The 144,179-nt window shown below is 35.4% G+C and overlaps 1 pseudogene; it reads left to right on the top strand.

Moving 5' to 3' along the window:
* Positions 1–26,403: 26,403 nt before the first annotated feature.
* LOC131414493 (ubiquitin-conjugating enzyme E2 variant 1-like) lies at positions 26,404–26,830 on the top strand (annotated as a pseudogene).
* The last annotated feature ends 117,349 nt before the right edge of the window (positions 26,831–144,179 follow it).

Genomic DNA, 144,179 nt, shown 5'->3' on the forward strand with positions numbered 1-144,179 from the left:
ATTTTTGTGATTTTCCCAGCTTTTTTAGATTTGTTGCAACAGGATCATTGACTTGCCATGGCCCACTCTAACATATAAATGGATTTTTCTTTTCTGCAATTTTTTCAAGCAACATCATATATTCATTATCATGAAAATAATAACAGCTAACATTTATTAAGCACCTAGTGTTTTTCTTTTTTTTCAGTTTTATTGAGAAATAATTAACATACATCACTGTATACATTTAAGAAGTGCAGCATAATGATTTGATTTACAGATATTGTGAAATGATGACCACAATAGGTTCAGCTAACATCCATCATCACAGATAGATACAGTAAAAAGAAAAGAAAGAAAAAAAATTTTCTCCTTGTGATGAGAACCCTTAGGATTTACTCTCTTAACAACTTTCCTATATACCATGTAGCAGGGTTAACTATAGCCATCATGTTGTACATAACAGTCCTAGTACTTATTTAACTTATAACTGGAAGTTTGTACCTTTTGACTAGATTCCTCCAGTTCCCCTTCTTCCCACCCTACATCTCTGGTAACCACAGGTTTAATCTCTTTTTCTATGAGTTTGATTGTTGGTTATTTTAGATTCCACATATAAGTGACATCATATGTTTTTTGTTATTCCCTGTCTGACTTATTTCACTTAGCATAATGCCTTTAAAGTCCATTCATGTTGTTGCAAATCGTATGATTTCCTCATTTTTTATGGCTGAATAATATTCCATTGTATATATATACTACAACTTCCTTATTCTTTCATCTATCAATAGACACAGGTTACTTCCATGTCTTGACTATTGTAAATAACGCTCCAATGAATATGGCAGTGCAGATATCTTTTTGAGTCAGTGTTTTTGTTTCCTTTGGATAAATACCCAGAAGTGAAATAGCCGGATCACATGGTAGTTAAACATAGAACTACCTCCTAGTTCTATGGATTTGAGGATCCTCCATACTGTTTTCCGTAGTGGCTGTACCAGTTTACATTTCCACCAACAGTGCAATAGGGTTTCCTTTTCTCCACCTCCACCTCAGCGTTTGTTATCTCTTTTCTTTGTGATGATGGCTGTTCTAACAGGTGTGAAGTGACATCTCATTGTGGTTTTAATTTGCGTTTCTCTAATGATTAGTGCTGTTGAGCACCTTGTCCTGTATCTGTTGGTGTTTCATATATCGTCTTTGAAAAAATGCATATTCACATCCTTTGCCAATTTTTTAATTGGGTTTTTTTTTTTTTTTTTTTTTGCTATTGAGTTACGAGTTCTCTCTATATTTTGGATGTTAACCCCTTAACAGAAAAAGGTTTACAAATATTTTTCCCATTCCATAGATTGTCATTTTACTTTGTTGATGGTTTTTTTTCTGTACAGAAGCTTTTTAGTTTGTTGTAGTCCCACTTGTTTTTTATTTTGTTGCTTGTGCTTTAGGTGTCGTATCTAAAAAATTATTACCAACACTCACGTCAAGGAGTTTTATTCCTTCTTATTTTTCCTTAGTTTTCTTCTAGGAGTGTCACAATTTCAGGTCTTACATCTAAGTGTTTAATCCATTTTGAGCTAATTTTTGTGAGTGGTGTAGGATAGGGGTCCAGTTTCATTCTTTTACATGTGAATACCCAATTTTCCCAGGACCATTCATTGAAAAGACTATCTTTTCCCCACTGAGTATTTTTGGCTCCTTTGTCAAATATTAGTTGACTATATATGCATGGGTTTATTTCAGGCTCTTAATTCTGTTCTGTTGATGTATTTGTCTGTTTTTATGCCAGTACCATGCTGTTTTCATTACCACAGCTCTATAGTATAGCCTAAAAACAGGAAGTGCGATACCTTCTGCTTTGTTCTCCTTTCTCAGGATTTTTTTTTTTTTTGCTATTAGGAGTCTTTTGTGTTTCCATATAAGTTTTAGGAATGTTTTTTCTATTTCAGTAAAAAATGCCGTTGGAATCTTGATAGGGGTTGCATTGAACCTATAGATGGCTTTTGGTAGTATTGATATTTTAACTTTAATTCTTCCAAGCCACCAATATGGGATAACTTTTTGTTTATTTGTGTCTTCTATTTATTTCATCAATGTCTTGTAGCTTTCAGGGTAGGGATCTTTCACCTTCTCGGTTAAATTTATTCCTAAGTATTTTTTTGTTTATGATGCTACTGTAAATGGGATCGATTTCTTTTTTTTTCCAGAAAATTTGTTGTTAATGTATAGAAACGCTACTGATTTTTGTATGTTCATTTTGTATCCTGCAACTTTACTGAATCACTAATTAGATCTAATGAATTTTTAGTGGAGTCTTTAGGATTTTCTACAGACCAAATCATGTTACCTGCAAACAGAGACAGGTTTTCTTCTCCCTTTCCTACTTGGATGTCTTTTATTTCACTTTTCAGCCTGATTGCTCTGGCTATGATTTCCAGAACTACGTTGAATAGGAGTGGTGAGAGTGGGCACTCTTGTCTTATTCCTGATCTTAGAGGAAAAGCTTTCAACCTTTCACCTTTGAGAATGATGTTAGTTGTGGGCTGGTCATATACGGCCTTCATTATATTGAGATATGTTCCTTCTATCTTAATTTGTTAAGAGTTTTTATTATGAATGGATGATGAGTTTTGTCAAGTGCTTTTTCTGAAGCTGTTGAGATGATCGTATGATTTTTTTCTTTCAATCTTTTAATGTGTTGTATCACATTGATTGATTTGCAGATATTAAATGATCCTTGCATCCCAGGGATAAATCCCATTTGATCATGGTGAGTGATCCTTTTAATGTGCTGCTGAATTCAGTTTGCAAGCGTTTTATTGAGACTTTTTCCATCTATGTTCAGCAGGGATATTGGCCTGTAGTTTTCCTAGTAGTGTCCTTTTATGGTTTTGGTATCAGGATAATGCTGGCCTCATAAAATGAGTTTGGGAGTGTTCTCTCCATTTTGATTTTTTGGAAGAGTTTGAGAAGGATAGGTGTTAATTATTCTTTAAATTTTTGGTAAAATTATGACCAGTGAAGCCACAAGGTCCTGGGTTTTTCTTCTTTGGGTGATTTTTGACTACTGATTCAATCTTCTTACTAGTAATTGATTTAGTCAGATTTTACTTTTTTTACTTTTCCCTGCTTGAGCTGTGGTAAGTTGTATGTTTCTAAGAACTTTTTCCATTTCTTCTAGGTTGTTGAGTTTGTTGGCTTGTAGTTGTTCACAGTAGCCTCTTATGATCCTTTGTATTTCTGTGCTTTCAGTTATAATTTCTCCATTATATTTATAATTTTGTTCATTTGGGTCCTTTCTCTTTTTTCTTTGGTAGTCTAGCTAAGGGCTTGTCAATTTTGTTTATCTTTTCAAAGAATCAACTCCTAGTTTGGTTAACCCTTTCTATTGTTTTTCTATTCTCTATTTCATTTATTTCTACTCTAATCTTTATTATTTCCTTTCTTCTGTTAACATTGATCTCAGTTTGTTTTGCTTTTTCTAATTCCTTAAGACGTAGAGCTGGGTTGTTTATTTGAGATCTGTCTTACTTCTTAATATAGGCATTTATTGCTATGAACTTTTCTCTTAGAGCTGCTTTTCCTTCATCCCTTAAGTTCTGGTATGTTGTATTTCTATTTTTGTTTATGTCAAGAAACATTTTTATATCCTCTTTGATTTTTCATTTGATCCCTTGGTTTTTCAGGCGGCATTTATTCTTTTCATAATTTTAGAGTTGTCTTGTTATTGTCTTTTGGCTTTCACCATTTCTTTTAATGTACACTTTTTTTCTCTCTTTCTGCATTTAAGACTTATTGATTGTTTGTGATTTCCAAAAGTTTTCTCCTGATGTTATTTCATCCAAATTTATACCACTTGGAGTGTGCACAACACTTGAATTTGTGAGTTGCTAGTTTACGTCTTACATCAGTTTTTGAAAATTCTCAACCACTATCCCTTCAGATTTCACTTATGTCCCATCCTCTCTTATCTGCTCTTGGAATTCCAGATATGTGTGTGTTTGATTATTTTACAATATTCCCAGTCTTTTATTCTCTTTTATTTATTTTCTCTTAAAAAAAAAAACTCCATGTGTATTAGTTTCCTACGGTTGCAGTAACAAACTACCACAAACTAGGTAGCTTAAAACAACAGAAAATTATTTTATCACAGTTCCGAAAGCTAGAAGGCTGAAATCAAGTTGTCAGCCAGGTTGATTCCTTCTGAGAGTTCTGAGGGAAAATCTGTTCTATTCCTTTCTTCTAGTTTCTGGTGACAGCTAGCAATCTTTGGCTTGTAGATTTATTCCTCCAAGCTCTGCTCCATCCTCACACAGCATTCTTCTTGTATCTCTGTGTCTTCACATGGCTGTCTTCTCTCTGTGTCTCTCTTCTCTTCTTATGTGGACACCAGTCGTATTGGACTAGCCAGCACTGGTGGTCCAGTGCTTAAGATTTGGCCCTCTCACCACAGCCTGGGTTTATTACTTGCTCAGGGAACCACACCACCCATCTGTCAGTTGTCATACTGTGGCAGCTGCGTGTTGCTGTGATGCTGAAAGCTATGCCACCAATATTTCAAATACCATTAGGGTCACTCATGGTAGGCAGGTTTCAGCAGAGCTTTCAGACTAAGACAGAGTAGGAAGATGGACTTGGCCACCAACATTTGAAATAATTGGCCATGAAAACTCTATGATTATCAGTGAAGCATTGTTTGATATAGTGCCAGAAGGTGAGAAAAAGGGACAAAAATACTAGGCAGGATACCACCCTGCTGTACACAGGGTCACCAGGAGTTGAAATAGACTTGACGACACTAGCAACAACATATTGGATTAAGGGCCCACTCTACTCTTATATGACCTCATCTTAAACAATTATATCTGCAATGATCCTATTTTCAAATAAAGTCACATTCTGAGGTACTGGGGCTTAGGGCTTCAACACATCTTTTTTGGAAGATCACAATTCAACCCATAACACAGTGCTTCATTTTGCATATTTTCCCTTGACCTTTCTTCCAGTTGAATAATTCTGTCTTCCGCTCTTTAAATCTTTTGTTAATTACAATTCTAAAAGTTATCTTTGATTTTTTTAGTAGATTCTAGTTCTTTGATGAAACACTCCATACATCATTTCTTTTCTCCCATTTCTATACTATTTTTTAACACACAATTATATTTATTTTAAGTTCTTTTCTACTAACTTCAATATGTGGATCACATTTATTGCCTGTTTTTGCTCTCAGGTTTTGGTTTGTATCATACTATGCTTTGCATTCTTGGTGATTTTTAATAAAATCCAGAATACTATGTAAAAATAATTTTAGAGTCTCTCTTAGGATGGGTTCTCTAGAAATAAAGCCTGAAACAGAAAGCTTGTCAAGAAAATCCCATAACAAATGCAATGAAGCAGGACAGGGAAAGGAAGAGTTGAGCAAATATGCGGCTTCCAGTGATGTCTGATCTTTTCTTGATCCACAGGGGAGGTCTTAGGAGTACACCTTATACCACAGTGTTGGACCCACTTGAGGAAACAAGCATGCGTTTGTACCCTTGAATAAGACAATCATGGGCTACATTTTGACCCTCTGGGAAGGGGATATAATTTCTTAGAAAGGGAATCTTTCATTAGCCAAGGGAAAATTCTTTGGGAAAGTGGGATTTCTGTTAAGCAATAGCAAATAATCCTATCAGCAGCTAGGGGTGTGGGTATCAGTTTGTTAGGGATGGTGTGACACCAAAATATCATTTATACAGAGGCTAAGGGCTATATTAATATCAATCAAAGACAGTTCACTCTTTCCTCTGCAAGATGGACAAATCAGGGTCAATTCAGCCACAGGATTTTGCTGGGTTGATTTTTGAATTGCAGCTTTGAAAGTCTCAGTGTCCCTCTGGTTTGTCTTCTTCCTAATGCCTAGACCTCCAGAGGTTTTAGGTGGGAGTTTTATGTGTTCTGCAAGGCCCCACCTCTTTGTATAGTCCTGAACCTACATCTTTGTCTCCTCAATACAGTCAGAATTCAGAAAACTCCATTCTACTTTTAGAAATTTTAAGTGAAAGTTCATATCTCATGACTTCAGAATTTGGCAAATGTCTTAAGAAGGATATGTAACACTGTATTTTGGAAGCCTCTGTTTCATTTACTTCTGTCTCTAGCTCATGAGATCAACAAAAGCCCTAAATATTTTGACCCCCCACCATAGTTCTACTCTTTCCAGGTAAGTCCATATTTTAAGTTTTTTGTTTGTTTTTTTGCTTGAGGAAGATTCACCCAGAGCTAACACCTGTGCCAATCTTCCTGCATTTAGTATGTGGATCACCACCACAGCATGGCCATCGACAAGTGGTGTAGCTCCATGCCCGCAAACCTAACCCCGGCCGCTGAAGTGAAGCGCACTGAACTTAACAGTAGGCCATGGGACCGGCCCTTAAGTTTCTTGACAAGAACAAAGATCAGCAAATATCTCCAAGAAAATGTGTCTGCAGATTCTCAGCTCACTACTCCATGGGTCTATGTCTCCAGAAACTTAACTCCCCCCATCCTCTTTATTTCTGATGTCTTTACTTTTTTTTTCTAGTTTTTCTGTTGTTACTGAGAGGAATATTGATCTGCAGCAAATTACTCCATCCTATCCAGAAGCAAATTTTGAAGAATTTTTAAAAATTCTCTCTTAAATGGAAGTTCCTGTGCTCTGTCATATCCCTGTATCAATTATTTTGTCATGGGATAGGGAAAATCAGTGAAATAAATAGCAATACTATGGAGCTTCAGAAAGTAGAGATTAATTCTTATTTAGGGGGAAGAAAGATGACAAATAAAATGTAACATTTGTTCCAGGCTTTATAGGTTTGGAAATATTTCAATAAAAGTAGAAGCAAACACTCTAAGCAAAGAGACAAGTAGTAGCAAAACCATAAAGGTAGACATATAGAGTATGGACAGGCTGTAGACATATAGGATGTAGACAGGCTCTGGACATATAGGGTATGGACTGGCTGTACATGTCTAGATTAGGGTATGGACTGGCTGTAGACAATAGGGTATGGACTGGCTGTAGACAATAGGGTATGGACTGGCTATAATATAAGATAAAACTGTGAAATTTGGTGGTGCCAAATTGTGGAAGGATTAGACTGGCACCAATAATTTAATCATTTTAGATAGGTGAAGGTTTGCTGAGGATTTTGAAATACTTCTTAAAATAGTCAATACACTCCAAAGTTATTCTGCAGAAAAATTCACCAGCCCTAAGTATTCAAGCAGGTTAGAAAATGATTACAATATCCTGATGATCATTAAAGAAGTCCAGAGAATTAGAAAAGATGAGAAATATCCAACTATACATAGAAGAAATTTAAATGGCTTATCCAATGTTTATATAAGAAAGAGAATCAATATTATATTACTCAAAATTTTATAATTTAATATTGCAGATTGCTAATGTCCCCTCAAACTGTTATTCCCTTTATCTATGTTAACAGTGAATGGGCTGGGCAGTGGCCACCTGGCTTTCTTGTACATAGCTTTGTACGGCCATTTGACTAAGATCTAATAAACAGAGCATGAGGGGAAATGATTCTTCACCTTCCTTGGTCTGTTGCTTAAAAGGGAATTGCCTGCTCTGGGCTTTCACTTTTTCTTTCTTCCTGTGGACTAAACAGCCAACATGGTGGTGATTTCTGCTCAGCCATGCCAAGGAAGAAAACCCTCCCAATCCAGCTTGGAGGGTCATGTGGAGCAGAGCTTCCCTGCTTGCCTGGACCACCCACCTCCTGCCTTCCACGTGAGAGTGAAATACATTGCGTCTTCTCTAAGCCAGGGGTTCTTGGTATAGCAGCTTCGCCTGTTCTCTGAAACACAAGGGGTAACTGTAGCGAAAAGATGCTTCCATCATCAGAGAGAGGGAACACAGGAAGGAGAGAAGGTCAATATGTGGGAAGGGGAGGGGTGAAGACATGGAACCCACACCTCAGGTCTGAAGAGTGGTTTATGTACAGGCAAAAAACTCAAGTAAAATAGTTACCACATGATGAATGAGAAGAAGAGAATTATGGAGAAAATTGGAAAATGATGTAAAATACAAATTAAGACGCCAAATTCAATAAGCACTAATTCTGTGTTTAGCCACACAATTTATTTTAAATTTTAATAATTAATTGTATTGAGACTAAATCACAGCCTCAGCAATAGCAAGCAGAAAGAAAAATTGTAATTTCTGTTTTTTCAACTAATTGAAAACATGTTAATCATGTATTATTTTCATTTTTCTGTTCATTGATTTCTTTGGTTTTCTCGAACCCAAAAGGGACTTTTTGAAATATAGATATTTTACCTTGACCTTATGATGGCTATATTTCAAAACAGATAAATAAACATTAATTATTATAAATGAGAAATAGAGGGATTTTCTTTATATTTATGATAACTAATGGTGTCATTTTATTAATATTTGCCATTAAAGAACAATAAAAGCACCAGAAATATTATTATTAATTATCCTATCTCTATTAAGGCATTGAAAATATTTACCTCTTTATTCTACAAATATATTTGACAATCTGAACTTTTCTGAGGGATCACATCATAAAATATATGCCAATTTTTTATGCTATTATACAAAGCATCCTACTTCACAATAGGCAAAAAGAGTACATTTTTGAGTATTATTTAAAAATTGTTGAATCTGTTACTGCAAATGTCCTTTAGGAATTATAGACACCAATGCCCTCCGAGAGCACTGACAGGCAGCACGCGCCACCTTGAATCATCCCATGGGCCTCAAAGATGAGGCTGTTTTAAAAATGGTCTGCTAGATAAAAGCTTCGTCATTATCTATTTGAGATAGAACTGCAGTTTACATCTTGGAAAACATGTCCAAGATATACTAAATGTTAACATATACTTAATATTAAATATATGGGTTGGTCATGTTAATATAAACAGGTTAGAAAAATGAGAAAAAATTGAGTGAATACCTTGAGGCAAAAAAGTATATTTTTATTCATTACATGTTCTTGGCTGTGAAAAACCTCACTCTCACTTTTTATCATCCCTAAAAAAAAAAATTCAGTTATCAGTTAACTATGTTTTAAGAGTTCACCCAATTAATCATGCCTGGAGGGAGCAGGGGAGCAGGGCTGTAACAGGGACAGCTCTTCCCCAGAGAAGGCGGTTTCTTTGGGTGAGATCCTTGTGCATGGCTTTTGCCTACGGTATGGGACCCTCTCTCTTCTAGGAAATCAATTATGGAAACCCCAAGAGGAAGAGAGAGTGATGTGATTGCAGAGGTCAACGGCAGACTAAGTATAGCTCATACTATGGTAAGACTTACTCTAACTTAAAATATTCCAGCATTTTTGGAAGTTACATGAACTGATTTCCTGAAAAATGAATAGAAAATTTCCCCTAACTTGCTACATACTTTTATCAACCTTTGCCAACACCTTAGTACTGAAGTTATAGAAATGATAAAGTTTACACCCTAAAGGAGCCTGGAGGTAACATCATATTAATTTGCTTTTTCAAATTATAATTGCCTTGAGTGACAAAGATGCAAATAATATGTACTATAAATTGTTTAAAGAATTTAGTTCTATCTGAAATTAATCTGTACATTGTATCCAGTGAAATGCTACAGACAAATAAATTAGGTCGCAGTTATGCATACAGTCAGCTTTCCATATCCGTGGGTTGCACATCCACAGATACAGCCACCTGCGAAGGGAAAGGCCTATGACGCTTGTGTCTGTACTGAATATGTACAGACTTTTTTTCTTGTCATTATTCCCTAAACGATACTGTCTAACAACTGTTTACATAGCGTTTACATTGTATTAGGTACTATAATCTAGAGATGATTTAAAGTATACGGGAGGATGCGCGTAGGTTATGTGCAAATACTGTGCCTGTTACATGAGGGACTTGAGCATCTGGGGATGTTGGCATCCATCGGGGTCCTGGAACCAATGCCCCGTGGATACCAAGGGACGACTGTAATAGTATTCTTTAGGAAGTCAAGATCTTCCACAAGAATAAGACAACTTTAAGGACAGATACATACCAATATACATTTTTAGTATTTCTTGCTAAGGAGTGAGTGTGTGAGAAAAATTGGATGAATAAATAATTAATATAAATTTAAAGTAAAATTTAATACAAAATAATGAGTAAAAAGGTCATACAATATAAATCAATAAAGATTTAAATAATTCAAAGACAAGAGTATATGTCTACACACTACCAAGTAAAGTGCTAATAATAATTAACTGCCAACGAGAAGGATGATCCAGGCTGCATCATTTTCTTTGAAAGTTGTTCAATTTTTCGCAAATTATACAACTGAAAAAGAAAAACTTAGGAATTATACATTTGTGGCATAGACTGTGACGATGCTTTCACATGTGTATACTTATCTTCAAACTCATCAAGTTGTATACATTAAATACATACAGATTTTGATATGTCAATCATAATCGCGATAAAGTGGTTTTAAAAGAAAAAGCTGGTGGTCCCGGGCCTGTGGCTGAGTGGTTCAAGTTCCCTGCGCTCTGCTTAGGCGGCCCGGGTTCGCGGGTTCGGATCTCAGGCATGGACCTGCTCCACTCACCGTTACGCTGTGGAGGTGTCCCACCCACGCACGTATAACGTAGAGAAAGATTGGCACAGATGTTAGCTCAGGGTGAATCCTCCTCAGCAAAAAAAAAAGAGCTGGTTGTGGTGGAAACAGTTAACCCCTTCCACACGCATATATCACAGACTTACTTTATTCAATAATAAAAGATCATTTAGAATCATAGAACAAGGAAAATTACTTGAAACTTGGTGTAAATATTTTCCTCTATATAGCCCAACCTTTGAACAGTTTGGGTGTCCTCCAAATTACGAGACACACTTCTACATGTCTCTGTGCATGCACACATTTCAGTATTTCTCTTAGACTGAGGTTTCAATAAAATAGCAAGCAAATCACCTGGAAAATGTTATTTTAAACAAATGGTACATTTTGGCAAATACCATTTATTGAAGTATCAGATTCATGTTACTACTTTAAATTTAGCTTTATCTCCTTCCTCAGGCTTTTCATAATTTTCTCCTTTGGTAAGTTAGAACATTGAACAAACACAGAAAAATATAAAGGTTTTTAGGATATAAGAAAATGTACATCAAAATACCTTCATAAACATCACACTACAAAAAGTAGTATGTGAACTTTTAAATGTAGTAAAATCCACAAAAATATTCTAAGAAATAACGTACATAGATAAATCGAAAGTTCTCTTTGAGGATGAATCTTAGTACTGCTACCATATATGAGAATATGATAAAAAATGTCACTTCATTTTGATTTATAAATATTGTCACATAGCAAATATTGTTACCAGATTTTTGTTCAAGCAATCATTGATTATTGTAATGCATTTTCACTTTCTAACTAGAATATTTCAGTTTTAGTTACGAATTTCTTTCAAGAATTTAATTATTCTATATCTTTATAGTAATAAATGATTAATACTACATATATTTGGTTAGATATAATAAAGTTGCTACTGGAAGAGTTACAAAAGATAGTAACGAAAAAAGGTTTACATGTGACCTTACCACAGTCTTAACATCTCTCAATTATAAGTGAAATTTGTCATAAATATCTATATGTGTTCACATGTTTATGCGAAATTGGCCATTCCTTGCATTTCACCCTGTGGTAAGACTTCTCCATTAAACATGATACCATGAATATGTCCATGCTTATAAATACATGCACAGTGTTGTTTAAATGTTTGTTTGCTAAACAGTAAAATTTATTCAACCAATCCTATTTTGTATTCTTAAATTATTTCCAGTTTTCACTATTATTAAAAAGTAATATCTCCACAGCTAAATCATGACTAAGTTGTTAAAGTTCATTGAGAACTGTTTTCCTAGGAAGTTAATCTTAAGCAAGGGTTGTAGTTTATATGGGTATGCTGTCTTTATGGCGTGTGCGTGTGTGTGTGTGTGTGTGTGTGTGGGTGTGGGTGTGTGTGAGAGAGAAAGAAGGACGGACAGTGAGAGCCAGAGAAAGACAGAGAGACACACAGAGACAAGCAGAGACAGATAAACAGACAGAAAGACATTAATTAATTATTTTATTTGGGTCCAAAATTATTCATCTAAAATATTTTTCATTTAATTTGTTTTCCTTTATTGCATTAAATAAGGCTAAATGAATGACCATTAATTTTGTGGAAATAGAATTTTTCTTTAAGGGAATATATTTGATTTGTAGGGAGACAGGATACATATTTTTAAAATATATTTTAGGCATTTGTGTTTTGGCAGTTTTTCAAAATTTAACTTGTGATGGAATTATTTTTTCTGATTAAAGAAAAGTAGTCTTGTGGCTGGGGAAGCTTTCTTTGTAAATAAGTACATTAAAATGTGCTACCTTTGCAGACTTATGAATAATTACACTATTAATAGTAGTAATTATTTTAAAACAAAGAATTGATATTTATTCTGCTTCTTACATGAGATATTCTGGTTCTCAATCTGTATCTTAATAAACTTATGACTCTACGTTACTGTACATTAAAAGGAAAAGTGATACTTTTGCAAATTAATTCTGTCTGCTAAAAAACTTGTAATGGGTTACCTTATTACTTAAATGTTATGTTTATTTATAATCATTATTCTGTAGTTAGGGTTCTTTCATTATACCTTAGAAATTAAGCTTTATAATTTTCCATATGTAAAACAGTTTGCTTCTACATTCTCTCTGAAATTTGAACATTTGTTTAAACCCATTAGAAATAACTAAATATTTCATGTACCTATTCATTATTTATTTGAATGTCATTGAAAATCTCTACTATACTTTCAAATACTAGAATGGAAATATAGACTTTTCTTAGGCTCATGGAGCACTAGAAAATAGAACTTGCTTTGTGCTTCCAACTGGAGTGAATAGAACACAAAAAAATCTCGTAAATGAGATGTTGACTATCAGGAATAAATTGGCCTATTCACCCACCTCAAAGGATATTTCATTGATTGGCAAATCAACAAATGAGGACTATTTTCAGCATCAACCACTTCTTTCAGTGACATGGTCCCTAGACATTTTGAACTATTGATTTAAAATGAAGAACCATGAAATTTCGTAGAGCAGAAAGAGCGCTCAATCATTTGTAAGAACAGCTGAAGTCAAGTTTCAGCTCTGTTCCACGTGAGCTTTACAATATTGGTCTCAATTCATACTTTTTTTGGAATGATTAAACTAATATATTAAGTAGAAAAACTAGCATCTCTATAGTTATGCTAATATAATGGGTGTGGAATTTTAAAATTTTATCTTGTTTTATACAAATATTACCATTTAAATTTTTCTGTGCTTGTGCATAGGTACACCTTGGTTCTTTTTTTTCACAAAGTCATGTTTTTCTGTTCAATAAGTAAGCATAATGACCAACAAAGTCCACAATAATTATAGCTAAAAGCTATTGTTACACAGTATATCTAGCCACCAAAGTTCTTCCAAGTTTCAAGAAAAAATTCTTTTGAATCCATGGCTATATAATACAATCAAATAGTTTTTTTTGTTGATTTATTAAGTTCCGTCAGTCATAAATTAGATTAATCATTCATTGTGGCAGAAATTACCATTTAATTTTTAATTGATGTTTATGGTTTAGATATGATATTAAGTAGAAATTTCTATATGTTTAAAATATTTCTTAGAAAACATCATCAATATTCATTAACATTTATATCATTTCTATATCTGAATGCTCTTTTGCACTTTATAAAATGTTTGCCTATGCAGTTTTCTGTGACATAGGTTGTATTGACTTGAAATGGATTTAAGACACACCACTCCCCAAATAATGCAACAGACAATGCTACATGACTATAACTATACATGAATGTTTGAGTGGATGCTATTTGCATATTTATTCTAACTCTATAAATACAGAACCTGTAAAACATATTTTGAAACAAATTGAAAGTGTACAAGCAGCAAATTAAGATCTGAGACTCAAACAAAATGCTACGTGTCCTCCAGATATGGCGTCAAAATCCAAATGGACTTTACTCTCTTTCTTACCTTTATAGCCCCTTAAACACCATTATTCTAATATAATATGGCTATATTTTGTTAAAATATTTGTTTTATATTAACTTATCTAAAAAAATGTAAAGCCACCCTTGACCATTTCCACACCATATATCTGCCTTGGACTAAATTTATTTTTTAAATTGATTTTTAATGGGTAATGCATGCATCAAATTCCAAATTCTAGAGTGTATCTATTGTTATATCACAAACCAGAAAAAAATTAAAACTTGCGTTTGCTATACAAATGGTTCTAATTCAGTAATGTTTTGTTTCCCTAAATATCTTTCTGTTGGCTCAACATAAATTAATATAAGCCAAATGCTAAGCATTTCATTTTGACTTCCAAATAAAAAAGGCAAATCAGTTTGTATTAAATTGTTCCATAAGTTAATAAGAAAATCCACAGAATTCAGGAAAAAAATTAGCAATAGAAAACATATAACATACAAAATTATTTGACCCTTCTTATCTATTCCAATGAAAATAATCCATACGCACAATGCTAACTTTTGTTCTATATGCATATATATACATATAAACACACATAAAAATATATGTACATACATATGTAGTCACAATATATGCAAAAATATTTTTTATTTTTCATAATTTAAATTATAAGGCAAAATACTGGTAATTTAACAAATTAGTTCTTATTATCTCTCTTTTTCAATAGTTTTTTTCCCTCAAATCCCAGATGCTTGTATACTTCTGCAGCTATGCCTAGCAAAGCAGCAATAGGGCTCGTAAGTGCTGTCTTCTTTAAAATTAATAAAGCAAAATAAGTGGAAAAAGTTGAGGGTGCTGAAGTGTGAAGCGGTAAGAAACGCCTCTTCTTATTCACAGTATCATTTATCTTTGTTAAACTGCACGCCAAAGTTGCGGCAGATGTAAAAGCTTGAGTCTTCCTTTGTTAAGCAAAACTATACTGATTCCAAGTTACTCTTCCTCACAATAATTTTTAACAACAGTATCTGTCTTTTACACAGTAAGATATACAGATCTCAGAAAATTTCCATCTTAAATTGTAATTTGTTTCACATTTAATGCCCATTTTCTGATAATTTAATGAACTCTTAAAACTCTCTGGTTAAAATCTGAATAAAATATAAGGTAAAACATATGGGATTATGCGTCTTTCTGAAATCATTTAAATTCCCATGTCATAAGTTAAAAGTTCATTTTAGCTTGTAGTTGGCTTCTCAGAGAGAATTTCAGCTGATTCAATTCACACTTCAATAAATCTAGTAGTATGTTTAAGTTAAAATTTTGACATTATGTATTTCTTGTAACATGTATCTTTTTGTTTGTAGCAGCATTTATCTGTTTTACGTCCTTATCAGATGAGTAGGAAAATGTAGATAAGAAAATTCCATTTGTTGTAAGCATGTCATTTTATATTATGTTTTAAAATCTTTATAGAATATACTTAGCAAAATGAATAAGAAATAATTTGCTACTTAGATAGAAGTCAGTCTTAAAATTAAGGAAAATATCTTTTTCTAAGTAATCTGAAAATATGTATGAATAATTTACTTCCATAACCATCATGACAGAGTATCAAACAATATTTAAAATTTTACTACTCCTATTTTAAAATAAAGTAAATTCAGTCAATGGCCCAAAGCTCCCTTTACTTAAATTTATCTGGCTTGGACAAGAGGCGAATGACATTTTAAAAGGTTTCATTATGGGAGGGATGAACAGGTAGAGCACAGAGAACTGCTAGGGCAGTGAAAACACTCTGTATGATACTATCATTATGGACACATGTCATTATACATTTGTCCAAACTCATAAGATATACAACACCAAGAGTGAACCCTAATGTAAACTATGGACTTTGGGTGATTGTGGTGTGCCAGTGTAGGTTTATCAGTTATAACAAATGTACCACTCTGGTGGGGATGTTGATAATGGGGGAGGCTATGCACACATGAGAGCAGATGGTATATGGGAAATCTCTGTACCTTCCCCTCAATTTCACTGTGAACATAAACCACTCTAAAAAAATTGTCATTTAAAAAATCAAAAGAATCCATACATATTATGTACAGAAATAAGTATGAAAGAACAATTATCAAAATAGTATTAGTTGTGTATGGAAACTGGGATTATGGAATATCTATATATAAATATATGTGATAAATACATATATACACACACGTGTGTGTTTATAGGTGTGTGATGTATGTGTCTGTGTGTACATATGTTTATGTGTGTATATAGTTTTCACAATTTTCTAATGAAAAAAATTGGCCAAGATATATGTTTCTTTCTAGAAAGAAAACTACCAATGATAATTTTAAACAAACGAATTCCTCTAGCCAGTTACCTTTAAAAAAAATCTATGAGAAATAAAATATATATAACCAAAGTAAAAAGCTTAAGATATTTCATGACGACACAATGAATGAGTAAAATTTACTCCCCTAGAAAGATTCCAGTGTGACGTGCAGTTCCACAGTCACTGCCAGGTTAATGCACCTCATCTCCTACATCACACAATATACGGGATCGTCAGAGCTCATGCTGGTCTGCTGTGTCTAACAGTCCACATTATTTGACATATTGAGAAATTTATTTATTATCCACAGAATATTTGTCAGGTTGCTATATACAGTTAATGAGCATTTTCGTCAATATCCAACTCTGTATTTCAAAACTTACAGAAGATTTTTTCTTTCTTTTTAATCCTAAAATATTTACTTTTCAAAGAATGGTTTCAATTGCAAGGATTGATTAGACATAAATACTAAGGCAACTCAATTATGTGCACTGATCATTTGCAGTAGAGGTATCTTGGCCATTTAAAGAGTAATAGGAATGACATTCACTTATTTATTATTTTCTTTGTTGCTTAGCTTTTACAAACTCGTTTGTGAAATGATGGCTGTAAACACACTCCCGTGTGTTTCTTCTAATTCTCCTCAAACGAAGACACTAACCGGAAGAGCTGCTAACTTATCATCGCCTGCATCGACACTTAAGGTCAGGTCACCAGCTAATTACTGACGTGATACCATGGCATCAGCATAAGTATGAATTCCTGAAATATCTTCAATTATTTTCAATTATTCTGAATACAGTTAAGTAACATCCTTGTTAACTAGCGTAGTCCCGTACAGAACTATGTGAGTGGTAGAGACTAGTGGCTTCCAAGACAAGCAGTCTTACTAGATCAGGAATTCTTGCAAATGCAATATCATTAAACATCCTTCAGACTATCGTCTGCGGTGTAAAGTGCACCTGAGTACCAGGGGACAGAATCTCTTTTGAGAGGAAACGAGTGCCCTTCTGCAAGAGAGAACACAGCAGGCCGGAAACTCCCACTGCAGACGTAACGTCTGCATCCTCTGGTCTTTTTCTCTAAGTGCAGGAGAGCATTTTTGAATCTTTAGCCAGCTCCTTCCAGTGTGTCAACTTGGTAACTATGAAAGATTTCCATAAAGAGGTATCTATTAAAAAGTCCCCAATACATATTTGCTAATAAGAAGAAAAAATGCTTATTAATGATTCGTTAACCCGTTGTCTTATAATAAAATTTTAGAAACATCATTGAAATAACAATGGAAGTGATTTATTCATATTTTAAAATTAATTTTCTTTTAGGGAGAATTTAAATCATTTTAAATATATCAATGTTATTCCTTGGTATTTCCAAATTATTAATATCTTAAAATTGTATGTGGATGGACATCATGGTCATGTTGCTGCTATGAAAGCAACACTTGCTAGGTATCCAAGAGATGAACATACATTGAAAAAAATCAGGATGACTTATTCAAAATAAAATAATGATTTATTCAAGAAGTCTTAATGACCTCCATTTAAAAATATAGATATATATGAAAATAGTTAAATTTCTGTTTTGCACCACATTGATATGTGTCTATATTTCTAGGGAAATTTTCTAATGTTTGACAATTTTTAGTTTTCCCTGGATCAAAAGCAATTTGTAATTATTAAGCTTTTTTTTTAGAAAAAATAAATTTTGGTACTCATTGAAGAAATTCTATCAGGAACATAGGCTAAGAGGAGTGAAATTGGCTGGAAAGTGCAGATTAGACAATTTCAAAGGAATGTCACTAAAATATTAAGGGAACTTCCCATTTGGCAGTTATAGACTGTTAGCACTATTCTTTATTTGGAGAATATGATCTCATGCAGAAAAAAACGAGGACAGTATAGTCATGTTTAAGCCACTGAATAAATCTAGAAAAGGCAGTGACCAAGCACTAAAAGACCCTGGAATTCTGAATTACATCCCTTAATTGCTAGTTCTGTTCATAGATCTTCCAATCCTGATATGGGCTTATATAGAGTTCTGATATAAAGCCCATAGTCTTTGTGTCCTAAAGAAACAGTGGACAGAGTTTTGGGAAACCACAGCCAATGTAAATGGAGAAGAGCACAGGAAAAGTGAAAGCCAGAGAAATGTCCATTTTTTTTGTGTGTAAACTCTACCCAGATATCCAGATGATGCCCTAAAGGTGGAAGCATAGGACAGAATCCAAGCATCTCAGCTAAGTAGAAAGAATTAAGATTTGAGATCTACCAAAGAGGCAAAGTTTACACTTTGAATCCAACAAAGGTAATAGTTTTCTGAAATAACAATAACAAAGTTAAAAAATGTTCAGAATCTAAAATCTCTATGACATAACATTTACAATGTCCAGGATACAATAAAAAATTACTCTTCAAATGAGGAAACATGAAAATGTGACACAATCTCAGGAGGAAATTCAATCAACATAGACTGATTCCCAGGTAATACAGATGCTGTGATTAGCTAACAGGAATTTTAAAACCTTCTTTTTATAACTAGGCTCAATGAAGTAATGAAAAATATGTTTATAATAAGTACTAGAAAAGATAGTAAACATCAACAGAGAAATAGAAACTGGAAAAGAAGCAAATAGAAATTCTGGAACTAAAAAGTAAGATCTGAAACAAAGTTTCTATATGATCAGTTACAATAGAAATGGTCCTTGCAGGCTGCATAACGGCGTGCCCATCATGGAAGTGAAGACGTGTTATATTGCATTCAGTCCTCCCTGATATCCAGGCACGTGCTAAAACATGATGCAGCACCTAGGTAATAGCATCTGCCATTGGGGTTTAGTCAAGAAGCCCTTTAAAATGAAGGACTTTATTGCGAATAACTGAGAATCAGGAATTGTCTGTTCTGGGATATTCCAAAGCTGATTAAATATGTATATTACTTTAATACATCCATCTGTATTAGATATTCCATATTGAGTCTAAATGAAAAGCTCTATTCAGAGCTACGGATTTGCACCTGGAATTGTCCTACCTTGGTTAAATGTTGCATTCTTTTAATAGTCAGACTCTTTGTGAAATTGGTATGCATTTTCAGGAGGTAGAGCAAAGGTCCTCAAATGTTCAGAACTTACGTCATCAGACAGCTCTTCTGTGAAATAGACTTGATGAGGCATTCATTTGAAAATGAGGACCAGACTATCTTCTCTAAAAAGGTCTGTATAGCAAAAGAAATAATAAAAAAACAAAAATAAAAAAATAAAAGGAAAAGGCAACCTACAGAATGGGAGAAAACATTTGTCAACCATATATTGGGTAAGGGGTTAATATCCAAAATATATAAAGAACTCATACAACTCAATAACAACAAAAAATCTGATTAAAAATAAATGGGCAGAGTAACTTAACAGACATGTCTCCAAAGAAGACATCCAAATGTCCAACAGGTCCATGAAAAGATGCTCAACGTCACTAATCATCAGTGAAATGGCAAACAAAACCACAATGAGATATCACCTCACACCTGTTAGAATGGCTATCATCAAAAAGACAAAAGATAAGTGCTGATGAGGAGGTGGAGATAAGGGAACCCTTGTGTACTGTTGGTGGGAATGTAAATTGGTTCAGCTACGATGGAAAACAGTATGGAGCTTCATCAAAAAATTAAAAATGGATCTACCATATGATCTGACAATTCTCATTGCTCTTGATCCTCAAATGCTGTATAGGAAAGCCTCTAAGTTCATAGCAACTTCTGGTACTCACACCCTTTTATAATCTCCTCCCCTTGAATGTGGCTGGAATCTGTGGTTTGCTTCTAACCAAGAGAATATGGAGAAGGTGATGGGAGGGCACTCCCATGATTATGCTACATTATACAAGATTCTATACTGGTAGCAGATTCACTGTACAGACTTTCTCCCTTGTCAGCTTTGTAGAAGCAATCTACTTTGTCATGAGAGTGCCTAGGAAGAAGGCCACATAGCAAGGAACCACAAGTGGTCTCTAATTGCTGAGGGTGGCTTCTAGTTACAGAGGGCAGTCTGCAGCTGATAGCCAGCAAAAAGCCACTGCCCTCAGCCCTACAGCCGCAAGGAAATTAATTCCCCCAACAATCCGAGTGAGCTTGAAAGCAGATCCTTGCCTACTCCAGAAGAAACACTGACATCTCGGTTGCAGTCTTATGAGACCCTAAACAAAAGACTGAGCAAAATCATGCCCAGACTCTTGACCCGCAGAAACTGCGAGATAATCAATGTTTTGTCTTAAGGCACCATTTGTGGTAATTTGTAAGACAGCAATAGAAAACTAACGCAAATGCTGTTCCTCACATGTTTTATTATTTAGTATCTTCCCTAGTAGTTTTCAGTTTCCATGTATTTCACTCTCTTTTCTTTTCTACCTACTTCTATAAGCAGATTTAATTTACATTGGATTTGTTTCAGGTTATTTCAGTAAAATATTTTATTTACATTACATTTATTTCATAAAGATATTGATAGATGATTTTTATGTTTTCACTTCTCAGATATTTTCACCAACATATGACACAGCACGACTTCCTAGCTCAGTACCACCCCCACTCCCCTGTAGATGTGCTAACTTGCTGCTCTGCTGATCAGTCTTCCAGAGGAATCTAATTTTCTGCTTTGGTGGATGAGCGAACTAAACAAATTCTCTCCTTCACAGACGAGCTTAAAAAGGCAGCGTTCCTGATGGAACACAATCAAAACTTCAACCATCACCCAAGAGGGTGGGAAAGTAACCATATTTTCACGTTTATTCATTCTATTCATGTCACCTTTCATAATAATTTATTATAAAAAGTGACAATGGAAGAAATAAGACTCTAGAATTTATATCATATTATATCTCATGTTAAAACCTCCCTGAGATAATTGAGACCTCAAAAGTTTGCCCCTCTTATTTTTAATCAGACTATGATTATGGTGAACGTTTTTTCTTTAATTTTTGGACCTAGAAAATACAACACATAAACAAAAGTACAAATTCATAATTCAGCAAACATTTCTGGGTACATAGAATGATCTAGGAAATATGAACAGGACATAGTTATCACCCTAAGGGAGTATATTTAGAGACTAAGAGGAAAACAATGATGGCAAAAGATACACCAAAAGTAGATGCTTCAAAACAGTTCTAAACAAAATTTTGTAAAATTTAATAGATTAAAAATAAATCTAATTATAGAGGAAAGTATGCTATAAAAACATAATTAGCAATGAAAATGCTGTCAGAGAAACAAAAAACACACTCTAAGTAATTATGAAAAGATATTTCTTTGAAAGTTTAAGGACTATCTTACCTGTTTCCATAAGTCGTAAGTAAGATCTATATGGCAGTGGTACTATGTGTATTATAAAACTATAATTGTGAGTGTGTGTGCACGTGTGCATAAATTTCAGGCAATAGGTGTACAATATACAACTGTTGATTTTTTAAAAATAACCAAATTGTTTGGATGACTCCATAAACAATTTAAATTACTTTTACTAAGTTGCCAAAACATAATTTAAAATATTGCCTTAATATCATGGAAAGGCATACGTATTTAATATTTTCTCTATAGCAACAAAATAGTGTTATATGTCAAAATTCGTGGTCCGTTTTCACTGACAATAAGTCCCTGCTACTAATTCGCAAGTATTTCATCCAACTTTATATATGCTGATTGGTTAAAATTAGTTGTTTGCTTGGTGATCTTTCCTTTTTTCCAAGGTGGTTTACTATAATCATGATTTAATTTTATTTTAACTGACATTAGGCAGATTATTTTACAAAGTTACTTAAATCTCCGTTATATGAGCAAATTTTTTCATCCCTTTAGGCTTTCTAGCATTCAAGACTATGATTTGGCTCTATTAGAAAAGCTTCTTTTATTATAAATTATTTTATTTTATAATATGTATTTTCTGAGAGAAAATTGTCTTGCACTCCTCCCCAACACACATAGATCTATCTTTTTACATTTAGTGATTTTTTACCTTATTTCTCAAACACCTGGGTGTTTGTGTTTGTATAAAATAAAACAATAAAATTGGGGCCTTGAGAAACTAAAACATTCAAATCAAAACCTAAATATTTTGATTCCTACTACTTTTAGCACTAACGAGAGGGACTGTTTTCTGTTGTCTTTTCATCTATGATTCCTAGTGTACAGAAATTCTGTTTCGCATGTCTTTAATTGTTTTCAAAATAATTACAAAAATGTTCTCAATTCTCCCCCTGCCTCTAAAAAACACCCCAAGAAAACCTAACTGAGGAAGCATGACAATGAGCCTGCCACGTCAGCACCACCCTTAGGAGGAGCCACTCTGGGGAGAGCTCTCCCCTCTTGCCCTTGGGGAGGGCCCAGGACCCCTGACCTCCCAGAGGTTTGCCAGGCTGTACAGGAAGGATCCCCTTCCTGGAGCTGTGAGTCATGGGGTCTGGAGGGAAACCTGGAGAAAGGAGCTGGTCCCTGCTCCCAGCAGAAGTGGGAAGCTGAACTTCGACCCTTTGGCAAAAGGTGGGCAGTTCAAGGGACGGAAGCAGTTAGAGGTGACTGGAAGAAATGGTAACGGTGGCCAGCATTGTTGTTTATCGAGGGCTCACCCTGCCAGGCCCCTGTACTCAAATAGCCCAGGTTCTCTCCCCGAGCACCCAGGGGAGGGCCTCGTGCCTGAGGCTGTGTCTGAGGATTCAGACGTGCGTGGTCTCCAGGTAGCTGAAAATCATCTCTTCCCCTCAGCTCCTGCTGCCTTCATCCCTTCGGGTCCCTGCTGGTCCCTCCTCCTCCTCCACGCTCCTGCCTTCTCCCTGAAACGCAGCATAGCAGAGTGGCTGCCAGTGGGGACTTGAGAGACAGACCTCAGACAGGTTATTTAACTTCCACATGACTCAGTTTCTTCATCTAAAAATGATAGTACCTGCCTCACGGTGTCAATATTTGGAAAGTGATAATAACTGTGCATGGCATCCAATAAGCACTGAACACATTTGTTACATAAACATGGTTGTATTCCCCCTTAAGAAAGAACTCACTGAGGAAAGGACGTGAAACACATGTGCATGTGAGTAAACAGAGGCTCCAAGTTGCTAAACATTTTTTTTAAGTTTTATGATCCTTTCAAATTCATGTTTTCTGACTACGAGTCTTGGGGTCTTAGTAGAACAGCATATCCTTAATCTAAAGGAGATCCTCCTAAGCAACTCCATAGGCAAAATATAAGACACAAGTGTCCTAGAATAGATAAATCCTGTTAGAGAAGTTGATTCAAAACAAGCTTAATGTTAGAATTAAAGTCTTGGTAATTTGGGGCAAACTGGTAGAGTTTCATTATCAAATATATCTCCTAATTAACTGTGGCAGGTTGTATTTTCCAGACATGTAGTTGTCAAATATACCTATTTCCAAATATGCATCCTACATGTTCTCTTTTTTCCAGTTTTGCTGAGAAATAATTGACATACATCACTGTAGAAGTTTAAGATGCACAGAATGATGGTTTGATTTACATATATTGTGAAATGATTACCAAAATAAGTCAGCTAGTACCCATCTTCTCATACACATACAATAAAAAGAAAAGAAAGAAGAGAAAGATAAAGGAAAAAAAATTCTCCTTGTGATGAGAACTCCTAGGATTTACTCTCTTAACAACTTTCCTGTATACTATACAGCAGGGTTAGCTATAGTCATCATGCTGTACACCCCATCCCCGATACTTATTTATCTTATAACGGGAAGTTTGTACCTTTGGACCACCTTCTCCAGTTCTCCCTCCCCCCAACCTCCACTTCTGATAACCGTAAGTCTGATCTCTTTTTCTATGAGTTTGTTTTTTTTTGTCTATTTGTTTTTTGTTTTAAATTCCACATACAAGTGAGATCAAGCAGTGTTTTTCCTCTATCTGACTTATTTCACTTAGCATAATGTCTTCGAGTTCCATCCATGTTGTCATAAATGGTAGGATTTCATTTTTTATGGCTGAATAATATTCCATTGTGTATGTGTGTGTGTGTGTGTGTGTGTATGTATATACATACACACAATGTGGTGTATACTCAAAAGGCGTGTACTCAAAAGAAATGAAAATTTATATCCACGCAAGACTTGTACATGAATATTCATAGCATCGTTATTCATAATAGCCAAAAAGTGGAAACAACCCAAATGTCCAGGAACTGATATCACAACTTCTTTATCCATTCATCCATCGATGGACATTTAGGTTGTTTCCACATCTTGGCTACTGGAAATAATGCTGCTATGAACATGGGGGTGTAGACATCTTTTCAAGTTAGTGTTTTTGTTACCTTTGGATATATTTCCAGAAGTGGAATTGCTGGATCATATGGTAGTTCTATTTTTAACTTTTTGAGGATCCTCCATACTGCTTTCCATAGTGTCTATACCAATTTACAATCCCACCAACAGTGCACGAGTGTTAACTTTTCTCCACACTCACACCAGCGCTTGTTATCTCTTGTCTTTTTGCTAATGGCCATTCCAACAGGTGTGACATCAGATACCTTATTGCGGCTTCAATTTCCATTTCCCTAATGACTAGTGATGTTGAGCATTTTGTCGTGTACCTCCACATGTTCTTCTTAAAATGTAATGTTGACTCTCCTCTTTAATCTGGTCAGGGTCTCAAGACTTCCCCAACCAACAGAGTATGGTGGAAGTGACAGCATGAGACTTCCCAGGTTAGTTTATTAAAAGGGTAGTGCTATTTGTTAGGTCGCTCCCTCTCTATGAACATGGATCTTGGAAGCCTTGGGTTGATAATTAAAAAGCCTGCCTACACTGAAAATTCCAAATTGGAAGTATCATGTATATAGGATGTATAGAAATGGGCAGAGAACCCAAGGAGTCCCAGTCAAGGCTCAGCATATGAAGCACTGAGCCTTGAGCTGAATCTGGCACCCAGCCTTTGAGCTGCCCCAGATGACGCTGTATGAAGCAGAAGAAAACTGTCTCTACTGAGCCCTGCCCATGGGAGCAAAATAGGTGCTTTTTAAAAAAATAACTGCTTTATTAAGAGATATATGACATGCCATATAATTCATCCACTTATAAACTGAACATTTCTATGGTATTTACTATTCTCACAGAGTTGTGCAATCACCCCATGATCGGTTTTAGAATATTCCAAATATTTGGAAACTCTGGACCCATTGCAGTCACTCCCCATTGCCGCAACCTCCCCCTACCCCTAGCCCTAGGCAACCACTAATTTTCCTGTTGCTATGGATCTGCTTATTCTAGACTTTTCATATAAATGGAATCATACAGTAGGTGGTCTTTTGTGACTGACTTCTTTCACTTAGCATAATGTTTCTAAGATTCATGCATGTTGTAGCATATATCAGTACTTCATTTCTTTTTATTACAAAGTGTATGGATATGCCACATTTTATTTATCCACTCATCAGTTGATGGACATTTGGGTTGTTTCCACATTTGGGCTATTATGAATAACGATGCTATGAACATTTACGTACAAGTCTTGTGTGGACATAAATTTTCTTTTTTTTTGAGAACATGCCTGGGGTAGAATTGCTGGCTCACAGAGTAACTCTAAGTTTAACTTTTTGAGGAAAAATGCCAAACTGTTTTCCACAGCAGCTGCACCATTTTACATCCCACCAGTGGTGTATGAGTGTTTTGCTTTCTCCACATCCTTGCCAACGCTTGTTTTTATCTATCACTTTTATTATAGCCATGCTAGTGGGTGTGAAATGGTATCTCACTGTGATTATGATTTACATTTCTCTGATGGCTAGTAATGTTGAGCATCTTTTCATGTGCTTATTGTTCATTTGTATATCTTCTTTGGAGAAATGTCTATTCAGATCCCTTGCCTATTTGTTAATTGTGTGATTTGTCATGTAATTAATAAGCTGTGAATGACTTTTTCTAACAGATTTCTTGAAATATCATTCACATACCATGAAATTCACCCATTAAGGCAGTTTTCAGTATATTCACAGAGTTGTGCAACCATCACCATTATTTAACTTCAGAACACAACACTCCAGAGTGACTCAAGATGGCAGCCACCACGGGCTCGGAAGTAAAAGTCTCTCACAATTTCCGACTGTTGGAAGAACTCGAAGAAGGCCAGAAAGGAGCAGGAGATGGCACAGTTAGCTGGGGTCTAGAAGATGACGAAGACATGACACTTACAAGATGGACAGGGATGATAATTAGGCCTCCATGAACAATTTATCAAAACCAAATATACAGCCTTTAAATAGAACAAGTACCTAGAAGCACCTCCCTTTGTAAGATTTGTAACAAAAATTAATATGAATAGTTCTAATGGAGTAGTGGACCCAAGAGCCATATCAGTGCTAGCAAAATGGCAGAATTCATGTAGCATCAAAGTTGTCCTGCAAGAGCTTCTGTGCCTAATGGTGTCTAAAGAAAATATGAAACTCCCTCAGCCACCCGAAGGACAGTGTTACAGTGATTAATCAAAAAGAAAACCACAGGCTCCCACCCCGTCCCCCATCCGATTTAAGCAACCTTCTTTTTCAACAGTAGTAAATTTTCTAGATACATCTTGTAGATCTCAAAGTACTGGAAAGGAAGCTCCCATTCAAAGGCAATTTATCTTAAGATACTGTAAATAATACTAATTTTTTGTCCATCTGAAATATATAAGTTGTGCTGTAACAAATCATCCTGTCAAATGTAACCACTGTCTACACAGTTGAACTTCTGGGATCAAGAAAGCATATTTCAATGGATTCCCATCATCACTGGTGGGGCACATCTAACTCAACTGTGACAAGACACATCACACAATCACCTTGCTTCTGACTACGTGGCCTGGGGTCTTCGCCTTCTGCCCCGTCCCTCCCCCTGCCTCCCCTCCTCCCTGCAGCAGCCCTCCAGGTTGCGGTGGCTTGTCAGAGTAGATGTGGAGGTTTCAGGTCACAGCCTGCGGGACTCCTGCTGGGTGTGGGGGTGGTGATCTGTCTGCACCCCTGGTCTCTTTTTTTAAGTCTTAAGTGATGCCCCCCTTCCAAGCCATCATCCTTTCCCCACTCTCCGCTACCACCCTTGGCCGAAGCATAGGTTGTAGTCCCCTCTGCTCCACTCTGAAATTGGCCTTTGGTGAGGAATTCAGGGCTTTCCCCATATCTTCTCCCCCCACCTTTATCTCCCCCCACCTTTTCCTTCCTCCTCCTCAAGTCCCTTTCTGCACCGTCACCACCCAGCACTTTCCATGACACTGCCTTGCTTTGGCCAGAAGCCATCAGGTAAGGTTGGATAGAGTCTCTGACCTCCCTTGTTTAGTTTTGGAATCACATTTATTTACTCTCCACCAGCCTGGGAAATGAATATTGGGTCCTCAGCCCTGCCCCCCTCTGCTGTCATCATCAGCTGATGTGTTTTCTTAGCTCAGGTTTTGATACCGTGAAAAGAATAGTCACCAGGGTTCCTCAGACCTGTCAGCTCTCAAAGCCCTGGAGAAAGGCCACAGAAGACACTTGTAAGCACACACAATACCTCTGAATGAATTGTTTTCGTTTCTTGTAATTGCTTTTGTTTTTAAAAATGGAAGAAGTTTAAACAAGGCTGTCATTTGTTCATCCTTGCAATCTGGTTTGGAATTTGACAACTGGAACAAAAGAACATTGAATTCGGTGCATATATTGGTTTGGGTGCTGCTGCTTCTCGCGGTCCTCAGCAGGGATTCAGAAAGAGCTCGGTGTGCACAGCAGATCCCCGAGATTGGCAGGCTCGACTTCCTGGCCACTTGCTGCATTTCTCCACTTTTCTGTTCAGGACCACTGAATGCTGAGATGTGGATGCATACCGAAATAAAAGCAATTCATTGTGTTCTAAAAAAGAACACAGCACTCCAAAAAGAAACACTGCACTTAGCAGTCATTCATCATTGCATCCCTCACCCAAATATGTTGTTTAATTTCCACATATGTGTGTTCCATAGATGTCTGTAAGGTCTGGTTGTTTTATGGTGTTGTTCAAGTCTTCTGACTCCTTGTTGATCTATCAAGTGTTGAAAGTGGAGTATTGAATCTCAAAAGGTTGCAGAGAATGTATAGTTGGAGTGTGTTTTCTTTCTTTCTTTTTCTTTTGTTTTGCCAGTCTCTTGTCTTTTGATTGGAGTCTTTAATCATTTACATATCTTGTATTTACTTATAAGGTAGGATTTATATCTGCTGTTTTTCTATATGTCTGTCTTAGCTCAGGCTGCTACAACAAAAATGCCATTGACTGAGTGGCTTATAAACAATGGAAACTTATTTCTCACAGTTCTGGAGGCTGGGAGTCCAAGATCGGAATGCCAGCATAACCACGTTCTCGTGAGGGCCTCTTCTGGACTGATAACTTCTCCCTGTATCTTCACACGGTGGAGGGCAGAGAGAGGAAGCAAGCTCTCTCCTGATTCTTATAAGATCCCACTCTCATGATCTCATCTAATCTTAATCACCTCGCAAAAGCCCCAACTCCTAACACTATCCCATGGGGAGGGTAGGTTTCAACATATGAATTTTGGGAGGACACAAACTTTGAGTCCATAACAATGTTTTATGTCTATCTTGCTCATTTACTACACCATTACTGTCTTTTTCAATGTTAGATAAATATTTGTTGGTGTGCCATTTTAATCTCCTTGTCAATTCATATGTGTATATACATATATATATTTTTTTATGTAACTTGGCAGAGCCAAGACACAAAGATATCATCCCAAACAGTAGACCAGAGACTTACTCAAGGATTTGGGAAAATGTGCCAGGCTGGATCCATGACACTTATGTGCCTTCTACTTTCTCAGGTTTTGGACAGGAAGATCTACAGTAGCCGTTATTTATCTGTCCCATCATTGTGTGTAGGATGCATGGGGACAGATAACTTTTAAAAGGACTATACTCAGGGAGCTACACTTGAGGAGAGTCATCTGCACCTGGAGATCCTAGATAACATCATAACAAGATGAGATGTGTGAATTTTGGTGGAGGGGATGAATGTATTTTCAACATGAGATGGTTTTGAATTATTATGGCCAGAGGGAGGACACTTTCAGACTATATTTTCCAAATATAGCCATACCAACATATATCCCATCACACATTATCTTCCTACAATATGTCGTCACTCTCCCATCAAGAGAGGAGATGCAGTGCCCTCCCCTTGAACTTTGGAGAACTTTTGTAATTACCTTGGCAAATAAAATGTGGCAGATGTCACATTTTATAATGTGACTTATACATAAGTATAAGTCATAAAAGGTGGTGGGGCTTCCTCTTGACTATCTCTCTTGAGACACATGTCTTGGGTGTCCTGAGATGACGTATAAGAAACATGAGTACTTGGAACACCCTATGCTGGAGATGACACTTGGAGAGACCACACAGAGATAGAAAGAGAGCTGTGAGGAGACACAGCTGTGTCAGGCTCCAGCTCTTTGAATCTTTTCAGCATCAGTTGTCAGACATATGAGTGAAGTAGCCTTCAAATATTCCAACCCCACCTTTGAGACCTCCAATTGAGACACTAGACATTGCAAAGTGGGGCCAAGTCATCCCTATGTGTCAGGCCAAAATGTCTAATAAACTCATGGCACAATATGTTGTATTATACAACTACCTTTTGGGATAAGATGTTACACAGAATATCTCTTATTTTAATCATAAATCTAGGACAAAATATAATAAAACTATCTGTTAAATTTAAATCAAATATCAGGGAAATAGTTGGTACTAAATTAGCTGTCAGGAGACATGATTACAATATGGGTCCCATCACCAAGTAACTTGTGACCTTAGGCAAGTCATTTAATTTGGAAGATTTTATCTTTTCTGTAAAAGGAAGTAAATGGACTTAATGACAGCTAATTCTTAAAACTCTTTCTATAAAGAATTTTATTATATGAAACATTCCAAACTTTTTCCAAGTTTAACATTGTATATGACCTATTATGGAACAGGACATTGCAAAACAAGAATATTATTTGGTAAGAATGTGTGATTGCCAAGAAGCAATTGATTCATAACTATGGCAAGTACCAATCTATGTGAAACCCCTCAGGTAAATTTATTGTAAATGAAGTCATAGTCACATAACTAAGGAACCTCTCTCAGTTATAGAGAACACAAAGGCCATGCCTATGTCCATATCACTAGTAAGAATGGACATGTGAAGACTCTTTTAAGATTCTTCAGAAGATCCAGATTAATTCCAGGTTACATCCACCATATGACTCAGGCAAGGGACGGAGATTAGGGTTGGCCTCAACAGAGGTCTTTTTGCCAAATGGGTAGAAAATTATTCCAGAAAATAATACGTTCTACAGAATGAGTCCAGGTGGTTCAATCTGAGTGTCCCATTATTGGAAGGGAAAGAGATTTTCAATACAGTTTAAGGTATTCTACTTAAGCATCTACAAATTTAGCCACCATGTAATAGTAGCAGTTCTCACTGATGGGAGACCAAACTTTGCCCGGTAGTAGTAGAAACGATGCAATTTGCAAAATATTGGCAGCGATTCCTGTGCAGACTCTTTTGGGGAAAGCACATCGGGTATCAACACAAGATGTGTAAAAAGAGCTGGAGGACATAGAGCCAAGAGAAATGCTTTCTTTTTCAGCATAATCTTTTGTTGATTTAATAACATAGTTATTAAAAACATTTTTCAACTGATGCCAAATAATTTATCATGTAGCTCAAATGACAATTGCTAATTCCATATCAATGATATCTGGTCCTTAAGTCAAAGCTCATAATTTAACAAATATATATGTATGCATATAAAGACAAGTGAATATAATATTTAAAATCAGTTTTCTTTACTGTTGGTATGACTCTTTCTTTCTATTGTCCATGAGATACCAGATATCTCTATCCTTGAAATATCTATAATTACTATAAATTTTATAAAATGTTCTAAGTACTTGAAGTGATATTTTGTTTAAAATACTTCTATCACTCTGGAGCTAATGCATGGCTGTTCACATTGTACACATAGTGCTCTGGAGGGTAGAATGATTGAACTACCTATTTCAGATGTCTATAATAGTTTTGCTTATCTGAAACATACTAATCAATCATAGCAATCTTTTCCACTGAGCCTTGAAGAGGCTTCACAGTACTTCTCAACACACCACCCTGGGCTATTGCTATCAATCTATCTAAGCTAGCATTGGAAAAGAAATATATTTTTCCATCCCTAGGCTAGAGCTGCAAACCCACAGTAATAGCTACTCTCCTGATTTAGCTGTACAGATCCAAGACATGCTCAGAAAAGGCATCAGAATGCAAATCTTCTAGCCTGTCTACTTCCTAACACAAATGATTCAGTACATAGATTGTTAGAGTTCTGGGAGGATATTTCCATTATTTTTATCATTAGTTCTCCTCTTCTCAGGGGCACATGGTAGGATTGCAATTTTCTGTCTCTTTTGAAGTTGGTCATGTACATATGACTTGTTTTTTCCAATGAAATGTAAGCAAAAGTGCTGTATATATTTAAGCCAGTAAGTTATACTCCCCAATAAATTTTGAATTATTTGCTGAGATGGAGCCTCTATTAGTTTGAATCTAGAATGACCACCATGAGAACTCCTCCTGCCAAAATATCTTGGGTGGAGTAGAAGAGAAACAAAAACTTACAGTTTTATGCCATTGAGATTGGGAATCATTCATTAAGGAAAATACCTTAGAACAAAGTCTATCACAATTAATTCAGAAACTGGTACCTAGAAGTGAGTTGTTGCCTTTAAAACAATAACAATGACTATAACTAAAATATATGTCTTTGACTTAGGGCCTGGCATTTGGTGGCTTGTGAGCTATTATCAGAGACTGGAAAGATGACAATCCATAATACCCATAATACTCCCTTATAGTAACGTCAGTGGTAGAAAGTGTGATAAATGAATTAATATGTCTAGGGAGGGAGGTTAGGAAACAGAGTGTTTTAGCATGTTTCTGGTTTATGTCAGCTGTATTTGGCAAGGTAACAGGAGACAGATTACCAAAGCAGTGTGGGACTTCCAGAAGACACAGTGCCGACATCTGTGCGTTGACTCTCTCACATAAGGAAGAAAAATACTGCCAAACTATGATCAATATTTCAGAACTTTTGAAATTAACAAAAGGCACAGAAAAAAACCCCTGAAAATCATTTATTTGAGAAAATCTACTGAACCTTGGTAAGAGCAGTGGGGTCTTTGGCATTTTACCTGGAGTTATTCCCATCTCCCCACCCCAACTCTACCCCCCACCCCAAGAGTCTACACAGGAAGGTGGCCATGAGGGCCTGCAGACTCACAGCCAACAGATGGAACTTACCTCTTTGGGAGCTTGGTTAAAAGTCCCATCCTCTGAAAATGAGGACCATTTTGATCTCCTTTGAAAAGCCCCATTCCCAATCTTATTGCTATTTGATGTTATCCCAAGCCTAACTCCCTGGAAAAAGCCCGATCCTCAGGGGCTTGTTGAAAATAATCATGATCATCTGGAATAGTTAACATCACAGATGAAAGCTTACGTCCACCAAAAATCTGCAGGCAAATGTTTATCCATAATCGGCAAAAATTGCAGGCAACCAAGATTTGTCCTTCCAAGGTGGACCAATAAATAAACGATGGTACATTTATACAATCTGTGTTATTTAGTGAAGAAACGAAATACCCCTTCAAGCCACAAAAAGACAGGTTAATTGTAATGCATATTGCTATGTGCAAGAAGCTAGTATATAAAGGCTACATTTGATATGATTACATTATGTTCATCCAGAAAAGGCAAAATTGTACATACATTTAAAACCTGGTTGCCACAGGTTTAAGGTGAGAAGGAGGGTAGAATAAGTGAAGCACAGGGAATATTTTTAGGATAGTGAAGCTGTTTTGTATGATACTGTCCTGATGGGTACATGACACTGTACATTTGTCAAAACCTATAGAACTTTACAGCACATAGAATGAACCTTAATATATGCAATTAAAAAAGTCACTTAGGAGGTCAGGAGACCTCAGGATGGGATGCAGAACATGACAAAAACAGTCTAGCTATTAGAAATATAGGAAACAACCTTATTGAAGGTATTTAAGGTGGTGGGGAAGAGACACTGAGCTAAGTAACTTCAGAAATGTGTGGAGCCTCTGCAGTCAGAGGCAGAGAAAGACTGCAAAAGCGTTTTTGTTCTAGGTAATAAAGTTGTTTCCCCTGGGGCTAAGGGTAGCAATTCTGAAACCACTATGTATTTATACAGGAATTGAACAATTAAGTAAATGGATGCACATGGTGAGAGCCAGGTTTCTCACTGTTGGAGGGAGACGTTACAGATAAACAAGGGGATGAGCCTGGAATGAGCGTGTTGTGATAGATTGGAGTTGGATACATCAATATGAATTTATAGACACAGATGATTGCATGTAGAAGTATTTATAGATATACGTATACACATGGGCTAGTATACACACACAATACGTATATCTACAAATCACACACACTCACACACACACACATATATTCTCTTGCCCTGTCAGCTGAGTGGCCTAAAACAATGGCGCTTCCTGCAGCCAGCACCACATGGTAGCAACCACATCTTCGTTCCTAATACTATTTGGTTTCTAACACTACTTTCTAATACTATCTTCCAATAAAAGGAACCAGAACTGCTTGGGGAAATGGGAAAATCTAGGACAAAAGGGCAGGAAATATACAAGTTGGGCCTGGAGCATCTGTAGCACCAGAAAGTGAGTGCTGAAAAACATAACCAAATTAAAAAAAAATAGATGGGGATGTGTCAAAGGGACACAGGAGTCCACTGAAAAAGCTCCCAGTTGCCAAAGCTGGAACCGTATTAACAAAGACATAAATAAAGCAGCATTGGATTACTCCCCAAAGTATAGAATAAACATTCACGGGTCCATACTGGTTAAATAAATGGTGGAGTGAATAAATAAATGGGGAGAGCGGATGACTCTCCCGCGCAGAACTGCAGTGTCGACATGCTTATGTAGATACGCTGCTTCGAAGGGTGTGGAGCAGGGTGTGGAGCGTAGGTTGACTTCTTAAGTGTGGATATGCACTCCCTTTGAAAGAGCATAACATGGGAGCAAGAAAAAAGCGGAGAAACCTGACCAACACAGTCTTAGCCAGGCGATCAGCAGTGGTGAGTCCTGTTGATAATATGTACCCTGGATATTATGTGATGAAAATGTCACTTTGCCTCTGCTGTCTTCCTCCCAAAACCTCAACCTCAATCTAATAATGAGAAATTATCAAACAAGCTCCAATTGAGGGAGGTTCTACTAAATACCAATGGCCCATACTCTTCAAAACTGACAAGATCATCAAAAACAAAGAAAGACTGTGAAACTGTCACAGCCCTGGGAACCTTGACTACTAAATGTCATGTGGTATGCTGGATTCTAGGACAGAGAATGACATAAGTAAAAACTAAGGAAACCTGAATGTAGTATGGACTGTAGTTAATAATAATATAGTATATCTGCTATTTAATTGTAGCAAATATGCCATATTAAAGTTAGATGTATAATGTAAGATTAATAATAGATAATGTTGGCTGTAAGGTATGTGGGAACAAATTGTACTTTTTTTAATTTATAGCATTTAAAAAATTTAGGTATAGTTCATATAGCATAAAATTTGTCATTTCAAGGTATACATTGCAAGGGTTTTAGTATATTCTATGTTGTACAGCAATCTTCACTGTCTAATTCCAGAACATTTCCATGAACACAAAATAACCCTGTACGGATTAGCATTTAGTCCCAATTTCTCCCTCCTCCTCGCCCCCACCATCTCATGGCAACTACTAATTGACCTTCTGTCTCTATGTACTTGTTCATTTTGGGTATTTTATATGAATAGAATTATACAATATGTGGTCTTTTGGGTTTGGCTTCTTTCACTTAGCATAGTGTTTTCAAGGTTTATCCATGTTGTAGTGTTAACAGTACTTCAGTTGCTTTTATGGCTGAATAACAGTCCATTGTGTGGATAGACTACATTTTGTTTACCCATTGATCAGTCGATAGTCATTTAGATTGCTTCCATTTTTTAGGTATTATGAATCATGCTCTGTGAACACTCACATACAAGTTTTTTCACGGACATATGTTTTCATTTGTCTTGGATACATGCCTCAGAGTGGAATTGCTGGTTCATATAATTCTATGCTTAACTTTGTGAGGAACTGCCCAACTGTTTTACACGGTGGCTGCACTAATGTACACTCCTATCAGCAAGGTACAAGGGTGCTACTTTCTCTACATCCTCGCCAATACTTGTTATTATCTGACTTTTTAATTCTAGCTATCCTACTGAATATGAAGAGATATCTCATTGTGGTTTTGATTTCACTTCCCTGTGGAGCGTCTTTATATATGCTTTTTTGGAGAAATCTCTTTTCAAATCTTTGCCCTATTTTTTAAAAATTGAGTTGTCTTCTTTTGGTTGAGTTGTAAGAGTTCTTTATATATTCCAAACACTAGGTTCATTTCAGATACGATTTTGCAAATGTTTTTTTCCCGTTCTATAGGGCTTCCCCCCACTTTCTTGATAGTATCCTTTGACATGCAAAGTTTTTAATTTGACGAAAACCAATTTATCTTTGATTGCCATGTATTGGGTATCATATCTAAAAACCATTGCTTAATTTAAGGGGATGAAATTTTTTACCCATTTCTTTCTAAGAGTTTTATAGTTTCTGCTTTTGCACTTAGGTCTTTAATCCATTTTGAGTTGTGTTTGTAAACAGTGTGTGGTAGTGGCTCCACATTTATTTTTTGCATGTGACATCCAGTTGTCCTGGCACCATTTATTGGAAAGACGTTCCTTTCCCCCATTGAATTGGCCACCTCACCAAAAATCAATTGCTCATAAATGTATGAGAGTTGTACCGGTTTTGCAATATTTTGCTAGAATAAAACTGTTCTAAAAGAAAAAAAAAATTGGGCCGGCCCCGTGGCTTAGCAGTTAAGTGTTTGCGCTCTGCTACTGGCGGCCCGGGTTTGGATCCCGGGCACGCACCGACGCACCGCTTCTCCGGCCATGCTGAGGCCGGGTCCCACATACAGCAACTAGAAGGATGTGCAACTATGACATACAACTATCTACTGGGGCTTTGGGGAAAAAAAATGTGGGAGGATTGGTAATAGATGTTAGCTCAGAGCCGGTCTTCCTCAGCAAAAAGAGGAGGATTAGCACCGATGTTAGCTCAGGGCTGATCTTCCTCAAAAAAAAAAAAAAAAAACATGTTAATATTGGGGATAAAAAAAAAGAAAAAAAATTACTAAAAAAAGCCTCCTGGGATTTTGATGGTAATTTTATTGAATCTACCAGTCAATTTGAAAAGAATTGACATAGAAATGTTAAGCATTCCAATTCATATACATGGAATACCTATTAATTTGTTTGGTTCTTTAATTTCTCTCAGCAATGCTATATTTTAGTTCTGTGTGTAGAGGTCTAGCATTTTTTCTGTTCAGTTTATTCCGAGTAGTTTATGTTTATTAATACTATTAAATTGAATTAATTAATACTGCTAAAATTGTATCTCGTGACTACTCAATTTACTTAGTTTTAGTAGTTGTTTTGTAGATTCTTTAGTATTTTCTACGTTAACGATATATTCTGCAAATAAAGAAAAGGTTGTTGCCTTCTTTCCAGTGATCATGTTTTTTATTTACTTTTCTTACTTTATTGCAATATCTAGATACTCTAGGACAAAGTAGAATAGAATTAGTGACAACAAATATTGACACATTCTTGATCTGAAAAGGAAAGTATTCAGTATATAAATAGCATAATTTAATTGTGATTATTTTGTGGACACTTCATTAAATTGATGCAATTCCTTTCTATTCATTGTGTGCTATGGTTTTTGTTGTTTTTTTTAATCATGAGTGTTAATTTTGTCAAATAATTTTTCTACACTGTCTGTTTTTTGAATGGTATCTTTACCTTTCATATCTTAAATAATTTCCATGTAGTATCATATGTTATCTGTTTAATATTTCATTATATTAAATTTGCTATTATTAGGTGAAGATTTTAAAATATTTTTAAGAGATGTTATTTCATAGTTTTTTTATTGTAATTTCATATATCTGGCTCAGAATTTTTCTGCTTGAATGTAAGTTGTGAAGTATTTCCTTTTCCTCTATTTTCTGAAAGAGTTGGTGCAAGTTTGGTATTATTGTTTCTTGAATGTTAAATAGGATTCACTAGTGAAACCATCTGGCTTGGGTTTATTTATAAGTTGGTTTATGATTATAAAATAAAGTTGTTTAATAAATATGAGGTTATTTAGTACTTCTTATTTTCATTGGATGCTCATTTTGGTAAGTTGTATTCCTCAAAAAATTTGTTCTTGTCCTGAAAATTGTCAAATATTTTATCATAAATTTTTTCAAAGTATTTTCTTATACCTTTAATAACTGTAGGATCTACAGTAAATTATCTCCTTTTACTCTTATTGATATTAGTAATTTACATTTTTTCAATTTTCTTTCTTAATAAATTTTTCTGAGGATTTAATAAACATTTAATATTTTTTCAAAGAATCAACTTGTGTTAATTTTCTTTTATTAATTAATTTAAATATCAATTTACTTAATAATATAGAATTGTTATTTTATTAAACTATGTTAATTTTGTTTCTTTTTCTACTTCTTTGAGCTTTGCTTTTTTCTTTATTATTTCTTATTTCTACTTTGGGTTTAGTTTGTTCTTTTCCTAATGTCTTTTGTTGGAGTGTTATGTCATCGAATTTATAGCTTTCTTCTTCTCCATTGCAGGCATTTAAAACTATAAATATACTATTAAGCATTGCTTTAGATGCATCCCAAAAATGCTGATGAATTTTTTTTATTTCAGACTTTTCTAATTTTCTTATTTTTATTGATTTTAACTTAATTTCCTTGTGATAAGATGACTTACTTTATGATATGTGGATCTTTTCAAATGTAAACAGATTTTTATAGCATAACATATGATCTATTGGGTCAATTTTCCACATACACTTTAAAGGAATGTGTATTCTGGGTGTAACGTAATGAGTGTCATTTGTATCAAATTAGTTGTAAGTATTGATTCAATTATTTACCTTTCTAATTTTTTTTCTTCTTGTTACATCAATTTCTGAGAGAGTACATTTAACTTCAAACATTATTGTGGATTCATTTATTTCTCCCTTCGTTTGCTCAGTTTTATCTGTATGTGTTTGACTGTCCTTCACCTGTGTGTATCTTCTTACCTAACACTTCAGAAAATGCAACATACATTGATGCAGTGAATACTTATTGAATAGTTGCTACATGTTAGACATTTTCGAGGTTCTCAGGATGCAGCCACAAAGAAAACACACTAAAATCTGACATTATATATGGTCATTTTATATGCTTACGTTATATGTGATTATTGTAAAGTGTTGTCTTTATTTTGTGCTTTGTTTGTTAAAGCTTAGGTTTCACAGTGGAGGGAAGATTCCTAGATGTGGACAAGTTATTTAGTCTAATAACATGAAGGGACATGCCTAGCAGTCAGGAAGAAAGTCTATTTCCCCTCAATCTACAAGAAAAAGAAAGAGAAGGTGGGTTTTGAAATCTAAGCTGGAATTTGCCTGCCACCTGACTTCAGGTGTTACTCATCTTCATTTCTGTTCTGTGTCAGTACTTACCTGTGTATGCTACTGCTGTTCCAGGCCCAGGGCCTAAAGCCACTGCTGAAAACTAGACAGAAACAACACTGCTGCCTAACATTCCCATAAATAGAGCCTGGGTGGTGTATTTATCTTAGCTACTTCTAATGGAGGAAGCCAATGATCATGGTAATAATTTTTCTTCGGTTTTCTCATATAATTTGCTTCTGCTAATTCTTAGTTTTTGTTATCCTGAATTGCATCTGTTTCACAATGTTTTCTTTCATGTAACAGAGTTAATCTTCTCTATAAAAAAGAGAATAAGCGTAAGATGATGCAACATCCCTGAGCACCCTCCACCCTGTTTCCAAAATAGACCATTGCCAATAACGTGAGGACAGTACATATAGAGCCGGTCACTTCCCTGTCCCCATGCAACCACTATCATTACTCAATTTTCTACTTATTCTATCCTTGCATTTGTAGTTTATTTACTTCTGAAGTAACTTATTATGCTTATTCTGAAGCAACACATGGTTTAATTTTGCATGTTTTAGAACTAAATATAATTATTACATTTATTTATTATGTGTATAATTTATAACTCATAAATATAATTAAATTGAGATGACTGGAAATTGAGATGACTTGGTGCCTTTTAGATTTTATCAAAAGTGTGATTTGTTTAAATGAGACAAAATAAAATTTTTAAAAAATATTTAAGGAAAGAAGTTATCAAATTTAAAATGCTAAATATTTTAAGATGAATATTATTTATATCCATAAAATGTTGTTTTATTTCAGATAAATAACAAAGAAAAAAAGTCACTGCTTAAAATATGATACTATAATTAATAATTGACAAATTTTAATCAATACATGATTAAAGCATTCTGACATTAAGAAACAAAAAATACTATAATTTTGATATGCTATCAATTGTAAAACAACACAATTTTGAAAATGTTAAGATATGAAAAAATGTTCAGGAATTGATAAAATATGTCACCTTTATCATATGTAGTTATAATTTTACATAAGTCACTACACATAGTTAAGTATTTATGTTATTTTTAAACTCTTCGGGGATTGATTTTACCATATGATATATAATTATATTGCTCATTTTCAGGAATTTAGCAAATACAAAATTAAAGAACACCTTGAGTTCATGCAATACGTAAAGAATTATGATGCATTTTTTTCCCTTTATTTAGTTTTTCTATATTCTGCAGCAAATTTTTAAATCTTATTGATGCACAAGTTCATTTTTTTTTTACTTTTTATTGTTGATTTCACCAAGTTTTGAAGTTCAAAATACTTATGAGAAAAGTGGATAAAATTAAATGTTCTATTCTTTTAGGGGTGTTTTAATATCTGTTTATTCTGTAATAATAAGTATTTATTATCTGTTATCCAATCTTTAGTGTAAAATTCCTGGTCTGATTTCTTAGGATCATTCAACAGATACTAAAAATTCAAATTTAGAGATTATTGAATAAATCTCCCAATTGAATACTGTGGAAAATATCACTTTATTTTGGCTTGAAGAGTTCATGGAGATCTGAGAATATTAATTCCTCATAATTAAATTTATAGGGGATTCTTCTGCAATTGCTTTAAATTTGGTGATATAATTATATTGAAACTTGACTTTAAGTTCATATATTGTATGCATGGATTCAATACGGATTAAATATACACTTAAAATGCTACTCAAATGGTTAAATATCGTTGCAGAAACAACACAGACTAGATACATGAAAAGGCAACACAAAAAGAGAAACCTAAAATGATGAGTAGCACATGTGGTGTTGTGCAGAGAGTGGAATCTGGATCAAGACCGCCCGGGTACAAACCGCCCTAGTAAACCTAGGCAATTGACTTTCTCTATGCCTGAGTTATATCAGGATAAAACAAAGATGATAATAGTCCTACGTAAAGAAAAATAATTGCTTTAGTTATTGAGAGAATTAAATTGTGTGTGCATACACACGTGTGTAAAATACGGACAAGGGTAATTGATACATAGCAATTAATGTAGAAAGATGTTAATTATTAATATTCTACTTAAAATAGCCACATGCAAATTAAATCTCAATAAGGATCAAAAGCATCCACATTAGTATATTAAATGCCACTTTCCCAACCAGAGTTGCAAATGCAGACCGTTCTGTATATGATTTCGAATGTTGACGTGAGCACAAATCATGTTTTCTCACCTCTGTTTCTTCCCACATTCCCTGACCATTGTTTTATATCTGTGTCTTCACAACTTTCAATGACTAAAATATATTTCACTATTCTGTTGATTCAGTGTATTCTACTTCTGCCAAGGAAAAGTAAGATCAATCTTTCAAAACACTCACACGCAGGGATAAAGTATTGATAACTCCTCACAAGGTGCTTAAAAGAAGCACCCCACAACACAATTTCTGTGAGGATTTTCTGGAGTATATTGCATACACTGTCTGTGCTCTATTTTGTCTTTCATATTTAATAAATATACTACAGTTTATGGTATTAAACTCCCAATGTTTCTAAGAATATAAAATGTGTCTACTTATCAATCATTTATTTTCCTTTGACTACTTTAAATACTTCTATTATTTCAAAACCGTTTTTGACATCAGAAATTAAATGATTTAGCAGTTTGTTTGTAACCATATTAGTAGCACAGAGAATTAAGTATGAAGAAAGCATTCAGTAAGGTAGCTGATCTCATCTTATTAATATGTGTACCAGAATTGTGATGGACATAGTGAAATAGAATTTGCTCAGGCCATTTTAAACAGTATTTTCAAGCCCTGGATTGTGACTCTGTGTCGGCATAGAGTGTGTGATCATAATTTTTAAATGAAATGGTAGCTACTATTTAATTAGCTTTCTGTGTGTCCACATTCCGTGGATGGGAATAGTGTTGAGGATGGGGAGATATGAGGAATGTGAAAGTTCCCTAAGGGCTTATTTTGTTTGGGGCTATTGGATGTGATATGAATATTTTAAACACAGATGTCATTATGATCATACTACACCTTAAAATCTACTCCCTTAGTTACATTTCAAAGTGGTTTCAATAAATATAGATTATGTGAGATAATTTAATCTTCAATTCTGCCAAATACTTGGGTTCAACTTTTTTGTTTGTTTATATTAAATATGAAAGAGAATTAGATCAGCTTATTTCGAGTTTGCTATTATTTTTTATACCATATCTCGCCATATTTTGATAAATTAAGACAGCATCATTTAATCAGAGCATTCTGGAAGCAATATTGATCATCACATGCAAAGGATAACCTCAGTTTCTGAAGGTAGTCAAGAGGATGGAAGGGTACCATGCAATCTTTCTTCCTTAGATTTTTTCTGTTCTTCTATAAGATTGAGATTTCAGAAATGTCAGTCTGATCTTATCACCCTTTTCATGTAATATAATACTTTTTCTTAAGGGCTCTTGCCCATGAGACAAAGACCATCTGTCTCCTGTCACCCTAATCTTGACACCTACACACCTGCCCATTAGGTGGTCAAATCAGAGGTGATCTTTGGTCCAAGCTCAAGAACTCCTCACATTTCATCCCTGCGTCCATGCATTCGCCCATGCTGCTCACTCTGGAACCCTCCCCTCAGCTCTACCTGATGGTGCCTTCTCAGTATACAGCTTCGAGATTTTGTTTTAATTTCCATTTAAAATATGATGTCGTGCTGAGCATCTGTGCAGTATTTCCTCTTATTAAATAATGAATAGCAAGATGCGTGATTTTCTGTGGGTTATTTCCATGACAGTCACAGGGATTATAGTAGAAAAAGCATTTCAAAATTAGACAGAAAAAATATGTTTAAATGCCTTTTCTAACTCTTTAGAAAATGTGATCTCAGGCAAATTCCTTAACTTGACTGAAAATCGACATCCTCAAAAACAAATGCTAAATTATAAAAGAGTAAATTAGCAATAAATAAAAGAAAATTGAACTTGAAATTGATAAATATGCATTAATAATTTTCCAGTACATTAATTAAAAATATTACAACACTATTTCTTGTACTAGTCTGAACATTCACAGAATTTAAAGAATACATTTTCTAAACCAGTTGGGACATAAATGGTTTAATAATGAAATAAGTGGTCTAATTGGAAGCACAAAAATTGACTTTAATAATTAATAAATTTAGGCAACAACACATAATTTTTAAATAAGTTCAAACTATTAGAGGTAATTTGATTCCAGTGATAAAAAATGTCTATACTTGTTTTTATCTTTTCAAGCAAAGGATATATTTATTAGTTTATTTAAATGTGAATTAATATTTCACATTACTAAATAATCAAATTTGCTCTGTATATTATTTATGAGAACTTTATACTCTGTAAAATAATCAATTATGACTCCACTGGAATACTACGGTTCATGAACACTTATTATTTTCCTACGCATTTAAGAAAAACTACATTATTTTTATAAATGTGTTAATTTTATAAATAAATCTCAAATTGCAATTTTTGGACTGCTGGTCACTTCTTCAACTACCAGCATGCATATAATGAACCATCCTAAATACCATAATGTATTCAGTGAAATCACTTGTATTCAATTAATGCATAGCATTATTCTAGGATGTGGATTCTAATTAGAAGAAACACAAATAATGAATACTTCGTGATTATTGATTACCAGGTCATTTAGTTAAGTGTGGCCTATGTAGAGCTCATTCACATTATATGCAAAAGTTCAAGGAAAGGCTATTTAGAGTCAAGAGCATAACTTATTTTTGTCACAAGTTCTTGAACTCCTTTAAGCTAAATTTAAAAGAACTCTTTCCCTTTGAAAAGATTTTATATTTTGAAAACTCCCTTTGAACAGTCTAACAACAATTAGAAAGAATATTTCTTGGAAAATGTCCAAAGTATTTGTCCTCATAGCTTGTCATAAACCAACAAGAGAAATATTCTATACTCTAAATTTATATTCTAGTGGATACCGATTGTATATCTGCCAAGTATTCCTGCCAAATTGCAATCTTGTGAGGCTTCAAGGATGCTAATTATTTGTATTTGTTATTTGTATAATAGAAGCTATAATTTTGTATTCAGTTGAGTAGGTAAGAAATAAGAAGACTCAAACCAACCTATATAATTATGATTCACACACACCCATATACACAGAATCTTATTACCAAAAGACATTATCTTTTTGAGCACAATCTCATACCTTAAAATGTCATCTTGAATTCTTAGAACCATCACTTGTCACGGATAGTCACAACTGAGGCTTTAGCTAGTTAATATTGCACAAGTGATACCAGGGGAATTATTTGAGAGGTGGCATTTCCTGAGAGTATGCTAGACCTGTAACATGTGTATCCGATGAGACTTATGATCCATCTGGTCTAGTATTCTCTATCTTACGGTCACTAAAGGTATTTTAATTTTTTTTTTTTTGAGCTCTAAGTTAAATGATCATCCATGAGTGCCTGGTATGGCAGTCTATCTCACAAGGCAGGACTAATGTGCATTAATGACAACCATATGTCCAGAATGGCTGCCAAATGCATTTATTCAATGAGGATCTTCCATTGGAGTGTCTTTCTCTGCCTAATAAGATTTAATTTTGTACAGTAAGAACCCATTTCTAGCCAGCAAAGTTATGTTCAAGCCAATGGTTTTCTTTAAATATTTCCTCCAAATTACCATTGTTGACTGGAGGTTCACAAGTTTCATTGCTTACAATTTTACCACAATAATTACATTGTGGTTAGAAGTGGTTAAAAGTCTCTCACATTAGTTTGTATTTATCCATTGAATGTCTCTTTTTGGAGGCCTTCATGCTATTTTTCCTAATAGTTTAATTCCAACAAAATGTACAATTTTCTCTATTAAAAACATGAGTGAATATAAAATGAACTATTACTCAAACTTTAAAATAATGCTTTTTTGAGGAATAAGTTTAAAGTAAAAAGGTCAAAAAAAGACAGAATGAATAGATAGATGTACGATTAGATAGATAGATAGATAGATAGATAGATAGATAGATAGATAGATGGTAGTAGATAAAGAAAGAGAGAGAGAAGGAAGGAAATGAAATTCATCACAAAATGAATTTTAATTGTATTCGGGTAATGGGTAATGAACTATTATGGTGATTTTGCTTTTATTTTTACTTTGCTATTTGTTCCCAAATTGGATATCATCAGTATTTCTATAATTTGTAGTTCAAAATAAATACACTACTTTTAGATATTAGAGCAAAAATCAAAAAGACAGGTCATATATGTATGGTTCACATAGTTAAATTTGATTATAAGTAACTTTTGAAAGGTTGTTCCTTGCCTTCTACAGCTCTGGAGCTGCCCTTCTTGGCTGGTGACCCCTTCCTCCTCCTCAAAGCCAGCAGTATTGCGTCTCCAGATCTCTCTCTCTGCTGAGGTGGTCACATGGCTTTCTCTCGTCTGTGTCAAATGTCCCTCTGCTTCCTCCTTTTAAGGGTATTTGTGATTGCATTTGGTGCCCACTCAGATATCTAGGATGGTCCTTTCATTTCAAGATTCTCAAGTTAAATTCATCTCCAAGCTCTCTTTTGCCAGATAGGTAACATTCACATGTTCCAGAGATTAGAACTTGGATACATTTGGGGCCATTGTTCAGACTACCACCTATGCTTAGTTTATACAGTCGTCCCCCCTTATCCACGGGGGATACATTCCAAGACCCCCAGGGGATGCCTGAAACCACAGATAAAGTACCAAACTCTCTATATACTATGTCTTTTCCTATACATACATATCTATGACAAAGTTTATTTATAAATTAGGCACAGTAAGAGATTAACAATAATAACTAATAATAAAATAGAACAATTATAACAACATACTATAATAAAGTTATGATAGATCTGAGCAACCTCAAAAGAATAAATAACTTTTTAAAAATGATTACATAATGTCTAACACAGGAAGGTTAAAAATAAATACTTTTATGTTAGAGTGTAGAGCAAAATAAACTAAAATTATTAGCTTCTCTGGCATATGACACTTACTTTTCATATAAGGTTCTATTTCTACCAAGGGAATAACCCAAGCACTTTTTAGCGATTTTTTTCAAGAAACCAGATGAATCCAGGGTCCAGACATCCAGATGTTAAGATGGATCCATTAAGAAGTATTACGTGACCATGACTACCGCTAAACTCCTCTGAACCTTAGTTTTCTAATTTAAAAAACGAAGAAATTGGACCAGATAACTCTAAGATTCTCATCAGCACCAACAGTCTCATTGAGCTGTCATTCTCAGTATTCTGTTTTATTCCAGTAGTAACGGCCCACTATCATCCTGAAAATATCTCAAAGTAAAAGTTAGCAAAGAATGAAAAAATCTACGCAGTACTATGAAAACTGATCTGTTCTAAAGACAACTACAATATTTCACCCTGTAGGAACTGTGTACTTTGACTAAAACAAACATTCAACTTAATGAAACAATGTCAGTATTCATGCTGTGGTAAAACCTGATGATGCTACACCGACCCAGAGAATGATGGACATGACACATTATTATAATATTCATTCTGATGTTAAATTTTCAGTTTAGGTCTTTAAATTAGGTCAGAGACAATTTATGCACACCCACGTCTCTCTGTTCTGTCAGTCATTATCTCTCCATGTTAATGTGTGGCATCCAGCATTTAATTGAGTTTCTAAAAGGGATTAATTAATCATGAAATAGGTTTTAGCCAAGTTTTCAGGTTTAAACTCATTTGTGCCATATCTACTTGAAAGCAAAAGATTATACCTGACTGGAAAATGAACCATGTTATTATCTCGCAAGAGTATTATGCAGCAAGAGTCATTCTCCTGAAACAGCAAGGATCTTTCAAACATATGTTCATGATTAAAATTAGGTTCTGTTTAGCATGGAAACTGTGAATGATACATTAGCACCCCTTTTCTTCATAAATAACCTAATTCTAATGTTTAGGATTAAGGAATATTTTATTTCAGGAGATTCTATATTTATTAAAGTATATTGTTCTAATTAAGAGGGGATTTTTTTTTTTAGGGAGGAGCATCTGTCCTGGTTTCTAAATATAGAGGTATAAATAGAATTGGACAAATTCTTTCCTATTAGATGGTCCAGTTGTGTGTACCTTGTGTGTGTGTGTGTGTGTGTGACGTCCGGGAGAGGAGGGGGAGTGTTCATTCTTCCTCTCCATCAGCTGTGGAGAAGAGGCAGGAGTCTCAAGGTGATTGAGTTCCTTTAGTTCCTTAGCTCAGACATTACATAGAAAATGTTAAATTGCGACTGTCTTGCCCTCTCCCTATGCTCACTTGCTATTTGCATCAAAAAGAAGAGAAGAGAGAATTTCTTTTAAGTATTAAAGTTTCAAATTACAATTTTTGCTTTGGACTCTGATTTCTAATGAATGATTCATATCCAAGACAGTAAACTTAGCAAATACAAAAATATAAAAAAAAATAAAGAGAGAAAATAAAAAGTAAAAATCAACAATATGTCAAACAGCCCAGATTGGTTACTGTTCATATTTTGTTAAATGTATTATTATTATTATTATTTTTGGAGGGAAAGATGCACCCTGAGCTAATATCTGTTGCCAATCTTCCTCTTTTGTTTTACTTCTCCCAAAAGCCCCAGTGCATGGTTGTATAACCTAGTCGTAAGTTCTTCTAGTTCTTCTATGTGAGCTGCCAACACAGCATGGCTTCTGACAGACTAGTGGTGTGGTTCCCTGACCGGGAATCAAATCCAGGCCGCCGAAGTGGTAAGAGTACTGAACCTTAATCACTAGCCTGTGAGGGCTTATCATTATTTTCCATGACTTATCTTAGAAATTTATTTGTTCATTTACAAGGATACTATTACTCTGTGGGGCATATTTTGCAGGCTGTTTATTATCATTTACCATAAATATGTGCCTACTCCTTAAAAGATTTTCTGTAAGATGATTTTGATGGCTGCAAAATATTCCACAAAAGTGATATTTAAAAGTTAGAGATTTCTACCATATTTTTAGATTTTTAGAAAAATCTATTTACTCATTACTAAAAAAATAACAAACACATAATATCTCTGATTAATCTTTTAGATTTTTATAAGTAGTATGACTGTGTCAAAGAACATACACATATTTGATAATTTTGATATGTATTTGCATTTATTTTTTACCATATTTTAGTCTCGCTTTTGACATCTGATTTTATATGTTCAGTTTGTGTGGGCATCTATATGGTGGATTGGGTAGCACTGCATCTTCTAAGGACTTCAGTCTCCCCTCCCTCCCAACCCAAAGGACAGCCATATTCTCAGGAATTAACCTCAACTGGAACAGTGAGCTTTTATCTGGATCATATTCCCCAACACTCCTCTTAGAGTTAACTCTGAAAAAAATATGTGTAATTAAAATTATTTCATTAAGCAGACTCTGGAGCAGTTAAAAGTCTGAACAGAAGTCACTCCACTGCCGGGGAAATAAATCCACAAGTGATTCCCACATAAAGCCACTGTCCAAACACCTACTGTACTAACTTACAGGACAGTTGTCCAAAGAAGAAAGTGTGGCTTGAGTTGAAAGAAAAAAAGCAAAAAAAACTGACTAAAATGTTAGTAAATTTATTTAAAGTTTAATGAAACATTAATAACTAGGTTTTATGAAGGTTGGAACAATGTGGAACTAAAATAGAAAAGAACAATAGAGGTAAAGCACTCTTATATCCCCAGGGTAGGACAGCGGGTATTGACTAAATTTGGAGATTGCTAACTGAACACGTTTAAATGTATTATAATCACTAAAACCAGCGAGAATAGCACATCGTGCTTGCTTCTGCCTGGAATGCATTCCCGAGATCTTAACGTGACTTGTTCTCTCTTTTTAAGGAGTTTTCCTGGAAGCATTCCCTGGCAATCCCAACTTTAAATCATCAACCACTTACCACACTTCATCTTCTTTGTTAGGTTTATTTCTTTCCCTGGCACTTACACCGCCTGGACTTGTACCACATATTCAAGGATTTCCCCTTTTTTGGTCTCCTCCTGGATGCCAGCTCCACACCAGGAGAGTTCTGCCGTTCTCATTTTGCTCTTTATTCTCAGTACTTATGCTGCTTCAGGGCAAATAACAATCACTCAATATAGGTTTGTTGATTGAATCAAAGAATGTATACATGATTAATCAATCAATTGTCTCTTTAATTCTATTGAATCTTAGTCTTTCATCTCTGGTTTCCAGAACTGTTTTTCCTCAAATTTGACTTTCATAATACAGAATCAGAATTCAGCAGTGTTAATTTGGTTAAAGTCCTTGTCCCCTAAGTTTTCAATATCAATATTTATTTTTCTTGATGTGTATTGTAAAGTCCGTCAGTTGACTATTTTAAATCTAATTTTGTTATTTGACCATCTCCAGTATCACACAAACAATTATCCTGTTTTCCATTTTATTGAATCCTTGAGATATTTTTGGCCTTTCTCGTGTTTCCTGGAATATCTTGCAAATAATTCTTTTGCAAATATTTTGAACGATGTATTAATGTTTTAAACTTGGATTTTCATAAAACCAATGACCTTTTGTGGATCCCCTTTTCCCTTTCTTAATGTAATGCACACACAATTTCATATATTGAAGATAAACTATAAAATATCAGGTATTAAAATTTTTTATTTGATTATATTTATTTCTCATGTTGCATAGTTACACCTGAAATTGTCATTTGATATGAAAGGAAACACACTATTATCATACTGTAAAGATGGAACAAATTTGTTAATATTAATAGAATTATTCATAGTCAGAAAACACTGAAATCTACTTTTATTTCATATTATTTAAATAAAATGTCACCTATTGAAGTAAAATTAATAAAATATTATACAATTTGTGAGGTGATCAACATCAACATCAACAAGAAAAATACACTGATTTTCAATGATTTTACTTTTTAAAAATCATTGAGTGATCCTTTATAAATGGTTTTAACATATAGATTTGATCATTTTAATTTAATGAAAACCTAGCAATGTTGTGATAGTTTTCCTAGCTGTCCTGTAACCTTTGAACACTCTAGCCATATTTGGAAATTTTGAGTTTTACAAATATCTACTCTCAAGGTAGAAACCAGAATTTAAAAAATCATATTTCCCTACTTCCTTTCAGTCAGAATGCTAGCATATTATGTAGCTCCACCAATATTATGCATCCATGCAAGACATCCATGAGGAAAAAGGGCTGACATGAAGCTCTTTTTGCTTGCAAGGTTGACAGTAAAGGTATCTGATTTTCGAGAGATGCTGTATTTACAAAGTTAATTTCTCAGAGCAAAAGTGCAATTAGTGGACAACAAGTCATTTTTTTCTGTTGTTTTGTGGGGCTGAGACACTAATTAAAATTTCCTAAAACCATTTCTATACAGGATTTTGGACGTTGTTTCTAGAAATTTAACCTGGAACTTGGTTCTCTTGCCTTTATAATATCTGAGATACTCAGTAAGATGTTTCTCCTTCTTAATTAGTGTCAGCTTTTTCTTTTTGTCATCTATAAACAAAAATCTAAAATATTATGTTCTCTCTCTTTTCTATGCTTCTCTATTTGGGGATATTTTGTTCCGTCAATTATGTCTGGATAGTACCTAATTGTATTAATGATTACTATGATCATTTCATAAATAGTGGTGGGAATATGGAATTCACACTCTTAATTGCTTCTGGCATTACTCTGGGGTGGCATAAAACTCAATGCATAATAGCTATATTCCAAAATGAACAGGGGAGATAGATATGAACATAAAGATTGAAAAATATTTGCAGGCATATCATCTGTAAACGGCTAATCAGAGAGAGAATGGAGGCAATAACAAGCTGAAAGAGAAGTTCTCATCATCGGTATTAGTACCACATTTATTTGTTTATATGTTCCTCTCTTTCCCAGTCAAATATAAATCCATGAAGACATATCATAGGTATGTTTAACTTTGTATCTCACTCAGATAGCCTTATGCTGGGTACATTGCAATCATTTCAATGTTTGTTACGTGAATGAAAACAAATCTGTTCTAGCTCCTTCTCCAGAGTCCTTAATTGTAGGCACGCCTGTAATCCCAACTGAGTAGCTTATTTAAGGTACCAGGTATTTCCAGATTCTGCACGTCTTTGGTATACAACAGTTTGTGGCACATAAGGCTGAGAGATTCTCTCAAGGCTAGCTCGGAGCGACTGTTAGACACAGTAATTGCTTTGTGAAATAGTACAGAACGAGTTTATTTCAGATGTGCAACCCACAGCACTTTACTGTCCTCCTAATAGTATAAGACAAGGGGATTTTTGAAGATCTGAGAAAAATCCAAAAATAACATTAACAACAGCAGGGTGAGAAAAAAAAATTAAGAGACTTTTCAAGTAAAATAAAACAAGAAGACTGTTAAATCATCTTAATATTATAAATAGATCAAAAGGTGATCTAATTGGATTACAATATCATAAAGTATTAAGTAAATAAACCAAATTTAGATTTTACAATTAAACTAGTAGTGTTTTAATTAAGCTAAATCATATTAATAAAGGGAAGCATGAAATATTTACATTTCTTTGCAAAGTACACATTTTAGTCTAAAGCAGGTGTGGTGGAATTCAGTCCCACAGAGAGAGCATTGGAATGATGGTCCCTGACTGAGCAGGAAGAGTTCACTTTAGATCGGAATAGATGAAGACTATTGACAGCAGCAGAAGAAATATGATAACCGGTTGAGCAACTTTTAATATTGATTTTTGCCAACAGCAATCTTTGTCTTTTTCCCCCAGACTTTTCTATAGTTTTAATTTTCTTTTGTTTTTTTAATTATATTTGTAACAATCATGTCCATGTCACTTAAAGGCTTTTTTTATTTATAGTAACAAGACATCTAATCTTTCAAAAATATTTGCACACATAATAGTCTGTCAAATATCATCTATTTAATTCCTTGTCTTGTAGTCAATATTTAATTTGTTTACTTATTATTATAAAAATATAATGAGCTTCACAAAATCTTTAGCATGTTTAGGATCATTGCCTCCAGTTTGATTTCCAGACGTGGAATTATTCTACTAAAGACATGCACATTTTTAAAAGGTGCGTATTAGTAGACTACTTTCCATAAAGGAAAGAGAAGATGCACTAAACTGCAGAGAAGCCTAACACTGAGTCACATCATAAATGCCTCCCCTAGGAGGTTTTTCTACCCACGCAGACTAGTCTTAATGCTCCAGATCATGTATTGACGATTTAGAGCTTTATGCAATTATTATCTGCCCGAAAACTTCCCCCATCTCAAAAACATTGGTTTATAAGTGACACAAAAAAGAAAAAAAGGGAAAATTGGCATGTATGGTAGATGTTTTATTTGCCAATCTCTAATCCTCACAAGAGAACTGAAGAGCTGTTATAGTTGAACTCATTGTACAGAACATATAGTCCATGGACAATGAGACTAAATAAATTGTGCAAAATAACACTGTTGGCAAATGTCACAGCAGGGATTTGTCTCTGGCTACTTGTGAAGATTCCGTTATTCTCTATTCTTTCTTCAAGGCCCAGCTTCTAGCTAATCTTATGAATGGGTCTCACCTTCGTCAATCTCTCTTTTGTCTTAGAGAAGTAAACATAATAATTTTCATGTACTATTTGTATGTAGGCATAAATGTCATTCTGAAACTTGTGCTCAGAGTTTAAATCTTGGCTCCATAACTTCACAGCTCTGTGACGATGAGCAAGTCGTCTGAACCCTGTTGTGCACAGTCTGTCTGGAAATGGTGATGATAATAGTACATCTGCCTCAGGGGGTTGTTATGAGAGTTAAACTGCTAATATACAGAAAGCGTTTGGAATAACACCAGGCGTGTCGGCGTTTGCCGTCATGGTCACCGTGGCTTTTCTGTTCAACATTTAGAGCCAATTCCTCTGCTTCAAGCACTAGGAATCTTTGCTGTCTACACAGCAATCAACACCACCACCCTCCTTTCTTACAGGGACTCTAATAAGCTGGCAAATTCAGAAATAATTTAATCTTTATGAAATGTGGAAAAAAAATATTCCTAGATATGCCCCCCATTCTTGAAAATAACAGCAGTTTCTCCCATTTTTAGGACTAAGAGTTGGTCAGATGAATGACCAGCCTGAGGGAAATTAAACCCTGGCCTTTAAAAGCACCAGGAAAGTCAGGAGCAGTTTAGAGGGTAGAACATCCCAGACTGCTATTTTGGAAGATGTCTCCAATATAGACTTGAAGCTACAGAAAAAAGATAGCGTAAAATATTCATTAGTCAAAGAAATGTGGCAGGTTCAAAGTCAGAGCTATCTACTAAAACAGACACAAGACTAAACCATGTCGGATCTAAAAGACAGTTCTAGACAAGACTAACTCAGTGTCAACATAGCAAACATCCGCTGGGCTTTCAGAATGGAAAAGGTAGTTATTGGAGCTGAGCTACTGGTCATTTAGCCAATCAGATATTACACGGGAAACAAAAAACTATTGTCACTAAAAACCTGTATTTTTCTTGCATAGATGAGCTCACAAGGGACCAAAAATTATTAGGGACCAACAATGAAGAGGAAACTGAAAGGTGAGTGCCGTGGTATCTCAGAAGTCGAAGCTGCCCTGAAGAACTGTGACCCCAGATTTCAGCCAGGCCCAGATGGAAAAGGAAGACCCACACGGTGGGGTAGGAACTGATGCCCACGTAACGCCAGAACACGCAAAGTGCAACCGTCTCAGTGAAAGGGAAAACTATCTAATCAACAAACAAACAAAAAACCCTGCTTTCAAAACCTTAAGAGAAGTTTCTCAAGAAGCAATTCTCTCTTGAACCAGACAGCGGGTGGACAAAACAGCATATCCCAAAAGTTCGATACAAAAGTGCTCTCTTTCCAAGGGATTTGCATTTGAAATCTGACGCCAGTAAGTAAAACTGAAGTGCTTCCGTATTGGAAAAATCACGAGTACTTTTTGGAGGAATGGGCTCTAAGATAAACTCTAAGAATTCCTGCCAGTTCATGTGCATAACATACAAGTTCATATTAAATACAGCAGTCAGTTAGCATATGAACAGGTGTTTCAATAACGAAGAACAGCAGGAGGAAACAGGAAAGGATGAAGAAAACTTACTTAATCTAAGGTGCATCTTAGATTTTAGGAGATACTTGGTATTCATGCCTATGTTTTTAGCCAGGATTCCATTGCAGAAATAAAACCGCAGTACAGCCACCATACAAAGTTTAATCTCCAGTGCCAGTGTCTTACTATTCTGCTCTGAGGCCCCCCTGCAACTTCCAAGTCTAGCTCAGTAGATCGCAACCTTGTTGGAAAGAACATCTTTTTTTGGTAACAAGTATTGTATAACACATTCTTTACTAATTCAAAGATAATATAATCTATAATACATGTTTTAAAATCTATATATTTATATCTGTAAATGTACATGCATCTAGTGCTCTACATAATATGAAAAAATATAAAGAAAATTAGTTTTAGTAAAATCATACATAACTCAACATGTAACTACTGGATCACATTATTAGTGAAAACATAATGACAGGTTCATAACCTACATGTGGAATCACCTGGAAGGTACAAATCCAAATATAGATTCATGCAGCTATGTTATTGGTAACTCAAGTCAAAAGTACATCTGCCACTGGTGATTTGAGATTTTTAAACTGTAAACAACTCTTTGTAAAATCCAAACACAGGAAATACAGACTTCCCTCAGTTTTTACTTAATATGGTTGTTGCTTTCTATAAAATTTTTATTAAACCATATTAAAATCTGCAAAATTGAGTTAGTTCTAGTTCCAAATGCGTTGTTGGCTTCAGTTCCCGGTTCCTGTGGGGGAAGAGATGGGACTGCCCATGAGCTTCAGGAATCTACCACTCATGAAATGTCTGAGCCACGTCAGTTCTCGCGGCAAACAGCCCCCATTCCTCGTATAAAACAACTCGTACTTGTAAATACTCGCTCGGTGTTGACAGAGCACTGTGGAGAACCACTGGCTCAGAATAGATTTAGATGATTATTTCAACATGTGATCACATATGTACCTGATAATTTCACTTCCTTGTTACTTTGAATTTTAAAGAAAATGAAGAAAACTTTAGAATGAAGATTGGACTAGAGCCCTCTTGCTTCTATTTTGTTGCGAAATATTCTTTTAATTTGTTAATAAGCCAAGCACTAAAATGTTTTAGGCAAAAAAGCATAAAAATTATAATTTCAGCAACAATTAGATTACTGAAAACTGTTAAAAACAAAGAAGATTGTGGTTAATATTACTCAAGATGACAGAACTCTTGGCCAAATCACTCTTGAAGATGTCTGTCAAAATTGTCACAAGATGTCACTTGTTAAATGTGACATTTTCATGGGAGATTGGTATATTCTAATCTCAATCACCTTAGATGAAATACATAGACAAGTGCCATGTGCATTAATTATTGTTTCACAACGTACTTTCATATAATAGAAACAAAATCTGACTTTTCACTCAGAATCAGTTTACTTATTTTAAAATATTTTATGTTTACTCAACAGTGATTAAAACAAAAATCTCCTTGACTCTCCTTGCCAGTAATAGGCAAGTTTCAAATAATTATTAACTTCTTGAAAATATCAGCTACAGAAGAATATGTTTGTTGCTTGAGTAACAGCTGTAGAGTTTGGAATCCACCCAGACTAAAACACACAGTTCACTAATTCAACCAACCAGCCGGTTTCCTAGAAGGTGGAACTACACTGCAAAGAAATCACATTTGGTTCATGCTATATTGGAGTTTATAGTCTAGTGGAAGATAAAGAAATAGAAATTAAGATCCTTGAAGTAAAATGTTTTATTGTCTTGTCAAAAGCTGGTACTAAAATCGTATTGGTGCACAACACAGATATAAAAAGGTGATGCAGCACTGGACAATTTTCGTAAAGCTCAGAATAAAATACATTTTTGGTGGCAGAGAATAAAACATTCTGAGTTTTTTGTATTAACATGCATGTGTGTATAAACTAATTAGTAAAGGAATAAACAACAGAAATGTGATTTTTTTTCATATCTGAATGAGTAAAATCAACCTTTTTAGAAATGTCGTAAGTAATTAAATTGATTTTGATACATGTAAATGACCAATCTCTAACTGTCGATTCAATTTTCTCATTCATTCATGAAAAGCTATTGATTTCACACTATGTTAAATAATTGTGCAAGACAGTGTACCATGAAGAAAACAATATGAGCAATCATATGGAAGTTTCACAATTGAGGATATGCAAATAGTTTTGTAAAGACAGACAGGGTGGACTTGGAAATTGGAGAGAAATGAAAGGCAGGGGTGAGCGCGGTCCTGATCATAACAGACTCTGTACATCATTTTGGGAGTTGGAAATTTATCCTGAAAATGCTAAAGGGGGATTGGGAAATTTTAATTAAGAGAATGGCATGATCAAATTTTTATTTTGGAAATATAGCTATCAACACTATGGAGGAGAGAGAGGATGGAGGAGAATGGACTTAGAAAAAAAATTTTTTTCCGTGTAGATGATTTTAGAAATGGAGACAAAATATTCAGAATCAGCAAGAGGAAAAGAGGAATAAATTTGTAATAGAAACAATGCAGGAGAATCTAAACTCTATTCCCTGTTGTTTCCAGAAATTATAGCTGTTCTTCAATCGTGGTGTAAACATGGCTGGTCATTGGTTTTAATCGCCATGTATATAATTATACTCCACTTATCAACTCTATGATGCTATAAATTACACTGAATCATGATTTTGTGTTGCTAGTTAAGAAAAATGAGTAAACTGCTAGCTTAACTAGTACATAATGCTAAATTGCCATTGATGGTAGAATGGATCCCAATTTCACAGATAATAAAATGAGAAGAACTGTGCGTCTTAGAATTGATAAAATACATTTTTTATTTCATAATATGAGCTCAGGTTTTCTTAAGAAGAGTTTTTCTTTTATCAAGCTCATTTGAAAGAACACACATATTTGGAATTAATAGAAGATGTTACAAGTTTGGGGGATCCATGGAATTTTCAGACACCTAAATGCGCAGGGCAGCCCTTCGAGAATGACAGAGCTGGAGCAGAATCCCCCCGGTCGCTGCACACGAGGGAGAAGCAGTGATGGTGCTGCTTGCGGTTTGTGTTTTGTTTACCACTCTGTTTGTAAAGGGAACTTAGATCCTTGATTTCTTCTCTCTCTCAATTACAACGTCCTTGTCTCCTTATCTTTCTGCTTCTCCTAATTTTGCCCAATCATTTTCACCTTTAGGTCACACACTTGTTTTTACAGGCCCTGGTGTGTTACACAATGACTTTCATGTGGTCATCTCTCAAAAATTGCTTGTCGAATAAATAGATTAATTAATGAATTCTGACTCCTCAAGTTTTGCACTAAACAATAAACAATGAAACTGATGTGAATTAAGTAAACATTCAAATTTGGAAGTTTTAAAATTTCTCAAGATACCTATGTAAATTTAAGGGTCTTAGCCATTTCAAATTCTTTGTGGAATACAGAAGTAAAAAGAGATGAAAAGTGTAGAATCTAAAATACAAACTTCAAATTTCAACAGTTGCTCTCACCTTGCTCAGTCCCTTTCAAATATCTTATAGTAGCAGTCAAATATTATAAGGATTTTCCATAAGATAAATATACTTGGGGGAAATGATGTGAAAATTGACAAGTGACTTTTGGGGGAAACCAAATATAGTTGTGATAAAATTCTCAAACTTTTTATTATAGGGATCTGGGATAACAAGGTATTTAGTAACATAAACAATAAAGATTCCAAAAATCAATATCTAGATGATTTCCAAGCATACAACTTTTCCAGCTTTCATGTAACACATATTTATGAAATTAAATCTTTCAAATCAGCTATTCAATGTCTGAAAATCATTCTGATGTTCACAACAATACCTTTTAAATTTCTTTCTCTGGTTAGCCAGTATGCTGTTCCCCGACCACAGTTTCCTGCCAATTAGCCCAGTATTTATAGTTATCTGTTTAAACTCATGTGTAATTATAGGAATTTTGAGAGGGAAAACCGTCACTGATTCCATTCTCACATCTGTGAACAGACCTAACGGTTTTCATACTAATTCATTTTTGTGATCTCTCATTTCAAACTGGACCCCACAGTATATTTTACTTTTACTTTGAGCAGCAAAATAGACCACCGATGAAAAAGGATTCATCCAATTACTATGAGCAAAGTAGCTTTAAATTCCTTTAGATATCTGCTAGCGAGATATAAAATGACACTTCCCGGACACATCAATAGCACAATAGGGCCGTTATTGATTTTCATATCATGTTCTCCAGTCTGAGATGGCTCTCTTGAGGACTCCACTTCCCAGCAGGAAAAAATTGCCTTTTCTGCGTTTGAATTCTCAGGTCTATTAATGCATCCCTAGCTGGAGACAGTGTCATTTTAGTTCTATTTCTCTGTAGTTGATACATCCACACCATGCTATTGTAGTGCCCTAATGGATCCTAGGGTTGTAGGTCAAAGTACGAAAACAAAAAAATGAAATTGCTTAGGCTGTGAATCAATAAAAAAGACTCTTAACACTTCTTCTAACTATGAAATGTGCAGCCAATGAAGTGTGATAAGTGCATTCAACCTTGTACTAAAACTATAAATAGAATATTTCTAACTCTCAGCATTTAAATGCTCAAAATGAAGATAAATGGTTACTATTATTGCTCAATGTACAATATCTAGATCAAGAAACCAACCCAAGTGCATTTGTTACGTTGACTCAAATGTTGTGCTATAATCCTTTCAAAAGTTACCTCAAAATGACATTGGATACCCTTCCATTATCACCCACCCTAAATAATCTAATTTAATTTAAAATTCTGTGGGATAGGAAAACTATTCTCATCTTTTAAATTGACCTCCCTAAAATCATCTATTTGACAGTTAAAATTGCTTTTAGTGATTGCTATATAATAAAAAAATAAATTTAAGTTTGAAATTCATTGAGATAAAATACAAAGAATAAAGATAGCACTATAGCATTTCAAAGTGAGAATAAAATGCTTTTATCCATGGTCTGCAAATTTATTTCTAATAACTAAAGCTTTTACAGATTTTGATATTTTTATTATCTAATGATTTATTTCATCATTCAACAGTTAATGTCTACATATTGATTCATTGTGTAACTACTCTATCCCTAGAAATGACCCACAAATTATTACCAAAGGGACTATGCCAAATATTTCAGAAAATAATCTATTTTTTCAGCCAATTCAAGTTCCACGTTAACCTTTTTTCCTGGTATAGTTATTAAAAATACAAATTCAACAAAATTTTATTTCTGTTCTTTCCATTTCACTCTTTCCATTTCTAGTCTTCTTTACTAATCTAAACTAGTTGCCTTAGTCAAAATATCAGATCAGGGATGTATTCCCTCAGTAATGTGGAATAAACTTCCGTTTTTCATGATTTTTTAAAGGATTTTTCTATTGCCTTTTGCAATAATAAGAATATAACTTGTATTGTCATTTCATTAGCTGAATCTTCATCGATCCCCATAACAAACTTTCTTAGCAGAATGGTAATAAATATTTTGAATATGTGATTGTTTCAGTGGTTGAAACAACTATGTAATATCACAAAGGCCACCCAAAGCCCATGAAATGTTATAGATAACTATAAATGAATGTCCCAAAACACTGGCTATTTTGAAAAGGATAATCTTTTATTAACTGCTGACTAATTATTTAATACTCACAGCTATTTTTATAGTAATAATTAGTTTAAGGGAATGGAATTGATGTTTTGGCTAAAATAGGTTATATAAGAATGTACCTAGAACACAAGTGGTCGCTCATGATATATCTACACTGGAAAACATCACTTAGCTCACTTAGAAATGAATTTTTAATACCACTGTTCTAACTATGAAACTTTTAGAGAGACGGTAGATTTGAGAACAACAAGAGAAGTAATCAGAGGGAGAAAAAAGCCATTTTTTCATTAATAGAGCAAATGGCTTAGATATTATTCCATTAGAAATTCATTTTTTCCCTACTCAAAATATGAATGAATGTAAAATAACTTGACTGGTCATTAAAAATACTCATAGCCATTCAGACAGAGATATGAGTATTATATTTGAAGACCCAGAGAAAAATCATAGAGCTTTAAAGCAAATTGCAAAAAAACAAATGAGTACCTAATTTCTCTGAACTATTAAATACGTGATTGAGAAATCACCGTGGATCAGGATGTGATGCTGACCAAAATATCTGCAGAAGAAAAGAACATTGAATTAGAGCACTTATTATTAAAATCATTACTGACCAAGGGCTTAAGAAATCAACTTAGAATTCTGTGATAACTTTCAACACTACTACTGTTGGAAAATCCACTTGGCTTTTGTTAGGAGACATTTAAAGTAAGGAAAGCACAATGCTGAAAGCATGAGTCTTATGAAATTTGATCGGAATTGATGATAATGTAGAGTGAAAAATATACGATTTTTATTTTTTGATGTGGAAGATTAGCCCTGAGCCAACATCTGTTGCCAATCCTCCTCTTTTTGCTGAGGAAAATTGGCCCTGGGCTAACATCTGTGCCCATCTTCCTCTATTTCATATGTGGGGCACTGCCGTAGCATGGCTCGATAAGCAGTGCGTAGGTCTGCACCTGGGATCCAAACCCACAAACCCCAGGCTGCCAAAGCAGAGTGCACGAACTTAACATCTATGCCACTGAGCCAGCCCCAATGATTTCTTTTTTAAGAAAGTGATTTCAGTCTGATTTCTCTCCCTAAAAAACACAGATATCATAAGACCACCAGCCAACCATAATCATGACAGTGTATTGGCTATGGCCATTATTTTAATCAAACTCTGTACCAATAATATGTCTTTCAATAATACGTCCTCCAACATTGAAAATAACATGTTTTTACTAAAATAATGCAATCTCAAACATTTACCCATTTTCCCTTTAATTAGCATTTAGTTTTCAATCATGGTATTGTAAAACTTGAAACTATATGTGTGTATAAACACACACACACACACAAAAGTGTTAGACACAATATTTAAAATATTTTATGCATTGTTAAAGATAGAACCCAAAGTTTCCAGAGAAGGTATATAAATGTTACTATTGATGTTTCAGCCAAAATTGGAGGGAGGAAAATTTTTCTCCCTAAATATTATCTAATAGTAAACTTTTCAGAGTGGTGTGGATAAAATTTTGAGCAAGGAATCAAAAGGATTTTAAAAAGTGGTTACAGAAAACTAAAGCAATGGCAGTAAAACAGTTATATCAAATGTCGATAGTGCCAAGTGGCCCAAAAGAGTGGCTTCAAACCCTGACCAGCTGCCAGAACCCACGGGGCAATGAATGCTCTTCATCTCTGTGCTTTGTCCTATTTGCAGAGCATAACTTGAAGAACACTATACAGTGTGTTTCTCGCCCGCCTGGTGGCATAGTGGTTAAGTTCACATGCTCCGCTTTGGCAACCCGGGTTCACAGGTTCAGATCCTGGGTGTGGACCTACACACCGCTTATCAAGCCATGCTGTGGCAGCACCCCACCTACAAAATAGAGGAAGATGGGCACGTATGTTAGCTCAGGGTTAATCTTCCTCACCAAAAAAAAAAAAAGGAAGAAAAGAAAAGTGACTCTAGAACACAAAGAATACACCTTGATGATGCCATAGTTAAGAGGAAGTGAAGAATTCTGAAACAGTAATTTGGGGAAGATTCAAACAACACCTGTAATTTAAACATGGCTACATCATTCTTTTTATAGAAAATCATGGCATCACGAGAGTATTATTGTTTTTTTTCCCCCCAACGCCCCAGTAGATAGTTATATGTCATAGCTGCACTTCCTTCTAGTTGCTGTATGTGGGACGCGGCCTGATCATGGTCAGAGAAGCAGTGAGTCGGTATGCGCCTGGGATCCAAACCTGGGCCGCCAGCAGCGGAGGGCGCGCACTTAACCGCTAAGCCATGGGGCCGGCCCAAGAGAGTATTATTCTTGATGGCAATTTATTGGGAAAATTTTAGGCCATGAGGTTATTTACAATTTTAGTATTTTTGAAAGGTGCATTTTCCTCTTTAATTGAAACTGATAATAAGATAGATTTCTCTATTTTGCTTTGTCAGCCATGGGTAGTTATTTTTTCCATCTTTGTTGAAGTATAGTTGACAAATAAAAATGTTATATATTTAAGATGCATACAAATTGATGTTTTGATATATGTATACATTATGAAATGATCATCATGATCAAGCTAATTAACATACCCATCACCTCATTTGTTATTATTTTCTTTTCTTTTTGTATGTATGTGTGATAAGAACACTTAAGATCTACCCTCAGCAGATTTGAAGTCTACAATACAGTATAGGTAACTACAGTCACATTGCTGTACATTAGATCTCCAGAACTTGTTCATCTTGCATAACTGGAAATACATACCTCTTGACCAATATCTCCCCATAGCCCCTTCCCCCAGCCCTTTGGCAACCACCATTCTACTCTGCATCTATGAATTTGACTATTTTAGTTTCCACATATAAGTGAAATCATCCAGCATTTGTCTTTCTGTGCTGGCTTTTTTCACTTAGCATAATATTCTCCAGTTTCATCCATGTTGTTGCAAATGGCAAGATCCTTCTTTTTTAAGGCTGAATAATATTCCACTGTATGTGTGTGTGTGTGTGTGTGTGTTTGTGTGTGTGAGCGTATATATATATGCCACATTTTCTTTATCCATTTATCTGACTATGGACATTTAGATTTCCATATCTTGGCTATTATGAATAATGCTGCAATGAACATGAGAGTGCAGATATCACTTTAGGTAGTGATTTCATTTCCTTTGGATAAATACTCAGAATTCAGATTGCTGGATCATATGGTAGTTATATTTTAGTTTTTTGAGGAACCTCCATACTATTTTCCATAGGGGTTATACCAATTTACATTTCCACCAACAGTGCACAAGTGTTCTAATATCTCCAAATCCCTGTCAACTCTTGTTATCTTTTGTCTTTTCGATGACAGCCATTCCAAATGGTGTGAGGGGATATATCATTGTGGTTTTGATTTGCTTCATTATGAACAGGAAACCAAGATTAAGCTGCACATATCACAAAAGGATAAGTAGTTTTAGAGGCAAATTATATTTTTGAGTTGCTTTTAATAATGCCATTAGCATCTCTGACTATGTATTCTTAAACATACTGCCAAAAAGAGACAAAATATCTTGGAGGAAGACCTAAGGCCACAGCTCAATATCACAGTAAGAAAACAAAGAAAATCAACCCAAATTATATACATATGTATATATGTATATATTTTTCTTATTAAAAAGAAAGACTAAAAGTTCATGTCTTCTTGAGTATCCACTTGGACCGTCAAGTTGCAGTACTTTAAACCCAGCTTTTTGTTTCAAATCTCTATTAAGTGTTTCTTTGGGACAAAAGCCATTCTTCAGGGTAGTGATTTCACCTTCTTTTAAGACTATACATGATGATCATCTAGAGAATTAAAAAGTGGAATTAAACACTTATACTAAACCACTTTATTCCATAAAAGTATAAAACCTTACTTTTTGACCATCTTGGGAGCCAGAGAAAGAGGGAGAAAGAGAAATGGAAAACAGTGTGAATTCCCATGAAAAAAACTCAAGTATAAATTTTATTTATTTATTTTGCCTCTTTCTCTTTTCCACTAAATTTACACTCCTCTGGCATATTTTGAATGGATTTTTTGTTGTAATATCATGGACATGAAGTTATAATAAGAAGAGCACCATAAAAAATTATATCTATAATGTCAAAGATTTTAAGTAAGATATTTCCTTTCAGGATATACAAATAATCTAAATTAACAGGAGTTAAGATAATTCACCTATGGCAAGATATATAGTTGTGTGATTTTCAGAAGAACGAATAACACTGTACTCAAGTTAAGCAATCTTTATGCTTATTTTTAAATTGCAAATTAACAGATTCAAAATTGCCTGGGCAAGTCTCAATTTTAGAAGCTTTGTACTTTACTTTTTTCTCATTCAACATCTTCTAACAGAGATATGTAATTTGCTTCTGACCAACTCTAAGTGAAGTAACAGTGGCTTTAGCAAAAAACTGAATACCAAAATCATCTATTTTAATATACTCAAAACTCTGCTAGCAAAACAATAGTAAATTTTAGAATGGATAAAACTGAAAAAGCAAATTATTATCAGTGGTTTTCTTTGAAAGACTGTAACATAATATGGATTATTTTTAAATGTTTTGTACTAAGCATTTCACATTCACTTGCAATAGACATATCATTCCTAAATTTTGCAAAGGCTCTGTTTTAACAACACGATGATTGACAATCTAGTTGTAAGGTATATATATCTACTGTTTTTAAAATGACAGAAATTTAAATTTTTTGCAATTAATACATGTTATTTCCTTATTTAGATCAAAAAAGTAAAAAGATATTGTTACTACACAAGGGGCACAATCTGCTCACCGTGAGACAAAAGCCAATCGTCAAGGGGCAAGATGGTAGAGAAGAAAGGGCAGTTTATTACAGCTTGCTAGCAAGGGGGAAGATGGCCGACTAATGTCTGAAAGAACCATCTTAAGGGGGCACAAAATCTTACAGCGCTTATATAGGCCATTGGGTTATTGGGGAGCGGGTTAGGAATGTTGACTTTCTGGTGTTACAGACTGGGAGTGCCACACCAGATCTTTCAGTTTTCATTGAAGTTGATATCAGCATAAACTCTCTGTTCAGGGGTCATCACATCCTAAGGAACTCAAAAGTACAAAGTTATCATCTTATCGCAGCTGAGAGGATCATGCACAAGCAGGGGTGGTAAAATCTGCAGAGCAGTTAGATCTCCTGGAGGGTGCAGATCCAGCTGGGTTAGTTTTTCAGAGGTCATTCAAAGTTACAATAAGGTTTTTCTTTTCTACAATGTGCTTCCCTTATGTCAACCTTGTCTCCAGCTGGTATCAATATTACAGTTTTATGGAATTTTTTTAATAACTGTAATATATTTTCCAATGTCTAGAGGAAAAGCAACTAAGAATTTTTTTTGTCAGTGAATATGAGGTGCTCCAGCTTATAAATTAGTATCTGAAGTTCATCTCAACTTACAGGTGGGGACTGTCATGGAAAATGTAATTAAAAACAAAATCTCTGGGCCGGTCCCATGGCTTGGCCGTTAAGTGCACGTGCTCCACTGCCGGTTGCCTGGGGTTTGGATCCCCGGCGCGCACCAACGCACTGCTTGTCCGACCATGCTGAGGCAGCGTCCCAGTACAGCAACCAGAGGGGTGTGCAGCTATGACATATAACTGTCTACTGGAGCTTTGGGGAGAAAAAGGGGGAAAAAAAAAGGAGGAGGATTGGCAATAGATGTTAGCTCAGGGCCGGTCTTCCTCAGCAAAAAGAGGAGGATTGGCATGGATGTTAGCTCAGGGCTGATCTTCCTCACAAAAAACAAAAACAAAAAACAAAACAAAACAAATATCTTCGCAATCCAGAAAACCTCTCCACGGATACAAGAGGGAGAGAAAGCTTTCTTATATAACAAGCATTAAACCTGGATGTCATGTGCATCAAAGCAGTCTGCTAAAGAGACTGCAAAGATGGAAAGAAAGCTCACTCTTTTATGTAGCCAAGCAGATGCAGACACTTGTGTACATGTTCTCACGATAAACCATAGCTAGTCCTCAAGTCAGAGGACTTGGCAGCACAATTTGTCACACGTTACTCACGCTACTTTACTTGGTAATTGGGGTGCCCCTCTGTGTAGCTAATTGGCTTTATCCAAAGGAAAAATAAACTACTCATATCTTCATAACGGGAGGTAGTTTTGCAACTTGGAGCAAGATGCCCCTGTAAGTTAGGCTCCTATCCTCCTGCAGAAACGGGGAGGGTGAAATGGGGGCCATCCTCCCTGACGTTTACATTTCAAAGAGACAGCTCCCAGATCCTTGAGGACAGCTTTCCTGGATCATAAGGTTGGTAAGAGGCTCATTTAGCTTTTAAAAAGATTTACATACATTTCAAACAGACAGAGAAAGAACTTACAATCAGAAGTTTTCTAAAGTAAATGCTCCACAAAAGGGAGTGGGAGGAGTCTCTTTATTTCCACTAGGGAAATTTTTTCTTTTTTGATTTGTATCTACCCTCGCAGCACCATCTGTACGGACTTATCCTAAGCATCAACTCAAGTCCCAAGACAATAAACATTTAATTTGCAAGTTGTTAGTTCTGTTATTTTTATCTATACTTTTGCTTCTTTTACTGCTTATACTTCTTACACTGTTTGCTACATTTAAAAATACATAAACCTGTTAGAATGGCTGTTATCTAAAAAAAACACCAAAAGATATGAAATGTTGGGCGAGGATGTAGAGATACCAGAACACTTCTACACTGTTGGTAGGAATGTTGAGGGACACAGCTACTACAGAAAACAGTATGGAGGTTCCTCAAAAACTTAAAAGTAGAACTACCGTATAATCCAGCAATCCTACTTCTGGGTATTTATCCAAAGGAATTGAAATCAGTATCTCGAAGAAATATCTGTACTCCCATGTCCATTGCAATACTATTCACAATAACTGAGATATGGAAATAACCCAAATGTCCATCACCAGATGAATGGATAAAGAAAATATAGTATTTACAAACAATGGAGTGTTATTTAGCCTTTGAAAAGAAGGAACTCCTACCACCTGGGACAACATGGATGAACCTGGATGCCATTACGCTAAGTGAAACAAGCCAGTCTCAGAGTACAAATACTTATGATTCCACTTACATGAGTTTTCTAAAAAGTCAAACTCATAGAAGCAGAGAATAGAATGGCGATTGCCAGGTGCTGAGGGGAGGAGGAAATAGGGAGCTGTTTTTCAATGGGAATAAAATTTCAGTTATGCAAGATGAAGAAGTTCTAGAGATCTGCTGAACATTGTAGTGCCTATAGCTAACAACACAGTATTGTGCACTTGAAAATTTGTTAAGCAGGTAGATGTCATGTTAAGTACTTACCAGACAAAAAAAGAGAGCCAAAAGGAAACTTTTGACAGTGATGGGTATGTTTGTTACCTTGATTGTAGTGATAGTATCATCAGTATGTGCATATGTCTAAACTCAGCAAACTGTATACAGTAAACATGGGCAGCTTTTTGTATATCAAGTACACCTCAGTAAAGCTGTTTAACAAAAAGAGAAAAATTACATAAACATGCATTTTTCACAAGCTTCTAAAAGAATATTACACAAGGACTATGCGCTCTCTATAAAACCTTTATTTCTTAGGACTTTTTAAAAATAAAAGCTGTGTTTTTTATTAAGAACATCAAAACATCTTTTAAGATCATTAACATTGCTATTTATATACGACCACGGAAGTACGCAACATTTGGGCTGCAATCATACAGCTCTGTTTACTGTCTTGGGCAGTAGTATTATTTCCTTGTTATTCTGCACTAAGTCATTCTGTATTGAATCGCAAATAATCCTGGATTTTTACTTGTGATTTGCCACTAAAATATGTACGTAATAAGTCATATTTTTTGGAAATAATGATTCTTTTTCAATACGTGTTGCTTGAATATATGTATGCATACATTATTAAATTATACACTCTAATTAAAATCACTGAGTGAATAAACTTATTTCTATCATCACTAATATTTGAAAAGGTCACATAGAAATGATTTCAAACTAATGCCAATAACATCAGTATTATTATTCCAAAGAAAGATTAAGTAACACTTTCCGGCATCATTGAGACATAAGGAAATCCTCTCTAAGTTAAAGAAAACATATTAGCAAATTATTACATAAGTTAAGCCATTTTAAAGATCTTGTAAAAGCAGTACTAATATAAAAATAGCTATCTATATTAATTTAATAAAACTTGCCAGCAACCAAATTTCTAATTAATAAATTCCATACGCTTTCCATAATTGTTCAATTAATTCAAAAATATTTATTTATATGTGATTTTAATTATCTTACTGTTAATATAATTAGACTAGCATGGAGATATTGCATGAATTTAAGCTCAAGTATGATATAACTCATAACATATAATTCATAAGCTCATATAACAATATGTTATTGTATCAAACTGTTTGAGGAGACATAATATGCTTATTTATGAAATGTCTACTTTTCTATGGGTTCTATGCTTTACTAACAGTTATTAGTTAAATACTGTGAATGCATGTAACATGAGCAGTATTATTACTACTCTATAGATTAGATAAGTAAAAAAAAGCTTGTTTTATTTGCCATTATTAACCCAGACATATAGGAGTGATGGCATTCTAATATAAATTTCTTCTAGGCATGCCTGCACCAGAGCAATGGTGGCAGATATTGGAGAGTTGAATACAGTGTGCTGTTATCAGAGCCAATGATTAACTATGTTCAGAGAGCGTGATATGAAGTGATTTTAGCTAGAGCGCTAGTGGTGAATCACAGAGCTCAGCGCTGACCTTCTCAAAAGTCTCTCAGTGACCAGTTCAAAATTATAGAAACCACATCCAACTTGGAGAGGATAGAGCTGTTCAGAGATAAAATATCAAGTGAATATTTGCATGTTTATTCAAATATATATGTACACACAATCATACAACTATGTTTATATATATGTTATACATATAAACATACATGTAACTATATATAACTATGCATATATTAGGAAACTATGCATAACTATATAAATATATATATACATATATATATAAAGAAAGTGAAATGAACAGCCTGGATCAACAAAATGAAGCTTCATTGTGAGAAATATAAAATAATCTATTTCGTTAAAAATCAGCTCTATACTATGCAGAGCATGAAAGAAATCTAAATGATGGCCGTTCATGTCCAGACCACCTTAAATTCATAGGTCAGAGCGTCACAGCTGCTACTACAGTTGGTTTCTGATTGGACTGGGCTTGATGGAGGCAGAAAATGAAGAACAGGGCAGCCAATGAATCCACTGTGTTCTCTGCTTGTTGGTAACACTTGGAGACCTGTTTTAAGAACCAAGAAGCAAATTTGGGGAGGGCATTAAGAAATATCAGAGCACACAGAAAAGTTTGGCTGAAATTTACAAAGGTAAGAAATTTGATAAAATGAGGAGCCTGGTTTAATCTCGAGAAAATGAAAAATAAAAGGATCATGAAAGTTTTTCAAATACAGGAAAGTTGAGTGTGGGCTTCAAAAAAATGTTGTGACAGCAACAAAGGAGTGGATTATTTGTCTATACTGAATGTAATTCTACCCTCAGTTCAGTCTCCATGAAGCAGTAAGCTGGCATTCCCGCCTCAGGTCTAGCAACTTCCAGAATGTGGGAGCAGATCTCTTGCAAGTGAAAGCCCACTGGCTTTATAGTGACCTGTAGATTGTAGGTCTCTGTGACCAGCAGAACAGTGCACATATTTTCTAACAGGCAAGAGTTACCGACGTTACTAATTCTTGGAAGAAGGGTCAGGGTTTCAAGTGTTCTGGATGGGATAAATACGTTTTTAAGACCATGAATTTGATAGGTATGTATTTCCTAGGAAAAAAGAATTCCTTAAAATACTTGGAAGCAAGTTGATTTGATGTATTTTTCAGACTTCCCATTTTTCTTCCAGCAATATAAAGGGGAATTGGAAAAACCTACAAAAAGTTTATTTTTCATATTGGATTGGTATACATTTCACATATTTTTGTTGTAGCAAAAAATTTAAGATATAAATATATTAATTATACCTCAATAAAGCTGTTTAAAAAAAGTAAAATATTTAAATAGATAATCTGATAGTCTAGGCCCAAAGTGTATGCTATTTTTTACAAATTGCATGAAATGTGACTTTATGATCTTATTGTAAATCTCTACATGGGAGAGTATAAAATCTATTATATACGTGTGTGGAAGTGTGGATGTGTAATGTATACTCTTAGATCATAAAATCATCCTGGACAACTGGTTAATGACAAACTCCCTGCCTCAGGAACGTGACAACCAGTGATTCTGTTTTCCTCCAGCACAATGTCTGCGTTGTTTGTGAACAGCTTCCCAATGGAAGAGGCTCGTCTCCTTTGATTCCCTTGACACTGACAAAGGCGTGCAGCTAGGGATGACAAAGTTCTCCTCATTCTGTACTTTTCTTGATAGTCCTAGAAAATGATGTGGTCACACTGGTCAGAAAATTGAAATAAATGGGGGTGGGACAGCACAATCAGCTGCAATTCTGCTACTTTCTAATATCATCTGGAAAACATACACTGTATGGGGAAGTTTTTTCTGTTCTGTTTGTGATCCTTTTACCTAACATGAGAAGCACGGACAAAAAAAAAGGTATGGAATTGTTTGAGAAAATCTCTAACATAATAATGCTAATGTATATTAACCTTGGAAAGAGTAAGCAGTTGTCATAAATTATGATTAGGTATATATACGCTTTTGATTAGTGAGAATCAGAGATGCTATATTCGTTAGCAGGACTTCAAAGAAATTTGCTTTGATTTTCCCCCAAAAGAAATATAAAATACTTGACCCTGTATCTTCTGTTAATCAAAATCAGCAATAAGGGAAATAATCCAATGAATAAGCAGCCTCTGATTCTGACGTGACAGCCTCGAGGTAGAAAGACCAAGAGTAGTTCTCCATCTAACGAGAAGTAGACCTGATGGGTGATAGAGCACTTACAAGCTGTGTTCCTTTTGTTAGGTGATGCTGTGAGGCTCAAGTCAACCCTAGTAATTTTTCCTGTAAAATTAAGCCAAATAATTAAAAACAGGTGTATAGTATTGCTGAGTCATAATCCAAAAAGGATCACTAATCAATTATCTGTCTTGACTTTCATTAACTGTAATTCTTAATATATCCAATGCATCACTATAAACAAAGTGCTGGAGTTGACTTTTATCCCTGTGGAATGTATTCTTATTATTTGCGTTTATCTTTCCTCGTGTTTGAGAATGGTTCTCAGTTGCTGTGCTTTTGTTTTATGTTTGCCTTTTTTTCTCTTTTACTTATACCATCATACAAAGTGTCTGCACCTTTCCCAGTTGTGTCTGTGCTCTACCATCTGTATATCTATACAGCCTACATCTGTGTGCAAGTCATTAATACAAATATTGAACAAGACCATCCCCAGGACATATGGTTAGAGGCTTTCGTCTTAATAGATGTTGAATCTGAACATCCAAACTTCGGTTACTGTAGCTTAATAAGATATGAAGCCATGAAGCGCCCGCCCAGTGGCGTAGTGGTTAAGTTCTCCTCCTCTGCTTCGGTGGCGAGGGTTCTCAGGTTAGGATCCCCAGGTGCGGACCTATGCATCACTTATCGGGCCATGCTGTGGCGGGCATCCCACATGTAAAGGTAGAGGAAGATGGGCATGGATGTGAGCCCAGGGCCAACCTTCTTCAGCAAAAAGACGAGGATTGGCAACAGATGTTAGCTCAGGGCTAATCTTCCTCAGACACACACATAAAAAGGATGTGAAGCCATGAAATCATAAGATCACATAATGCATAGTAAGCTCTTTATCTGCTTCACACACACGCCCTACCACCACCACAAAAAAATAAATCAATAAATAAAACTAGCTCTTGTAATCAAAGCCCCATATTTCCAAGAGTGCTTTGTATATTACAAGATTGAAGAGACCATGTGAAACTCAACATAAAGGATTTGTCTTTGTTGTATAAAACCTCTCACCTTGAGGCTAGAGAGGGAGGAGAGAATTCACTGCTGCATGAAGTGTGGAGGAAGAACAATCAGTAAGAAAACATAACTGGACAAAGAAACCTCTACTGTTATCTCAAAACATTCCTTACTGTATCTGTATAGCCAGGCCAGAGAAAATAAAGAGGCTGGTTGCAAAAGATAGCGCTGATGCATTGGTCCCAGGCTACGTCTCGAAGTGCCTGTGAGTTAACATAAGGCATCCGAGCTCTACCTTCAGCGTGGTTAGAAACTAGGTGTTTTGGGTAAAGCAATGAGATATACATTAGAGAGGTACAATCTCCCCCTCTAGGGGATGTGATTACAGGAGAATAAGGAACAACTATGATACTTGGTAATTCCTATTATTGAAACTATAAAAGTATGATCCTCAGTAATTCAAGAGCAGGTGATTACAACCTGCACTGGGTAGAGTCTGGCAATGGGATAGGTGATAAATTAGAGATTGATTTAGAAGGTAGCTTAGGTAGGACTCAGTGACTGATTGGATAATTTAAGGATATAAGGGAAAGGAAAGAGGATGATTTTAGACCTGGATGACAACATCATTTGCTAAGCTGGCAACTTTGGGAGGACAGCAATATCACAGGATGAGGTGAGGAGTTTAAAACCGGATATACTGATTGGAAGTGCCTATAAGACAACTACATAAAATAAATATTTTAAGTATTTAGGTACATTGTTCTAGAATTCCAAAGAAAGGTCCGTGGTGGAGTGAGAGTCACGAGGATATGAGTGTAGTTGTAAAGAGCTATCCCAAGGAAATCATGCGGAAAGAGAGGGGACAGCCAGGACTAAAATAGCAACAGCTAGAGCAAAAGAGACTTAAAAACTGGTGCTAGAAGTTGCTTCAGATGAAAAAAAACTTAAGAATGAGTTATGTGGAATTAGATGTGATTTGGTTTTACAGACGTTAATAACCATGTTTTCAGTGGAAAAGGGACTTTGGTAATCCACAGAATATGGTGGCACAGTTATTCAGATTATCAGCTGTCCTCTGTAATCAAGTGCATATGGAAAGCAAGGCATTGGGTGACCGAGTCTTTCCTGCCACACAATAATTTAGTAAAATTAGTGAATTTAATGGAGTTGTTTGGTGACCTCTTAGTGTGCTGGAATCTAGTTAAAGAAAATGAGTTCGACGTTTTAATTTATAACCTCAATAATTGCATAAGAAACATAAAAGCTTCTATGACCGATCATTAAAAAAAAAATGAAACAACAAAAACCGCTTATCTCTTGAAGCTTAAGGAAGTGATTTCTGAAAACCAAGTCTGCAGTCTCTTCATATTGGCGAATTACTTACAAAGCAAATTTGGTTCCTAATCTCACAGGGTCTCTTATTTCAAAAGTTAAAACTTCAGGAAGAAGTGAGACACTGAAAATTGGGGTGGGGTCATATGGACTGAGTTGGATGTCGCCGGTGACATGGAAAGCCTAAGCCTTGCTGCTAGGAGCATCCCTTCCTTCCCTGTCTGAAGAGGTCCCTCCCCCTTGCTGCAGAATCTGCAATGGCCTCTGCTGAAGAAGCTGCTTTGCAAGGAACTGTTGAACCTAATAAGAACATAACTCTCTCATGTATCATTGCGGCTAGATTTACAATGAGACCTAAGTCCCGCCAGTCACCACAGGATGAGTTACAAAGTGTGACCTGTGAGAAGGTGCAGTGCATGCCAAAAGAATCACATAACTTTCACCAAATTATATTTACAGAAACATGGGGAATGTATGTGAGAATGGATCCTAAGGGTACATGATCAGGGTAGAAGAAATAGAAAGGTGTAGGTGTCGTGTGGTAAATGCAGGGAAATGGCTGAACTTTCCTGGGATATTTTAGAGAGAGGAGCCCAACAGCTTAGACATATTGGAATGCTAGAGTAAATTTATCAGGTAAGATCTGCTTACAACTTAACCATTTCTCTAGGCAGGATCCATAAAACCCTCCATTCCCAAGAACGATACACCCTGGAGAGGAGCGCCAGCATCCGAGATGAGTTCTGTGGTGGCCATGCTCCGTTGGTCAGGTCAACTTCTAACATCACACTCCGCTCTCTGAATTCAGTGGGGATGCTGCAAGCCGGAGCTTGTTTTGTCGACTGGGTTTTCAGTCTGCAAGTCCTGCTGCCTTGGAAGCTCTCTGGGGCTTTTCAATAGATGTCGATTTAAATAAGTTTATACCTCATGCATAGTTGCTCTCATTGGGAGCCTGGGTCTGCTACAAAATACTAGCCATAGCCACAAGGGAGTGTTATGTTTACTTTTAATTTACGCCTTCACACTTGACAACATTTTTCAGTCATATCTGATATTCAAGAGCAGAAACAGGTCAGTGCAGTATTAGATTTTTCATCTGTATCTAAAAAGTTTGTTTTAATATAGAAATCCATTCTTATCTACAGTAGTTACATACACCTTAAATTTGATAGCTTGATTTTCATTTTCCTCCATTTAATTTCCATTGTTTTTATTTTTCTAGTTTCCATTACTATTCTAATACATTGGATAAATACCATCAATGAGAACTACCAATTCACATTTCCATTTATATATTTGTGGTGGCTTTTTCATATGTGAAAGTTTGAGAGAATTTTCATCTTTTTACCTTTACTCACATATCAAACACTTTGCTATCTCGCCCATTTATATCCCTGATATTTAAGACAGTAAATCATTCACTGTATTATTTTTCTCTTTCTCTCTGCACCATTAGGTTATCAGTCCTTCTTACTAACTCGTGAAAGCCTATTTCTAGGCTGGACTCCAAATAAGAACACTTATATTACAAGTTACTAGGATGTATGCAGATGTTAAAAGGAAATCCTGCCTAACTTGTGTAAATGGTTAAAAAACTGATAGATAACTTTTTATTTGGACTCTCTGAGCAGAGAGGGAAAGCACCATGATTAGCTAAAAAGGAAGGAATAAAATTTGAGAAGGTATCAGGAAGTAATGTTCACTGCCCAAGTTTAACAATCAGGTTCAATATTCACACAAATGAATTTGTTTTTTATCAAACATACAACTGTTTTAAGTTACTCTGCTTCATTCCTACTTAATTCTTTATGTTTTAATCTTTGATTAAATTCAACATGCAGAGTACTCATCAGGACATTGCAAAAATGATCTTTGAAAACAATAAAAATGCTTTGTTTTCTTGGAATCTTTGAACATTTTTTTATTTTATATGCAGGTAGAGGCAAAGATATTCTTAAGTTTGTAGAGAAAAGTGTAGCAGGGTGTTGTGTGTCATTGTAACAAAGAATTGGTGATGCAAATTTCGACAAACTGGCATAGTCTTTTCCAAGGCTTTCAAGTTCTATCCCCACACCAATTCTCCTGACTCAAGGGCTTGGTGTCAGTCTTTGATTGTGTTTTGATGTTTTTGAAAATCAACAATTGAGTTCACTTTTGAGCAGTCAAAACAGACATTTGTCATTGTGTTTGCATCCAATTTCCTCCGGCACCCTGCCCACTTAATCACGCAAGGAGGGGAATTGCTGGCAAAGCAAGGGGCCAAGGCAAGCTGCTGTGACCTAGCAAGAATCATGTCATATGTAATTACCATAATTTATAAGGATCACTCCAGGCTCACTGGTGTTGTTGCTGCACACCAATTGGACTGTGCTAGAATGTTTAAGTAAATATTTGCACGCAACCTGAAGCTGTTGAGAATTTCTGCTTCGGCTATAGCCCCCTTCTTATGAAATATTCAGTACATAGGATGTCTCCAGTGGTGCAGAGTGGTGGGTTTTCTCTCTGATTTGATTAGCGGTGGTGATTCTTTCATGAGCTGTGAATGTCCTTCTAGATTAGCATCATTCAGGTTCTTTCATCCTGTCACGGAAGAAGAGGACTAGGGGGACAGTTGCTTAAGAACATGTTTAAAGCATGCCTCTAACAATCTACGAAATGTTTCAAAATAAGATTTTAAATATCATTCAAATAAGTTCAGATACAGATCATTCTAATTGATGACGTGTTATAAAAAATCTGAAACCTAATGGTGTATTAGATGCATGTATAAACTCGACTTACAGATGATACAAATTATGGCATTGGTATAACTCCATTTAATGGATAGATAATCATTAAACATGTTAGACAATTCTAAAAAATATACAATTTTATTTCATCACATTTTGTGGGTTGTAGTGATTTGTCATTGTAAAATAAGGATTATTATCCAAAATAATCCTTAAATTAAAAAGAACAAACCTGTTAATTGAAATCACAAATATTCTAAATAAAACGTCTAGAATCAATACAAACTAAACTATATTTCATCATCTATAAGAAACCATTAAATCCTATATATGTGTGTATGTATGTATACACATATAAATATAAATTATATAAAAAATTATAAAATATATATAAATTCTATATAATATATGTGTTTAACATACATATACATAAATTTATTTTTAATAGTGTAGAAAATACAAGTATATACATCATTAGTGCACAAAATAGTTTTATCGTCAGATATATTTATGTTTCTTCATCTCTGTTCCTCTCATTCCCAGATAAAGAAAATTTCATTTCTTTAGTTAATGGGAGAAGATTTTCACTGAATTTAAAACATGTGATAAGTCCTATTATTTTTTGAGCATTTAATCCAATTTATATTTTATGGATTTTTACTTATAAAGCAAGAAATTACCAAAGCTGAGAGTATTTGTGAAAACAAAAAAATATTCCATTGTTCTAGTGAATTGTTTACACAATGCCAAATTATTTATTTAACAAATTCCTCTCAGTTGAATGAAGGTTTCCCTTTAACAGAGTAAACAAGCTACTTGCATATGCCATGTATATAAGATAGTATACTGAGGTATTGAATGCATTTAAAAAATTTTGTATTTGTAAAATATATAATTATTGCCATTATGTTCTAATTTCAAAGGGTTCTAAAAATTATTTCTTTTGCCCTATCTTTTAGGAATTTAGAAATCTAAGTTAATTTAGATGTCTATATCATCATTTAATTAAAATACATCATCCTTCCGAAGTCTCTGTTTTACACTTTGTTATGAATTATTTCCAAATATTAGCTAGAAAAACCTTGTGCTGTACTTACATTAATTTAGCATTTTTTTATTAACACATTTTCATTATAATAATAATTCTTACTCTCTTAACATTAGGTTCTCTCTGCATAGACCCAGGGATCCTCTGTATGGAGACTACTGGGAAGACCAGCTTTAACTGCTACTAAGTGGGTAATAATGAACTACTTGGAGCTGATTTTGGAAACCTTGTTAACAGAGTTTTTAAAACAGATTTTAGTTACTTAAATAATGATTAAGAAACACAAAGTTTAGTAACTTTGAAACAGGTAATCATATTTGTAGTACCTTTATTAATAGAAACAATTTTGTTACTTTGAAGAAAATTATTTTCATCTAAATAATGTTTTCCCATACAACAAAGTGTACTTTAGAAGGTTGTCAGGGCTGTATTCTACACTTGCTTAGGAACATGAACGCTAAGTTGGAAAAACTACGAGGAATAAAAGCAAAGGCTGTGAGCAAGGATGATGTACAGATCACTCACGTGTTCGTGTTTTTAAAATAAATATTCGAATTTGATTAGATCACAAAGTGTACATGTAAGTGTATTAGTTTTCTATTCTTGCCATCACAAATTACCCCAAACTTAATAGTTTAAAACAAGACAAATGTATTATCTCACAGTACGGTAGATTGAAGTCCATGGAGACCCGGCTAATCTCTCTACCCTGGGTCCCACAGGCTGAAATCGAGGTGTCCGTGGCCAGGGATCTCTAGGGGTCCTCTGGGGAGAATCCACTTCCAGTTCATTCAGGTTGTTGGCAGAATCCAGCCCCATGCAGTTGTAGGACTGAGGTTCCTTTCTGACTGGAGATCACGGCCACCTTCCCCAGGCCTCCCGTATTACCTGGCCTGTGGCCCCACTCATCTTCAAGGCCGGCAACAGAGTCAAGTCCTTCTCACTCTCCAGATGTCTCTGAAACCTCCTTTGTCTCCTCTCCCATGCCCGAGAAAGTTCTCTGCCTTCAGGGGCTCGTGGGATTAGGTTGTTCCTACCTGGATAATCTAAGACAAAGTCCCTATTTTAAGGTAACGTAACATGTAACGTAACGTAACACGCAACATGAAATATTCACAGGTTCTTGAAATTAGGACACAGTACAGTTTTGGGCGGCCACTCTTCCTACCATAGGAAGAGAGTACAAAGATTTGTTTTACATGTGTGTTGGTAGTGATTTGTTGGGCAATATTGAAAAACTAGCTCTTCTGAGAGGAGAATAAACTCTCTGATTTGTAATGTTTGCCAATTTCTGGGATGTAAATAATCCCAATGTGACAGATTACAAGCTACTGATGTAGGTTCGAACAACTCACAAAATTCTGAAAATTTAACCCAGTTCTTATGAACTGCTATGAGTCATCTCCAACATACCACTTTGTGCTTGTAGAATTTATAAAACAAAAATCTGAAGTTTAATCGCAAAATGGGGATTAGAGTAAGAATGGTAGTGAGATGATGATGATGACACATGTTCTTTACAAATATGTGTCAAAATAAATAAATCAAATAAAAAGAGAATGCATTTTCCTATATTTATCTTTTTAACCCTAGTACAAATATATATCCTAGCTAAAAATAACTGAAGATCATGACATATTTATTTCTAGCTAAATTTTTCATTAAGGAGACTATCTCTACTTTATATAATGATTATAATGTCTCTATTATATATTATGAATAGTTGTTTAATGCCATTAGAGATGCAGGTATGAACTGAGGGATAATCGTGCATATGGCACACATTAAAAAATATATACATGCTCAAGTTTGCCATTAAAAATACACAACAGATGTAGTTTTTGTTTTTAAAATTTAACATTCCAAGGTCATTTAACAATCAGTTACCTAAACTGATCAATGAGTGAGCCCCTAATTGAACATAGGTAATATCTGAATGAGAAGGACAAAGTTTTTCCTCATCTACTGCCTAGTACCTTTGCCTGTAACAAAGGGCCGGATTTGTGTTGTGGCAAATGTCGTCAGAGTGGTTCTAAATACCCCGAAATCAGCTCTCCTATCACACATGTGCTTAAAAGGTATATTAACATTTTCATTGAAATACAGTAGTCCTCTTATATAGAGCTGGTTCTGGAACTGTTTCATTTTTATAGTTGTCTCTTTTACTTCTTGTTACTAGTAAAATTAAAGTTACAAAATACTGTATTTATTCAACATTTTAAAATTTCTAATGAACTATGTACAATGTATCAAAATAAGCACTTAGCCAAACATGCATTTTATTAATAAAGGGACAAAATCTTAGTTTGTTTACACAGCTGTCTTTTAGTTTAAAACTCTATCTATGGAAGATTTGGTGACAAGAATGGTTACTTGTTCTCAGTAGACTAAAGGATACATTTAAGTTTGTCCTATACCAACCATTTTTCATTATATTGCCAGTGTTTTGTTGCATTGATTTTTTCGCTAATAAGCACATACAACTATTAACAGTAATATAGAATAAATTCATCAGACCACCCTTAATTGTAATCACGAACTTATTATTCCTTTAAATTATTTTTGCAGGAATAATCTAAATAAAAGTTTTCAAGAATGTATTTCTTTGCCAACTTGATTTGATTTCTGATAAATGGTTGTCATTCTAAAGTCATAAACAAAAAGAATATTATGAAAGACAAAATCAACATTTGTACATGTGGCAAAGTCTATGTGTGCATATCATGAGAAATCAAGCTTCCAGGATCCTTTTGTCTTTAAATATTATCATGAATGTGTCTGAGTGCAATCAGGCACATCTCCCAGGGTGTGATTTCCTGCCAGAGAGAGAGGGGCTCAGGATCTGGATGCACATTCAGCATGGGGGACCTAATGCAGTGTCCTTGTGTGCTTACCTCACTCCCAGGGAGTAGTTTCAACCCTAAGAGAATTGTTTCGTTATATCCTAACGAAGTAACGTGAAGTTACATGAAGTAAGTGACATTTTCAAATTACTTCTTTTCTTCTAACTATATCCATGACTGCTATTGCAGTTACATCCTTAGGAGTGAAAATACCTATTCTTTCTCATAATGACTTGAAATTTTACATTTATTAAAACAATTCTACTAAGTTTTTTTCATTGTCGGATCCACAGTTTGCTAATTGCATGTCTTTGATCCTCTAGATTTCTTCATAGGCTCTCCTCTGGCACTTTGCTTTTTTTCTCCATCTGCTGGTCTCCAGGATCGGCTGCTGAGCACAGCATCATCTGAGGGAATGGCTGGCAAAGGCGGAAGCAGTGGGGTTCGACGGCTATTAGGGGAACAAGTAGACCAGCAAATCCCATTGCAGGGCCAAGGACTTTTACCAGAAAAGGGTCTACGTCTTACACCTGACTCCAGCCTTCCTCCACAGCATGACATTAGATGAAATCCAAAATATGATTTTTTGTAAGAAAAATTAGAAATGATTAATATATATTAATATGAAATATAGTTGCAACTCACTCATGTTTTGGAAGGAAGTATTTAAATATTTTGAGATTTTTCTGATGAGACAGAAACAGTTTAAATATGAGTCAAACTTTTGCGTACTGAACATGGCCATCTGTTGCTTGCGGCACACCCATGAAAGAAACATTAGCTTTCACAGCTGAAACAGAAAAGAGTCACGGTGAAAAAGGAGTGTGATATTTGTAAGGGCAAGTATTAGGAATCCTAGTGACAACATCTAGTATTTACGGAGCACTTCATGAGACAGACCCTGCGCTAGGCGCCTGTCATGTATGATTCAATGTAATCATGCTGACAGCACTGCAAGGTAACATATTAGCATTAGTGTCCTAGGGATGCTGTAAAATTAGCACAAACTAGGTGGCTTAAAACAATAGGAAGTTACTGTCTCACAGTTCCGGAGGTGAGCAGTGCACGGTCACCACGTCAGCACAGCCATGCTCCCACTGAGAGCTGCGAGGGAGAATCCTCTTCAGCTCTCCCAGCTTTGGGGTTTGCTGGCAGTTCGTGGTGCTGCCTGGCTTGCAGCTGCAGCACGTCCACCTCTGTTTCCATCGGCACACGGCATTCTCCCTGTGTGTCTCTGTCTTCACCTGGCATTTTCCTCTTCTTATTAGGACACTAGCGATATTGGATTAGGGCACCACCCTGCTCCAGTATGACTTCATATTAACTAATCACCTCTATAATGACCCTATTTACAAATAAGGTCACTTTCTGAGGTACTGGGGGTTACGACTTCCATATATCTTTTAGAGAGATGCAATACAGCCTACAGCAGGTAATAAATCACTCCAGAGTATTTATTTTCTAGATGAATAAACTCAGGCTTCAAATGGTTAATTTCTCCAAAATATTAGACCAAGTTTTCAAACTATGGCATTTTGTCAGTAAAATGCATGTGCTTTATCTCTCTGCTGCACACTGATTAAAGCCATAACCCTGAAAACCATTAATATTCTTCAGAAATCCACAATGCAAATTTTAAAATCCTTTTATGGTGAAATCTAGGGAGGTTTTTGAGGACTGAGAACAAAAGACAGCACATAGCACATTAAGAAATAAGAGTCTAAGAAGACGAAGTGGTAAAAGACCCATCTATCGTGAGACCATGGTGTTTAGGGTGGCTCCCCATGTGTGTAGCCAAGACTAGGAAACCCAAGAAATAGGACCACGAAACTAACGGGGCTCATGTTGTGCAGCCAAGTATAATGACTTCCTTAATGGACTTGGGTAGTGAGAAGAGGTTGGAGAGGGCAGGATCTGAAACAAGATGATTCAAGAGAAAATAAAGTCTAGAAAGGAATATGTAGAGAACGATGATAACTGTGAGCTCGGCTTAGTGGAACCCGGAGGTCAGGGAGGGTGCATCGAGCAGAGGAGGAAGCAGGTAACTGATCTTCACTAACCGTGCAAATGCATAATCTAGAGGAAAATGACATTTTAAAAAGTTATGCTGATAGGATAATAGCAGTAGATATTCAATAACACAGTAACTAAAGTATATTTGAGTACTGCAGTGGATTTCTCGCATGTGCCATTAGTCTGGTAATTTCCTGTTTTTGAAGAACGCACATCAGTCTATAACATGGTGGGTTATGCTGTGCACTAGCACAAGCAAAGTGACCAAACCGATTTCGGTGTCCAGGCGCAGGAACTGCACGTTGCTTCAATAATTAATAGGTACAATATTTGCTACATTCGTTATGGTGGAGTTGGTGGTGGTTTAAAGTCATCATTATCTTTAAAAGTCACAAATATATTTTAAAATAATGTTTCAGATAATTGTATTATTTGATCATAAGTTTTTGTTAGATCTTCTAAAATATTTAACTTGTTTCTGAGGACCTGAACTGATGAAACAGGTTCACATTGTGTTAAAGTAGAAACATTCAAACACAAGAAAACCCAAACCACCACCTTGTATGATATGAGTATTGGTAGGAATTAGCCAGACTGGCCATGAAATCATTCATCACCAGGCTCCTGACAGCTCCTGACAGTGTGTTATCCCTAATGTTTACCTTACTTTACCCAAGCATGCCTGACTGTTCCTCTTGGAGTTATATTTGCACATAAATGAGTTTTTCAAATATTTTAATTTGACTCCTTGTGTTTTTTTGTGTTTCTTTAGCAATGAAGTCGACTGGATGGAGATATGCACTTAAAAAATTCCTGTTGCTATCCCAGTGAGTCTCCAATACTGGACATTACCACCTCCCCCACCGCCTGTCAATTCCTCTCCTGTTCTGGGCTTGAAGTCTCCACTATCAGCTGACTGAAAGCTGCAACCACACGATCATCATGATTCTGTTTCTCAGAGCAGAAATACAGCTAGTTTGAAAGCCACAGAAAGTGAATTTCTCCTTTATTCTCAAATGCACAGATGATATCTTAATGGTTTTCAGTGTTTGGTGAGGTAATTGACTAAATTGCTGCTATCCAAACCCATTCCAGTACTGGCTGGCATCTATTGATATCTCATGAAATCATCCCTTTTCACTGTATATTTGAGGTAGTTGCTGTTGTCAAGAGGCCAATAAGCAGATGTTGAATATACTAAATAGTGTGATGAATAACACTGACTGGAATCTCATCTTCTTGTAATACAGAGATTAGGGTTGTGGGATGAAATATACCCACAAATATTAGTGAAGTTGATGTGTCTAGATGGGAACTTAATGGCCAACACAGTGCGTGGTAATAGACTCACGTGAAGGTGACAGACAAGGAGTAGCAAAAATTAAAATGGAAGAAAAGCAATTCATTTTGGGATTCTTATGCATAATATTTATAGAAAGAGAACATAAATAGCATATGAAAATTGAATACAGGTAATTGGTTAAGGATACCATATAGGGATTTCCATTTATGGATAAAAAGGGATGATGGTGACCAGATTTACCCTCCTGCATAAAACAAACAAAAAAAAACCTTGAAAACAAGAATAGAAACATGGTTCTCATGGTACTGAACATCAGGCAGCAAAGGCCAGTGATTCGTGAGGAACAAAAATAAATAAATAAATAAAAGAGCAATGTATTTGGCCCAGATTACCCCCTGAAGAGAGTTTCCTGGCCATTTGCTGGGAGCGGAAACCAGGCAGAGCTTAGTTGTCTTCCTGAAATGTAAAGATGGGGCTGGAATCTAGGGAGGAGAAGGCAGCTCAAATGCAGAGTACTAAAGATGGATGGAGGGTCATGTAGATAGATAGACATGATAGATAGAGGGATAAAGAGATAGAGAGATGATAGATGGATGGACGGATGGATGGATGGATAGATAGATAGATAGATAGATAGATAGATAGATAGATGATAGATAGATAGATGGATGAATGGATGGATAGGTAGGTAGGTAGGTAGATAGATAGATAGACAGATAGATAGATAGTTAGATGATAGTGAACCCTGGAGATCTACAGAGAATCCCTGACAAGCATGCAGCAGAATATCAACAGTGCATGTGAAGAAACTACTGTGACAGGGCAAAGAAAATATCCACAAATGACCAGAGGAAATTGCACACAGCCTCACACAGAGCAAGAAATAGTGCTTGTCCCCACCAGCTGTGCTAGAAAAACCTCATAATTCACAAGGCACTGGGTAGTGAGGAGGGTCTTGCCTCAGTATGGGGAACAGTCTGCCCCAGACTAAACACCACTCTGGTCTCACCTAACAAATCTTCAAAGTAGGAACTGAAATGATCAAAGTGCTTCCCATTAACTGCATCCCAGAACCAAGCTCCAGATTATTTGTGGGAAAACATGTCCAGCACCCAGGAATGTAAAATCCACAACATCTGGAATCCAACCCAAGATCATTAGGCATTCAAAGATGCGGAAAAATATAATCTTTAGTGAGGAAAAAAGTCAGTTATTGAAACTGACTCATAGCTGGCACAGGTGTTAGAATAAGCTGAGAAGAATGATAACACAGCTATTATGATTCTATTCCATTTGCTCACAAATTTAAACAGAGTGATGAAAGATATAAAAAGACCCAAACTGAAATTCAAGTGATGAAAACAACAACATGTGAAACGAAAAACACACTGATGAGTTTAACAGCACATTAGAAACTGCAAAAGAAAATATTAGGGAATTTGAAAACAGAGAGGGGAAAAAAAGAATTTAATAAATGTAAAAGCATCACTGAGCTGTGGGGCAACATCACGCAGCTTCATAGGCACGTAATTGGTCTCCTTGAAGGAGAGAAGACAGAGGGGGGGTCAGAAAAAACAGCTAAATAACAGTGGCCTAATATTTTCCAAATTAGGTGGAAAATATAAACACATGGATCCAACAGCTCAGTAACCCCAAGCACAAGGTAAATGGAAGAATGAAACAAAACTATACCAATGCACACCTGCTCAAATTTTACAAAACCAACAATAATGACAAAATCTTTACAGGATCAGTTCAAAGTAGAAAGGCATTACGTACAGAGGATCAAAATAAACATGACACGAACTGTTCTTTGGAAACAATACAAGTGAGAAGACAGTGGAGGAGTATCTTTAAAATACTGCCCCCAAAATAAAAAGTCAACCTAGAATTCTAGTCTCAGAGAAAATATCTTTCAAAAATGTGCATGAAATAAAAATGGTTTAAACATGCAAAACCAGAAAAAATGCATCATAAGCAGGCCTTAACTGTAAGAGATGTTAAAAGAAGTCCTTTAGACATAGGAAAATTATACTGGAAGAAAATATAGGTCTGCGCAAAAGAATGAAGGACACAAAAGTGGCAAGTACTCTGGTGTATATATATATCTGTATATATATACAGATATATATATACACATATATATTTGTGCTTTGTACTATTTAGTTATTTCTAAAAGATTATTTATTGTTAAAATAAATAGAATAATAACATATTTTGGAGTTCACAGCATATGTATAAATAAGATGGATGGCAAAAAGGCATAAGGCTGGGAGAGAAAATGCAGTTATACACAGCATAACATCCTGATAGCTTTAGTCATGTGTAATGAACAGGGTGCACACGTATGTAAAAGAACATTCCAGCAAACAAAATCAGGGATTGTGGCAAATATCAGACAAAAGAAATTAGTGAATTAGATTGACATTGTGTTGGAAAATGGCATGTCACAAAAAAGATAGAATAGTCATTAGTTTTTTCCATACACATATAATATTATTTTACTACTTATTGAACAATTAACTTTTAAAATGTGTTACTACCTCTATAAGAAGCATGGTGATAAATAATTTTGAAGATTAATTTTTATCATATCTTCAGTGAGAGTTTTTGATTAAATTCCTTGAAGTGACAACTTAAGCATAGAAACAAAATAACGAAAAATGATGTTAAAAAATTATGTAATAATACATAGTTATGTATTTATGTAAAAACTATGTAAAAAAGTTTTCCTAATTGGAAATACATAATCATATCAGCACTTTATAAGTTGTAAAATAGAACATTAACAGAAAAAACATGACATGCTCTTTAAGCTCTTTAACATTTTTTCATTGATTGACTCATACCTAGGTGCTAGGTAAACTTTTAGATATCAGTTTACTAATAATTCATATTGTAATTTGGTTTTAAAATATTTAATATGTAAAAACAACGGTATAATATTTATTAGATAGTCCACATTAGTGCATAATGTGAATTTTTATGAACAGAGAAACCTCACAGCACATTCAAAGACAGCTGTAGACAGGCTGGAAGCAGCGGTGTAACCGTGATTACATTCCAAATGAGCTGTAAAGGGACAGCTGGTGACACATCCAATTAGACACAGTCTATCGTATAAATTTCACTCTCTCATTGGCTTTATCCTTTAACGCTAAACTACCACATTTAAGACCAACAGGGCAACTGTGCATAGAGGAAACTATTGAACCTAATGACTGAAGTAAAATATTGAACGTCTTGGTTTTCACTGTTAGTTGCCTGCAATTTTTATAGAATATGTCATCTGGATGACATGTTTTCTCTCACTGAGTTATTCTTTCCTCTTCATTCATCTCTTCCATCCTTTCACTAAAATCAAAACCATCCTGTAGCTTCATACTTAGTAGAGAACCTTTGCATTAAGTTCAGTAAAAGTTGGTAGCGAGTTATCACATTGTATCTACGCCATTTGGAAAAACGAGGCAGATACAAATTTATGAAGTTCTCTCCCTTCTTTAATTCCACTGTTCAGTGAGTTGTGTTTTGCTTATTGTAAATCTAGTTATGTTTGCCTTATTATATTTACAAGTCTATTGTCAATCTCTCTGCCCTCCCGGAGTAGAGGCTAGCTAGCTGACAATACTCTGATACCCATTTTTTAAACTTCATACGTTGCTGAATTTAGTGCTGTTTTGAATTATGCATAATATATTAAATAATTGTGGAATGGATATCCTTGTCCTGGTAGCACAGCTATTCTGTCAGGAAATGCTCTTACAGTTATATGCCAGTTATTGTCGTTTAATCAAGTTTATCACGGGCTTAATTAAGATACAACATATTTTTCCTCCTTGAGGGTTTTTTTGAATTTACTTTCATGTCTCTGTGTGAATTTCTTATTTCTTCTTACCATTATAATACTGTAGCCAAATTTTGACGTGGGAGGTTATTACTAAGCACTCTGTCAATTTATAAAGTATTTTCATTATCATAAAAATCATATGATTTATAAAGTATTCTTCTCTTGTGACTCACTATTTCTACACATATTTGGGGTATAATTAGATACTTCGCACAGCAAGTAGGCCCCTACTATCAAGTGAGATAATCTCATTCTTCTGTTGTTGTTTTTTTTTTTAAGGCTTTATTTTTTTGGAGCAGTTTTAGATTTAAAGCAAAAATAAGAGGAAGATACAGAGACTTCCCATATGCTCCCCCCACACACACGTGCACAGCCTCCCCCAGCATCACTCACCAGAACGGTACATTTTTTACCAAGGAGGAACCTACACTGACACGTCATTATCACCCAAAGTCCCTGGTTTACATTAGGGTTGACTCTGGATGTTGTACACTCCATGAGGCTGGACAAATATATAATGATATATATCCATCATTATAGTATCATATACAATATTTTCACTGACTAAAAATCCTCTCTGCTCTGCCTATTCATCTCTCCCTTCCCCTGGCAACCAATGGTCTTTTCACGGTCTCCATGGTTTTGCCTTTCCCAGAATGTCAGATAATTGGAATTATACAATAAGTAGCCTTTTCAGATTGTCCTCTTTCACTTAGTCGTATGCATTTAAGGTTCCTCCACGTGTTTTCACGGCTTGATAGCTCATTTCTTTTTAGCACTGACTAAAGATCCTCTGTTTGGATGTAGCAGTTTATTTATCCACTCATATACTGGAGGACATCTTGGTTGCTTGAAAGTTATGTCACTGCTGAATAAAGCAGCTGTCAACATCCTCGTGTGGGCTTTTCTGTGGACATAAGTTTTCAACTACTTTGGATGAAAACCAAGGAGCACGGTTGCTGGATCATACGGTAAAAGTATGTTTAGTTTTGTAAGAAACTGACAAACTGTCTTCCAAAACCGCTGCCCCCTCTGCCTTCCCACCAGCAATGAACGCGGGTTCCTCCTGCTCCTGGTCCTCGCCAGCACGTGGTGTCGTCAGTGTTCTGGGTTTGGGACGTTCTAAAAAGCGTGCAGTGACATCTCACTTTTTAATTTGCATTTCCGTGATGACGTGAGATGTAGAGCATCTTCTCATGTACCTATTTGCTATCTGTATATCCTCTCTGACCAGGTGTCTGTTAAGGTCTTTGGCCCATTTTTCAATCAGGTTGTTTGTTATCTTATTGTTGAGTTTTAAGAGTTCTTTGTATATTTTAGATAACAGTCTTTTATCACATGTATCTTTTGCAAGTATTTTCTCCCAATCTGTGGCTTGTCTTCCCCGTCACTTGATATTACTTGCAAAATATTGGAAAAAATAATCATGGATTAGGACTGTTTATATTTTTAGAAGTAATTATGATTTATATAAGGAGAAACTGATAGAATTAACCAAAACCTAACAAAACATGAATGAATTATGTGGCCAATTTCAAACATTAGAAGAAAAAAAAAAGTCTACCATAAGAAATGTGACCAATCTGATATTGCAAGTTAAATATATCCTTCAAAATAATAACCAGAATATAAAAATATAAACTCAATATAATTAAACATAAAAAGAAGCAGAACTGGAAAAAATTATATATATATATATATATAATTCTTTTAAAACAAATAACAAGACAAAGAGACGACTTCAGTAAATAGATAAGTGGAGAGAAATACTAGGATACTATGTTGTTGTTTGGAAAGAATTAATGTAATATGAATATGTCAGTTCTCCTGAAATCAGTTTGTAAATTTAACTTTGTACTACTAATTCTCAACTGTATTTTTTACTTCATTTTTAAATTCTTATTTTAAAATAACTTTAGACTCAAAAGAAATGCCAAAAATAGTACAGAGAGCTTGTACCCTTTATCTGTCTTCCCCAATGATACCATGATACCAACTTAAAAAACTTTACATTATCAAAACCAGGAATTTGACATTTTTAAAACTATTGACAAATCCAGACACCTTATTTAGATTTTACCTGGTTTACTTGCAGTCTTTTTTCTGAATAGCTATATGAAATTTCATCACATAGATTCGTATACCTACCAAACACAGTCAGATTACAGAGCTGTTCAATAATCACCAACTCCCTTTTGCTCCCTTTAATAGTCACATCTTTCCCCAAATTTAAACTCAGTCAAACACGAATCTGTCCTCTATGACTACAGTTTTGTCACATTGAGAAAGTTATATAAAAGGAACCTGACGGTATGTAACCTTGTCAGACTGGTATTTTTGCTCAGCACAATGCCCTTGAGATTTACAAAATTGCTTTGTGAATCAGTATTTTGTTCCCTTTCATTGCTGAGTTCTATTCTACTATACGGGTATATCACAGTTTGTCTATCCACCTGTTGAAGAAAATTTATGTTCTATTTTTTTTTTTGGCTGTTAGAAATAAAACTGCTGTGAACATTTGTGTACAAATTTTTGTTAAGCATAGATTTTCATTTCTCTAGGACAAATACCCAGAGTGTAATTGCTGGATAGTATGGTAAATATATCTTTAACTTTATAAGAAACTGCCAATCTGTTTTCCAGAATGACTGTACTATTTACATTCCCACCACCCCTGTCTGAGAGACACCGTCACTCCACATCCTCATCATACTTGGTATTCAAGGATATGTTCGCGAGATATGTCCATGTTGTTTTCATTATATATTTTTAACGCTACTAACCACGTACCGCAGTATGCTGTGGTAGTATCTATCATATTTTACTTCTCTGTCCACAAATGACAGTCTCTTCAGTTCCTCGTCTCCTCATTACTACAAAATTACAGACGTTCTGTAAAATACGTGTGTGTAAATTTCACTGGTCTATAGACTAGCAATGGTCACAGGATATGTATAATGTTAGTAAAGAGCGCCAGATTTCTTTCCAAAATAGCTGTGCCCGTGTGCTTCACTAAGAATGGCTTCCTATTTCCTCCCAAACTCCCATTGTCTAAGTTTTGCCATATTGATACTTATAGATAACACTTCTTTGTTATTTTAATTTGAGCGTCTGCCTGCTGGTGAGTTTGAGCCCCTCTTCACTGTGATTGCTTGTCCTTCAGATTCCCCTTCAGCAAACTGTGTTCTCATACCCTGACTCTCTTTCTCCTGGGTTTTCTACCTTTTCTTATTTTGAAGGATTTCTTGGACTAGTCTAACCAGTATCCCCTTGTCTCTTTCAGGCCTTGCAAGTATTTTCTTCCAGTATGTCACCTTTCTACAATTTCCTTCATTGTAAACAAACACCTTAATTTGTATGTAATCAAATCCATTATTTTTTCATACAGCAAAAAAAAAAAAGAGCATTTTAGATAATAATCAGTAAGTTTTTCCACAACTTAACTACAAAGCATTCTTTCTGTTTGCATAACTGGGGCTTATATAAAAGAAACATAATTGGTAAGTGAGAATTACTTTGTGGAACTCTTAAGTGTTTTCAATACTATAAATTCTGCCTTCAGAAGATTCAAAATTATTGAACTGCCCATTCAAAAAGATTTTGACACCTACACTTTCTTACCCTTTTTTTCCACTCTCAGTAATTTTTATAGAAGCATGAAAATTGAAATCACATTTTCTTACTCATTTTCACATCTGATTTTAAAGTGTGAATCAGCTCTCTGGAGCTTTACACCACATATCTCATTTTGTGAAAAGCTGACTTGATATCAACAAGAAAAACTGTTATTTTCTTTCCTTTCAGCAAATAGCCTTTCCCCAGGACGATTCCGACCAAGATGACGCATTGCGTGGTATGCTGTTACAAGAGCAAAGTTGCCTGTAATTTAAAATACAGTCCTGAAACTCACTTCTCTCAAGAAAGGGCTTCGTAATCACGGGTGATACTTAGCTTAGAGAGATAGGAAGGGAAATAGGTAAATGAAGCAAGCTTTTATTTTACTTTTTTTAAATAATGTGGAAAAACATCTTTCCTAAGCAGAAAGCATGCCTAAGCGTTGGTAGGTTTGAGGGAGGAAAATAAAAGGAGAGAGGCAGCTACTACACATAGTCCTCAGGATTTTTTCAACATTCCATGGAAATTGCAAGTATAAGACATAATTCACAAATACGCTTTCACATATATGAATTTTCACAGTCACTTTATACCTGCAGCAAAACCAGCTCAAAACAATAACTAACAGGACCCATTTAGCCCCTAACTCTCCTCTGGAATGTTCAGGAGGATCATTTTTGCCAACTGCTCATGAGAAATATAACAGCGAAAAAATATAATCAGGGCCGGCAGCTACTAGCCTGAATTTCACGATAATAAAATGCCATAGTTGAGACTATGACAATGGAACAATTCAAAGTTGGATTAACTTCTGCCGTCTTTGTGTACTGAAAATATTAGTATATATTAACAGTATTTGACAAGTTGCATAAAATTGGACTATGTTCCAATATATTCTAAAGCTCTCTCAGCGCATTTTATGATTACGTGATCATTGATACTGGATCTATTGGGTCTTGCTCCAGTAATGAAGCCTGAGTAGGGAGGCACTGTTCCCTAGACGTGTGTGTGTGTGTGTGTGTGTGTGTGTGTGTGTATTTCCTTGCCTCCCTTGCACTAAGGGGGAGGCTGTGTTACTGCTTCCGTCTGTCGCAGTGGCACATGTTTCTTCTAGGCCAGATTTCCTCCTTTCCTCTCTTCCTTGGGCATGAGTAACTTTGGAGGTTTCATGTTCCAAAGATAGGAACTACAAGTTTACAGACAGCTGTTTGATCTGGGTTGGATTTTGTGTGTGAAAAATAAATCTTTGTTTTATTAATTCCTGAAATTTTTAAGCTTGTGTGGTATCTACCATTAATTTCACTGACTAATTCTATAACCTTCACACACATCAACCATTTAATGAACATTTCCGTATTATTGTCCTAGATTATATCCTATCAATATCATCATGCAAATGATCCTTTCATATGATAATCCTTGGGTATTATTTTCAACGCAAAACTTACTCCTCATTGGAATAGAGTTCCTCTCAATTCTAATAAGAATCTATTGATTCCTTTGAGATCTTAGACAACATCTTTGATAATTTGTGATAATTTGTTTGCTTCTACATGCTATGTATGCAAGGGATATTTCATTAAAATCCACAAAAAGATGTAAAAGCTTCACTAAAATTCACAAAAAGATGTAAAAGCAATTACAAATTAAGGAAGGGACAGTGTCATTAATAAGATCTCTAGCCTCTGAAGAAGTGACATTTGCTCATATAATTCTAATAAAACTTTTTTATTAAATTCTGCTGTAGGAGGAAATAAATCCATTTTACTCAATAAATATTTGTTGACTAGAAACTCAATATGTGCCATTTAAAACATAAAATTGATTTGGTTAATTTTAAAGTAAATTACATTAATTAAGCATTGGGATATAAATTGAATTTTATTTTAATCTGAAACTTGAAAAAGAATATAAAAGATTTTATTATGATAGCTTTTATAAGCTATCATATATATAATAAAAAATTATCAAGTTTAGAATAATAGTATGGAAACTTAATATGTTACCCTGGGTAACTAACAGGATTGTGATCCAGTTCCAATAACAACAATATCCACTCTTTAGTTGCTGAGACAAACAAGAAATCAACAAATTAGCTATGTAATGTGATATTCGAACTCACTTCTCAAGGCACACATTAGTCTTGTGAATTTCCTTTGAAAGCAAGGTTAAAAGAATGTGTTCTGTCAACAAGACTCCCTCTCTATTTGATCTGGATGCTAGGCCATCCTATGTACAACCAAGATTATATCAACATTAAGAATACTCTCCAAAAGTTGAATTTATTTGAATAGATTATCAGAAGGTATTGAGGATGAGAGTGATAGAAACAGATCATAAGAGATACAGAAGGAAAATAAGGCTGAGAATAAAAATTGAGCCAAAGAAAGAATGTGAGACGCAACAGAACCACTAGTAAGTTATGTGAGAACAGTAAGGGAGGAGAGTTTCACAATATATAGTGCTAGTAATTATAGAGGAGAATTGCTTTGGGAAGAAAGTGGAGTGGCTATTGATGAAGTCTGAAGATATTGATTACAAGTACAAAATTTCCTGAATTGCATTCTATCTTAAATTATGTGCATATTTGTTCAAATACGATAAACTTTTTACTAATATTTTGGGATTTTCCTCAAACTTTCAGGGAAAACTAACACTGGACCATTCTATCCTGCGGCTCAGCCTGTTAAACTCACTCTACCTGGCAGCCCTGGGGATTCTCATGTTACAACTTTGAAAATAGGACTATTTGGCAAAATGAGAAAGGAAATTAGAGCTAAAAAAGAAATGAAACGGTGATCATTCGACTAGGCAAGTTAAATTAGTGAATACTCAATTTGCACCAAATGTATACCTGTTATTCAGCTAAAATCATCCAGGGGACACACATATAGAATGGCTAAGCTTTGTGCTAAAGCAATTTAATATCTAGTTGGTTAGAAAAAGTAAATATGTAAAAACTGAATCTCACAATGCAAGCTTGAACTGTTACACTCAATGATAGGTGGGGGGAAAGTAGATTATGAGCGGTCAGATGAAAAAGGGGGATAAAAATTCTGAGGAACTGTAGACTGTTTAGGGAAGGCCAGATTATTGATACATCAGCTTGGACAGAATGAAACTACTTTACACATTTATAATATACTTATTCACTGAATTAGTTTTTTAAAAGCACCGGAGAAAGTACCTTGAATGTAGGAGACACTGGAAACATTTGAATGAGTAAATAAATTAAGTGTAGCACTTACAGCAGGCATTAGAAAATGATTAATTTAAGTTTTTTTCCAGCAGAACAGAACTTTTATATCTACTACTGATCATTGAAGCAATTTACATTTCTGATATCCTGGAAGATGGGGCAGAATTTACCAGCACAGCAAAAAAACAACTACATTTTTCCATTTTCATGTGTCTTGGTGTTAATATTTATTTACAAAAAGGAAGACCCAAAAACCAATGGCACCTTCTTTTCAACAGGTTTTTATTTCATTTCAAATAGAAAAAATACAATGAATGAAAAATGCTTTGCCTTCTAGAGTAGTGTGAAAAAGTATATGAATAATTCATTCTACTCAATATGTAATTGATTTGAAAACCAAAATAGCACAATTAGATGACTAAAAAAACATGATTATATCAATTAACTTAAACGGACATTTTTTCCAAAATATTTTTTTTTGTTCTACAATTGTTTCTCTGCTCTGTATAAATATGTATAAGGCTGAAAACATAAAATTGATCTGGTTAATTTTAAATTAAATTGTACTAATTGAGCATTGGGGGATAAATTAAATTTCATTTTAATCTGAAACTTGAAAAAGAATATGCAATATTTTCTTGTGATAGCTTATAAATAATAAAAAATTATCAAGTTTAGAATAATATTACAGCAGGCAATTCACTTTAAACAACACAAGGAAAATAGGTTATACGTCGGAAGTCAATAGATTATACACTGGAAAGTTACAATAAGGAAAGAAGTCCTCCGTTTGTTTGTGCTTGAGTAACAATTTCAGTTGAACTAAAATGGAATGGAAAAAATCAAAGAATTTTCAAAGCTTTTGATATTAGAGACCACAAGCTATTTATTACACCATCCATTGTTAAAAAATAATTGCTGAAAAAATAGATAAGGAGAAATGACAGTATCCCTTTTATTTAATAATGTTTAGATCTCAGTTGGGAAATATTCTAGAAAAATAGTCAAACCACTCTAAGTTTTAGGAAGACTATTACAGAGTATATTTCTTAGATTAATCGCAAAAGACATGAGGGAGAGAAAAAAAGAAAAGTGTTTCCCAGCTAAATAATTTTAAGCAAGATGCATATCACAATTCTGACTGAGAGATTCCTAAAACATAGTATATATTTAAGGTGAATACAAGACCTGTAGTAAATTGCCTGCTGAGGCATTTTCTAAACCTAATTGATAAAAAAAATAAAAAAGAAAGAAAGAAAGAAAAATAAAACTTTCTTTGAGGACTTCTAACTGTTATAGGGCACGTTTTCCCTAAACACACTTCAGGAAACTTAGTGGCTTAGAACAAACAGGTAAATAAATGTTCTTTTACAATTCTGGAGGTCAGAAGTCTAAAATGGTCTTACTGGCTAAAAACAAAGTTTTAAAAGGGCCACGTTCCCTCTGGAGGCTCTAGGGGGAGAAACGACTTCCTTGACTTTTCCACCCTCTAGAGGCTACCTGGACTCCTTGACTTGTGGTCTCATCTTCCATCTTTAACTCTAGCAGCATATTATCTTCAAATCCCTCTCCTCTCTCACTTCTGTTTCCAGATTTTCTTCTTTGACTCTGACACTCCTGCCTCCCTCTTATCAGTACTCTTTTGATTACCTTGGGTCCACCCAAATAATCCAGTATGATCTCCCTGTATTAAGAGTCTTAACTTAATCACATCTGAGAAGTCTGTTTTTCCATGTGAGGTAACAAATTTGCAGATTCTTGGGATTAGGACATAAACATATCTGAGAGGCCATTATTCTGCATACCGCATTATACCTACTGACATCCAAAAATTCACATCCATTCCACATGCAAAATACATTTACCCCATCCCGACATCCTCAAAAGTCTCAAGCCATTACAACTTCAACTCAAAGTCCCAAAGCTCATTTAAATTTTAACAGCTCAAAAGGTCCAAATCTTTTCTTCTGGATAATCTAAATCAAATATAAGTAAAACTATCATTATGAACTAACACAGGTCAAAATTCTTCTCTACTTGTGAACCTATGAAACTAGGAAACAAGATCTTTGCTCCCAAATTACAATGGTGGGACAGACATAGGATACAAGTTATAGACATTACCATTCACCAGGAGAGATAGCAGTGGGTAAAAAGGTGTCAAGTTTCCCAAACAATTTTTGAAATTCAGCTGCTCAAGTACATTAGGTTTCAAGACCTAGGGATAATTTGTGGTTCATGGCTTTGCCCTCTAGGCTTGAGGCTCTGGCCTCAGAGTAATCCCTTCTTTTTCATATAAAGGTATTATGTGTTTTAAGCAGAACAGTAGTTTTAGCCAATATTTTGTCTGCAGAATTTTCTGACTCTGGCAGCTTCTTTCATTCCACCTTCTCTGTCCATTTTAGTCCAAGCTGGCAAAAGTTTCTGCTGCTATAACATTATCAAGAACCCTGTGGGTCTCCTGTATGTTTCAGAAATTTGCTCTATTAGACAAATGACTTCACCACAGATTTGTCCCGGATAATTCCATGCCATTCCAGGCTTCTGCTGAGATGATGGAGAAGGTCCATTAGTCGCACACCTAATATCTCTACAGGTCCCTCTGTGTGATATACTACTTTGACATTTTAAGCCTTCTGAGGCCTTAGCAAAAGATTGTCCAATAAATCCTCCATTCTTACTCCATGTTTTCCTGACTGTGAATCTCCTGATGTTAGCATCTTTTGCAATCTGGATAGGCTGAGGATTTTCCCTATCATCAACTTTTGATTCTTTATTTGCTTGACAGTTCTCTCAATTTATGTCTTCCCTCTCACACTTTATAGTAAGCAGCAAGAAGAAATCAGACCGCACCTTCAACACTTTGAAGCTAAATATTTAAATATCTAGTTCATCAATTACAAGTTCTTCTTTCCAAATAAATATAGTGGTTTTCCTTAATTCAGCCACTATATTACAAGGATTCTCTTTTCTCCAATTTCCCGTGACATATTAATCATTTCTTCTGAGCCCTCATCAGTAGAGCATTTAACATCCATATTTCTACCAACAGTCTGTTTACAGCAATTTCAGTATTCAAGTATTCTTTAAGACAACATAGGTTTCCTCTTTGACACTCCTTATTTCCCTTTAATCCTCCCTAGGAGAGTCATTAATGTGCATATTTCCACTACCAACGTGTTTGAGACAATCTAGGCATTTCCATCATGCTCTACAAAATTCTTCCAGCCTCTGCCCACTGCCCACATTTTTTAGATGTTTATTACAGTAGCACCCCACTTCCGGGTACTAAAATGAGTGCTATCTTCTATCTACAAAATTTACACAACCAAATATATCAGCAACTCTAAACAAATATATTTTTTTCAATACTAATAAGAATTTCTTGGATGTTTAAAATTGTAAAGAAAAATAACCAACCTGGTATTCCAAGCAAAAATCCACTATCTCTTTCATATACTAACAAGTCTCTTTTCTTAAATGTTTAACATTTTGAAGATCTCTATAGCTATTATAGCAGATATTAAAACTATTTAATTCTCTAATTAAGTTGTTTGTACTAGTACAATTATAATGCTATATAATAAATTATACTGATCATCAAAACAATCTACCCTACTGCTAGCCTGAAAGATGGAGCAAACTTTTCCAGCATAATGGAAAACTTGTAACATTTTCATGTGTTTAGGTGCTAATGCTCATTTGTAGTAAAGATTCCTTTTTTTTTTTTTTTTTGCTAGGAAGATTAGCCCTGAGCTAACATCTGATGCCAATCCTCCTCTTTTTGCTGAGGGAGACTGGCCTGGGGCTAACATCAGTGCCCATCTTCCTCTATTTTTTGTGGGACCCCCGCCACAGCATGGCTTGATAAGCAGTGCATTGATGTGCACCTGGGATCCAAACCTGCGAACCCCAGGCAGCCAAAGTAGAGTGTATGCACTTAACCACTATGCCACCAGGCCAACCCCAAGAAGATCCTTTTATATTCTTTTATGTGTGTATGCACACACAGACACGTACATATAATCTTTATTTATTTAAATATAATGAAAAAATGTAAGTTTCTGTAGCAACTTAGGAGATATGAAATAATTTACCATGTAAAAAAGGTGACGACTTTTCAAAGAAATGTGAATATAACAAACTATTTGATAAATATTGCTGGAAAACTGGTTAATAATTTAAAGGTAAAATAAGGCTACATTTCTTCTTGAGCTGTGGATTTAAATTTAAGATAATTTAAAGTAATTAAATTTAAAGTAAAAAGTTGATGTAAAACAAACAAAAAGTAACCATAATTATGCTAGAAGAAAATTAAGTCACATTTTTTACTTAAATCTTAGAGGTTGTGTATTTTTTTTAAAGAATAAGACCATAAGAAGAATGTATAAAAACAATAAACTGTAGAGTTAAATGATAAAATTTAAAATATTTGTAAGTTAAAAACTATGATAAAAATAATAAAAGCAAAGAAGAATTTGAAAACATTGTAACACTTTTTTTAAAGCCCATGTTTTAATATACAAGGAAATTTTTAATAATAACAAAAAGAAAAACACACCAAATAGGGAAAAATCAAGTTTTCAATTCACAAAAAAATGTATTACAAAAAACACAATTTTACCATTAAATATGAAATTAGCTATATATACTTTGGCAGTGAAGGATTCGCCCTGAGCTTACATCTGTTGCCAATCTTTCTTGTTTTTTTTCCCCTTGTTCTTCTATGTGAGCCACAGCCACAGCATGGCAACTGACAGATGGTTAGTGTGGTTCCACGACTGGGAAGCACGCCTGGGCCACTGAAACAGAGAGTGCAGAACTTGAACCACTGGGCCATCAGGCATGGCTCTGACATTAGCTATAAATTTTGGTATACGCCCTTTATCAAGTTGAGGAAGTTCTCTTATACCCTTAGTTTTCTGAGCATGTTTATTAGAAATGCATGTTGAATTTTGTCAAATGCTTTCTCAGTGTTTGATGAGATGGTCAGATGTTCTTTGTTTTTCTTTACTTGTTTGTTAATATAGTGAACTGCGCTAATTGATTTTCTTTTTTTATGGCTTAATGAAGAATAATTTACAAAGAGAAGTTGTATATATTTACCATGTACAATGTGGTGTTTTGATATTCGTATGCACTGTGAAACGACTACTACAATTAAGCTAATTAGCATGTCTATCACCTCACATAGTTATTATTTTTGCATGTGTGGTGAGAACATTTAAGTCTTCTCTCAGCAACTTTCAGGTATACAATACAGCATTATTAATTATACATAGTCACCATGCTGTACATTAGACCTCCAGAATTTTTCACCCTGCGTAACTGAAATTTTGTACCTTTTGACGAACATCTCGCCATTTCCTCCATCCCCTAGCCTCTAGCAACCACTATGCTACTTTCCGCTTCTATGAGTTCAACTTTTTTAGATTCCACATTTAAGTGAGATCATGCAGTATTTACGTTTCTGTGCCTGGCTTTTTTTGCTTAGCATAATGTCCTCCAAGTTCATCCACATTGTTGCAAATAACAAGATATCTTTCTTTTTTTAAGGCTGAATAATATTCCCTTGTAGATATACCACATTTTCTTTATTCATTCATCCATCAATTGACACTTACATTGATCCATATCTTGGCTATTATGAATAAGGCTATAATGAATTGGGGAGTGCAGATCTCTCTTTGAGATACTGATTTTATTTCTTTTGGATAAATACTCAGAAGTGGGATTGCTAGATTATAGTAGTTATATTATTATATTTTTGAGAAATCTCCATACTGTTTTCCATAATGGCTGTACCAATTGACACTCCCATCAACAGTGCAAAAAGGTCCCCTTTTCTCCACATCCTCGCCAACACTTGTTATCTTCTGTCTTTTTGATAATAGCTGCTCTAACAGATGTGAGGTGTTGTCTCCTTGTGCTTTCAATTTGTATCCCCTGATGATTAGTGATATTGAGCATATTTTTCATACTCTTGTTGGTCATTCATATGTCTTTTTTTTTTTTTGAGAAATTACAAATTCAAGTTCTTTGCACATTTTAAAATCAGATTGTTTTCTTGGTATTGAGTTGTTTGAGTTCTATTTATATTTTGGATATTAACCGCTAGTCAGATGTATAGTTTGTAAATATTTTCTCCCAATCTATAGGTTGTCTTTTCATTTTGTTGTTTGTTTTCTGTGCGGAAGCTTTTTAGTTTGATACAATTCAATTTGTCTATTTATGTTTGACAGCATATGCTTTTGGTATTATATGCAAAAAAATCATTGCCCAGATCAACGTTAAAAAGCTTTTTCTCCATGTTTTCTTCTATAGTTTCAGGTCTTATGTTTATAAGTCTTTAATCTGTTTTAAGTTAATTTTTGTGTATGGTGTGAGCTAAGGTCCAATTTCATTTTTCTTTGTATGGATATCCAGTTTTCACAACAGTATTTATTGAAGAGGTGTCTTATCCCCATTGTGTGTTCTTGGCAACTTTGTCTAAGATCAATTGATCATAAATGTGTGGGTTTATTTCTGGGCTTTCTATTCTTCTCCATTTGTCTATATGTCTGTTTTTATGCCAGTATCATACTGTCTTAATAACTATAGCTTTGTACTCTATTTTGAAATCAGGTAATGTGATACTGCCAGCATTGTTCTTTTTACTCAAGATTACTTTGGCTATTTGAGGTCTTTTGTGGTTCCATATCAATTTTAGGACTGTTTGTTCTATGTCTGTGAAAAATGCTTTTGAAATTTTGATAAGGATTGCTCTGAATCTGTATATCATTTTAGATAGCATGGATATTTTAACAATATTAATTCTACCAATCCATGAACATGGGATATATTTCCATTTATTTGTCTCTTCTTCAATTTCTTTTATAAACATTTTATAGTTTTTGATGTAAAGATCTTTCACCTCCTTGGTTAAATTTATTCCTAAGTTGTTTTTTTTTCTTTTTGATGCTATTGTAAATGAGATTGTTTTCTTAATTCTTTTTCACATAGTTAATTGTTAGTATATATAAATACTACTGATTTTTGTATGTTGATTTTGCATACTACAACTTTATTGAATCAGTTTATTAGTTTTAACAATTTTCGGTGGAGCCTTTAAGATTTTCTATGTATAACATTATGTCATCTGCAAACACAGACTATTTTATTTTTCCTTTCTGGTTTGGATGCCTTTTATTTCTTTGTCTTGCCTAATAGCTCTGACTAAGACTTCCAGTAGCACTATATTGAGTAGAACTGGCAACAGTGGGCATCCTTGTTCTGTTCCTGATCTTAGAGATTTCAAATGTAAACCAAACTTGCTTTTCTAGAACAAACCCAACTTAGTCCTGATGTATCATCATTTTTTATGCATGCTAAGATATGATTTGCTACACTTTGTTAAGAGATTTACAACTCTGTCCATGAGGGTTATTGGTCTATAGTTATGTCCCCTGGTAATGTCTTTGCTTTTAACATCAGGGTAAAGCTGACCTTATAGAGAGAGTAGTGGTGTACTCACTCCTCTTCAATTTTCTACCAGACTTCTTGTGGAATTGTTGTTATTTCTTCTTAAATATTCATAGACTTCACAGTGAAGCAAACTGAACTCAGTTTCTTTGTGGAAGAGTTTTTAACTAAAAATTCAATTTTTAAACAAATATATTCAGATTATCTATTACTTTTCGAGTGAACTCTGGTAATCTGTGTCTTTTAGGAAGTTTATCCATTTCACGTATGTTGTTGAATTTAGTAGCAAAAATTCATCATAATAAACACTTATTAACCTTTCACTATCTGTAGACTTCAGTGATGCCGTTGCTTTCAGTTCTGGCATTAATAATTTGTTTTTTTTCTTTCTTTTTTCCAGATTAGTTTTAAAATTACTGCATCAGTTTATTGAGCTTCTCAAAGATCAATTTGGGTTTTGTTGATTTTCTCTATTAATTTTTCATTTTCTAATTTATTGATTTTTACTCTAATCTTTATTTTTCCTGTATTCTGCTTTCTTTGTGTTTAATTTGTTTTTTTTAATTGAAGTATAATTTACATATAACATTATATTAGTTTCAGGTGTACAACATAGTGATTCAATATTTGTATATATTGCAAAATGATCACCACAATGAGTCTAGTTAACATTTGTCACTGTACATATTTACAAAATGTTTTTTTCTTGTGATGAAACGTTTAAGATCTACTCACTTAGCAACTTTCAAATGCAATACAGTATTATTAACTAAAGTCACCATGCTTTACATTACATCCCCAGGACTTATTCATTTTATAGTTGGAAGTTCGTACCTTTTGACCACTTTATCCATTTCACCCGCCCTCCATCCACATTGTTTTTCAGCTTATAAGGTAGAAGATGAGGTCGTTGATTTGAGAACTCTGTGCATTTTTATTTTTAACTCTAGGCATTAGAGGTATACTTATCTACGTACTGGTGATCAGCAGCCCACAAATTTTTATATGCTTTTAATTTAATTCATTTAAAAATAATTTCCTAGTTTTTAAAGTTATTTTAATTTAGTTAACCCATAGGTTATTTAGAAATGTGTTTTTAGATTTTAATACTTGTAGATTTTCCAAGTGTCATTCTATTGTGATCTCAAATTGAATTTCTTTATTGACAGAGAACATGCTTTGTGTGAGTTGAATAATTTTAAATTTATTGGAGGGGCCGGCCCGATGGTGTAGTGGTTAAGTTTGCGTGCTCTACTTTGGAGGCCCAGGGATTCATCAGTTCGGATCCTGGGCGTGGTCCTATACACCACTCATCAAGCCATGCTTAGGCAGCCTCCCACATAGAGCAACTAGAAGGATGTATAACTATGACATACAACTATCTACTGGGGCTTTAGGGAGAAAAGGGGAAAAGGAGGAAGATTGGCAACAGATGTTAGCTTAGGGCCAATCTTCCTCAAAAAAAAAAAATTTATTGGAAATTGTTTTATGGCCCAGAAAATGGTCTATTTTGGCAAATATTTTGTGTGCCCATGAAAAGAATGTTTATTCTGCTATTGTGAGGTGGACTCCTCTTAAGTATCAGTTAGGCCAAGATGGTTAATGATGTTGCTCAACTCTTCTGTATATTGATTGCATTTCTGTCTAATTCTTATATCAGTGTTTGAGAGAGGGGTATTGCCATCTACCAATAACTGAGGATTTCTCTCTGTCAGCTCACAACTCATTCAGTGTTTTCGTGTACTTTTAAACTCTTATATAAGTTGCATAGCTATTTACAATTGTTATGCCCTTTTAGTGATTTGATCTTTTCATTAGGAAATGACCTTCTTTACCTCTGGTAATAGCCTTTGCTCAGACATCCACTTTGCCTGTTGTTAATATAGAAGCTCCATCTATCTTAGGGTATTGTCCACAATATATGTCTTTTTCATCCTGTTAATCTATAAATGTCTTTATATTTAAAATGGGTTTCTTATAGACATCGTATAGTTAGGTCTAGCTATTTTGCTTATTTGTTTGTTAATCCTGTATGACAATATCTGTCTTTTAATTGTTGTGTTTAAAATTTAATGGTTGTGTTTATAATTTAATCAGCGACTACTGATGTGGTTATATTTAAATCTACCATATCGCATTTTGTTTCTATCTGTCTTGTCTGGGCTTTGCCCCCATTGTCTTCTTTCTCTGCCTATTTTTGATAAATTTAGTATTTTTTAATTGCTCGTTGTATCTCTTTTGTTCTTATTTTAATTTGTAGTTGTTATGAAAAACTCATAACGTAAAATTTACTATTTTAACCATTCTTAAGTGTACTGGTCAATAGTGTTAAGCTTTGTTGGCTTTTCAACTATAAGTTTTGATGAGGAGTTGTTTTAGTGGGTGACTTTGGCTACAGTATATGTGATAGTTAATTATATGTGTTAATTTGGCTGGGCCTCATTGCCCAGATATTTGGTCAAACATTACTTTGAATCTTTCTGTGATGGAGTTTTTTCAGTGAGATTAACATTTAAATCAATGAACTTTGAGTAAAGCAGATTACCCTGCATAATGTGAGTGCGCCTCATCCAATCAGCTGAAGGCCTTGACAAAGCAAAGACTGACATCTCCTGAGTAAGAAGGCATTCTGCCAGAAGACTACCTTTGGACAACTGCACCTCTTCTCTAGGTTTCCAGCCTGCCAGCCTGCTTACCAAGTCTCCACAATTGTGTGAGCCAATTCTTAAAGTGAAGTTCTCTCTTTCCCTCTCATTCTCTCTCAATTTCTCTCTTGCTATATGCACACCCACATCCTATTGGTTCTGTTTCTCTGGAGAACCCTCACTAACACAGTACACGTCTTTAACTTATTGCAGTTGATGCTCAAATGATAACCTACCACTTCACATATAAAAACTCTACAACTATGTGCTTCCATTATTCACCTCCCAGTCTTTCTGTAATTGTTACAAATTTTACTTCTATGTATTTTGTAAACCCCACACTGCATTTATATTATTAGTTACATAGTCAATTATATGTAAAGAAAATTAAATGTAAGAGGAACAATCTTATATATTTGCCCACATGGCTACCATTTCTGGTTTTCTTCATTTCTCTATGTGGATTTATATTTCTATATGGTATCATACTCCTTCTGTCTGAAGGATCTCTGTTAACATTTCCTTCAGCGCAGGTCTGTTGGTGGTGAACTCATTCAGCTTGTGCATGTCTGAAAGAGGCTCAGCTTTGTCTCAAGTTTTGAAATTTTTTATGCTGGTGATGAAATTTTGGGTTGAGTGTTGGTTTTCCTCTTTCAGACTAAAAAATATTGTCAAGAAGAACACTCTTCGTGTTTGCGTTGTTTCGGACAAAAAAAACTATCATTACCTTTTGTTTTGTTGATGTGACATGACCTTTTCCTCTGGCCGCTTGTAAGATTTTCTTTTTATTCTTGGTGTTGAGTAATTTAATTGTTATATGCCTTGGCATAATTTCTTTCATGTTAGTAGGAATTAGTTTTTATTGAGCTTCTTGAATCTGTGTTTTTAGAGTTTATATAATATTTGAAAAAATTGACAATTATTTCTTCAAGTATTTATTCACTCCTGTTTTTCTCCTCTAGTTGGGGACTCAAATTACACATATATTAGCAGTCTACAATTATCTCACATCTCACCAATTATCTCTTTATTAATTTTCAGTGTTTCTTTTTTCTATTGGTATTTCATTTTGGATCATTTCTATTACTATCTTTAAGTTCACTAATGTTTTATTTTGCAACATTTAATATGCTATTTCATCTCTATTGAAGTTTTCATCACTAGAAATTTGATATAGGTTGTTTCAATATCTTTCGTTTTTGTACTTAGCGTATTCAAGATTTCATTTAGCTTTTTGAACAATTAGAATACAGTTATAATGTAATTGTTAATGGTTAAATAATTTGTTCAGTTTTTAAATTGCTTTACATGTGAGGACAAATCCAATCCTTTTTACTGCATCTTGGTTAGAAGCAGAAATCTTCACATGCGCCATTTTTTGGGTCAGTTTGTTTATCATGGAATTGTTCCACAGTAGGCTTTATCATTACCATGCTATTAGTGTTATTGCATTCGTAGGCTCTTAGCTTACCTCTCATTGAGTTTATGGACCTATAAAGATGAAGCACAGACCGTGGTCCACAGGGAATCTACTGAGACAAGGTGATGAATCCCTGTCCTGGTGACAGGCTAGACCTCCTGCTCTGTGTACCTATACTTATCCTTGATGGTCTTCAGACAGCAGATGGTATCACTTTCCTGCATGTTACTTATAATGGAAAATAGGATTACCATTAAGGATTGTTTTGCATTTCCAATTCTTTTTTCTAAAAGGACATTTCTAGTTTACTGGGCAATATATATATATATTATTTAAACCCTTTTTATAATTTTATTTATTTATTTATTTTTTCCCCCAAAGCCCCAGTAGATAGTTGTATGTCATAGCTGCACCTCCTTCTAGTTGCTGTATGTGGGACGCGGCCTCAGCGTGGCCGTGGGTCGGTGCGCGCCGGGGATCCAAACCTGGGCTGCCAGTAGCGGAGCGCGCACATTTAACCGCTAAGCCATGGGCCGGCCCTACTGGGCAATATTTTAAGTAACTTATTTAAAGCTGAGTATGTAGCCACAATTCTACACATGTTTTGGAGGTGGTAATCTCCTTAAAGTACATTTCAATCATTTATGATTTGACTTTCCAGGTTTGTTCACCATGTAGCTGCTCACACAGACCGTACGTAATCTTTTTGTCACAGCAGCATCTAATCCCAAATGGAGACAGCCATTCTGTTATGTTGACAATTTTTGTTTGTTTTGTTTTGTTTTTTGTGATTGCTGTAAAACATTGTCAACTATTGTAGGAACATCTTAAGGAAAAGTGTTGCTATGAATAGTGACGTTGGATGATCACTACGCACAAATAGATCTTGAGTTAGAAATCCACTTCATACTTGGGAATTTGGTGAAATCGTGGGAGAAATGTTAATAAATAGAATGGGAGGAATAAAATAAAATTATTTAATAGACTTACCATTAGATTTTAGTTTTATGGAGAATGTTGATTCAAGCAAGGATCTAGATTTGTTCATTTTGAAATTTTATATTTAGGTGCAAATAAAATCAGTATCTGAAGAAATCCTTTGTGAATCAGAAGACTAATGAATGAAAAACTAAACACTGATATCAACGTTATGCTTGGGTATGAATATTAAAGTAAATTTTAAAGTTTGGGTTTATATTTGTTTCCAATTTAAAATACATATCCATCAAAAATATATTTGTGGAAAATTAATAGCCTTTTGATTTAACAAAATCACAGGAAAATGGCAGCTTTGGTAATGTTGCTTTCCAAGTTTTTAATGAACTATGGAGACCATACACACAGATTTGGGAATTAAAGTTTAAGTGACTATATCTTGAACTACGGAACCAAGAACTAGTTTGCCCATGTTCCTACTTAGGGAGATGCTGCTGGTAGGAAGCACAAGCAGTTACAGATAGCATTCAAACTGACAGGGCTTCATCCTTTTTTTTTTGTTAGGGAAAGACAAAACCAAAATGACAGAAATGTATGTTTATCAGTGTCTTTATAAAAGGTAATTTTTAACATTCTGAGAATTTTCATATCCTTGTCATAACTGGAGAAGCCCACCAGATTCTTAAGTATTCAAGATTAATATCCTAATAATATGGCATCTCAGGTCCTACAAGCTTTAACCATGACCAGTCCAACACTATCTAAGCTGGAACCATGGAACACACATTGAAGAATCAAAAGAATTGTCAGAAAATCTGCAAGGCATTTGCTTTATTATGAGAAGAATGACTCCTTATCATCACATATAAGTGCATTTCCAATTTCCTCTTTTGAAAACAAACCTAAGACTTGGCTTATTATAGTGCTCCCTGTATAAGCCATTTGGAGCTGGGGCTGTGTCATGCATTCATAGAATCTGTCACAGTAGAAAAATCCTACATACTCATTAAACAAATGAGTGAGTACGCAGGAATAGTAGCATTCTTTTCCTCCCATTAACTTCACACCAATTTCTATCACTGTACAGCTATCCCTTCCTACTTAGTCTGTATCCTACACTCTTAGTACGATTCTTCTGAAATAAGCAATAAAAGCAGAACCGTTTTCTTCAAATCCATTGTCAATATGCATCAATATTATTTAGAGAGTAACTGTACATCCACAGCTGTAAGAAATGACATTTAACAGCGCAATAAGCACTCAATTTTAAAGCAGGACATGAAGTTTAAGTCCTGATTTTTCTAACTTGGTATATGACCATAGCACTTAATTTGAAATCTATGAATTTCATGTTTGTTTGTTTTTAAATGGAAGAAATAACACCTGACAAACATAACTCATGAACATACTGCTGTAATTCTAATTAGTGAATGATTTTTAAAAATTTAAAAAGAAATATAAAATCTTAACTGTTTATCAAACATCGTTTTTGTTATGTCTATTCTATCTTAAATGATGATTAATTTATTAATGAAAAATAAGTAATTTTCAACATATGTGTTAACCAGGTCGATCCATTTTAATTATATTGATCCATTCTTGTATTCATTCAAGTCATAAAATAAAGAGGTATTTACTGTCTGCCTTCTACAAGCCAGGGATTTTTCTATTCACTGAGAATTCTGTCGTGGTCACGAGAAAAATTCTCTCTCTCTCTGCCTCTCTTTATATTCAATTGACAGAAGTGAATCTAACACATGACAAAAAGGAAAATTTCAGATAGCAATAAGTGTTATGTGGAAAATTAAAGTAGTGTTATGGTAGAGAGTGATTTCTACTTTAGTTGTTATTATGGAAGATCTATCTTAGAAGGTGACATTTAAATTGAAATTTTAAGGAAGGAGCAAGTCTTGCAAAATCAATATCACTGTGAAAAGCTTTGATAGCAGAGGAAATGGTGTCAAGATAGAAATAGGCTTAAGTATTTGGAAAACAAAAAAAAAAGTGTAAGGTGTCTGCATGGACCAGAGTGGGTAGGGGATGTCAAAATAAAATAAAGTGGAGACCAGGCTTGAAGATCCCTTGAGCAGGCAAAACCATTTAAGCCACATAAGCAAAACTTAATCTACCTTATTTCATAAATGTAAGCAAAACTTAGATTATTTCTTGGAAATGCTTCTGATAATCATAAATAAAGCTTGTCACCTTCCTTAAATGGTATAAAATAATCACTTTTAACCAATCCCTTGCCATCTGGAAACGCTCATTGTAATAATCAATAACTGTAAAGATTAGACAACTTCCTCCTTGTCACTCTATAAGCCATGATGTAACATCAAGCCTCTGAACTTCATGCAGTTTCATGTTTGAAGTCTCCACGTTTGTGAACAGTTTGTTTCTCATTCAATAAAATGTTCTTATTAAGAAAAGCTCTCTGAATTTTCTTTTGACAGAGACACAATGGTCCAGGAAGAGAGTGGTTAGGTCATGGAGACCTTTGTGTCATGGCTGTTATGGGCTGAACTGTAGTACCCCAAATTCGTGTGTTGAAGTCTTAACCCCGAGTGCCTCAGACATTATTATATTTGAAGATAGGGTCTATAAAGAGGTAATTAAGTTAAAATGAGGTATTAGGGTAGCCTCTAATCCAATATGACTGGTGTCCTTATAAGAAGTGGAAATTAGGACACAGACATTCACATGGAGGGAAGACCATGTGAACATGAAGACAGCCATCTACATGCCGGGGAGAGAGGCCTCAGAGGAAACCGACCCTGCTCACGCCAGGTCTCAGGCACCAGCCTCCGGGACTGCGAGGGATTCATGTTTGTGTTTAAGGCACCCAGTATGTGCTACTTTCTTATAGAAGCCCCAGCAAGTTAATACACTGGCTAAGGAGTTTTTATTTTATTCTAAATGGGAGAGTCCATCTTTGAATGGCTTCCTGCAAGAGAGTGTCATATTCTATCTGATTATATTCTTTTAAGAACACTCTGGACACTTCGTATACAGTTCATTTCTGTAAGATGGTAGAGGAGACAGTAAGGAAACCATAGAGAAAGCTTTTTGCAGAATAGCAGAATATGTATAAAAGCGTGTGTTTGCATGTGTGTATGTATGAGGTAACTAATATCTATACATAAATTTTAGGTACATATGTAACCACAGTGCTTCATGGGATATATTTACATTGGCAGATTTGTTATAACTCACAAGTGGTTACAAACTCACAATTTTATTTTCCTTAAAGACCTGTTATTAATGTTGTATTTTAAAAATAAACCTAGATGCTTAGCTAGCTGGCCACATATATTTCTTCCCTGATAAACTAGTTTTTGTTAATTTTGCTTTGTTTTTTGGCAAACACATTTGCTCTATCTCAAAGACAGAAAAAAGAACACACTTTCATATATATATATAACACAAATGAAAAAGCAAGTTATTAATCCATGAAAGAAGACTCAAATATTAGAGAGTTTAGTATACTGAAAAATGCATAATATCGAGAATTAAGGGATAGATCTGTTAATTTCTTTACAATATGAGGCAAACAACTTAATTAATAACTCTTAATTTCTATGAGTCTACATATTAATAGCCAACCCTGGTGGTCAGAAAGTTGATTCCACTTTAATATGTATGCTGGTTGCTCCTATCTTAAAATAAGACAGTATAGCTACCATGAGTACACACACACACATATATGTGTATATATGTATATGTATGTGTGCATATATGTGTGCGTATACATATATGTCACAAGATTATTGCACTTGTCAGTTGTCTATTATATTTGTATTTATGTGTTTCTATATGCACACACACAGCCATACATGTGTAACAAATATATGTTTATATGGATAGAGCCAACCCAATGGTCTAGTGGTTAAGAATCAGCTGCTCGAATTCATTTCCCGGTCAGGGAACCACACCAACCATCAGTCGGTTGTCATATTGTGGCAGCTGCGTGTTGCTGTGACACTGAAAGCTATGCCACCAGTATTTCAAATACCAGCAGGGTCACCCAGGCTGGACAAGTTTCAGCAGAGCTTCCAGACTAAAACAGGCTAGGAAGAAGGACCTGGCCACCCACTTCTGAAAAAACTTGCCATGAAAACCCTGTGAATAGCAGGGGAGCATTGTGTGATGGAGTGCCAGAAGAAGAGGGGATGGAACAAAAAGATCTGGCAGGGCTCCACTCTGCTGTCCATGGGGCTGCCAGGAGTCAGAATCCACTCAAGGGAGCAAACGACAAATATATTGATAGAACCTATTAGAAATGTTGAATCGATGAAGAAGACAGCGATTTAAAGGCAATCAAACAAAAACTGTGGCAACGATTAAAGATGTTAAAATACTAGATATAAATTGCTTGGTTAACCAATATCTCAGATATAAATAACAACTCTCCTTTTAAAACAAGATATTCCACTTTAAAGTACATTATTTGCATCTGATTTAATTTATAAAGTTATATAAAATTGGAATGAGTAGTCAGTGAACAGCATTCTTCATAGAGATGAAACATATGTTACCAGTAGCAGTTGTCTGACGAAGCTTCATTATTCTGCTCAAAAATGTTGAAGCTATAATCATTAAACATATGTCGAAGACACAGAAACATAACAGCTCTAGTATGAGAGAGAATTAAGATGGGAGAGTGGAATATAAAAGATCTTTGTAGGGGCACAGAGAGAACTGGAAATCTAATTATAATCATGTTTTATTATTAGATATTCAGGATTGTCTTCACATCATTTAGTTAGAACAAATGAGTAATAGCCAGAGCCACTTTACAAAGGGCTATTCAAGACAATATTTTACATGCAAGTTGACAATTTAGTCAAACGATGGCTACTACTTCCACCCAGAAACTGATTACGGTACCAGAAATAACACAGAGGGCCCACTTCTCAACTTTTCCTTTCCTGTGTACTGATGTGTATGTAGGGAACATCCAGTGGGTTCTCTGAAAGCCAACTCTGAGATGGAGATTGAGGTGCCAGATATTTATTAGGAACCAACATCTGTGAAAAGAAGAGGGAAGAAGTCAAACTGTGGTGCAGGTTGGACAAAGCCTGGGCCAGCCTGGGGGAGAGCTCCTGAGAGAGCAGCATCCATGAGAGTTTTACCTCATCAGAACAAAACGGCCAGGCTTTTACCTCTACCCCTGCCTTGCTTAGTCCCTGGAGGCAGGCTTCCCTGAGAAAGTGTGACGTCAGGCAAGGCCAGTGTCTGCAGCTGGGGCAGACTCTGAAGAAGCTGGTAGCTGGAGGCAGTCTGCTGACCACACTCCTCCGAGCCAGGCAGCAAGCCCTGTCTTGAAGTTGGATCTAGGTGGTGCATCACCGTGTCTACATCTTTCCTTGTGCTGCTTGGATCCTTTTCTCCACATATGTTTGTGGAGCAGCTCCTTCAGGATTCCACTGAGCATTTGTTTCTAATAGGAGACCTACAGAGGGATGTTAGCGGGATGAACCTTGTCTGTGCAGTTGGTGTGGGTACCTCGATTGATCCTCATTGCCACCATCCTCTGCTGTCCATTCTAGAGTGCCCTTGTCCTCAGCTCCTGCCTCTTTTAGCCTTGATGTCTTATCCACTGGTGTGACCCAGAACCTCATTCCCAAGGTGCTTGAGTCCTGGGTCACCATGACCTTCTTAAGCTGGACTTATTGTACTTTTCCAATTATATTCACAGTTGGGCAAAGGAGTATCAAAAATCTCTCAAGCCGATTGTCTGTATTCCCTAAATTTGTGGAGTAACATATACCACCTTGTGATCAATGTCAGGTTGTCAATTATACCTGCAATAAACAGTGACTTTCCTTCTTACTTGCTGTTCTCTGGATACAAAAAGCCCAAAATGTCCAGGCAGCAGGTATAGAAAATAGTTCAACAGGGATCTTGCATTTCCTCTGACAAGAGTGTGCCCCCTTTGGGGTCAAGGACTTGTAATCCTCCAGTGCCCAGATGTGTGGATGTTTCAATCCAAAAATTCCCTGATGCATCATTAGAAGTGATAATAGCTGGGGATATTTTTGTTTTCATGCTTCTCTTCCTAGATCCATGTATTCTTCCTTTGGAGAAACAGTGCAAAATAAATATTTTTGTTCAATGCATACTACGCATTCTGGTTGATGTGTGCTGTTCTTACAGAATATTTCCTTAGAGCTAGTATGTCAAATGTGTCTTCAGCAGGCCAGTGGCTTCTGGGAGGTGCAATATGTGACAGAAATATCAGATCTTGTGGATATGGGTCCACTCCCACAGCATCTTTGATTTAAATGTGCCCCCTGATACGATATTGTAGGGCTCTCTTGTTGGTAGATCAGATGCTCCATAAGCTTGTTGATGTAGGTACTAGCCAACACCTGCTAACAAGAAAGGCACACCCATCCTCAGAATACGTCTATGCACATAAGAACAAACTCCTGGCCCAACCAGTAGGGAAGGGACCTAACAGAATACATTTGCCACAAAATATCCGGTAGGTTTCCTCTAGAAATGGTGCAGTTTGGGGTTTCATTGTTGGTGTCTATGGCTGGCAGGCTGGATCATCTTTGTAAGTGTGAGGTCATTCTGTTAGGCCTCTGTATCTGCCACCACGGCCACTTCTGCCATATCCTTTCATGCCAGCACTGGCCTGGCCATTGACAGAGCCTGGCCAACACCAACTAGCCAGGTAGTTTTATTTCCTGAATGGTTTAGGGCCTCTTCCATGGTGAAAACTGTCTGGTGGGCAATAAATGGGATAAAAAGTTCTGCACGCCTCATGCTTACTCCAGTGCGTCCACCTACGTGCATTCACCTAGAACACTTTCCCCATCTCCTCATTGTTTTCTTCCAAGCCCTGACCAGCTGTCCTGGCGATTTGTCTTTATTCTTGAAACTATTTACATTCTAGCCTTCATTCATTGTTTTTCATAAAAGTAGAAAACCAGGTGAACTGCCCAAAGAATCTCCTTGGGTACTGATTTTCAAGCTCACCCCTGAGTGGGCTAGAATGTAACTGCTGTCCATGTTTTATGTGCGCCTAGCCAATGAACTGACCCACTATAAATGAAGCTCAGACATTTTTCTCCTTGTTCAGGAGGCCGTATGCAACTCCCCCTGGGCCACAGGTGTGATTTGAGGAAAGATACTGGTGTACCCCCTCGAGTGCCTTGAGACTTGTGCCTTTTTGTCAGTAAAAAAGGTGCAACAATTTCACAGCTACTTGTTTGGAGGATGTTCCGGCACACTCCTGACTAACTGGATTCCTAAATCGTTGTTGAATATGTCACATTCCTGAATCTTCACAGGGTTATGTCCCACACTCTGGAATGTGGGTTTCTACCAAATCTTCCAACTTGCTAGTCATGTTCTACTTGTAAATCTCCATCAAAATAATGTCATCAATGTAATGAATCAGTGTGATGCTCTGCAGTATGTCTAAAATATCCAGATGTCCTCTGACTATACTGTGATAGAGAGCAGGAAATTGACGTGACTATAAACTAAATCAATGTAGCCGTTCGTATCGTGTGAATGCACACTGTTGCTGACCTTCTTTTTTGGTTGAGATAGAAAATAACGTATTCGCTAAAGCAATGGTCAAACGCCACGCCCCTGGGCTATATTATTCTGCTCTAGCAAAATTACCACATTTGATTATTTGGCTGTTTTTGCAGTAGTCTACAGTTATCTTCCGTGATCTGTCCGGTTTCTACAGGAGTTTAACTATTGAATTACGTGGAGACACATAGGAGACTGATTACCACCTCTGCATCCTTTAGGTCTGTAAGGTGACACTAATCTCCCTATGACCCTGGCATGTGGTATTATTTTTTATTTACCTTCCGCTGGAGAGAGAGCTACCTTCAGTGTGCCTTTCCCACTTGATAGCTCCTATCCCACAGATAAAGAATGTAGGGGTTGTGCAAACTACCAACTACGTTAATTCCAACTGCATATTTAGGGATCAGGAAAATGACCACAGTTGGGCTCAGAGACTGTTAGCCCAGTGTAAGCTAGGCCTTAGCTAAGACTTCATTCATTATTTGGCTTCCACGTGCTACTACACCAAGAGTATGGTCATGATGACACATCTGGTCTCTGGGTATCAGTGACAGTTGGGTACTCCTGCCCAGCATTCCTAACCAAGTTGGAGTACTCTCCACTCTCCAGTGCAGTTAACAGGGAAAATTGCCATAGGGTCCTTTGAGGAAGTGCTGATGAATTCATCTCTATGCATAATTGACTTGAGATTGCAGAGTCCTTCTTCCCGGAGATGCAGCCCCCTCTTCAGTCCATGGATTCTCTGTCTGATCGCATGCTCAGGCCTGAAAACTGGGATGGAGATCATGACTCTTCATCCGCATGATTGTCCTCAGGCTTCTGGTTATCCACTCCTGATTTTTTATAGTGGTACAGCTATCCATTTATTTACTCCCAGGTTGGAGAAGGTTCTATTAACCAGTGCCATAACTCTCTGTGAGTCAGGTCCCCTTGGTCGCTACTTGAACCTTGCCAGTTATTAAATAATTACAATCTGCTGGCTTCTGGCAGGTAAGTGCTGTAACCTGTTCTCTACTATTCTGAGGTCTTATAATCCCCATTTCTATCAGACAAGCTCTGTAACAGCCTTTCTTACTGTCGGCCTTGGCCTTGCAGAAGAAAACCACCACTGAATTAATTAGAGATGCTGGTGCCCCCTTCACCAGCATGTTCATATAAGCTTGGTAAATGGTGTGTTTTGGTCTGGTCTTTCCCTTAGACCACAATCTCCTGATGGGTCTTCCAACCATACATAATATACCCATTCCATGACTTTGACATTCCTGAGCCTTATCATCCTTCTGTCATCGTTTTCCCTGGAATTTCTAGCATTTCGACTTCACTTAGCATGGAACACTGCTTTCTCCATGTTTAAGGTACCCATGCTATTAATGACTTCGCTGTATCTACTTGATCTGAGGCCAATGATACACAAACACCATATTCTCTTCTCAAGAACCGTCCATTACTTCATCATTTAAGTCCCATTTTAGAAATAAGTAATTATATTAATAGACACACCCATATGTATAAATTCTATGGGAATACATCTTAAGTAAAATACGTAGAATGCACTAAACATATATTTGCTGAAGTATACTTGTGTGTGTGTTAGATGTGTGTACATGCATACATGTGTCTGGGTAGATAGATGCAGAGATAGAGAATAAAAACTTCTTCAAAAAATAATTGAGTTGCTGTAAACTTCTATATACTAATTTCTAAGAGTAAAACAATAAAATACATGTCCATGCAGTCGACATTTGATTTATATTATTTTTCTTTTCTTGAAATAAACTGTTCGATTAAGAAAACAGAGTCTTTCTGTTATAAAAGAAATACTGAATATTTATTAGCCTGTGAAAGTGTGGATGGAGAGAGCAATGAATAGAAACTATTGCTATCTATTTAGTCACCAGCATTTTGAGTCAAACTCCAGTGTGCTAAAATGATGAAGTGTTTGGCACATAAGAAATCCATCATGTAAATATAGTTTTGATACAAGCTGGAGCAGGGAAATTATTATGCTGTTGTAAGAAAGATTACTATCCAGTAATAGTAGGATGAAATATAAAACTACAAAGCAGTAGAATACAAATACATAAGAATGTTCTTACCATATTGTTCAATAGATGATATGGAAAACAAATCTCAATGCTAAAAAGTAAATCATGATTTGAGGATTTGAGTTGTAGGAGCTGGGAAAGTTTCCAAACTCTTACAAGAACAAAGATGTTTCATTAATAAAAAAAAAAAAAAAACTCTCCTTTAATAATTGCGTACACTATAACTTTACACAAATTTTAATTCAAACTACAAATGTACGTTTTCCTCATTGCTATTGCTGCATAATAAACTATCCAAAATTAGTAGTATAGAAGAACAGTTTGATTAGTCTCAAAAGTAGTATTGATGAAGAATTTGGATGTAATATAGCAGGAATGACATCTCTTTTGCATAACATTTGTGGCCTCAGGTGGGAACACTCCATAACTGAGATCACCAGCTGAGGATGCCTGAAAAGACTAGCAGCTGGAAAAGCTGAGGATGAGGGCTTCAACTTCCAGATAGAGTCTTCTCTTGTGTCCCTACCTCTGGGCTGAGGAGACTCAGAGGGTGGAGCGCGTGGACTCTCCGGTGTCTTGGTGCCTTCTGCATGAGGACTGCGTTCCAGGAGGAAGCTTTCTAAGAGAGTGATCATTCAAGGAGAACCAGGGAGAAGGTGCATAGTCTTTTCTGACCTCGCCATGGATGAAAGTTATCATCTATTCTGCCATACTCTATTACCTAAAACATTCCCAGTTTTGTCCAGATCCAAGGAGAGGGGATATAGACGCAACCTCTCATGAGAAGGATGTCAAAAATTTTTGTGCCATCTTTTAAAACTGCCACATGCAGACTTACCATAATAGGGACTGATTTTTGTGATGAATGAAAAGGTAAAATTGGTTTATTATTCAGTATTATAAGAAAAATGAATTATCATTTTCATTTGAAAAGAGTTGCTGGCTGATAGATAAAAAATCATGTCAAATCTTTCAATATACTCCAACCCAAATTTAATGATTTCATGACTTCAAATAGTAATTCGGACATAAACAGCATGGTTTTGCTCCTTAGCTAAAGTCAATTAAACAGAGTTTTCAGCATGTTGATGAAATTATTCTCTAAGTTTCTATCAAATAATATTGTGACATTAGAAAAGTATTAGAAATTATCACTAGTAAAGTCTGTCAGTTCTGTCCATAAAAAGATCACGTTTGCACAATGTTGAACTGATGTCCTTTTACTTTATAACGTCTAGTTTTAAATACTTGTGCTGATACTGGCCACTCCATAACAAAGATAAGATCAAACCCAACACCATCTCCAGAATCATAGGATTAGTTTTGCCAGATTTCTAGATCCCATCTCACCAAGGAAGAGGGCAATAGAAGGAACGGTCTTGAGATAGAGTTGAATTCTGTAATTAATGAGTGTTTAACTGTGAGAAATTTCTTTAAACTTGAAAAGATTTCAATAGCATGTTAGTAAGTTTCAATTGTCACACTCCCTCCCCATAAACACCTTCCCACATCTAGATAGATGATAGATGGATAGATAGATGATGGATAGATAGACAGATGATAGAGAGAGAGAGAGAGAGATGCACACACACTACATAGTAGGATAGCAGCTTATGAAGTAAGAAAAAAGATTTCAAAAAATAAAATTCTACTTTTTTTGTGCTTCAGAATCATAATGTTTAAAATATCCACTCCCATACATTTCCTATATTTGGATCACTCTAAAATTTTTAGAGATGATGTTTACTCATGATTTAATCTTGTCTAATGATGTGGACTCATTAACCAGCTAAAAAGGAAAAAAAAAAGGAGGGAGTCCTAAAAGATGCTTCCAGCTGTTTCTACATTCTATTGGAAAAGCAGCCTTCATGTCAAAACAATTTTTTAATAAAAGTTCCTTAATGAATCTATTAATTATGCAAAGATACATTCATAACATAATTTGAAAGCAACAGGCCAAGGCAATGAAACAGTAAACTGCTGTAAATAATAAAGAAAAACGGTTGTCCTATTTGTTGTGTGCTGGGCATAATAAAACCTCAGAGTTGCATTAAACATCTTCCAAATTGATATTGATCCAACACAAAAGGCTTTGAACCTCTAACAGTTCCAATGGTCTGCACGTTATTTTTGGCTACAGAGGCGAGAACACTTTGTCAAATCCCTTATAGAACCAGTGTTCTGTTACCTAACTGATGTAAGTTAGTGGAGCGCAGTTTCTCATTTTGTTTTACTTCTGGCCCTTAACTCAAAAACTGACCCAATGAGTATTTAATCAATATGTATTGTAACATTTTTCTAAATGAATAATTTAAAGCACATGTAATATGATTTAAGTAGGGTATTAAATATCCATGTATATAATATAATGTGTAAAAGCTATCATGTTGATGTCCATATGCTATGAATGTGCATAAATGATTTATTATGTGACTATCTTAAAAACTGGCTCATGGAAAGTTACCAAAAGTAAAAACCTAGTTACAAATAAATAGGACGCATAGTGCAGAATTTCAACAATGTGTGTTCATATTTTAAAATTAGAGTAAATTAGTATTCACAATCCAAAGCATGGTTCAATTGTTATAATATAAATATATTCCTATGAAAAATGAAAATTTGTTCTAATATTTGTTTTTGTTCGTATCACAATATGTTAGAAGTTATTTTGTACCTTTAAAGCTGATGTTCATACATTAAATAACAAAATAATGTCAAAAATATTTTAAAAGCCAGACAAAGCAGATAAAAATCAATGTTTCAAAGAATATAAATGGATGTTAATTTGAAATGTGTTCTTGCTATTAATAAGATATTTTAAACTCTAATTTTTCCTTTTACGGCTATATTAGACATAAATATATACTAGATATTTTAATAATTTGAAGAAAATATACTATTGCTAACGTGATACAGTTGTAAGAACAGTGATGGATGAAAAAGAGAGAGACAGAGATAATACAACATATAGTAAGAATAAAAAGGGTAAAACAACAATAACAAAGCTTTGAAAAAACATATAAATGAATTTTTTTTTTTTCTGAGGAAGAGTCTCCCTGAGCTAACATCTGTTGCCAATCTTCCTCTTTTTGTATGTGAGCCACCACCACAGCATGGCCACTGAGAGACAAGTGGTGTAGGTCCACGCCCGGGAACTGAACCCAGGCTGCCAAAGCAGAGGGTGCCAATCTTAGCCACTAGGCCACCAGGACTGGCCCGTAAACGAATATTTTAAAAATATCTAAAAAATACACACATAATTAATCATTGAACTTAATATTTTTTTCAACCCTTTTGTGATACATTTCTTCTACTTGGTATATAAGCTACATGTTTATATTATATTTTTTATAGTTTATATTATACTGGTATACTTCAGACAATCTACTGAATTGTTGTCATATAAATATCACGTTTTTTAGGAATTTATTTTTCATTTCTTTCAGAAAGTTTTTCCTGTAGCTATATTTAAATTTTTCTGTTTTTATTATATTTCATTCAAGTTGCTTTTAGTTTCTTCCAACAGTTGGAATATAAGGAGCTTCCCATTCTGTTTTTCTTCTGTTGTGTTGTGTTCCTGTTTTCCCTTTGCCTGTTCCTTTAGTTCCTCTCCATGTGAGCAGCACACATCCACTGAATGTCAGGAGGTGACAGAACCATCTGATCGGCGTCCTGTCCTCACTTCTGACCACTGGAAGGAAATTTCTCGGCTCACCAGACTCCCATTAGCACCATAATCTTAGGAGTAGAAAGGAGTAACACATTTCTTGGATTCACTTAGCTTGGGCAGCTTTCTGTGCCAGCAATCTGTCTGCACCCTGCCAGGAGCCGAGGCCCCCTGAATCTCACATGCTAGGGTATCGCTGAGCCGTTCGCCTCGCTGGTGACTCAATGCAGGAGACACAGAGGACTGTTCAATGGGAAATGAGAATAGAGAGCAAGAGAGGTGGATACTGTGTACCATCTACCACTACTGTCTACTCTCTAGAAATTACTCTCAGTAGATTAATATTAAATAGTGCTTATCATTTACGCTGATTTTATGGCATAGAGTTAATTCTATTCCTCACATTTGAATAGAACATCTATTAAAAAAGTGTTTAAAAACTTAGAGGCAATAAAATATGAAATTAATTAAAATATTCCCTCAAAAGCCTAAATCTCAGTGGGATAGATGTAAACATAAATCATTTTACAAGAGAAAGACTCCAAGCATGAAATGGGCATGAATTTTTGTACAAGAACCAAGGAGATGTGTGTGTACACAAACAACCTGGGAGACAAGAGCAGTTTTCAGTGGAGAGATGCTCTCCACTCGAGCGTCTGTGTACAAGGACGAGAAGAACCTCAACGTGCGTAGAGCGTGAGCCGGATGGAATGCACGAGACAGCCACTCCAAGGAAACAGCTGTCTAATAGTAAAGAAAATTAGGGGGAAAACACATGATAAATGTCAATAATAAACAGCCCTGTGATGATGACATTTAGGATCTCTGCAGAGGAATGTCAGTTGATAAACCTTTAAAACACCTGGAGTCAAATCTGGAAAGGAGTGAGCATTTATTGAAGTAGTTCACTAGGTTATTTTTCATGCACTAACTCAGTCTATCCCTCACTCCCGCTGAGGGAGTGGCTGGTATTATTATTCCCATTTTGTCGTAGAGTGAACTTAGGTGTAAAGGTCTAACTAACATGGCAGAGGTCAAATTGTTGGTATGAATCCAAGTAACTACAAAGTCGGCCAGGTATTTTTAAGGCGTTAAATAGGTAAGAAGATAAGCTAATTGTATCCCTCATTTCAGAATGCATGTGCTAAATACATCATGATATAATAAAAAATTGGATCTCTCTTTATAACACCAGGGACTTCGTGGAAGGTATGGGCTAAGTCATTTAACTCACATCTATTATTTTGTAATCCAGTACATAAATTACAAACATTAAAATCCCTAGCACAGTGTACATACAGTTATTTTTTAATATAGTGCCAGTGTTCTTCTCGTGAACCAAATGGAAATATATAGGACTGTAAACCTCTGCTAATTAACTAGTTATACCCCTTATTTATGTAGCCCCTAAGTGCCTGAATGGCTCAGAGAATTATAGGTATTCTATTTCATAAATTTCTGTTAGGGAGTTTATTCTATAGAAACGATTTCAAATAATAAGTATCCTCAGTACTTTAGAGTTTTGTGGAATCTACCTAATATTGCACAATACGAATAATCCATTTACATCATGCCGGTTTACAATAAAAGTCTCATGAGATAACAGCATTTATAACTATATAGAAAGTTTCAGTGTTTTTGGCATGCTGTGTAATGTTATACTAATTAAAATTTTACTTTAATTTTATCCCAGTGAGATCAGTGCATTTTAAGATGAGGAAAAGTAACAACATAACTCAGATATTTTTAGTCAATTTCTAGCTTTTATATTTGTACCTTAGAAGGCATTGTAATTTTGTAAGCCATCTCTGAAAAGTGACAGAGAACATATTTTCACAGGCTGTCAGATTTTTCTCCAAATTTCTATAGTTTTAAAAAATATAATTTCAGAAGTATGTAGATAGTATTCAAGAACATCTTCATCTAAAACTCTTCCTAATGAAGGTAATACTACAGGCAGCAGAATGAAGATTTTAAAAATGAGTTTAATTATTAGTAGTTATATTATTAGTGAAATGGTACTTTCATTAGTGAACGACTGATATTATCGCATTATTACAGTTTATAAAATTCTAAATATGAGACACTTGGAACTTGTTTATTTTTCTTATCATCAAAGTCTTTTGTCATCATTGTACCATAACGAGTACTTTATTTCTATTTTGAAGATTATGTAACTGACAAGAGTTTGCATCTCTCAGAGTCACTCTGTGTTGGTTTCAATTACCTTTGATTTTGTTTTAGCAGTTGTTTTCTTAAACATTTTCAACTTCAAATTTATTTCCTGTAAACATTATATAATATTAAATATAGTTGTTCTAAATATTATCAGGTTCTGTCCACATTTATATATTTTCAAGTTTATATCATAGTCCTAGGTCTTCATTAGAAGTTTAGTATTCCAGTACTATACAAAAAAATGTAAACAGTTTTCTTAACCTCCTTGGAGCATTCATTTTCTGAGAAACTCACCTTGTGATGATTCACTAGCACATTGGATTTGAAGAATCCCAACAGTTACTGCAGTTCATGCGAGGAGCGTCTTTATAACCATTTACATTTGCTATGGGAGAGAATTTACTCTTCACTCACTGTGATCAAATAATTACACTGTTATTAAATTTTAACAAAATGTTTTTGTCATAATTCCATAAATGTGGAGTTTAGTATAATGGACAAATTTACAAAAGTATATATATTTAAATTGCAACTCAGAAGATAGGTCTGAGGGTCTCAGAATAAAGAAAAATATAAATGCTGATGTGAGTTCAGTGGGGGTGGGATGGTTAGTGAGTTAAACAAAATTTAAATCCTGGAGAATGGGAGAGAGAAGTTTTCTATATACTTCTTCATCCTCAAGGAAGAAGAATGAGGAGAACACTCAGGAAGGAGCAGAACAGAGTCTAGACAAATACAGTTGGAATAGGAATATGTCCCATGGAGAAATAAATATTTGGAATTCATGTTTTTAATCAAGAAAGCTGGATCTGTACGTACACTTGTTTGATGTCAGGATTATCACAGAACGGTTGAGATAAAAAGCAGAAATACTGGGGGCCTCGTGTAGTAAGGAGAAGTGAGAATGGCCTAACCGCTGGCTGGAGGTTTGATTTCCATGAGGCCCTAAGAATAGAGGGGTGGAGGGCTCCGTAAGGGACAGAAATCTAGGTCTGCTCTCCTGTAGCGCCCAGAGCCACAGGGATCATGCAGCCCCCAATGACTGAATAGTGAGACCTAATTTGAGAGATACAACAAAAATCTTGGTGACCAAGCATGGCATGTAGGAGGTGGATGCTAACAGCGGGGTTGCTTCCTTCCTGGACCAGTCGAGTTTATTTAGTGGCAACTACAAATATACCAGAGCCCTATCTTCAAGTCTGTCCTCAGGTCCTCAGTTTCTTCTGAAATCCCAAAGGTGAGTGCACACGTAAAATGTCTGAGATTGGAATGCCAAAATCAAAACTGTCTGAATCAGACTTAATTTTATTTAGAAACATTAAAAGTGTGATCTTTTACCCTACCTTTACAGAGCAACTGAAACACACTCAAAATATGAATGCCCAGTGATTAAATGTTTATTGTAAAAAAAAATTCTAAATCCTCTTTTAAAGGCTCACCTGATTAGGCAGCCCCACCAATACTAATTTCCTTTCGATTAACTCAAAGTCAGCTGATAAGGGAACTTAATCACATATGCAAAATACCATTTGCCATTTAACACAACCGAATCATGGATGTAATATCCCACTACATTCACGAGCCCCATGCATATGAAAGAGAGATTGTACAGGGCATGTACCTCCAGGACCAGGAATCTTAAGACCCACTTTAGAATTCATCACAATGAAAATTATTGAAAGTAGGCCAGTTAGTTTAATAATGATTGTTTCCTAGTATGTTAGGGCACATTCAGAAAAATATCACCATGAACAGATGGAGAAATTTAAAATAGGAAAGTAGTTTCAAGTTTGTTGGCAAAGATGAAAAAGGAAAAGGTGAGGTCAATACAACAGGAAGCTGCTATGAACTTTTGGGCTGGTTGGGCAGAGAGATAACATGGTGCCAGAGCACAGTCAATAGTCCCAGCCCCGAGTCCCGCTGTGCAGAGGCACCAGGCAGGAGCAGGAGCTACAAAGGGTCATCTGGCCAGAGCTGGAGCTAAGAGTCCTCAAGAAAGTGTAGAAACCTGCACCGTCAAGGAGGGCTACACGGCATTATGTGGGCCTTCAGAGAAAGAGAGGAAAGTCCTCTGGCCTCTCTTCCTCTTTCCAAATTCTCTCCAGTGATTTCCATTGGCTGAACCCAAGCAGAAGCTAGTGACAAGGACTTCCAGTAAACGTAGCATGTGGGAGTCCTCCCACTACCATGGAGTGCAGAGCTGGGGAAGGGAGGAGGGGACTCTGAGAGAAAACAGGCCAGTGACAGTCACACTGGGCGTGGGTCAGGTGTAAGTCCATCTGGAAAATACATTCTGGTTGAGATTATGCAAAATGAGGGAGGTGGGGATGGACAATATTTTTTTTAATGATGAGCGATGTAGTAGATATTAAGTTACTGAATATATATGTACGTATGCGTGTGTTATATATTTTTTTGTGTGTGTGTGTGTGTGTACAAATATATAGTAGATTCCAAATATAACATTTGGAAAAATATGTTAGAAAAACTATGCAACTGAGGTAGAAAGTAGAGAGATACTAAAATGAAGAAAGAACTTCAAGTCTAGCAAATGGTGCTAGCCCTGTATGCAGTGTGACTAAACGTGTGGTCAGCCAAGCATAGTGGTGGTTTATGCCTGCTGCCCCGCCACTCTCAAAAACTTCTCTGGTTTAAACAAAGTACATGTCAACCTACCTAGAGAAGAAAATGAACCAATTTAAGGAGTGGAATAGACTATTAGAAACTCACCTACATCTTCCTGAAAGGAAGAGGGAAGTAGCAGATGGAAATGCAGTACTCGCAGCATACCCCACAGCTGCAGAAGAAAATATGGCATTAAAAAGAATCGCCGTTCAAGGCCTGGGACAATCGGACGTTGCAGGCAGCATTCTCACGAACACACAGCATAAGTATTGTTCCTAGCCAGGTTCTCAGGGTCCCAGGCTTCAAAAGCATTAACAGCTTCATTTCAGCAACCTGCTCAGGTTAATTGTACAGTGGGAGGGGTGGTGGAAACAAGGCTAAGTTTTCCCTAGAGAAAAGGTTTCTCAGGCCTAAGCAATTTAGAGAGGTCCTAAAAATCCAAGAAATTTCTTCTCTCAAGAGAGTCTGGTAAACACTAGGGTTCCAGGAACAAAATGAAAGGGAATACAGAAATGAAGAAGTTTGAATATGCTAGATTGAAAGTAAAAGCACCTCAAAAATGATCCAGTGGCTTCAGCTATCACAATCGCAAATTTTTAAACTTTGCGGGATGTCAAGAACGTTCCCCAAGGTCCTTCTCTCGCGTCTGGTGTTTACAGAGATTCTTGGTACCCCTTTGCTTATGGACTCGTCACTCCAATCTCTGCCTCCATCATCACATGGTCTTCTCCTTGGTGTCTCTGTGTCTCTTGCCCTCTTCTTACATGGACATCAGTGAGGTTGGACCAGGGCCCACCCTACTCGAGCGTGACCTCATCTAGCTAGATCACATCTGCGAGGCCTGTATTTCCAAACACGGTTACATTCACAAGCACCTGTGAGCAGCCTGGGTGGCTGAGAGTACTTTTTCTCCCTTTAACAGAATGCTCAAGGATGTATTCTTTTTAAAAAAATTTCAGTTGAAGATATCATTGCCTCTCTGTATTTGCACTAAGATACAACATCAAATTTAAGCATAAATGACCACAAAATCTAAATTTTGTATTGATAAAGATATATTTTGACCGTTTACAGATGTTTTAATAGCACAGCACTCTGAAAGCAAGTTTCTGACAACAAGTTTCTGACTGCAGAAAAAATGTAGGAAATTAGGGCAAAAAACACAAACTAACTTCTCTCTATCTCTTCCCTGCCTCTCTCCTCTCTCACTAAAAAAATATGTATTTGGTGGGTGGGATACAGTCCCACAACAAATCACATCGATTTTATGTTTCTCTTTAATATGATCTCCAAATCAGAAGTCTTCTAGAGACCAAAGAGAACCAATATTGTTTGGGATACATGATATTTCATAGTTACAAAGTTTTAAAGTTTTCCAGTTATAAATAAAATCCATAGAGTTTTATTTTGTCACTAGGATGGCTGATGATTCGTCAGAATTTGATTCATAGAAATGTACAATTTTGAATTGTTGTCTGTTGGGGACCGGGCAGAAGTGACCTGTTATGAGTCCAGACTGTTTATTATAAGAAAGGTAATTTCTTTTGCCATGTTGTAAAAGAAAGACAGTTGATTTAACCTTAAATCAGACAATTCTCTCCCAAAGAATCTTACCCTTTGTTCTGGGAGGTATACACAGTTTAGACAAATTAAAATATCTACCACATGTACTGAAACAAATTTTCCCTACTATTGAAATGAACTAAATGAAAGGATTACATGGTTCCTATGCTTCCGGACTAAATTTTTAGGTTAAAGAAACATATCCACTATAAATAGAGCAAGCATGAGCAGGCTTCACACAAGCGGGAAGCTAGATTTTCATGTGTGTGATATCAAAGTTGATGCCGTTCAGCAGCAACTTGTTTCCTGACAGCCTCTAAAAGAGGAGATATGATTTATTAGATTTGTCTTTAATAACCATGAAAGTATATAATGGATCAACACATTTTAATGACAAGTGAGTATTTACATTATAGATCAGGTGGAGAATATCTGAAAGTTTCATGCTGGCAGGAGCATTTTGAAATTTTGTTTTTTTCTATTTATAGCTTCTATGATACAGTTCAACTAAAGCATTAGATAAATTAAAATTACAACTGGATAAAAAATAGATCATTATATTTAGAAGGCCCATAGACACAAATTTATGTCTGAAATCAATGATGATCTCAGTCTGAGAAGTCTACCTCTATATTTTATGCATGCTCTGTCAAATAGATAACTTTTGTCAATGTTCAAATTAGGTTGTGTCTACAAAAACCACACATGAATGCAATATTTATATAGCATTTTACATTTAGAGAATATTTGCATACCATTGTGTGAAGCTCAAGGAGACGGTGTAGACAACTTCTAAATGCTGAATGAGTTCCAGTATTACACCTTTTCTTTTTCTTTTTTTCTTTCTTATTTTCTCTTGGTTCTCAAAGTAAGTGAAATTTCACAATAAAAATTACAGAAATATCCCAGTGATGTAATAGAACAGAGAATCGAATATGTTGATGTGGCATTTTGTGTATGATTGCTGGCATTTGCCCAAGAGCATTTTTAACTAGTGAAGGATTCAGTTTTCTTCAAATGCTGTCAAAGAAATTCATAACTAAAACCCCATTAGAGGTTGGTGGCACTAGCAGTATATTATTTTAATTTCATTTAAAATGGAGTTTTCCCTTTTCTCCATATAATCTATGAAATATATTAATAAATCCAATTTTTTTTAGGATAACCATTCAAAAGGAGATTTTTTAAACAAGAGATGGGAGGATAAAGAGATACACATTCATTAAAGAAAACCATTAGGGAAAATTAAGGATCAGAAAAGAGAAATTCTGGAACCACGACGCCTTGATAAGCAAGAGGCAGTGGGAAGGGCTCTTCTCCTTTAGAGGCTGGAACGCTCTGCAGGAGCAGGGAACCAGATATGGTCCAAGTGGGGCACCAGAGAGATGTCAGTTTGTGGAGGTTCCTGGGATTAAAAATGTTTTCAAAAAGAGAGATAATGTAAAGCCACCCTCTCTGTGTACATACAGAATATTTATTCACTTCTGTACTTACAATTCTGTGAGTGGCTGTAAGTGGGCAATTTATTAATATTGTGGCACAAACAGCTTTTGAAATATTATCTTTCGAATCTAATTCATAACCAAAAATCATAGCTCCCACACTGTAAAAATAATTATTTCTAGTTAGATTTATTTTAGAAAACAGCACTTGGAGTGGCAAAATGCCCAGGGCTACAACTGCAATTTTATAACTCTGATACTAATTAATACTGTAGTACCAAACTAAATACAGCTAAAATCATTTCTTTGAAAGCAACATTTTATATTCAGAAATTTATTGCAGCTAATATCACTTTGTAATGACTTAGAATTTGAAATTAGCCAAAGTATTTTTCATAATGATAGATGTGTTTGCATTCTAATGAAATGAAGTTTGAACCCTTGCTGAGAACGACCATTTTTCCTTATTCCGTTGGGTTCTTGAAGCCAAGCCTGCTACCACACTAATTCTTTATTTTGCTCAGCATGGAAGTTAATTTGGATTGTTAATTTTCTTTATGTACTCAGTGAATCACTTCATATACTCCACATATTCTTACACAGACGTTGGTTAAAATATTCAATCTGTCCCGGAGACCTCGTTCCTCTATTGACATCTCTATTTCAGATTGTTTTCCCCACTTAATTTTCAGGTAGTTCATTCTGTCTACCCTTTTATGGGGTCAGATATCTCTTGAGTTTTAGGCACACCTCAGGTTGGGGTATTGAGTGAGTTGAAACACATTATGCACAGGAAAAGAAAACACTGAAAAAACACAATGGACATTTTATACACATTCTTGATGGTGATGATTGAAAAGTGATTTGGAAGCTGTGAAATTGAATTAATAAATACATTTGCTTTTAGGATGGTATATAAAGCAGGGAATTTTTTAGGAGGTTTTTTTTTAAGAAGAAATATTTGCCACTTTCCACAGATACTGTGAGTTGGCTTGCTCAACGCTTATTCTAATTTCCTTCTGAGGTGCCTTCCTGGATGGCACTTGTGGAAAAACTGAAATGTGTGTTTCCACAATCCTTTGAAGAATCTAGTGGTCCAGATATGACCTAGGTTCAACCAATCAGATGTAGTGGTGCAAGACTGGAAATCAAACTCTGTGTAGGTGGAAAGAGAAGCATTCAGATGAGCAGGTCAGACACAAATGTCTGCAAAATACACACCACTTGAATGAATCCCTATCCATATAGATACATATGTCCCTATGTCCCCTATACAGATGTAGTACGTCCAATCAAGCAAATTTTTCAGTAAAACTGATGGAAAGAATAGATAAAATTAAAGAAAATTAATCTACATCTGAGGGAATTCCCACGCCAAGCTTATGCATTCAAGAGGAAATGTTTCACTAACTTAGTATGCAGAAAGTAAAAGAGGGAAAAAGTGTCTAATACAAACTTTAATTCATGATCCTGGTTACGTTACAAGGAGAGAAAATAAAAACAGGTCTCACAAATATTTTCAAATTTATCCTTAACAGCTGGTGATACAGCATCTTCACAGGCAAGCTTTTGTCTCCAAACCCAACATCCAAGGGCGTCTTTGTCACTGACATTGAGTCCCCTAAAATGGAGTAAGCACTGCCTCAAAGTGCCGACCCATTGCCCTGTTACCAGTGCCTTGTTCAAAGTCTGTTACACTAAACACTACAGCACTTTAATTAAATTTGTAACCAACTTAAAATCTAAAATTTTGGCAGAATATTCCAGGTTCAGCCTCTAATCAGATGTTAAGAATATTAATTTATATTAAAGAAAAAACGCCTTTAAGCAGCATCATTTATCTTTGTTGTGATATTTTGTTGGGAGCACGGCATCATCAGGGAGTAACAGTTTATCCCAAAGTTTTTATCTGTGTTATCTTTTCTTGAATGCTGGGTCTTTCAAATGCATGTGTTGCATCAGATTCATGCATTTTTAGGGCAAAATTCATGGTATGAAACAGCTCCAAAGGTTATCTGAACATTTTGACATTTATTATTTGCCTAAAATATATGAGTGGTTAAGATAAGTATTCACTTTCAATAATATTTCACACATTAACCTATGTAATACATAATGCAAAACAACTTTGAGAGATACATATTATCATTATTTTCATTTACCTTGGATCTTTGCCAATTATTATACAACAAGAAAGGGATGGAGGCAGAAATCTCTTTCTGCGTCCATTCTTGAAAGATGTTCAAATTAAAATTTATTAGCAATAAACATAATCATCTACCCTTATAATAAAAAATGTCTGATTAAATTTAGAAAGGGGAAGACTTGACTCAATTTGTATTCAGGAAATGTGAATATGTGGCCAATTTCCCATGTTGTTGGAAGAAAGGAGTATAGAACCTAATTTTTTAAAGACACCACCATTTCCTTTGACCATTGTTGACTGATCTCCCATGGAATCTGTCTTGGTCTTCAGCCTCCAGTTCTCAGCCTGGTTTTCCTCTGCACAAAGGACATGAGCCCTGCTGACATGATCTCAAAGGTGTTTTCCTGCGTGTTCTGTACCTTAACAAACAAGTATCTGGTTTATCCCTTGCGTATAAGGACGCGCACTTCATGTAAACAGCCTAAACACGTAGACAGACAAGGCCAGACGCCACGCTGGTGAAGAGCAGGGGCTCCGGACGCTGCCACTCACAGCGGCGCGGCCTCGGGAAGCAGCTCATCTGCGCCTGGGTATGCTCACTGTGTTAGTACAGGGTTTGGAGCAATGCCCATTTCATGGGCTTTGTGAGTGTTAGAAATATTAATGCTCATATACCATTGGAAACTTCCAGCAGGCAGAAGCGTTTCAGTAAATGTTGGCCAATGTCGTTGTTGTTATTATAAATATTATTTCAAAGCCTATTGTTTTGAGCAAACAATCCTAGGTCGTGGAAGCCACCGGTTCAGGGTTATACTCAGTCAGTCTAGCAGCCTCCTTTGACAGAGATGACGACCCCCTGTCCCGCGCCCAGACCGTTAGGTGGCAGCAGCCCATGTATTCATCATTCCATCTCACCAGGGAGGAAGCAGACCCTCATTTATCTTAGATTGGGTATAAGTAAACTGTTTTACTTTTAAGTCCCCATGGTGCATATTACATCTCCAGGACTTATTTATCTTACGACTGGAAGTTTGTGCCTCTGACTCTTTCACACATTTCCCGAGCCCCCACCTCCTAACCCCGCTGCTGGCAACCACAAATCTGTCCTCTGTCTTTGTTTGTTTCTCTTAGATTCCACATGTAAGTGAGATCATACAGGATATTTCTTTCTCTGTCTGTCTTTTAAAGTCTTAAAAGTTCCTTGAATTAGTGTTGCCAAGGGATCTTTTTCTTCCAATTATATATGCTGCTTTTTAGATCACTATTTGGAAATATTATGTAGATATAGAAAAGAACTGATTTCACATAACTCGGTCAGAAAGATGTAAATTCTTAAAAATGAAATACCAATAAAAGCTCTATTTTAGACCTTAATTTTAGTTAATTCAAAACCTACTATATAATATTATTAATTTAATAATTCTCTTCTATTATTAAAACACAAATAGCAACGTGCTGTGAATGCTATTAAAGCTGAAGCTACTGAAAAAAACTTTGTACTTTTAATTGTTAGAAGAGGAAAATCAGAAAGCAAGAACAGCTTGAGACTCAAAATGGTCATGTTTTAAAGTTTCCATGTGAACAAAAATGTCTATTATCTACTTAATAAAATGACTGAAGACTCGAAAGTCCTGTCTGTGACGTCGAGGTCGGAAGGTAATCGTTTCCTGGCTGGACCTGACTCCCCTGTTTGCGTTCTCAGCCTGGCCCCACATCAGGCCTCCAGGGGCTGCCTCTGCCCTTGGAGACCAGCAGATGCTGCTTAGTGCTCCGAAGCCGTGACTCACTCAATGCTGTCCTGTGACCTGGAACAGCTAATGCGGTTTCCAGAGGTGGTTAACGTCCAAATGGGCAGTATTTCACTGGCGATTTAATAAGCACTGCTTCAGCAGGCTACATAATACCTTGATGGCCAAAAAAGAAAGTGCTCCTTCCAAAATTCTGGGGGTCGGCGGGAATAGAGCTAAGGTGTTTTTCTACAAAGTATAACAGACCTGCCCAAGCATCAAGAGCATAAAATGCTTCGAAATAGTTTAAACTCGTTTTATATGAACTAAGAGCATGATAATATCAAAACTCCACCTTATCTTTAGAAATAGTTGAATATATATTTGTTGGTTAGTTAAAAATGCAATCTGAAACCTGCATGCTTTTTGGATGCACAAGGATGAAGTCATAGCCTTCAAGTTTCAAGTTCAAGGTAATTTATATTTCTAAATTCTTACTTTTTCTCACTTCTGTATTACCTAATATATGCTTTTCAGTTTTTACTAGTAATGTTTATTAATAGAAACAAATTGAAAATAACAATTCTTGGAAAATATTTTATTATAGTTTTGTGTGTTCAAATTCAAACTGTTCTAATCTAATCTATCTCTATTAACCATAATTTACATTAGTACTTGGAAAAATCTTACAGTTTTTTTATAAAATAACTTTCTAAATAGTTTCTATCACTCCAATATAGTTAAGCTTGAGGCCAGGCAGTGATGCTCAGGTTCATCCAGTCTTTGCCACGTCCTGCAACAAGGTCTCCGACATTTGTAAACAAACCACCACTGGTCTCCTGAATCACTCTCTTCACACCAGACCTTCAATTTGTCTGTGAACAGTCACAGTTTATTTGATCTCCAAAGTCCTACTGTTACCAATATATTCAATACTCTTCCATTCTTCCATCCCTTGAAATGCTTCTCCCATATCCTTTCCAATTACATGTATTCAAATTAAATTCTAAGACATCTATTAACTATAAAGGTATAAATAGATAGGTATTAAACACGTGGGTATAGTAATCACAGGTCTCCGTCTTTGCACGTCAGAGGCTGTCCGTGGAGTGTTTGGGGCCCCAAAACTAGACATTTTTGTTTGTAGTGATTCTGTCATTATCATCCTCCACCGGTTTCTCAAGGGAGTCTTTACTTCTTGCCCTAGTTCGTGCCGGTGGAGTAGCGTTTCCAGTGTTTCAACAGCAATCACAATAGTCACGGACTAGAGAAAGATTCTTAAATAGATTTTTTACAGCAACGCTTTTACAATCGAGATGCACAAGAGGTGGGGTATATTTTGGGCATTCATTTAGAGGGTATAGACTCTCTCCCTGCCAAAAAAAATATAGAGATGTACACATGAAATCTGGTTCATAAACTAGCTCAAGGGATTTGTCAAAGACCAAATCCAGCTATGAGTTTTCTAGGGGCTCTCCAGTCTCGGTGCAACAAACCTGCTCCATTGTAGTTACTCTCTTCAGACTAGCAAATTAAATTTGATAGAAAGAAAGTTTGATCAAATATTTCTAAAGGTTCAAAAGAAGAGATCGATTTCCACTATTTTCTTTAATTAACAACAATTTACAACTGCATGTCTTGCATCTTGTAACAATGTCCTGAAGAAAATAGGAATTAAACCAATATTTTCTGTATGAATAACAAATGATTAAATGAATGAACTATTTGACAACATCAAATTTCTTGAAGAATAAAAAAAATACTTTGTTTTATATTTATCTTGGTTTTTTTGCATGGTTATATAAAAGCAGATAAATTATTATCACCAGAAAATTTCCTGGCTTGAAGGAAGGAGCGGGGAGTAACCAATAATTGACATGTTTATAAAATAAATTAGGAAAACTTCGTTCAATTTGCCAAATGTTAGTGACAATGCTATAAATAAACAACAGGTTTGTTGGTTAAAAAGTTTCTTCCAAACTATCCATATCAAGTGTGTTCATTGCAGAAACAATCTATGATAACTTACTGCTTCCAGCTTGAAAGTAGCATGAAATAGATGCCAGATCCTCAGCATTGCATAGATCCAAACGGATATGTTTTTAATGTGATCATTGTTGACGCCCTTCCAGAGTGCTATCGACAGTCTTAAACTAAGCCGTATTTTTTTCTATTACAGCATCAGATAGCACAAAAATCTGTTGAGATTGAAGGATGGGATTTCCTGTGTGTGTGTGTGTGTGTGTGTGTGTATGAGTGTGCAATTCAATTCTGCATCTAAAACACTGCCTCAAATGTGTAGACAGTATATACTTCAGAGCTTATCGTACCAAGGGTGCTTTTTGTTGTTCTGGAAGAAGTTGCAGCATTTCTTCTGCATGTGAACTTTCAAAATGAGTGGGCTAGCTTATCAACCTTAACACAGAAGCCAAACAGCTTCCTGTTCCTCGCTCAGGTAATGAACCTACACAGTAGGTAGTCCTCCCCTGGGCAGAGCCGGGTTTGCATCTCGGCCTTTTTCTTCCTTAAATTTTAAAATATATTCTATCAGCTGCCCTGCAGCAATATGAGCTTCTAACACATCCATAAATGAAACCTCGGGCTCAGCCTCTCAACGGCAAATAAGCAGCCATACATTTTGTAAATTCTCTCTCTGACATCACAGAGAAGAAACTCGATATACTCACCAATGACCCTTGTCAAATAGCCACTACGGAATGCTCTTTGCTTTCACAGTCTCTCTGGAGGTTACTAACTCTAATGGGAAGGCAATGTTCCATTGGCTGTTATTCTTACCAGCAGTGAAAGTTGAAGAAAGATGTGCCCATTAATTCTGTGTTCTCATTGCCGGGCATGAGGTCCCAGTGGGACTATCTTTACTTTTCTTTGAAAATTAATTGTAGTTTTTGGTGTTTATTTGTAGTAGAGCCTTAGATCCCTGCTCTTAGACCTCTTATGAATCTTAAACCATCAGTGTGAATGATAGCTCATTGTATTTTTCCTCCCAGAGTTAATCTCACAATGTTCTTTTGATATTAATTTTATGAAAAATAGAGGCCTTATCTACTTTTACTGAAATGGCAAGGCAGTTTGTGAAATCACCATGTCTGATAAACAAATAACGATATGTTGAGGTGAAAAAAAGAGAAGAGTTTTACTAAAAATAATTTTTTATATGGTAAACATGTTAAGCTTTTTTGTCTCCCGTGAGGCAAATTAATTAACAAGGCATTGCATGCAATTGCAAGTAACAGAGACATGACTGTACTGGACTAACCACAAAATGGTTTAGTTTTCTTACATAGCAAGCAGCCTGAGGTAGGCAGTGAGAGTGAGATTTGGATACTCAAAAATATCAGGATTGGGATCTTAGAAATCCTCATGGTCTTTTTTCTCATGGTGTCAAAATAACTGCTACGGTTCCAACCTTCACATCTTGTTCTAGACAGGCAGGAAAAGGAAGAGTAAAGACCAAAGGGCTAAGCTGATTCTTTCTAATGAACTTTTCCTTAATCCCCACCCAAAAACTTTTCCGTGTATTTCATTAGTTATCTTAATCTGGAAAGCACTTATCACTGTTTAACAGAGCACATTGCTACAGCACAAAATGTAGTTTTGTTAATAAGGAGGAAAAATAGAACAGATATTGGATAAGCAGCTACAAGTCTCTTCCAAAGGAACTACTTTTTCTTAATTGACTAGATTGAAAGACATGAAATTAAAATTTCTTTTTTGACCAGTAATAATAATAATCATAGTTAAAATATATTAAACAGTATCTATATGCAAGTAGGTAATATTCAGGTCACAGAAATCATCTCATTTACTCTTTGTAACAATCCTGGGAATTAGGTGTGTTGTAGATACAGAGCTTGGTATCTCTTACTCACTGTCCTGCAGAGTAATTGTGTCTTATTTAACAAAATAATCTTTAACTCTGAACTAAAGATTCCTGTAAGTTGTATCATTAAAAGCCGTATGCTCTAAGGACAAAATTGCATTTTATTGTTTTCCTTCTAGTTAATAAAAGAAATTAAAGCAGATCGGGGGCCCAGTGGTGCCTGCATCTCTGAGCCAATGCCACAGTTGTGGCTCTAGCGCAGGGCTCCAGGGTCACCTTGCTGGATGAGAGAACATCTCTCTAGGCTTTAGATAATAAAGACTCTTTCTCAATCTGTCCATATCCCTTGGGATGCTCCTAAAATGGTCACCCTCTAATTTTTACATACGGAGAACCTTCCCTGTTGGTACAGACATACATTGTCTATTGGCTGCTCAAATGTGACTCATTATAACTGAATTGTGTTTCATATGTTTCTATAATATAATAAATCATTTTCATCTTTTAATATTCTTTAATGTAAAATTATTTACTTATACTTTTGTTTATTATGTATCCCTCAAATACTTTTTAAAAATATGGGGTTTAATTTATGGTAAAATTTGCATACTTTACGTATACTATTTGAAATATGGAATTGTAATTAAAAGTTAAATTAAAACAAACTAAAAACTTGAGTTTATATTCCCATGACAAAAATTGAACCAAATGAGTCTCAAATAAAAGAAATATAAGAATTCATCAGGAAGAAGAAAAGTTTGTAACATTTCCTTGAAACTAATATTTAAAGATTTTTTTTATCTATTTTCATGAAAGAAACGGAAAAGCATTATGGGCAAGTCTTCAAAAATGATTTGGCTGGAAATGTGGATATAGACTCAAACGAATTGCATCACTCTAAAATGTTCCAAATGTCGTGAGTATGAATTGTGTACTTTTATTTGAATAGTGCATCATATTTGTGACTGTAGCAGAAAACAAATTACCATTAAAAAACCTTACAAAATACCAATGAGATTTAATATACTGATTTATAACACTAACTTATATTTATTATTTTAATCTCTTAAAGTTGTATTCCTTTGTTAAAGACCATCCTCTTTTCAGAACCATGATAAAGAAATGTTAGTTAAACCATATATTGATGTGGAGGGCCCAACTTCTACAGCTAAGGGTTAATCCTCACTAAGAGAAGAGGACTGTGTCACAAACTACTCATTCAAAAGTGTGTGATTTAAATCCCAGGGAGGGAAAAGAAGAATGTATTTGGTGATGATGGGGAGGGATTCTTATCTATTTGAATATTGCTATTTCATTTGAGTTATGTATAAGCAGGTTGATCCACAAATATCACAGTATCATCAAGCATAACTTTGAGTAAAAAGAGTTTGTAGATAAAATGTGGGTGATTTGTTATTATTGTGCATCTATATTCAGTTATGTTTATGTGTGCGGTGGTTTCTCAGCATTTACATATTCTTCCAAAGAGAGTGATTTGTAAGTTAACATAGACACACTTCAAGGAAGGATTTTTTTTCTTCTGGTGCATTGAATATACAGTAAAATATTATAATATTTTCCAAAGGACTTTGAAAATAAATTGTAAGCAGAAAACATTATTAAGTAGGAGTAGATTCATGCCTATGCATTAGGCAAGGCCTATTATCTTTCATTTTAGAGTCTTAGAAACAGGTTTCATATTGTGTCAGTACATAATGAATTATGCAGGTTGTACGCTTTCTGACAGGTATTCTTAAAGTTAAATGTCTTATAAAAATTGCCTAAACTTTCTATTATTATCCTCCATATATTGCTTCCTGAACAAGTGTTTTTTTCTGTTTGTATTTATTAAGTTACCCACAGTCTGACTGTGGACTGAGAAAGTGGTACACAAATGCTTCAAACCGTATGCGAGTTATTTGTTATATGACATTTAAAATCCATTCATCGTCCACGAGTTTTGGATCTTCTATCTATCAAATGTGGATATTGATATCTTCTCACCTATAGACAAAGTTGAGAAACTATAGAAATTTATGCTAGAATAATCCATTCATTTATCCATTCAACAATGTATTAAGTACTAATAGTGAACCCTATACACGCTAGTCCGTGTTATATGTGTGAGGAAAGTTTTGTCTAACGCCAAGTTAAACCTCATGCACACACACAGCCTATAAAACAACAAAGAAATTACAAATGAGTGAAACAAATCTGAGGACACAAAGTAGATACCCAATAGCTGAATACTTAAGCAATTTTTACGGAAAATTCCCCTAGATGCTTCCTTTAGTTGAGTATGTTTATAATTTGAATATGATTTTTTAAATCTAACTTTTTATCTGGATCCCAAGGGTACATCCAATTATAAACAAGCATTTTCAAGGGCCTGGGTATATGACATCTGTTTCAGGTGATATATTTCGTCTGGCTGCTGAGTCAACTTGATGATGCAGAAAATAACAGCTGATTCTTCGTCAGCAAGGAAGGAGTGAAGGCTGAAAAGGAATATAGGCACCAGGTTGAAAAAATAGCATTTCTGAAGGCAATTTAGTGTATCAACAAATATCGCATGTAAACGTAATGATAGCTCCAAAGAGCAAACACATCAGGGCTGGGCAGAAACATGCGGGATCCTTGAGAGACCAATTGTGTGGCTCCTGATTCAAGTTACAGTCTATCAGTGTATGTACAATATTTATTTAATGGTAGCAAAAAGAAACATATGTTTTCTAAATACAAATTATATATTTTGTTTTATATTTTAAATAAATATTTATTATAATATTCAATATGTGATTTTTTTTTAACCAAGTAACTATGTGGGAAACATTTTTTAGCCTGTTTAAGATTTAGGTAACAAAACAAATCATTCCCATTAACTAGCACTATTACATATATTATTTGGTTTTAAACTGAATTCTGACTTCAGATGACTACTTGTCAGCAATTATTCTCATATTCATTAGCCCAACCTATGCATTCACAGTCATTCTGTCAAAAAAAAAATCAGTAGAGATCTTTTGCCACCTGTGAATTTTTTCTCTTTTTGATATACTGTCTGAATTGGTAGGAATTTGATCAATGTATATTCAACCGTTTATATAGGGTTTTTTGTGCAAACCTCAGTTAACAAGCAACATAACTCAAAGATGTTTACAAAAATACTTTAGCATCCCTTTCAAATCCATGCCCTGGGCACCTTCCTACTGGACAAGCCCATCAGCTAGTTCAACACAGGAGGACTCAGATAAGACAACGTCTCTTAATGGCAAAATGCATGAGGTTTACCCTTAGACACCTGGCATAAGTCCAGGCAGGGCCATAATTAGTAGCCCTGTAACTGACACTGGGAAAGAAAAGTAACTTGTAACTAGAGGCCTCTTAAGGACTCAGTTTCTTCATTGATAAAATGGAGATGTTAATATCCACTTTACAGATAATTATAAGAAATGTATCAGATGTGAATGTAAAGTATACTTAAGCTCAAAAAAAGTTAGATTATGTTTAGTATTTTCCGTGAATGAATTCGAGTACTTATTACAACATTTTAGTGTGTCCTAGTATATGTAATATAGTGTCTGAAGACATTTTTCTATCATTTGGAAAATTTGATTAATTGTCCAGGATATTTCTTTGGTTATGTCAGAATCTTGAATGAGCAGTTACTTTCCTCTGTCCTTAAAAAAATGTTGGAAATGAAAACTACACATTCATTAAAATACATATAACACATGAGATTAAAATTGCTTAATTCCAATTATGAAATTTAAATATTGAAAATCACATCATGGTGAGCTTTGGTGACTAGAGAAGCCTTCGTGAAGGAAATGAAGCTTGAGTCAACTTTTCTGAAACTGAAAGTTCTAAACATTAGTGTATGAAAGAATCAACGAGGAAGCTTGACAAGCATTAGGACTTCCTATGAGTAGGTCTGGATGTAGAACACAAATCTGAATTTTCTAAGAGTATTGCAGAAGATTCTGAAACAGACGGACTTCAGTCTACACTTTGGGAAACACTGTTCTAAATGATAAGTAAAATTTACAAAGAAAAATATAAGGTAAGATGCGTAGGAGGAAGGCGTAAAAAATGTTAAACATTTCAAGTGTCATAGTAATTCAAGGGTAGAGAAGGATTTTAATGGATGTGCCATGGCTTCAGTTGGTTCAGATTTGGAGTGTCTTGACGCCAAGCTAAGGAATCTGAACTTAATCCTGTAGCTGATGGAGAGCTATTTTATTTCAGTAAGGAATTGTTATTCAAGATATAGTTTAAAATTAGCTTGTTAGTACTTCTCTGGTTGGGTACAGAAGAATAAGTGTGAGTTCGGGAGAACAGTTAGGAAACCAGGGCCGTTATAAATGAGGGATGGACTCCTGGTTTTCTTTGTTGGTTTAGGGTAAAGTGGAACAAACACAGCATTGTGATTGAAGAGGTGACCAAAACTGATAAGAGTTTAGATATAGAAGGCAAAAAAAAAAAAAAGAGGCAGATGCTCACTTTAAAATTTAGAGTACACAAAATCAACTGTGTTTGCACATCAGAGGAAAAAAATGGGTTTCAGTTTGATGAAGAAGATGGTTGTATCAGGCATATTTTTATTTCTAAGTGGAGAAATTCTGCAAGAATTGCTAGATGCATTGTTATAGTTTGGAAAGTGATTAGGATTAAAGACAGAGTTAAAAGTAATTTCCATAAAATAAGAATAAAAACATCAAGATTAAGTGCTGGTTTTAAATGCATAAATTAACTTCTACTTTATAGCTATCTTTTCTCCTTCAGATTAATTTTGCCTCCCCCTGCGAGAAGCAGTGTATCTGTTAGAAAGAGCAAGAGAACAAGAAGAGGGAGAAGACAAATTGTTACCCTCCTGCACCCACTTTGCAGCATCATGTTCCCTAAGAAGGAACCCTGTCTCCACAACAACACAGCTTTGAAGCCCATAGGCAGTTGTGGAGAGCACTGGAATATACGAGCCGTATTCATCCGTGCCAGTCGTCACAGACATCTGCCGTTTGCGAAAGCCCAGAGTCCACCCACCCAGCTTCTGAAACCAGAGCCCCGTATACCGTGGAAAACTGCCCCTCTCGGACTTCCAGCTCATGAGACTTCAGTCCACCCAACACCTCTGCTCAAGTTGTGCACCCTTAACCCAGGCAAGGCCAATTAATGCAATTTACTTTTGAGTCACAATGACCAATTCACAAATAAATATTTCATCCAAGCCAGGCCAAAGGGAATGTATTAGTTTCCCATAACTGCTGTAACAAACTACCACAAACTCAGTGGCTTAAAACAAGAGAAAGTTATTCGCTTACAATTCTAGAGGCTAAAAGTCCAAAATCAGCTGAAATCAAAGTTTTTTCAGGACCATGCTCTCCCCCCAGACTCTAGAGGAGAATCCATTCCTCTCTTCCAACTTCTGACAGCTGCCAGAGTTCTGTGGCTGGTGGCTGCCTCACTCCAATCACTGCCCCTGTGGTCTTACTGCCTCCTCTTCTGTCTTATACTTCCCTCTGCCTCCCTCTTAGACGGGTATTTATAATTGCATTTAGGGCCCATCCAGATAATCCAGGATAATCTCCATATCTCAAAATCCTTCACCATACCCTATAAGGTAACGTTCACAAATTCCAGGGATTAGAACGTGCACAACTTAGGGGGCCATTACTTAGACTACCACAGTCACCGTTTTTCAGGATTTTACTTTAAAATATTTGGATAGTTGAGTCATTTTTGTGTATGTGCTTGGAACGGTTAAAAGATAAATAAGGTCTGTACTGCCTCTGTCCAACTTGCCCCTGCTACCAGAGTCTGGAAGGGAGTGCCATCCATCTGTTCGGTGAGGGGAAGGAGAGAACAAGCCTGAGAGCTGTTATAGATAAGCTGCTATATGTAGCATCCTTTCAGTACCCATACCCACCATGTCTGAATCAAAGTCTACCCTCTGGCCTTTTCAGGATGAGATCCCTGAGTTCCTTGTATTGTTATTGTTGCTGCTGCTGCTGTTGTTTAAGTCACTTTCAATTGGAACTTACACATGGATATCTCACTACTCCTTGCCTGTTTCCAAAGAAACATTTCAAGGCTTTATTTTCTGAGGATTTGTATATTTAACCTATACTTAATGTAATACAGAAAGAATGTTATATCCACATATATGCTTCCAAAACATAAATAATTAAAAAGCTTGCCTTTTCCCTCCAATTTTTCTCTCTTAAGTAGTCTACCAGACATAACTGAAACAAAACAAATGTGGCTCAATATATTTCTGTTATCTGCTAACTCCTTTGCTCAGAAGAAAAATAAGCACACCAATATTTGCTCCTTACTAAACACAAGACGGGGGAACCAGTGCTCTCAGTTCCACACAAAGCAGGGTGCTAATCTTCATGGTCGGATCACGCTGTCTAGGAAGGAACAGTCATATATGAGGCTTCATCCTTCCTCTACTTTTACACATATTGCTCCACGGCTTAATTTTTGAAAATTTTTCAACTTTTGAAAGTATATCTCTGTATGACCACTATGACTCGTTATTGATACATTGTTGTAGTTGAGTCTCTTGGTGCCTGCAGTAGCCAGAATGGCCAGCCCCCAAAGGTGTCCAGGTCCTAATCCCCAGAACATGTTACCCTACAGGACAAAAGGGACTTTGCAGGTGTGACTAAGTTTTTTGAGGTGGAAAATTATTCTGTATTACCCATTGGATCCAATATAATCATGAAAGTTCCTCCTAAGAGGAAGGCCAGAGAATCAGATTCAGAGAAAGACTGAAATATGTTACTCTTTTGGCTGTGAAGATGGAGGAAGTGGCCATGAGCCAAGGAATGCAGGCTGCCTCTAGATACTGGAAAAGGAAGGAAACAGATTCTCCCCCAGAGCCTCTAGAAGGAATGCAATACTACCAACATCCTGACTTTAGCTCAGTAAAACCCATTTGGACTTCTGACCTCCAAAACTATAAGATAAAAAATTTGTATTTTTTTAATACACTGAATTTTTAGTAATCTGTTATAGGACCAAAAGGATGCTAATACAGTACCCCATCCCAGATCACCATATGGACTAGTGTCCCATCCCCTTCTGCGGTTGGTGTAGACACTGAAGCTAATGTCTCCTGTGGGCAACCTTTCAGGAGGATGCCCTTTGGTGAGTGGCTGTGCCTAGCCCCGTGCTCCTGGGATTCATGCTGCACCCACCACACTAGTAGCACAACTCCATAGGAGTAGCTGACCCAGATGGAGGTATATACAGCCCATTGCCCTGTCTAGAGTGTGAGCAGACTCAGCAGCACAAGTTACATTCCTGAGCTCCCCAAGGGATCAGCTAGACTTTGTCTGAAAGCACATTCTCACATGGCTCCTCTACCTTCCCCATCCTGCTTCTCTCACTCCTTACCTGTTCTCTTGAGGGCAAGCTCTCAATAAATCTCTAGCATCCGGTTACCACTCCCACCCCACCAAGCTCTGCATCTGGGGAACCACCTAAAACAAGTGCAAATTATCTTTTTTTTTTCTTAAATAGGTCAATGTCTTTTCACAGATATTGTTTCCTTTATTCTTAGAGCACTCAGAAAGCTAGTAAGAGAAGGCATTATTATGTTTTTAACATTTTCACTAAATTCACACAAGGCTAACTAAGTCTGATGAATTATTAGTTTCTTTGTCTTCATTTCTAATGGAATAATTCTTTAGTCAATTAAATTATCATTTATATATTTGTTTATACCATTATTTGTTCAATTACTGGTTAGAATAACTACATACTGCCCATTATATACCTTTCAAATGTGGAAACTTTATATCAACATTAAGAAAACTCGTGGATCAAATTTGTCAAATCCACCTAATGACTGTGACAGTATTTATTTTTCTTTAGCAATGTGACTCCAGTTCAAACTACTTAGTAAATCTGTTTATCCTCTCCTGGCCTCAAAGTAGTATTATAGAGAAGAAAATTAACCTACACATCCAGACTTTATATTGGGACTAGTCATCTTAGCATTGATGGAGATCTATAGACAAATTGTAGTTTTCAAAGCCCAGTGAACCCACTTCCAGAAATTGTATGATTCTCATCCCTGTAGAATTACTGAAAGCATAGACACTTTAATACGCACCGATCAACATTTTCAAAAAGGAAAACGATCTACTTTATTGAAGAAAAAACTGATTCAATAGAAGAAATATTTTAACTAAATGTTAAGTATAAAAATTAAAGGGTATTACAAGAATGTTCTCTGTTTTCACTAGTACTGTTGTCTGAAAAGCAATATTTGTGTTGCTGGTTGTAGCAGCAAGAAAGGGTGTGGAAGACATTGACTTACCTGCTCAGTGACACAAAGAGCTGTGATAGTGAGAGATGAAAACCACATGAGATGTTTAAAATCAGTAGAAAATAGTAAACATAAAATAAAAGCATCCACATTTTATGTATCTTGCACTGGTGTATAAAGCAGAGGTGATCACTTTTATAAAGTTTCATTCTGGGATTATTTTCTTCACCATATCTAAATTTTGAGATTTTGAAATGTTTTTCATTGAAATTGGGAAGTGCTAGACAAAATAAAATAAGTTATTGTAAGGGAGGTATTTTTACATTCTTTCACACAGAAGCAAGTCTTTGTGTATAGTTGTAAAAGGAATTGTAGCATAGGTAGTGTATTCAGAAACAAGATGGTGAGTGGAATAAAAAAGAAAAGTTTCCTTAGCTCAAAAATGAAAATATCCCAATAAAATAATGTGACCACATTAAGGCACTTTCATTTTAAACTCAAAACAAATGAGAATAAATAGGAATTACAAGAATTACGTAGAAAGTAACTCAATTTAGTCACGTTTTTTATTCTTGTAGACACGATAATAGCACAGACTGATAGTTCACGGTTTCCTTTTGTTATATTCTTTCTCCTTTTTTTCTTCTTTCTTTCTTTTTTTTTTTTTTTGGCTTGAAATCGTCTTTTCTGTCCTCCTGTTTTGAAGGCCCAAAGGAAGAAAACCAGTGCCTCAAAGATCAAACACGTTCAAGACTGCGTATCATCTTTCATGAAAAAAAATTTCCATTAAATAAAACACTTTAAGTGTATTTAAAACTATAGCAAACCAATGCACAGAAATGTTGAAATTCCCTGGCCAACAGATACACTTCAAATGATACTGCCTAATAAATACTGAATTGATAAAACCCAGCAATAACACTGTAAATAACCAACCTGATGCATTCCATCTGTATATTTAGAACGTTAATTAGATAAGAGAAGCATGCCAGTGTAGTAAGA

The sequence above is a fragment of the Diceros bicornis genome, chromosome 15 (assembly GCF_020826845.1).
Source record: "Diceros bicornis minor isolate mBicDic1 chromosome 15, mDicBic1.mat.cur, whole genome shotgun sequence".
NCBI classification, from domain to species: domain Eukaryota; kingdom Metazoa; phylum Chordata; class Mammalia; order Perissodactyla; family Rhinocerotidae; genus Diceros; species Diceros bicornis.